The sequence below is a fragment of the Oreochromis niloticus genome, linkage group LG10 (assembly GCF_001858045.2).
Source record: "Oreochromis niloticus isolate F11D_XX linkage group LG10, O_niloticus_UMD_NMBU, whole genome shotgun sequence".
Lineage (NCBI taxonomy): Eukaryota > Metazoa > Chordata > Actinopteri > Cichliformes > Cichlidae > Oreochromis > Oreochromis niloticus.
In genome coordinates this window covers 12878153-12986890 of record NC_031975.2, presented here as the reverse complement: position 1 = coordinate 12986890, position 108738 = coordinate 12878153, and the positions used below count along the sequence as shown (strand labels likewise).

Sequence of the window (108738 nt, the reverse complement as noted above, 5' to 3'; positions counted from 1 at the left end):
AGCTCATGCACGACACCTTAAATGAACGCTGCTGCTCAGTTAAGAAGATAAAATGTCAAAAAAATTGTTTAATTATTTATATATCTTCACTACTTTCTTGGTTAAGCTGTTAATACTGTAACAGAAATATGTAATACTTAGCTCTCTACTGATTCGGAGAAATTACATCAACTACATCAATTCGTGTGACCCCATACGGTACATTTAGTTCTGGGAAAATAAGCAAATCTTTTCAAATCTAATCAGGCCTATGGGAGAGGTAGCTCACTACCTACATGCCTATAAATTTCCCTGAGGTTACATAGTCAACATGCATGTGTGGATATTCAGCAACACTCACTAATTCATTATGTTATCTTCAAGGATCCATTAATTGAAAATCTGCCACATTGTATTATTACATAAATATCCAGGGTAGTGTATAGTAAGAAGAATGGTTCTTGTCATTATCCTGCGGCACAATACGGTTAATGTATGATTTGAACTGTAAACACCAGCTGTTGTTGTTGATAATGTCAAGTTTAGGAAGAAAAGGTTGAAGTAAATAAGAAACAAAAAATTAGGTCTCGAACTCTACTCTATTTTAAATAAATATGATGTTTTAGGAGTATCATAGTCACAAAGTAATTTAATGAAACAGAACAAACAAACAGAAAACAGAAAGATAAAGTGTTTTTTCAGTTCGTAACCACCACCGATTTGCTTGGCCCAATAAGCTGAATAACAATGATTTAATGACAATGTTCCAGTCATGCAAACTGATCAAGTGATGGGTAATCTTACTTTTAATACTAATTTGTTACAAAACAAGATTATTGCTATTAAAAAACAACCTGTTGCTCTACCCAGTGAGAAAAGTAACTCATCAGACAACCAAAATCCCCTCTGCAATTAGCTTTGTGGTTCTAGAAATTCTACATCCTACTACGTTTACTATAGTTAAAGTGAGTTGATTTTACCTCATTGCACAGCAGGTTAGCACTGGCAGAATACCCTCAATCATCTCACCAGCAATAGGCTTGTTAGTTTCCTTGAGAGTGACAGCTTTAGTCGTGGTTTAGAAGCAAATACCTGGGTATTTGCAGGTACAGACATTCATTATCACCTGACAACAAATAATACAACTACTTAATGCCCTCTGTATCCAAGTTTGTGTCAGTCAAGTCATAAAGCATTCAGGCAAAGTCTTGTAATATGCAGCTGATTTCCAGTCAGAGGAACATCACTAGTGACCTAATCACTCTGATGCTCAATAACACGTAACACCCAACACTGTTGTCACAGCACAACAAACCCATGGTGCACGCCTGCAGGTGTCTTAGGGAATGGCATTGATACAACAATAGATTTTTGCTGAGCTGACAAGCAAATGTCGTTCAGAGGCTCTCATTCACCAGTTAAAATCTTCCAAGAACTCTTAGGCAGACGTAAACATCTGTGTAATCCGCTGAAAAGACTGAGACAGACACAAAACAACTTGTTTTGCCTCCTGACTGGAAAAAAAATGAATTCAAACAGACATTACAAAAGAGGGTGACCACTGTGAACATGCAATAGAGAAAGTGATTACTGTGCAGGGTTTCTTTAAGGTAATGGCAAAAAAGACGCAAAAGATAAAAAAAATCCAGACCTGTGATTGGAAGCACACACACACACACACACACACAGGGAGAATTAGGAACACAGTTCAGATTATTTTATCCGTGCTACCGCAGTCATTGTCTCTCAAAGCAGACAATCTAGGTCACAAAGGGCTTTTTGGGCGGCATAATACCAAAAACAGCACAGTAACCTAAATCAACCTACTGAGTTACCATTAAAGCACACTTAAAAAAATGCTAGGAAAAATATTTGGAGTGAGAAAAAGTTAAAATAAATGTATAATAAATACAAATAAATCCAAAATAAATACAATGACCAAGTGTGTGAGTGTGTGTGTGTGTGTTACCTCCAAAGCCAGGGCGCATTGCGAAGTCATGGTCTTCAATCCGAAGCAGCTGCTCAGACTTAATTAGCAGAGACTTGGTGCTGTCCAGCTTCTTCATCTTAAGATCCACCCGTCTGGAAAGCAAAGAGGAGAAATAACAGCTTAAGTAAAATCGTTGTCTCTGTCTAGATTTCTTTCTAACAAACACTTAAAACAGCGCTGACATCTGCTCGATGGTGTTAGTGATGGTTAAATGGACTTTGATTAAAAGCAAAGGCCGTAGCCAAAGGGAGATGAGTACTTTTGCTTTCCACTGCATTCTAGCACACGTGTAACTCAGTTTGATATTGTGGAGCCTCTTTCATTTATATCTGACTCCCGAATGGCTTTAGTCACTGAGAGGATGTCATAGTTATGCTAAAACCAAACCAAAGTTCACATCATTTTATGTTTAAGATTAAGCAACAATCAACACTAATTTTCTGAGCAATGCACATAATCTATGACCTTTCTCTGACACTGATCTACCATCAGTGGACATAAACGCAAGAAGATGCAGTTATTTATGTGAAAGCTCTATAAAGTAGGACATGGAAGTGATGTCCATAAAATCACCCATGAAGGTCTGTTTCCACATGAGAAGAAGCTCCACAATTACAGTAAATCAAGGACTCATCTAAGAAAGCCGTCTTTGGCTCACCCTCCGTGCTTTTGTCTAGCGTTCTCTCCGACGTACATCTCCTTGTTTCTCCTCTTGTTCGGGAAGTGGCTGCTGTTGAGCTGAGTGACAGGCCACAACCAGGCCAAGCACATCAGTCTTAAGGCCAGGAAGGCCACTCTCATGGTTAAGCTGGGGCTTCAAAGACAAGAGGAACCCAGATGTCCCTCCCACTTCGTCAGGGTCTCTCCCAGGCAATGTCACAGTTGTCCCCGTCCTCTACTGACACCGTCCATGTCCCAGCAGCTCTCATTCTGTCCCGTCACGCGCGCACCCGGCTGCTTCTGCGTTATCCCGCTCTCTCATCTCCTGTAACATGGTGAACATCAGTTGAGATATCCAGTAGACTGGCATCCCCCTGGCTCTGAGTTTGTTTGTCACTGTGCCATCCCTCTGCTTACGTCTCCTGACACATCATGTCGCTCCAACTCCAGACTGTCCCCACCCCCGCCAAATATCAATTTATTCCTATAATGACAAAGGAATACCATTAATTCCTCTCTAATCTTCTTTTCTGTGGTTGGTGAAATCTTTCAGTAACCTACAAACTGGAGGCAGCAGAGGGCGGGGACGGGGGGATAATACGAACAACAGTTTCATCATCATTTCTGACCAGATAAAAATAAAAAGGCTGCAGCCTACTTTCATACACTGTAGGATTCTCCCTCCCACACACACACACTTCTCACCCACCCACCCCAGTTGCGCTCCTGGGTGGTGGGAGGACGCAAGTGATCCCATCAAGAGCAGACAGATGCAAACATATGTCAGGAGTGACGTCTGCAGACATGACGTGTGTTACTTATGGCTTCTGAGTGTGTCGCATTCAAGGCACATGATGACTCCTTTAATCCTCTCAAATACTTAAAAACTTGAGTACAGTTAATACTACTACTGACATTAGACATTTGAGGCAAAGGTTCCTGGCAAAAGCAGAACCCTCCCTGTCAGCAAACATACCTTTGGAATCCAACACTGTGGTGTAGCTTTTGTGTAGTAACCACAGGATAGACTACTCTATAAAATGCAAGTGAAAAGACAAATACAATGCACTAAAAAGGAAAAAAATATAGAGCAATAATAAAATTAATTGCAGCTTTTAATTTCTTGAACATCTAAACAAAGACAGTGTACACCAGCTCAGTGCTGCGGATGCATTTTTGAACAGGACATGTCATTTAACATGCACATTAAACAAATATGTAAGATAAAATGAAAAAAAAAATCCGTGTCTCAGATTGATGCTGAAAAACTAGTTCATGCATTTATTATTTCTAGGTTGGATTGTTGTAATTCATTATTATTAGGCTGTGGTAAAAGTTCCCCGAAAAGCCCTGATTTAATCCAGAATGCTGCAGCAAGAGTGGCGACTAAAAAAAAAGAGATTATATTTCACCCATGTCAGCGTCTCTTCTGTGGCTCCCTGTTAAATCTAGAATTTAAAATAGTTCTTATCACATAGAAGGTCTTGAAGATATGAAAAATTTATCATATCTTAAAGACGTCAGCACTGTTATTACTGGCGCAGCTGGCAGCCAAAGACAACATACCTGCAATAACTCACTCTTCAGCATAAGACCGACCTTTGACCAAAGCCTGCAGTAGTCTTGTAACAATAAGATCACTACAGACTTCAGTCAAAGACCTTAAATTAATCACACATCAGTTATGAAGGTTAAGAGCTAATAATGTACATTTATTCCTACTGTATGGTGCCCAAGCATGTAAATCTAATTACCTAATTCTTGTAGTCCAGATGAGATATAGCTTGATGATGTCATCTCGCTTGCTGTCCAAGCATTTAAGATTCTCAGTTGTTTATTGTGTGTTTATGTTTCATCTTTCTGATGTATTATTAATTCTCTTCTGCAAATGTATTTTCATGTGTTGCTGTGGCCTACTGATAAAAACCTGGCGAGCACACTGTGGTCAGAGATGTGGCTAAGCAACAATCACTATTGAGTGCTTAATTAAATGGAAGTGTCATTACAATGTGAAAAAATTCATTTATATTTAGTCATTTTTAATATTTGTACTTTCACATGCAAGTCACCTACTATCCACCAGGAGGTGCTGTAGCACTCAAATCAACCCAACCCGTGCCTATTTATTCCAGGAAGACTGAAAGGTGTATCAGATTTCAAGTAAGCATGACACACCCTTTTGTGTAAACTATGTCCCAAACTGAGAAATACATTATATTAGCTGAGAGTCACCTGAGAGTAGTGATTACGGACATGGAAGCGGTCCAAGTTTCACTGTAGAAGCCCCAGATTTATTGTCTTAATGAGCCACTGGTCAACACTGATCCTCAAAAGAGGGTTAGTGTTAGCAATATCTCAATCACAAAAGTCAGCCAGTCCATGAATATATTTTTGTGGTTGATGAGGGATCTGCACACGTATGAAAGTTAGCCCACTGAGAAGCCACACAATGACTTTCTGTTGTATGGGTGTTTCTTTTTCAGATAGTCTGTTTTGCAGTGGTGATTATGTGGAACACGCACGAAACACTGAAGTGAGGAAGGGTTTTTTTCTCATTTTCATTGGTCACAATACTTTTTATAAAATAAAAGTAATAGCTTTGATTTAAGTCAGTTTTTCATTAGAAGGCTAAAGCCATGTGGTAGCTAGCTTAAAATGCTTGTCAAGTGGTTAGTTGGATGCTTGTCTCACTGGTCCTGGATAAGAAAAGGAGAAAATGGGTCGCTGATGCTAAAAAGACAATACAGGATACCACAGATTTTTCCCAAGGAAGGAAGACTAAGAAGTCGAGAGAGAACAGTCCTCTGATGATTAGGAGTGTTTTTGCCTGGCTTGTGCTGGGCCATACACCAACAGCTGGCCCAAGGAGGCATTGCTTCCATGTGTTGTGTGCCAAAACTTGGTCATGAAAATGGTATCACTGGGACATAGATTTGTCATTAAACTGTAACTGTACACCTGTGACTTTTGCGGCTCTGAGTGAGGTACACTGTTGTGAGATGAAGAAAATTCCCTTAAAATGGAGAGACAGTTTGATTTAGCCCATAATACACTGCGTTGTTCACTATTGCTCAGGTTACTTACTGGGCACTGCTGCCCAAAAAGGTTCCTTTGTCTGGTTTGGTTTGGTTCTTCTTTATTTTTGTGTTTTGTGTCTTCACTTTACTGGGACAACTTCTGTTTCTACTTGTGACTCTAATTATCCATCAGGGTTTTGATTTCTTTTTAATGTTCTTGTCCCTTCTCACCTATCCCTTTTCCCTTAGTGTGTAAATAGCCCAGTCTCTCTTTATCCTTTGTTGTGTTATCTGCGTTTGTGCCTTGCTCCTGGTTATGTTCCTTTTATCACCCTGGTGCGCTCCATGCCACTTTGTTGTTTACTTAGTTGCCTTTCCTATGGACCGGATGTTGTATTTTTGGATACCTCTTCATCCTGCAATAAAGCTTTGCTATATGTTATTTCTGCCCATTGGAGTCTGTAGAGTCTGTGTTTAGGTCCTCAACCTGCAAAATATGATGACTTTTCCTCAGCCTGTGATTTTGAGGCTCAGCTACATCACTAGCATTTCAGTCCTTACCACTCTCAAGACTGTAAAAAAAAAAAATACATTGAAACTTTGTATTTTGAACAATCAGACTGAACATTGAATATTTATCATGTCCGTTCATTGGTCCAGCCCACCTAAGGTCAAAGTGGGCAGTATGTGGCCCACACACTGTAAAATGAGTCTGACATCCGTGTTTTATAAATTCAAAACAATACGCAACATTTTTGCTGTTTCAAATATGTATTTGTGTCTCCACATGAGATTAAATTTGCTGAAGGTGCTTTTAATCAAGAAATAAAGGCCTGGGATTGAGAAGTAGAAACTAAGACAAAATTAATAATATAATCAAAACATGGACAGCATGACCCTAGTAGCATGCTCCCTTTAATCTGGGATTAAAGTTGATTTAGGGCAGACATGAGCAATGACATCTTAAAGAATCGTGCACGTGGAGCTCGGTTCACTCACATGTGACCCACAGCTGTTAGACAGCTGGGCAGCAACATCTCGCCTGTGCCCTCTAGAGGTCATCATCTTCCAAAATATGAGAAGAGCCAGCAAGTGAGCTATCTGCAGCTGTTTATGTTGGATAGTTTGCATTTATGGAAAAGCAACAAAATAACATTAATATACTTTGAACCTGAGTAGACTTATCCTGTTTGGGATAAGGTGCATAAAACCTTTCTGGATGCGACACGGCTGAGCTGCTTGAAGAAAGTGTCTGGAAAAACATGCTGACAGTATAATTATTATGTGTGATTTCATGATTCTCATTATGTTTGAAGAGAAAGACAGCCATGCTTTAAGGTTAAAAAAAGTGTTGTATCAATTTAGGATGGAAAGAGAGAGAGCTGTTTGATGTGAGGTTTCAGATTAAGGTGTTGTGTTGTGGAGCGTTCACAGGGAGGCTGGTTAAACTTTTACCTGCACGGTTAACTAATCAGAGTTTCATTAGTGTCAGGAAGGATGTAAAGTGGAATCGCACAGAAACAGCTCACCGCACACCAATGTGCTTTCATGCGCACGCAAGTCAAATAGTGTTACAGGTTCACCATCCTGACGCAGGTCATCTGACATGGCGGACACGCGTGGACTTGTGTTTATGCTGATCATGTTTTTGGATAAACTGCCATCGACAAACTCAAAAGGTACTGTGATATTTGACGTCTCTTTATACAACTTATGCTTATGTGTAATTTATTCTAATAGTTGGAAATGAAGAAAGAGTTTGTAAGTATTAAACACCAAGTCAAAGCCACAGGAAGAGCAGTGTGTCAATTTAACGTAAGGTTAATGTAATTTAAAGGTGACTCTGCAATGTGTTGGCAATCAGTGCGAAGGAAATAAGGAATGCACTGTAGCGGCCCGACTTGTTAAAATTATACCACTACGCCATGTGTCACTGGTGTTGTGTTTGAGCAGCAACAGTGCTTTGAACAATGGGCAGCTTTTGCAGATAGCATCATTTTTGCCTTTAAGTTTCCACAGCAGCTGTAAACATAGCTGAGTGCGTCCCCGATACCCTGCAAGTGTTACTGTGACAGCTGCACACATCTCAGGGTAAAGAGAAAAACAACAACTACTCATTAGGCAGAGGGGATGTGAAAATGTTAGGAAAAAAATCTTGATTTCAGTCAAACACACAGCTTACATGTTATCAGTAATAAAAGAGATAAGGTCAGAAATCGTTTCAGAGTTTCTGATAGAAAGTTGGATTTTGTCAACCCAATTTCATGATGTGAAAAACAGCATTGCATCAGTCAATGGGTGTAAAACTGAAGGATTTCTAATTGTGGCACGCTGTTGACACAGCAGGAGACATGCAATCATTTTTTTAACGTTCAGCATCAAATGATTAATCCAAACAAAGCAATACAAATGTGGTGGGGAGATCAGTGAGAATCAAGAACAGAAAACTAAGTTTAATCCAGTAGGACATCATTTATAGATAAAGTTTAGTGTTAATTGCTGATTCATCTGTGACAATAACTTTGCTTTCTCACAGTCTTACTACCAGATGCCAATGTCACTTGCATCATCCACGATGATTGCATCCTGCCCTGTAGCTTCAGACCCACGGGCACAGTGGTCATCCACTGGTACAAGCAGCAAATCCCTGTCCACAGTTACTACTACAACAAGGACCAGTTTGGACTCCAGAACAAGCACTTCAGTGGAAGGACAGCCTTGTTCAACTCCCACATCCCTCACGGCAATGCCTCTCTGCTCCTCAGGAGGGTCAAAGTTCAAGACAAGGGCAGATACAAATGTTACACGAGCACACGAAAGGGCAACCAGGAGTTGTTTGTCAACCTGGAGGTGAAAGGTCAGTCCAGTATGATGCATTTATAACATTTATAATACAGAATATCAGACATTTAACCCAACTGTTTATGATTTTTTTTGTGTGTGTGTGTGTGTGGCTTTTTTTTTTTTTTTTACTAATAAAGCTTTGAGCAGTAAAGTGGCAATGAGTGTATCCATTCATGAATTGCCCTCAGGCTCCTGACAACAAGGTGGAACATTTGTTCTACTTTTTTCCACTACAATCCAGCAGACTGGCTTTTACATGTGTCCTAATGGAAAAAGCATTCAGAAAGCAAACACCTAAACTGTTAGAAGCTGATATCTTGAGCTTCAGCTGCTGTCAAAGTTTTAGACACTGACTTTGTAAGAACTTGAAATGATATCTAGACTATTAGATTGTTTATAGATTTTATCACTGACAGGATGGTTATTTACTAAGATGAAAAAAAAAGTACAGAAATGTGTTTTTCAGTAACAGTTGCACATCAGCAGTGACTCTATTTACAGTAAAATTAGCTGAGGACCCTTAACAAATTCCAAGAAACAGCATTTCCTCAAATGCTGCTTGACTGAAAACTTGTGGTACATTTGTGTCATATGTTGTGTGACCACAGCTGTACGTGTGTGCAAACACTGTACAGACACACACACACACACACACACACACACACACACACACACACACACACAGCATGCAAACTGGAGGATTCCGAGATCGACATACTGATTTACCGACTGGTAGACCCTGTGCTCAAAAACCTGTGCCCTGAAGTGACATATTGTCTTTTGTTGTCACTGAAATATTGAATTTTTCTGGCATGAGGATGAGAAAAACAGTCTCCACCAAATGAGTAGATTTGTAAGACTGTTGCATTTTAACAGCATTTCTAACAAATCATCACAGGACCCTGATGCCAAAAATATAATGTAAAATTTATGTGCTATTATATCTCTTGAGTACCAACATGTTCATTAAATACAGCATATTCTAGCTGCTCCATAGGCTGTGCATAAAATTGTCTTAATACCAAGTATACCAAGTATAGACTGCCCGCAGGAGAACTAGTGAACCACAAAACTGAAATGCAGCAGAAAAGCACCACTTTCAAGATTTGTTTGAAAGAGCATCTCTCCTAAATGCCAGCACTGGTGCGGAGAAACTGCACATTACTAAGTGTGAACATGAAAAACACTAGTTTTTGACTGTTGACAATACTGAACTATAAAATGGAACTTCCTAGTTGCACAAACTGAATCAGGCTGCCATTAAAGCCACACTTTTATTTTTTCTGAATTCCTTCCAGCACTGATCCAGTCTGTGATCGTGGAGATAACCGACGAGACGGTCACTTGCTCCTCTCAGAATATCTACCCCATTCCTCAGGTATCGTGGGCTACAGATCCCCCGTCTGCACAAGAAGCTCTCGAAAATTCCACCACCAAAACCACAGACCACAAGGGTCTGTTTACTGTGGAAAGCATGCTAAGGATTCTGGGTAATGTCTCCAATTACACTTACTTCTGCTCGGTCATATCAGCTGACAAAACCCAGATTTGGACTGCCTCTCGGAAAAACCAAGGTGCAGTTTGGTTCCATACTAATACAGACTTCATGAAAAGGATTATTTATGACATAAATGTGCTAAAAAAAAAATGTGTGCAAACTATTTTTCAGAGGATATAACACAGGAAGAGGGTTACGCTCTGTCCATCCCATGCATCGCTCCTCACAGTCTCCAGAATTTTTCCCTCACCTGGACCTTTGACTCAGCCAACGACCCCATAGTTATCTTGAGATATGACAACAGAACCAGACACAGCTTTAACCTGTGGGAAGGCGAAGCAGAGCTGGACCAGGACCTACTTCTTCTTGGGGATGGATCTCTTGTGCTTTTCAAACCAGAAAGAGAAGAACACTCTGGGACTTACACCTGCACCTTCTCAGGCCTGCAGAGCAGACACATCATTCAGACCAGAGTAAACATCACTGTAGCATCAATAAGTGAGTTGGGTTTTTTTTTTAAATTTTCTCTGTAAAAGAAAAGAAAAAACTGCTCTCTAAAAGAAATGTGCATTGCAGGTTTGGATGAACAGAGTGTGCAGAGGTCCTGGTGGTGCACAGTGGCTTCTGCAGCTTTCGTCCTCATCACTGTTATTGTAGCTCTCCCTCAGTGTGTAAGGCAAAAAGGTACGTGAGTTATGCAATTATTAAAATTCGTATGTGCAAACACTGCCTGTGAGACATAATTCTGTTGTTTAAGCCTGTTAATTATTTTTATTTCTTATGGTTGTTTGTTTACATTAGGAAAAAAAAAGCTAAATGCTTTTTATCGGCAAAAGCTGTTTACAAGTAAAACTTCACTGGATTTTCTTCTCAGTTTTTATGTGAATGATTCCACTGACAGTATGAGAGTGATACAAAACAAACAAATGAAGATAAAGAGAAAAAACGGTGGTAGAATTATGACTTCCAGGGAGAAAAGAAAAGTATTCTGTGATCTCTGATCTCTGATCTTTATGTCTGTTGGTTAAATTCTACACAGTATTACACAAAACAACACAAAAAAGGTTTGATATAGCTTATCAACTAACATTAGAAATTGGTAGCAGTCAAGCGTGTCTGATGCATTATTTCCCCTTCCTGATACAGCAATGGAGAGCAGAACAGACTCACATAGGTGTAATGGAACAGGCCCTGTTGAAGGTGGACATCACAAAGGTCTGAACACTGCTGCTTCATGCATAATCCGACATGATGGTGCTGATCCTAACAGAGAACCAGCACAATCGGATGCGCAGGATGAACTTTTAAGGAGTGTGCCAAATGCAGATGAAGACTCCAGTGTGACTTCACTGCCAGACACTAAAGAAGAGGAAGATGAAGAAGAAACACCTTTGGACGGGAGTGATGGGCTACAACCCTGTAACCTGGAGAGGGATGGATTTGAAAATACTGAGCCTGTACTTTGTATACCATAAAAATCAAGTGCATTTACCAACTGTGATTCATGTTAGTGTTTGGAAATCAATGAGCATCAAGTGGTGAAGCTACACACACACACACACACACACACACACACACACACACACGCACACAAAGGTAATCCAGATCAAACTGGTAAAATTCAGCATGTGTCTAGTCATATTATCATCTTCATATAGTACCTGAATCATGCTGTCTAAACTATGATTGAACTTTGAGTTTGTGCTTTTTCCCCCTTTGGCTTTAAAATAAAACAAAGTGCCTATACTGGGCTCACTTTTGTCTGGCTTTTGATTTATTCTGCATATCATTACCAAAATATACTGTACAACCTCCATGTCCAAAAAAGTTGGGATGCTGTGTAAACACAGTTCACCGTGCCATCCACAAATGCAGGAAAAAGCTCTATCGTGCAAATACTTGAACTCAGTCAAAGCTCAACTAAAATAGACTGAGGTGAAGAACTGGTCGGTGGTCAGGTGAAAACGAAATTTTTAATTCATTTTTGCAAACATGGACGCAGTGTTCTCTGGGCTAAGACAAGAGAGACAATCTGTCTTGTGATCAGGTCTCAGTTCCTGTGTCTGTGATGTATGGAGGCAAATTAATGCCTATGAAACTGGCAGCTGCTGGAAAGCCATCATCAATGCCGAAAGGTATGTACAGGTTTTAGAAAATATGCTCCCATCCAGATGATTTCTGGTGCTGAACTGGCATACATGCAGTCAAAATCTTTCACCAGCTGGAAACATTTAGCATTGGCTAAAATGCAACAAAGAAGACCCAACACTGTTGATAAAAGAAGAATGGATGCTTTTCAAAATAACATTGTTTCTTAAAATGGTGCATTTCCTCAGTTTAAACATTTGATGTTTTCTATGTTTGATTGTGACTCAAATACAGGTTTGTGAGTTTTGAAAATCATCTTGAAGTTTGGAATCAGGGTTGTATACAAATATTAAATATACCGGTTATTTACGAGATCAACGGAATTCTGTGTCTGTGCAGACAGTGGAGCTTGATTTGTGTTATGGTCGTATTGCAATATAAACATGGACGTGATTTAATTGTTTGCGTTGTACAAATGTGACACTGCCTAAAGACATCTGGACAACCTGCCTTCATTACACCACAGCCACTTAATTATAAGCTTGGTGGCATAACAAAGACGGGCGTCTTGTTTTGCGGTTTCAATCGGACCTTAAACCAATTTTCGAATTAAACTGACGTTTTCCATCTAGATAAGCAACGCAAACAGCTGTGATGTGGGTCATTTTACGGCCCACAGCCTGCTGCGCTGATTAACTTTACTCGGGTCACTCCACAGAGTGGCTGTGGGAGGGTTTCATTTTTTCATTAGCGGTTTCACAAACTCCTCTGAGTAAATCTACATCGTTCAGTTTTAGCATGTCAAAGTGTGTGATGGTTGAGATGGCGGGCTGGGGGTTTGCCAGCTGGCCAAATAACAGATGTATTTATTTACTACAGCATTAGATATCCAAGATATGGGGTATGTAGAGAATAGGCAACTAGATTGAACTTCTCTATAAACTTTTGTTGTTTTTTTCTTTATATATTTGTGAAATTGGAACAAAAGAAAAGATCAACTGGGCTGAGGGATATTTTCTAAGAAACCAAGCTTAAGTGAATCAAATCGCCGCTTCTTATTCGCTGAGACTTTTTCACGTTATGACTCAGACCTCCCAAAAACTACCAGAGATGATCATACACCCACTCCCACAATCTGACACCAATTTCTTCCCTACTTTTTCCACAGCTTAGACTCCACAGAATCCCTTCATGCATGAGTTCAGTCTATAGTAAAAAAGAAAAAATGCTTATGTACACACGTATACACACAGAGTCTGCTGGAAATCTTTGTGTGGTTACTTTAAATCATACCTTTCTTTTGGACAGGAAGTGCCTTGTAATTCCATTGCTCTATGGCAATAACATTTCTTTGTTAGTAATAAACTTGAAGGGTTTTTTGTTTTTTGTTATAATGAGGCCCCTTTAAAGATTTACATGTGTCATTGCACTTTCCTGAAACTTTAAAGAATGCACGAGAGAGGGAGAGAGAAAGAGGCAGACAGACTTGTGAGTGTGCATGTGCACTTTTAAGACAAAGACCCCGCCACAGTATCTGGAAGTAATCATCTCGTCCCGGCTGCGCTACGCTCACAGCCCCCTCCCTATGATGTAACCGGAGTTTTTATGCATGATGGTTCGGGATGGTTTTCAGTGGGTTTTAGGGGATTTCTTTAAAAAAAACAACAACGACCATTTCATTCATTCGGCTCCCTGAAACTGCTGCTTCACTCTGTAGCCTACATTTTCTCATTGTATACCAAGATAAAATGTATGGAAGTGTTTCCCTCCACCAGGAATGAGATTATACAAACAGCAATTAAATCAGTAGGTATGCTCTGTGTTACAGAATGGGGTTTTCACCCTTTGCCTACACGGTTAGTTGGGGAGGGGGAGTGAGGTTGGCCCCATTTCAAGCACAGCAATGGGGCCTCCTCCCGCCTCCACATACTGCTGAAACAACAATCTAGGAGTCAACATTTTTTTTCTTTGTAACTCTGAGTACCGATGACTTTTCTTTTCTGGAAAACGCACACTGTGAAAAACCTCCTCTGTCTGAAAACCTAATGTCTAACTTCTGTAAGCAGAAGGCCAGAGACCGCTGGCAGGACATTTAATTAGTTTTACTTTGAAAGTGGAGAATCAGTACCATCACGTGACAAATGCAGCCTTGCAGTAATTCACTCAGAGTCCATGATGGAATAATGAAAACATGATATTAATAATCAGTGTGAGGTCAGAGGTCAGAAACAGCTAGAGTCACTTCTGTCATCCTTCCTTGCTCATCAGCAATTCTCTATCTAACCAGAGAGGGGCAGCAACCGCGTCTGATGCTCGAAAGTAAACACACACTTCCCCCCCACCTCTCCCTCTCTCTCATGTGGAGGAGGATCTCAGCGGAGAGTTGAGGGTGGGAGGGGAGAGGGTCTCCAGCCTGGTCCTTTGTCATGGAAAGACTTTAGTGTGCTGTTTCAGAGAGAGAGAGGGATTGAGTGGACTTCAGCTTCATCACTAAAAGATCCTATAAGTATGTAACGGGGACAGAAAGCAAAGGTCAGTCGCTTTTCTTTTCTTTTCCTTCAAATTTCGCTTCACCAGATGCCAAACTGGCTGGTCGGTACAAAGAGTGATGCTCCTGGAAAGTCAGGCGGCTGTGTCAGACTTGAGGTTTCTGTTTGTTCTACATCTGTCTGCGTCTGTGCTTTTACATGCTTGGAATAAATACACGTGTAAAGAAAAATAACTCTTGTAGGCTAAAAAAAAAGTTGATCTTTATTAACTTAACATTGCCAGAAAATGCTGTAGCTATTCAAAGAAAGTAGATGACAAAAACAGCAGTGGTTATCAGCAAGTTTCCAGACTACTCACTACAATCCCTGTAGGCACAGTGTGCTGTGAAATCAGGACATTTTTATCATTTTTTATCATAGCAAAAAATACAAAATACAATCAAATCTTCTTTTTATATTACCGTAACCTCAAAGTTAATGCTTTGGTTTGCTGGTCAGAAAACTTTGAAGATTTCCTATATGTTGAAAGACATATTCTACGTTTTATTTTGGCTTTTTGTAGACCCTCTAATTAGATTGAAAACGAAACTAATTGTTAACTGCATGGGATTTCCCTTCACTTTTTCCCTTGCATGGGAATAAAAATGACTGAGGCCACGGCAATTTCAGCACATTAGGGCCTTAAAAAGCAGTGTGAAAGTATTTCTTTCCTTGTTGCCACACATCAGATGAAAGCCAGCTTATCAGTGGTCATTCCTCAAACTGTTTACATCTCCTTGTGTGTTTATGATCTGCACCTCCCTGCTGGCCTGCAGCTCGAGTGATGCAGTAAAAAACTCATGCTCTTGACACGAGACTGTTTTTTTTTTTTCTTAGGAGGTCTGGAGAATGAACTCATACTGATTGATTGTGTCACTGTGTAAAAGGATACCCTGTTTCCTGTAGGCTCGCTCTCCCTCTTCCTCCAGACAGCAGGAGCAGAAAATCTTGGATCAGCCATCTCTGTCTCACTCTGTGTCTGTGCGTGTGGATACAGGAAACGTCTGACTCTTTAAAATCCCTCGATAGTATCACCAGAACCAATAACGTCCTTACTTTTCTGTGATCTTTGTGAGTTATGACCTGGAGTGAGGGGATTTGAAGATGGATTTCTTTCTTTTATTTAACATATTTTTATTTTTGCCTTCCTTTTTCTTTTCCTCAGAGGAGAATCTTTATCCCCCACTCCACCCCACTGGAAAAGCATGAGATTGAGGGCTGCGTGATTATGTTTATATAATAATCCAATCTACTCATTAATTAGCCAATTAAATGTTTATTCAAAGACACGCCAAAACCTATAATCCATCAAATTTTTTACTTTCTTTTTTTTTTCTTCTTTTTTTGATTTTGTGCGTTCAGCATGAAGTGAGTCTGGACTTCAAACTGTGTGTGAATGACTGGTCATGAGTCTGTGGCTGAAACACTGATTAAGACGCAGGGCACTGCTTTTCAGATTCGGTTTTTATTGGTGACAGAGGGCCAGACATGAAAACTTTCCTCTAGACCTGTTTTAATACTCAAGTCTTTAGGAAAGTTTTTATACGTCCTTATTTTTTGGCGTTTTGAAGGATAGGTTAACAGAGCGGTGACTTATTCTGTGGAATTTGTATTTTTTTCATGTGAAATATTAAAGATACAGTCCCTCCAACCTTAAAAAATGTAAATAATTTCAACCTGTGGAGCTCAGTTATTGCGTGAGTTGTTTAATTTTCGAGTTATCAGTTGCACTATCAGGCCGAGGGGAAGAAAAATCCACACACATTTTGCAAGCAGGAACTATTTTCTCTTTTACCAAAATACAGCCACCGTCCATATTACTCAGCAGAAGAAAGCATGTTGAGAGTGATAAGGTGTCGTGTTGCACATTAGCCATTCAGCCAAGCTTTCCTTTTAATGGATAGATGTGGGTGGCAGAAAGAAAAAAAATAGGAAGTCTCCATGATTTAGTAGCTCATCCGGTTCATGCTCAGTGGAAAGTCACAGGTTAAGTAATTTAAGAAGTCCATAAAGAAAGTGGTAAGTTTTGTTGTCATTGGTTACCCAAACCCTCATGTCCAGGACAAATAAATCATCATTAAAGTTTGACCAATTTTCTAGGAGGAGCACTGATTCTTGTAAATTGCGGAGTGACCGATGGATGATGGAGCACCACAAGACATTTCTATAGCCAACATCTCCCAAACTGGAAACTTACACAAAAAACAATTTAGATAAATAAACAGCAGTAGAAGCCATAGAAAAATATGTAAAGTATCTAACACAAGGAAGAATCTTGTTTATAGTAAATTCCTTTTTTTTAGTTTTTTGGTTTTTTCATTGATGTATATTGATTGCCTCTCCTTTCATGCACAGGGCAAAGCTAAATCAATGTGATGAAGAGCATGCTTCCCCAAAGGAGTGCTGTCGCCACACTGGGCTACAGCTCAGGTAAAACAACAACTGTATCATATTACTGATCGCTACAATTACATTATTCAGAAGCGACACTAACAGGAAATGACATCATACAATTACATTTAATATTTATTACATGCCATTTGAATGGAATCTGTTTCCACCTTTACGGAAAGAACAGAGTCGGCTGAATCACAATAAAGTGGACTGTGAGTATTTGGTTAGCTTTCCTGGAGCAGCTCCGTGTCTTTCCAGTCCATCCTCAAAGCTTCTGGGTTTCACTTAAAATGATATCTGAGTAAATGTGAATTGTGGCGCAGACGTCTGGACTATAATTTAGACACTGATCTGCTGAAAAAAATGCTGAGAATTTTATTTGAGTCTAAAGAGCGCAGTCATACTGCAGCTATTCATGCAGGGAGAGCTCACACGAGAAGCATCATTTTGCAGGAGTTGTGAACATTCTTTCATCTCAAACAAACTCCCTGATATTTTGCATATTCAACGTCTGGTCACCCATGACTCAAGAACCACCCCCCTGGCACAGATATTTTGGGTGTCCTCTTGCTGCCGAGACTATGATGTATTCTGGCTGGTCTTGGTCCACCAGCATTCTTCCATTTTTAGAAGAAACTTAACCACTGATTGAGCCAGTGTTTGTATTGGGCTCAGAACTGTATGAGAGTACATTCTTTGCTGGTTTCTCTACCCCCCACTTACTCAGCACATATGTGATAGCCCTTCTTTCAAGCTGAGCTGCTGTTTATTGTATTGAAGTACTTAAACTAACTTGACTGCTTTATGTAGGCCAAAAATAGACTGGCTTTCATGGGCTCTCAATTTTCTCTTTTTTGCAGACTGTGTGAAGATTGAGCACAGCAGTGGCGGCTCAGTGGCTGGCACGATGCTGAGGGGCTCCCGCTCGAAAGCCGAGCTACAGGAACTCATGGAGACGCTGCAGCGCAGGAAGAGCGCTCTGGAGGCTAGTCTGAGGGCAGCTGAGTGCAGCCGCAAGTACTTGAGTACATCTGTAGGAACCCAGCCCACCAGGCCGCTGTCGATCCTCAGTAACTCAGAGCGTCCCCCTTCTAGAAACTTCTCTTACATGACCAGCAACAGTGTGCCGCCGTCACCTCGCCAAGGTGATCGCCAGCTAAGCTCTAATGGCTTGCTCCGTCACTCCCAGGCTCGCCACCAATCCCAAGACAGCTTGCTTCTCTCAGATGGAAGCTCTATGGTCTCCTCTTATGGGGAGCCCATACCGCGTTCTCCCAGGGTCAAAAGCGGAGCAGCCAGTATGCCATCCAGCCCCAGAATGACCCGCAGGCTCTACTCACAGGGCAAAGCTGCAGGAGACTCCCGTCAGAGGAAGTACTCCACGGGCTCCCTCAACAGCCTGGGTATGCACAGCCGTTCTCTGCCGCGGCTTCACAATGCAGCAGATCCACCTGCGCTGTCACTGCCGTTACGCCACTCAGTAGGTTCCCACAGAGTGGTCTCTGCAGGAAACCGGCGCAGTCTCTCCTCTCTGGAGCAGCCTCCAGATGTGACAGTACCAGCCAGCATGCCCAGCACACCCAGGAGGGCTAGCCTGGCCTCTCTGAGCTCTATGGGAGTAGAGATTGATGGGACGGGGTTAGATCTGGGCATCGGAGAGAGGAGGTTGTCCTTTGGGAAGAGTGGTTTGAGTCCAGGACAACGGGTGGGCAGCATCACCTCTCTGAATGGCAAAGAGGAGCTCAAAGACTACCACCAGCATCAGAGAGATGAGCGACTCAGGGAGCAGAAAGTGCAGAGATTAGTGAGTTCTTTTTACCCAAATTTGTGCACTTTTATATCACTTTAACAATTTATTCATTCACCTGTCTGAAAATGTAATCAGTTCAATATTTTCCTTGAATAATTTTAACCAAATATCAATCAATTATCTGCAGGAATGCCAGCGTCTAGAGACCATCTTAAACCTGTGCACTGAGTTGGGACAGGTAGCGAGAGAGCCAGCGGGATCAGCTGTTTCTGACCTGCAGAAGATCAATAAGGAGCTGGAGAAGCTGCAGGTGTCGGACGATGACTCAGTGTTCTCCGACTCTCCGAGCAGCACAGCTCAAGAGAGCTGCTTTGGAGCCAAAGCCAGAGACTTCCAACTCTCTGAGGAGCAGCAGGCCAGCCAGCGTCAGCAGAGCGGCTATAGAGAGGCCAGATCCCACTCACCTGCTATCAGTCTCAACAGCAGTGCACCCTCGCCTTCTATGCATCACAGAGCCAAAGTAAGTCCAAAGAACCCATTCTCTTTTATAAGCACAAGTTTAGGAAAATGAAATAATATAATCAGTTTGTTAGAAAATGATGGTATCAACTGAAGTATTCAGAAAGAATAAATCTACATCTTGTGCAGTTTTCATTATTATTCTTGAAGTATCTTGTAGTTTGTAACATGTATGATAGAGTTCAGTACAGTTTTGTCCTTCTAGTAGTCAGGAGGTTGGAAGAGTCTGAGAAAAAAACTGGAATTTTCTGAGGAGAAATTTACATAAATAAAAAAAGACTTTGTTTGTTTTTTGGTTGTATGATGTCATACAAATTGTGGGGGTTACCCCACAATGATATAAAGTTAACGTCACATTGCCTACAATGGATGACCACCCAAACTGTACTTTGCAGTCAGCATCATATCCACACTTTAATGAGATGCTGCACGAATATTCTGAAAAACTATATTGAATCAGGTGTAGCTATAGCTTTTGTCTACTTCTGCTACACTTACACACTAAGTGTAAGCAGATTTCACTGTTTACCAGTGGTAAATATTAATGAGGTTGTGAAGCAGGGCTGGGAACTTGAATTTTCCCATGGGCCTCATGAGAAACTGAGGCTCTTGTGGCTGCCGCACCAATAAGCTGGACTCAGTTCTGCTCAGTATTAATTTTATCTCTTTAGAAGTTTATTGATGTAGCCCCCCACAGCAATCCCAGTTTGGGAAAATTAATTTCCCACCTTGGCAGTAAGGTAATTAAATTTTCTCATAAATTTAGGACTTGAATGTCAGAGAGATGTTTCCTGCAAATTTACTGCTGTAATTTGTGAAATTTGGTAAGGTTTTTTTCTTTGAATCTCCATTACTTTTAAACGTGCTTCCTGGTGTTACTCCACAACTAGCCTATGGAGTTAAGGCTTTTAGCTAACAAGTTAGCAAACAGTTATCTATCAAACATAGAGGGAGCTAAATTTAGGGTATTGTTCTGGTCTCTTGAGTTTAAAAGTTTAAAAGTGCATCTTTTTTTGGCATCTCATCTCCTAAATATGTGAATATTTATATTGAACTACATGTTCATCTGTTACTTGCTAACGCTACTTCTTTGCTAACTTTGCTGCTAAGCCTGTAGCGTCAGAACCTAAAGTAGCACTGTTGGTTGGCAAAAGGCCTTTTTAACCAGTTGGAAGACTCCTTCATGCCGCTGGTACATTTGAACTTAAAAAGCTGTGAGTTCTTTCATCTTCTCAGTAACTGTAGCCACACCATGAAAGGTGAGAGAGCTCTCCCTGCTCCGGATTTATTGTAGAGCACACTATATTTACCTGTTATGAAATTTGATCACTTGCTTTAAAAATTTGTCACTTGGCAAAAAGAGAAAAATTGTATTACTTTCTACTAACAGAATAATCTAACAACTTCTTGCAGGTTGTTGATGTAATAATGAGTGATAAATTTGGACAAGGACCCTGAAGTTATTTATCTTTACCCTGGTTACTTCCTGGATGACTTTCACAGTGACTGAGGAGCGTTGTGGAGAAGATTAATGGAACACACCACTTCTGTGGAATGCAGTTAATCTGACTCCTGATTGCTTGTTTATCTTTGTCCGTTTATTTATCAGAGTGGTTTTTTTTCAATCCAAGTTTTCCCGTCCCGCATTTCCTCCAAACTTCAGTTAAAACCTTGTTTTAAAATTTTCTAGAGATACCAAATATTTGTATTTGAACTCTGTTGAAAAGTACATAAAGAAATGAGGGGTGGGTCAAAGTTTTGAGCTGCCACCCATTTCTTTATGTTTTGCTTCCACAGAGCCAGACTCGCTTGTAATATTTAAAGTTGTCTTGAGCTGTTTTGAATAGTTCTCCAGGGTTTCTGAACTTTGAACACTGAACTCTGAGCTTTGAATGTCCTTCAAGAAGTTTGGAGAACTGTTCCTCTGTTTTTGCCTTATATCTGTACTATATTTCTATATGCCGTATGTTTGCGTACATTTCTCCACCTATTTCCCATTTTACTAGCAACGTATATAGAAATAAGTGAGTGGATCAAGACCAACATGCAGAGTACTGCTTTAAAAAATTGTGTCAGAGCTTTGAAAAATGATGTGTGCAGTCCCCCAAACTTTAAGGAAGAATAATTATAACAACTTTTAGGCATTCTATCATGACTACTGTAAGTGTGTGCTGATAGTTTCAGTTTATGTTTATGTGGCTTGTTCAGACATAAACAGAGAAATCACAGTTACACACCATCCTCTCACAGCTTTGATGTTTTCTCTCACTACTATTTTATAGATGTGTTGCAAACTAATAACCAGATGAACATGTTTAAGGTACAAATATAAAAGTAACCAAATATATCAAATACTGGAGTTTAGGCTCCCAGCCAGACCACCTCTTCTAGACCAGTTTTTTTTTCCACTCTCGAGCAGCAACAACCTAGAGTTGTGTCTGGTTTTAATGAAGAAGTCCTAGTTTTGTTTCAGTACTCAGTCATTCAAATTGTTGGGGTGGGGGGGCAGGAAATGACTTTATCCCACAGAGCATTAGCATGCGCATGTGTGTGTGTGTGCACAGCTCTGTGCAGTTGTGTGATTGGAAGAATGCTAGTGTATGTGCGTGGCAGAGACATGCGTTTTTCCAGATGTTTTGAACTTTCTGCTGAGGATAAATGGATGGAAGATGTTCCAAAAAAATGTAATTATAATTAACCCAGGTAATGTAGCAGATCCAGCTGTCATGTAAACACACGGTTATAAAATTAGGTTTCCAAGTTGATGCCATTATTTTCTGCTATTTGTCAGTCGTGACAGAGGTTTACAGACTCCAAATACCCTCTCTGCCATCTCCTGCATTCCTCAGAGCTTTGTGTGCAGTGAAAAGAGAGCGCTCACAACCCATCTGGAAAACTATAAATCCTAGTGCTGTTGGACACATGAGCGTCTGTACAGAGAAAGAAATCAACATGGCTCCTTAAGGGAAGAATACCTGATATTACAGGATGTCTCAAATACACCTACATATGACTGTGAATGAGCGTTTGCAGGGTGGTGGTCGATGGTGCAGTATGCGGGAGTGCTTTACCATGAGTGGTGGTGAAGTGCACTGATAGAGATTTCCATTACGGCCAGCGGAAAAGAATCCCTGCTGTCACTGATCCAGCTTGGATGAGTTAAAACAGCAGCTGCTGTCGTCTAATTCAATAAAACCTGATTCTGCACGGAGGCATTAGCATAATTTACACAGCAAAAAGAGAGCTGTTGTTTTTTGTGTTATTGCATAAAGGCCCTTTTTCCATTTGATTTTGCGTCCTGTAAACGTGGGGACCTTTGTTTGTATATTTGTACTTACACAATGCGCAGCCTCCTGGAGAGCCGAGCATTTATCTGCGTTCCTGATGTCGTTACAGGCTTTGGAGAGCGTGCAGCTGAAACAGGAAGTAACGCACATAGAGGAAGAAAGAATCCAGGTTTTGAATAACATAGAAGAGCTGGAGCAGAAGATCAAAGATCTGGACAACCAGATGGAGGAGTCTCTTCGAGAGGTAGACGGCACAGTGCGGCACAAACACGAATAGTTTGTTCTTCATTTTAAAATATTTAGCTAATCCGCTTTTCTAGAGATGAAAGAACCTTTCAGACGAACACATGTGCACATATAATACTCCTTACTCTATTTAATTGCTGGAGTGTTGATGGAGCAGCATGACAATACGGGATATATCCATGGAGGTCGACTGCAGGGTAGTTTTAGTTGGAAGGACACGTTTTAATTCTATACAAGCAGGTGAATGAATCTTAAATAAAAGTGTGTTAGGTATTTGTGAGACTCAGTGAGAATTAAAAACTGGTGACTTTATAACTGCTGGATGGTCAGGGTCACAGATAGAGATGGAAAATACCCTGCAGTGGGCTTTTCTACATTTAAAACTAGATGTTATTAAGAAAAGCTCATTGGAAAGTATCAATGGAAGAGTAATCATTGCTGATTAGAAATAATAAATTATTTATGTATTAAATTATCCATAAAGTAAACAGCAATTGCAGGATGAAGTGTGACATAATAGATGATTTCACTGTGATGAGTTAACTCAGGCTCCACAGATTAAAAACTGATGAAGCGAGCATCATGCTGAAATCCTGTGAATGTCCTATTCAGTGCACTAGTCGAAAAATGAGTCCAAAGGGACATTGTCAGCCTTGCGTTGCTACTTCCTGCAGATGGAGGTGGAGTGTGCTCTGCTGGAAGGAGAACAGGAGTCGGAGATGGCCCAGCTGCAGAGGGATAAGGAGCTTCTGGAGCAGCTCAAGGGAAAAATTCACAATATTGAGAAAACGAACCACACTGAGAAGTCACAGGTAAAAATGACAAGAAATGCAGTGAATTATTTCCTAGGGTTAGGTTTGTTATGAAATCTGAGAAGTATTTTTCTAGTTTTTCCACTAATCAGGATTTCAGTAAACTGAGCTAAAAAAAAAAACCCTATACTTTGTATATTCATAGATTTCTGTTAAGGCAGTTTACCCAAAGCGTTTACTCTTTCACATGGTTTGAATTTTTATGTTTCCTGGTTGCTCCTCAGGAGACTGAGGAGCAGTCAAAAAGTTTGGAGGACTTGGAGTTTCAGAAGCTGGAGAGAGAAATTAAGCAGGACGAGGAAAAAGAGAATCAGAGCCAAGAGCTGCTGCGAGAGATCGCAGACTGTCAGCGCCTTACTGTCACCCGCAAGGTACAACGTGTGAAGTTATAGAAGTGTGCATGCTTCATGTGGTGCATGTATAACTCACCCGGCATCGTAACACTCTAACCTGTATTTTTCTTCAGTAACTTTAATAACTGGGGGCCTTTTGCAGCACTGTGGCAGAATTAATCCTAACAAGATGTTAAACTTAACTCAGATCTTTAGGGTGTGCAATTGTTAAGTCTAGCCTACACAGGAATGTGGACACAATCAAATAGCACGGCTTCTTTAAAAAAAGATATTTTATATTATTTTTCTAGAGAGACTCTGTTACAAATATTATAAACACATAGTGAATTGTCACTTTAAAAAGTGCATTTTTACACAATGGAAGGTAAAAAGCAAAAACGTTTTTTTAGTGATGATTGTAAATTTGCTTTTTTTCTGTATTTTTGTTGAATTTACTACACTGTGGTCTGTTGTCATTAATCTTACTGCAGGTTTTGCATGAAAATAAAGCTTCAAAGTTATGAGATTTGCAGCACAAAGCATGAACTAATTGCAGGAAACCAGCAATGGTAAGCATGCAATGCTGAAGGCCAACTAAACACTTTTTTTTTTTATTGAGTATCAAAACCCAGAAAGGGCACAGGAACCGAGTAAAGATATTTGCTTATAAAGAGGGTGTAGTATATCCCAGAAACTGAACTGCCTTTATTAGAATTTTCTCCGGCTCACTCTGCCTTACTTTCTCAGTATATCACATCTCTGCATTGCTTTTTATTTTTACCGCGTTCTTTTGCTTCGCACTTTGTGAATGCTGACATATGTGATGCGTACTGATGCTGCGCTCCTTATTTCTCACAGGAAAGACTCATGACGCTCAAGAAACAGTCATCTCAGATTACTTTACAGGCTCAGCAGGAAAGGGAGAATTTCCAGAGAGAGAAGAACAATTTGCTCGTCATGCTTCAGAAGGTTCGAAAATTCTCTGAATGTTACAATTGTAAACACAGCCTTCGGTTTTATTTACTTAAAGAGTGCCTCATGTCTGCAGGAGAGAGAGAAATTGGTGTCTTTGGAAGGAAAGTATGCAGAGCTGTCTGAGGGGCAGACCTTCACTAACAATCCTGTAGCCATCAAAGAGGTAGGAGTCAGTGGCACAAACAGTGCAGCTTTAGGTTTTTAATATTAAAAATCCTATTTCTCCTTTTGATTCCTCTGATTTCTGTGCAGCACTTGCACACTCTGAAGGAAAGACGAAGAAGCAGCAAGGAAAATTCATCACACCCAAATGACAGTCTACCTCATAAAAGGAGCCAGCAGCTGCTCACCACTTATGGCAGATCCCTCGGACGCACGCTTCCTCCAAAGGTCTTTAGGTTTTTTCAGAAAATCTGAGCAGACGGAAAAGGTTGGCTCAAACTGGAAGTTAATGCGTGCTCCCTCAGTCTGCTATATGACTTTAAAGAGCCCTTAGCGTGTCTCCTTTTCAAAACATTTGCAGTGGTACTTTCAAAATGATTGTGCTCATGGAGATTCTGGCCTGCAGATGCTTCGCCCTAGTTATTTGTTTATCCCTTGAGAATGATCCACCCCAACAGGAATTCTCAGTTTCAGTCTGGGTTGCAACATCCATCCAGCTGATGAAGTATAAATGAGAGAAGTTTGCATTTCTGTAAATGTTGAAGAATGCAGTCCTAAACAGCGCGTGTGCTCTTGTTTCCCCTCTCAGCCTCACCTTCCTTTGTCCCAAAGCTCAAGCTGTGGCAGTGTCATCCCACAAGGCTTCTGCTTCTCCCCTCGGGAGGTGAACCCTCGCCGCTTGCCCAAGAGTGAGTCACACTGTCCTGTCTCGTCTGTATCAAACCTCTTAGTAGTAGTTGTAGAGTAGACCGGCTCTGCTCCTGGGGCTGTATGACTGTCAGGTCAGGAAATATGTGGTCTTTTGAAAATCTGTGTCACTGCACAAAGCAAGATACATTTAGTCTAAAACTGATGTTAAAAAAAACACATCTTAACAGAAACGCTACATTATACAAGAAAGAAAATTGGGATTTTTAGCTTTGCTTGTTTCAAATCAAGAAACAAATGCAAATATCTTTAATGAAACAACCAAAATTACAGCATTTTTGCAATGAACTTCAAATCTTGACGTCTTTGTTGACCGGGTCGGATATCATTTGCAGTCAGTTGCTGTCTTTCTTTTCTTGTTTTCTTCTTTTTTGCATCAAGGCAGTGATAAAATAACCATAAGATGCATTCTGTCTGCTATCAGTTTGCCTTTGAATGGGGTCGAGTTGGCAATTATGGCACATCAAAAATTGTAAATATGTTACACTTACTACCTATACTCTGCCAGAACCTCATAGATGTGAAAAAGAAATTCATAAACTCATCTACAAGTAGGGATGCTGAAGGAAGACAAATGACTCAGGTGCTCAGCAAGCTTGCTTTTATATAGGAATATAACCAGAATACAACAAGCGTAGCCAAGTGCAATACTGCAAATATACGCCACAGACGAGCTGCACTCATCAGCACAGACTGACTTAGATTGATTGCAACGTGCTGGCAATCTGTCTGGATTTACAAATTAGACAGCAATTATTTGCGAACCTTTGCCAAACTGTCTATAAATGATTACAGGCAGTCTGAGTCAGACCACATTTGTTAGGTTACCACCAGGTAACCTGTGCAATTGCCTATTTTTACTCTGTTTACTCTGTTTTTATAAGAGCTAATCCTGTTTGGCCATGTAGTTAATGCATTGCAGCTCTTTGGATGTGATTTTGTCTGTTAATATTAGCTCATGTGTCCTGATGGTATTTCCAGTTTGTTATTTTAATATTTTCTTCTGTCAGCAGGCAACAGCCACGCGCATGTAAATGAAGACAGGCAAAGACAGAGTGATTTTTGCAACAGGTTGGTCTCTGAGCCCAGCGTCTTCCTGGACTCTTTCTCTTACCCGGACAACAGCCAGACGTCAGATACCATCAGCGTGGACAGCTCTGACAGCCTGGAAACCAGCTTCTCTGCCTGCTCCCCAGACAACATCTCAAGGTTAGAGACAGGAAACACATCAAAGGAAGTTTCTTCTTTCTTTGATAGTTCTATTTGTTACTGACAGCTTGTATTTTCCATTTATTATCAGTGCCAGTACCTCCAATATGGCAAAGATTGAAGAGATGGAGCGTTTGCTCCGCGAGGCCCAGGCTGAGAAGCTGAGACTCCTCGAGCATCGAGTACTGAGCCAAATCTAACCTAAATTGTAACCTTGCATGTCGGATGTGTGCATTTGATTATAAATGTAATTTACTTACATGTGCAGGAGCGGGAGATGGAGATACGTAGGCAGGCTCTGGAGGAGGAGAGGAGAAGAAGAGAGGAACTGGAGAAACGGCTGCAGGAGGAAACAAGCAGGAGACAGAAGCTTGTGGAGAGAGAGGTGAAGCTCAGAGAGAAGCAGAGATCACAGGTATTCACAAAAACTCACGAGAAGATGTTGGAATCCAATCTTTAGTTCACATTAGCTTTGTGTAACTACATTTCAGATAAAGACGAATAAAATGTCTACTTTCATCTAATTTTATCGCAGTCCCGGCTGTTGACAAGATACCACCCAGTTAGAAAAGACGACTTTGATCTTCACGGCCACATTGAAGCAGCCGGACACAACCCAGACGCCTGCTTCCATCTGGCCATCACTGATAAAACCTGTCGCGGGTTCCTCGTCAAAATGGGAGGAAAGATCAAGACGTGGAAGAAGCGCTGGTTTGTCTTTGACCACAATCGCAGGACACTCACATACTATGCAGGTGAGTATCTTTCTTTTAGGTCTCTACTTTGATGTGCAGCTTTTTTGGTGCGACAAAGTTGCTGCAGCAATGGCTGCAACTTTGAGCTACGCTAGGATACGTTGATACAGCAGTTCTGTTTATACTCCCGGCTGCAGACAAACACGAGACCAAGATGAAAGGCGTCATTTACTTCCAAGCCATAGAGGAGGTGTACTATGACCATTTAAAGAATGCGCACAAAGTGAGTCCGTTTACGTGCGTGTGTTTGTGTATCCGTGGCATTTTACCACATGGCATTGTATAGTATTGACACCTGTTTGTCCTTTTTTCTCCCTCTCACTCATGTGTGTCCTCCTCCCCCTCTCCTTTACTCTATATTATTTCACTTTTTTCTCAAAAATGACATTCACTTCCACACACAAGAGCCCCAACCCCTCGCTGACCTTCAGTGTGAAGACCCACGATCGGGTGTACTACATGGTGGCTCCATCCCCTGAAGCCATGCGTATCTGGATGGATGTTATTGTAACCGGTGCTGAAGGACACATGCACTTCATGGTGTAACAGAGCTACAATTATTGTTAGTTAGGTTACCTAAAAAAATTTAAGCTTCAGTTTACACTTGTAGTTGTCTACAAATGAGCTTGAGCATAACTTCTGCTCAAGTACAGACTTTGTAATGTAATCTTGTATAAGTAGATCAAAAGAAGTGGCATGAAAGTTTCATAATCAAGCTGTTTACTTCTTTCAGCACTTAAAACTGTAGCTGTTGCATTTTCCAGTTTTTCTTTCCCCAATACCCTCTTCCTGTTTAATCAGCTCCCCTTCTAAACTGCGGTACACCCTAATGCTGCTTCACTACAGATGTATGGCTGCCCAACAGCTTTCTGTAAACTGTGGCCACCTCTTGCTTTTTTCCAGCTGCAGTCTGGTTGCACTCCGCCTTTAGTCAGACTGAAATTTTTTTCCCCTGAATGACTCTGATGTATTATTTCGATATCGTCACTAATATTCAATTATTAGCAATACTGCATTTTAAAGTCAGTCACTTTGAATGCTGCTGCCAGCATAAGCTCACTTATGCTTATGTGTGCATCACTTCCATTTAAACGAACGAACCATTTTTCTTCACACATGCAAATTACATTTGTGAAGGATTATCGTAGGCACTTTGTGACTTTATTGTTTTAAGTTATTAGCAATTTTAGGCAAATATTTGACTCCTAGAGGCAGAAAATGACCACAGTGCAGTTAGATTCCTCTGTCTGTAGTTGTGGCTGCAGGCCTGACGTGAATGAAGCCATGCTGTGCAGCGGTAATGCTGTATGTGCTGCATCACCCACGTTCCTCACACCTTTCATATCTGCGTTTTCACCAGCAGAGGTCCTCAGCAAGCCCTCAGACTGGAATGACGTAATCCTGTGCTCTGGCCAAACTCACTTAGTATATATGAGTAATTATTGAAAGCTTTAATAATCTACATGTTTAATCTAATCTGTTTACCTGTAAAGCCTAGTTTATTGTGCAGTGTTTAATATTTAACGTATTCTCTGGCTGTGTTTGATAATCAAAGATCACTGTCACACCAGGTGACGAGCTGTCGGGGTACAGACTGCAGGGCTCACTGTAGAGTGCAGATCAGGCTGCAGAGCTGACAGTGTTGCAGGTGAAGTTGTTGCTTGTTTGGTTGATGCCTCTCTGTGACGAGAGGTGTTTGCCAGGTAAACATCTCATCCTTGTGCTGTTGTGCACTGTGTGAAACATAAGCCTTGAAACCCCCCAAATTACTGCATTTATATATACATATATAAATATTTTTGAATACACTTCATATTTTATATTTTGTTTATAAACAGTAACTCTATGCAACAGATTTTTATACTCAACGTGTGTGATAAATAAATAATTATGATCATGAGTCACATTGTTAAAGGTATATTATTTCTTAATGTGGTGTCGGTATAATACATGCAACTTACGCAGTAATGAGCATGTGAACTAAACTGATAAGAAACCAAAAAAGTGAATGGTTTTCAAATACAAAGGAGATTTAGAAAAGGCAAACAAATGAAACGTGTGTATTGCATTTAGCACCTTTAAATAAATACATAAAGGAACAAATATTAGAAGATAATATTGGAACACAACAGATGTACTGCTAATGCCTCCAGAATGTCACTTAAACTTCACGAACTGTGCCATAAATGTCTTTTGCTGCTAAAAAAATAATTATATAGGATATAAAATAGTATATTCCACTGAATAACTTAGTGTAATTTAATTTTAAACCCTATAGCATCTAATAACTGGTCTTATGTGCTGTTCATGTGCTCATTAACGCACTCATGTTTGAAACCCCGCCTTCCGACACCGCAGCCTTTTATTGGTTGACCTAGTGGGGTTGGCATGGAAACAAAGAATGAAGCATGCTAAATTAGGTTCTAAAGAGGCACGTAGCCTCTCCAGAGGCAGAAACAGACACACAAACACAGACACGCCACAGAAAGCCAGGTTGGCCTCGGTGCATTATGGCTGCTGTAGTTTGTGCTAAATAATTGGGGCGGTGGGGGGGCTGTCTTCAGAGATAGCGAGACTGTGTGCACGGAAACAGACAAAACAATCTGTATAAACACTGCGGAGACAGATCATACAACATAGCATAAAAGTATTTTCCACTAACACACACACACACACCGTTGTCGCGCGGTGCTCTCGGCTGTTATCTTTATCACTTACAGTATGAAATCCAGACTGCTGGATAATCATGTGAATGGATGCTGACACAAAGCAGCATTCACGTACACAGGATCACACCAGCGTTTTCCAGCGATGGAGAGCATAATGTCGTTATCACCTTGTGGCACAGTGCGAGCCTGCAACTCAATACCTCCTCAGACAGACGTGATTATAAATCTACAGACATTTATTTAAGTGTTTAAATCTCAGTGTGCAGGTGTTATGCCAGGAAGCAAACATGTGTTGCGTCAGGGCCTTAGGGAGCAACTGTTCCTTTCTCAGGAAGACGTGTTGCCCTCGATAGCCTGCATCGACACCTGATGTGGTGAAATCCTCGTGTTTTTCTCTTCTCGGCCTGCGCCCTCTGGCTTTCAAAATCAAACAGAGGTCTTTTTGTGTCACCTCTGCAATTCTCATTTTGTAAATCAAAAGAACATTCAGCCTTTACTCCCTCTTCGTAACGCAACAGTCCTCTTAACATCATCCCATGACTCAGATCAGTTTCCCATCCTTAACCTGGGGTTTTAGCTTCATCTGCTATTAACCAGTCAAATTTTTCATGCATTTTCTGTCTCTGTGCAACATTAATAAATGATCTTTGTTGCTCATTCCACCTTTTTTGTAATAAAATTATCAGCTTGTTCTTTTCCGCAGTGATATTAAACTCCAAAGCAAATCATCGACTCCGTCAGAGTGGAATTATTCAGCACGTCCATTAGGTACGTTTTTACACTAAGAATAGCAATGACACACATTCCCAGACCCTTTTCCCTTTGATAATAAGGTAGGCTATGCATGTTAAGCGTTTTCCCTCGCAGCTGATTGGCCTGGCTCAGCTGGCATTCATGTGCTCACTATTCAGGTCAGTGAGCTTGGAGTGTGGATGATGCTGGAATGATGTGTCTATGAGGACAAGCTGAGACTTGGCTGCAGTAAGATGGTGAAGATCAGTCAGGAAAAATATATAATATTACTCCTTCTCGTTGCTCTCATTCTTAGCCTTTACTTATATTTCAGATTTACACATGTTCCTTCCGTATAATCCGAGTTATTTGCCGGCATTTGTTCGTATCTCCCCGTGTTAAAACTACAACAGTACGAAAAACGGTGTGCAGTTCACAACTTAAACAGATCCCACATGTTAAGTACTCATACTGTTTTATTGATTAAATAGGAAACAGGACAACATAGATGAGTCTCTACACAGAGATGCTGTTCTCATCCGAGTATAACTGGGACAGGAATAAAGATGTGCCAGTTCATGAGCTGGAGATCTCATCCCACCATCCTTTCTGTCCACAATGCCATTTTTAATGGCTGCTCTCCACTGTCAATTTCATTGCGAGGAGTAATTTCCACTCTTTCAAACCACAGCCCCTCCCATAGTTCACAGTGAGATCTGAGTATGTTACATATGAGCAGGCGGACACACGGGCGCTGTACAGTTCAACATATTGTGCAAAAACTTCATGGCATGTTTTTTTCTGCTACATACATCCAGAGAAAGGTGTGGAATGTAAAATTTGGTTGTTGCATTTATCTATAGAGCTCCTGCGGTTCATCTCCTGGCATAAATAATAGGTAAAGGGATTGGTTATTATCAAAGAGACTTGCTGAAAAGAAAGACAAAAAAGACTTGAAGGTTCCTACAAAAAGTGGGAGTAACAAAAGTTAAAAGTACTGTAGAAAAGACTGAAAAAATTCTGACAGTCTGTAGGAAAAGCACCCTCAAAAAGGCACTCGCCCATGTTGTGTGAAAGGGTGTGTGTGTGTGAGAGAGACAGACTGTGTTCCCAGACGACCTTTTATCTCGCTCATCCTTTGTTACTGATGCTGCTTTGTGTTCAGGTGTGACCCCGAACCTTTCCTGAGTGCATGTCTAGGGTGGCTCAGCACCGAAGAGCCGGGCTTGTCGCTTCAGCTGCCCACGGGGATGTTTTGTGCTTGAGTGCTGTCAGTTTCCTTGACTCTGTTCCTGTTGCTTATGAAGTAGTGAAGCCAAGAGATGACAGAAAGACCAGCCAGGATTTACAGTATAGAATGCAAAGTTTAAAAAATTGTGATGTTGGAAAAAAGTTGCAGTCAGAGCAGTAATCTGCACTCGACTGATTCAGTCCACTGTCTTATTTCCTCATCTGGGCGCTGCCACCTGTGGCTGCAGGTTTAGTACCAGCTCTGCGGACAGGAACCTTGGACACGGGTATCTTAGTGCGAGGGGGTTCTTTAGTTTGAGGGACTTGGGAGGCAGTGTGAGTCTGTGCACCGTGCTTCACGGGGATCTTTGAGTCACGCGCTGAACTGGTGAGAACTTTCTGGTGTTGGGGGTGCTGACTGTCCTCCTGGGTGTGTTTTGAGGTGGCTTCTGCAGCACTGATTTTATCTTTGTTTCCTGCATCATGTGAGTTAAAATGGGGTCTTTCTTCTTCTAGCACGGGTGTAGGCGGATTTCTGTTTGATTCCTCATCAGCATGTTGCTGGCTGTCCCGGACAGGTAGCCTGCCCACTCTGCTTCCTCCTACGACAGGGATTTTGCTCAGCCCTGATGCTTTGGCTTGTGTTCTCTTTTCTCTGGGCGGCTCTTGGAGGCTTGTTCGCGACTCCTTATGCGGTTCTTCGGTTTTACACGGTGCAGTCTGCACACCCTCCCCATTCGTGCCATTTGGACTAGCCAATTGGCTATCCACTGTTGCTAGTCCACTTCCACTAGGCTTAGCAGAGGCTGGAGCTTCACTTGGTTGAGGTTTAGGGGTAGGGGGAAGAGAAGTGACAGGGCAAGGAGCACCAGGAGGTACAGGATGGGCTTTTGGTTGAGAAACTGGAATCTGACCAGAAGCAGAAAGCGGTTTGGGTACAGAAATTGGGGCAGGAGAGTCAGTAGATACAGAAACTGGGATTTTAGCCAGGGCAGGTGGAGGTTTCGATTGAAAAACCTCCTGTTGAGCTGGAGCAGGTGGATCTTTACATGCAGATGCTGGGATTTGAACAGGGGCGGGAGGGGGTTTGGATTGAGGGACTTCTTTTTGAGCTGGAGCGGGCAGATCTTTATAGACAGTAACTGGGGGCTGAGCTGGGGCAGGAGGGGTTTTAGATTGAAGCGCGTCCTTCTGAGCTGGAGCAGGCTCATCTTTACAGACAGAAAGTGGAACCTCAACAGGGGCAGGAGGGGCTTTAGATTGAGCAGGCTCCTTTTGAGCTGGAGCAGGCTGATCTTTAGAGATAGAAACTGGGACTTGAACAGGGGCAGGAGGGGTTTTAAATTGGTAAATTTGCGGTTGAGCAGGAGCAGGCTGATCTTTAGATAAAGAAACTGGAATATGACCCAGAGCAGTAGATGCTGTAGAAACTGCTGCGTGAGTGGCAGGTGCTGGAATTGGTGTGGGAATAGGGGGCGTCTTATCTAACAAGACTGGGGCAGAGGTGGGTTTAGTCGCAGGAGGAAGCTTAGCTGAAGAAACTGAAGCTGGAGTTGTGATAGATGCAGGGCTGGGTTGGGTTTTAGCTGTGGGAGGACAGATATCAGGAGCAGTTACATGTGAGGGAGGGCTTTTATTTTGTTCTGTGAGGGTAGAGGTGAGTGTAGGCTTGAAAAGGGCCCCAGATGCAGAGGCTGAGGTTGCAGCTGATGTGGGAGCTGTTGTTTTAGAGAGAATACCCGGGTCAGGAGAAGATGGTTTTGCTGTAACTGTGCAGGCTGGTGATACTGTCACTGGGGGTTTAGAGTCTACTGTAACTGAGCTTAGAGAAGGTTTGCAGGAAGTGCTAATTGAATCTGACTTAGCAGGGGGAGGCTGGGAGATAGCAACAGGGATGGGTGGGCTGTGGGTTATTGATGGGGGTTTGGTAGAGACGGGGGGTGAAGTAGCTACAAGACTGGGTTTACTTACAGAAGTAGTAGTTTGAGGAGGCAGTACAGTCTGTGAAGCCAGTTTGCTAGCTGTAGAGGTAAGAACTGGACTAACTGAGGGAGCCTTTACTACAGAGGCTGGGGTGTTTGGAGGAGCTGTGGTCGCTGTAGAGGTGGACATCACTGTAGATTTACTTGTAATCAAAAAGGAAGACGTTGGAGCTGAAAGGTTTGTTGAAGTTACAGGAAACGCTGAGGGTTTTGTTGTAGTTGGCGCCGGAGCTGTGATGGTTTTAGCGCTGGCAGAAGGCTCAGAGGCTGGAGTAGAGTCTGAGCTCAGTTTGACTGAGGGAGATGTCAGAGTGGAAGATTTGGTGAAAGTTGTGGTGGGGGTGGTGCTTGGCTTGGAAATGGGAGAAGAGGTTGTAGTTGCCTTCGACAGTGAAGTAAAGGTTTGGGGTGAAGTGGCAGTGGGGACGGCTACAGGAGAAGGTTTTGCTGTGGAAGCAGTGCTGACTGTTGTGGGACTCAGCGGAGAGGAGATAGTGGGTTTGGAGAAGGGAGATGTGGATGTCGGCGTTACCTCAGTCACCACAGCGCTGATAGCACTGCTCGCTTTCCCCCACTCTGCTTCCACATCAGCCATGATGTCCCCACCCCCTGTGATGGAGTCAAAAGTCAGGAGAGACGAGATGTCCGCAAGCAGCGAGCTCAGGCTGGTGTCCCCGGGCACCAGTGGTGGCTCAGAGGTGGGCGACGGCGCTACATTTTCATGAGTTTTACTCACACTGCTTGTTGTTACCTGGGAAGTTACGGTCTCTGGTGGGGACGGGGTTGCACTGTCCAGAGTTGTTGCGCTCTTGCCGTGCTCACGCCTCTCTGTTTCAGGGCTGTCCAGAGAGCGAGGCTGGGATTTGGGTGTGAGGGTGAGGTCCTCTTTGATGATTTCAACACTGTTGGCACGGGATGACATGAGGAGCGGACTAGGAGGGAGCTCCTCTTTCTCCTCTTTATCTTTCGATTTGAACTTAACATTTCCAAAGAGACCCTTCAGCCCACGACGCTGGCGACCCACCGGCTGAGACACGGTGTGGACTCGGCGGTCCCCCACTCCCCTCCTGCCACCCCTCAGCAGTGACAGGAAGCTGAGAGACTTGGCTGAGCTGGCTGAAGAAACGGAGTTGCGAGCAGGGGCGGCAGCCAGAACGCCATCTTCGCCGAGTGGCTCCTCCTCTGCCTGCTCCTTCTCTGCCTCGCTCACCTCCTGTCCCTTTTCCTTGTCCGGCTCCTGCTCAGAATCTGGCGCAGGACTCTCTGATAATCCATCTAGTGTTTTGCTCCTGTGAACAGGTGACTTGTTGTTTCCATCCCCTTTGCTTCGAATAGAAAAGATGTTACCTGGCTTGCGTTTGCCAAACAGCTTGAATCCTTTTCTGATTTTTCCACTTGGCTGCGATTCACAAGGTGGGGGGTCCATGTTCTCCGTTTGTACGTCCATCTTCTCTCTGCGTCCCCCTTTTGTTTTTGTATCCTCCTGTCAGCTGCTGCAGATTTTATTCCCCAGCCAGTGATGGAGCATTTATATCCAGACCTTTTTCTCCGTGTGTAGCCTTGCGCTACCTCCGCTGCTCTCAGTGTTTCTTTATCAGTTGTCCGTATCCCTCCCTCCGTCTGTCTTTCCCATCCAGCCCTTTCTCCTCTATTTCTCCCTCAAAAGCCCCTCCCCTTTGGCTCATTTTTGTCTGGCTGCCCTCCCTGGTTGCCATAGCAACTGAGGGGCTAAGCAGCTTTCGTCAGCAATGCAGAGCCAGGGGCTGTCATCAACCCACCCTGAACATAGCTTTCTCTTCCTCTCTTCCTGTCTGATGACTCTGTTTATATAAACAGCAAAGACAAATGCTCCATTAATAGGGCCACATTTTCAATTCTGAATGATCTGGCTTTATATAAAACTTCTCATCCAGATTAGGGCAGCGCTACCTCTATATGCAGCCTAATAATTGGTTTGTGCTGTGGATTTGCCTTAATTCTAAATAAACTGGCCTCATTTCAATCATCTCTATCGCTGCAACTCACACCAGTCTGTTAAATGTGTCATGAAGCTGTGATTTACGAATAGAAATTGACATCTATTAATAATGATAAAGAGCAATAATCTTAGAAGATAATTAGCATATTATTTGCCTTTCTTTTTCTTTCCATCTAATGTGTTGAAAAAGCATATTTGTAACACCTTTTAGAAAACATTGAACCAACTGTAATCCTTTTTTATTTTATTCATATTTTTAGTGGTGGCTAATTTTTTAAGTTTTTTAAAATCCCATTCAAAACTCGGGCTTGTTGGCATGACCTTTTGAACGTCTTGACAGAGTCACCACCAGATTTTTGAGATAGAGAGAAAAAGGAGGGCATTAAATCTGTGTGATGCCCCTGAGTTATATAGCCCTGCATGCCTTTTCTAATTTGCATATGATGTATATTTATGAGGGGGAACTTGTTGTGTTTTAATTATCACCGGGTTAATGAATTTAGTTTGGGCGGGCAGAACTAGGGCGGCTCCTTGTGGCTGCTCGAGAAACAGCAGTAGAACGTACAGCAGCAAGTCTGAAAATAAAGCTGCTGTCTCATCCACATGCATTCTCTGGCCCGGATAAGTCTGTGTAAGTGGGTCAGCCTTCTTTGAACAAATCTGGCTATTCTGAGCTGTGTTAACATTCAGTGGGACACTTAAAGATATATTCACTCAGGCTCACTCACTCAAAGGGAAGTATCTCAAATGCAGTGTTTGCAAAATTGTCATTGTCGTGACAATGTGACTTGAATAGAGATGGTGTGACATCTGGTTTGCTCACAAGTACCTCTTTTTAAAGACAATTTCATTAAAGTCTCTATTTTCTGCCTTACTTCCTCAGTTTAGGTCTACGCAGACAACTGAGGTACTGAAATGAACACAAACAGAAATGAACTGAATAATGCTTCAGTATTTATCTCCTTTGTTATGCTAAAGGGAGAAAATAGATAAAAAACATATGTCACTGTGCACATCAGACACACGCAAACATTAGTTAACAAAATGAAAAAGTTGTTTTTATTCACTTCTCTCGAGGCCAACGTAAAACTCTCACCCTCTGTGCATTTGCCCCAGTGTGACAAAAAGCTCCAGTATTGTCTAAAAAAATGGTAAAACTTCTTAAAAAAGAAACTGCATACAAAGATACACTGCATACATGTTTGCAGAGACTGATGACAAGAGAAGATTGATACTACTGGGATTTCTTTATCATAAATGCGATATGAGGCGCATCTAATGACCAAGAAAATGTCCTGCACAGCACCGTTTACATCTAATCATCTGCAAGAAACAACAATTCTACTATAACTAATGTAAGTCAGTCAAATTAAGAGATTTTCCTTGTTGGTATTTCTGTCAGCATAACTTAAAACTTTCAGTACCCAGAATCTATCTATCTATTATCATGCATAAACATCAGAACTCGAAAAGAGATTGACATATATCCGTGGAAAAAGTACAAAGACACAGGGCTAAAAGCAATGCAAAGAGTGCTTATGAATCCAGTAAAACAAAGACATTTCTCTCTCCTTTCCTTAAATGAGGTAAAATGTTAGACTACTTTATGATCTCTTAACTTACATAATCATTTACATAGTCAAAGAGCAGTGATACACAGTGATTCACTGTCCTTTTTTAGACATCATGCTCCATGAGAGTAGCCTCTGGCAGCGCTGTGGTGTCCTCTTCACTGTCATGTGTCTCAACTGCCTCATATGTGCGGCGGTACAAAAACCGATTGACCAGGGTGATGATGAACATCTCCATGATCAGTATCTGCTGATTAAGCACTGCGGGACACACACACACAAAAACAACAATAAATCAGTGTTGGGTAGTTTCATTTCACATCGGTTGTGCATATCTGAAAGGCGTTTAGAAATGTTTCTTACTGGTTCCACGGGCTTGAGAGCTTAATGGAGGAGCACAGGCGATGTTTCCGTACAAGGCCACGATGTTAACGATTGATGTCTGCAGCTGGCTCAATACAAGTGTTAACTAAGGATAAAAACAATGTAACATTTACACGGTGTTCATGCTGACTGTGTAGCATGTCTATTAGGCTGATTTTCGCATTGCATTATTGGCTTTAGCAGAATACTAAGTTCAGTTCAGTTTTACAGGGAGAAACTTCTGAACCAAAGTCAGGGAGAGGCAGCCGTCTGCCACGACTGTTTGGGGTGAAGGGAAAGAGAGGAAAGCAGAGGGCGATAGATCCAACGACACACATGGGAGAGAGCCACATTTGAGAAATTAGTACTAATTAATTAACTGCAGCAGTGGTGTATGATCTACCCAAAAAACACCAGAGCCCCGTACTACGAAGCAAGTTCAGCATCCCCAGTGTATCTTTCTGTTCACCGAACCCTACATCAGCATTCAGGATAAGCAGTCACACGAAGCTGGTTATGAGTTCACTAAGTTAACCAGGGTTTCCCTTGTGCACTCACTCACAAGAATGGATAAATCTGTCAGCAGAGTGGTTGAGTTTACAAAGGAAGATTAAACTATAGTATTAGAGGATAAACATATATTACAGACTGAAAGCAACGCAACTGCTACAGACAGAGCAGCAGTGTGAGTGTAAGAGGAAAACGCTCTGCACAGTAGCTTAGTTTAACTTTTAAAAATATTTACTGCTTAGTAGTTTAGCATAAAGAGGGCTTTATATGTGTGAATAAAGTCTAGCCTATTTGAAGCCAGGAAAGAAAGCAGACAAAAATACAGAGAGTGTAAGTTAGCAGAATCATTAGTTTCACAACTCTCATTGAATCCCAGCAGAATCTAATGGATTATAATAGAATATTTCATTAAATTAGTGTTTAACAGACTGTTTTTATTCTTTCAGCTAAAACTTCATTGATGTTTAACTGTCTGAGAGCAAAAAATAAAGAGTTAAAAGAAAAAACAAAATTAAAACATAAGCTCATCAAGGAAATGCAAAGACATTAGATGCTATTGAAAAAGTTCTTGATGCTATTGACAAACTTTTTTCCTTATGTACACATACAGATATCCAAGGGACCTTTAGGGAGCTATTACACCATTTTCTGGAGAACGGATTGGTCATCGGGCAGTGATTTCATACCCGTTGATCGCTAATCTAGGACCTAAGCTGCTCTGAAGCCTTTTAGGTTCACTAGGTTAGGTTACCAAGGTGATATACACAAGTAAGAAGTGAACCACCTTTGGAGTACGGAAAATCGAGGATTAACTCTGAAGTTATCCGAATAAGACAAACTCCTGCTTCATAGTACTGGCCTCTGGAGTTAAGTCAAATTTGTTGGTCACTTAAGGGTTTTCACACTTTCAGCCTATTTGAGTTTTCACAATGTCAAAAGCATCAATGCTGGCATGGTATCCCTGTTCTCTGACAAAGAGGAAATGACCTTTTGATTTCTCTTCACAAATTGAGCTGATTAACTCATCACAAGAAAATTAGCTGTGTTAAGTCAGCTTCAGGAGTTACCCCCATCACAAGTGAAGCACCTTAGCATCTGGTATTACAGCTGTTGACTCACTTGGTACATTGCATACTTTGGTATAATCTTGAGTGGGCGTAGATAGCGGTTCATGTTCATGAAGACAATGGCAACAGGCCAAAGGGAGATGATGGTTAGAACACCAACAAATAGGCTAATCCAAAGGGTTATACCATAGATTCCTAGCTGAAAAAAAAGAAACACACACACATTTATATGAATCTTATAGAAATATGTTTTAATTTAACGTACATCTATTTTAGTCCACTCAGATATGTAGAGAACCATTTCAAATACTTACATTAGCAGGATCATAGTTGCCATTGGTCCACAGTACTATAGACAGGACAGTGAACACCGTTTTCAGGATTGCATACTGAAGAGAGCCTAACTTCAGCAGGAATAACATTCGCCTGAATAAACCCAGTCCAGAGACAGACTAACATTACACATGTGTACCATGGTAAGGTAATGTGCAGTCAATGCAGAATGACAGAATATATGATATGGATATCTGACACAGGCTTGAGCCAGCACAGTGATATGCAGACTCTATTTATTGACTCTTTACCTTGACATGGGGACGTCGGGTAAACATGGACAACAGCAGCAGCAGGGTCCTGTGCTGATCCAAAAGGGTTTACCAGAGAACTTCTCCAAAAAGGCATTGCTGCCCCCCAACTCCTCAATCAACAGAAGCAAGATCTTGTAAATCACAACTGCAAAATAACTGTAAGGAAAGAGGTAACTCAATACACGTCTAAGCTGTGCTGTTACGTATTGTTAATTATACAAATCTCATAAAATATCAAATGAATGTAACCATCACAGGTAGAAAAATTCAAAAATGTATTTATAGTAGTGTGAAATGTGTGCCTGATCTAGCCTGCTATGTTTGTGCAGGCAGCTAAAAATTCACAGTGGACAACTTGACTGAGACAAAGACCAGATGTTAGAGCCACCAGCATATAAGCTGCAAGTTGGTGGTTTGAGTCCCTGTTCAGATGCTGACATCTGCTGACTGTTTTTGTACAGAATGCCTCACCAAAGTAAGCATTAGAAACAACTTGCATGATGGTAAATATAGATATAGATATATATGTTGATGCCAGGTTAATGCAAAATAGCCAAAAGTTCCATGCATCCAAATTCAGAAATTGAAGAAATCTGACCTGCATGGGAGACCTGCCAGGCCAAGCCTTTAATGTCCCAAACAAACATTAGCTAAGTTTTTTCAATTAGCACAAATGCAACCACCAAGCCCTTTTGAAATAAGTAATAACTCAGCCACAGTAAAACAAACAGAAAAAAGGATTAGGCTAATGGCTGTTTCTCAAGAGCAGACTCGCATCAGAACTGTGATGTATGGTGCTGCATGTTCATCTGGTCTGGATTTGTCCTGTTGCCTCAGGGACAGGACAGCTTTCTGTTTTTGATGCATTTATAAATTCTGCATTATATCAAAGATTCTTTCAAGATAATGTGAGGCAATCTGAAATTTAAACTAAAAGCTGTTCTTTCAACAGGATAAAAATCTTTGCACACTAATACATCCACCAGGGAACAGATTAAAAAAACCCAAAAGAAAGCAAGTGGAAAAGCCAAGTCACAGCTCAGATTTCAATCTAACTTCCATGGAAGAAAAAGTCTGATGGAGACTAATTATGCCAAACACTATCAAAAAGTTTCCAGTAAAGACTTTACTTACTTTTCCCAAGGATCATATCAGATCAGCAGATACTTTTGTTGAACTAATGTTTGAAAAAAGTGTTTGAATGTTCAAGTTTTTCATATTTATCTTTTGGCGCCATTTCAAAGTGGATCAAATGGCTCAATGGCATTTTCTTTTTCTCTGTTATTTATAGCTAAGCTAAGATCCGCCAAAAAAAACAAAACACTGACTACACTGGGAAATGTTTTGCAAGTGTAGTTAAAGGAAAACTCACCTGTTAGATGTCAGGTCTGTAATCATAAATGCCCTCGGGATCCACATGGCTAAGCACGACATGGTGGAAATGACCTGAAGCGGTAAAGTAGTTGTGTTTAAAAACATGCAGCTGCAACACCTAGTAGTGTTTGAAGATGTCTTTTAATGTAATGTGGCTTACTTTCTCCGCAAGTTGTTGAAACTTGTTAATGGTTGTAATCATATTTGTTTTACAATCAGTGGCATGTTATAAAACTTAAGCAGGCCTGAATACTCACTGGTGCTGCACCGTTTACCCAAATGACCAAGGTCTTCTTGGGGTAGGGTAGTTTTTTGTAAATATAGGCACACTGTTCCAGGTACACAAGCAGGGAGATACAGGACATCAAGGTGAGCATGAAGTACAGGCAATATCCAAATGTATCTAGCTCTGATTAAAAAAAACAATAGGAGACACATAGAAACAGCATGAATCAGACTTTCTTCAGGTTAAAATGTAAATGAATATAGTAGCGTGTATAACTTACGGTTGAGCATGTCAATAGCCAGTGGACGACCCTTCAGACAAGCTGGATCAATGGTTCCATTAAGAGCTTCCATTGTAGGCAGACGCTTGTCTTAAAAAATAGACTAAAAATAGACTAACAAATATTAACAAGAGTAAAATGTAAAAATATAAATAGTGTTGCAGTCATAAAAGTAAAACCTGCTTCCCCTTTACATTCCAGAGTCTTCAACAGAGAGCTGAATACCTTTCCACTTTAAGGGACTCTGAAGAAGTGAAGGTGGGATAAGAAGTGGCAGGCAACTTTATGAGAACGCATGAGTAACTGGTCACGCATTTATTCACAGGTTTAAGTGACTGTAATTAAAAAACACGAAGGTCAGAGTTTTAGTGAAAGGCTGAGATCCACTGGAAAGGTGAACTTTGGCAGGGTGTGTTATTTCCTTCTCAGTGCATAACGTGAGCTGTGAGCTATAGTTTTTGATTCTTGGCTAATTTACAGTATTTCAACGTTAAACTATTGCTTTAAAGGTTAGCTTTCATTACTTCAGTCTCAGTTTGTCTTTCTGGTATGAAAGTTATGCAGAAATCTATGAAGCCATAGGAACATTTTATTTGAGCTTCTATCCAGTGCTCCAAAATGCAAAGTGATTCTTTTTAACCTTTTCCAGAATACTATATATAATACTACTAAAGAAAGCCAGTACGGCATGAATGGGAGCAGAGAAAAACTAATGAGAAAAGTTGAAAGTTGAAAATCCTACATAGGCCTTTAGGATCTATTACCTAGAAAGATTCCAGAGGGTTCAAATGTTGAGTGGTGAGACTATTAAACTTTATCTGTTATTCTATTACAGAGAGGTGAATGGCACTGTGGTCGCTCAACTGTCTCTGGCTAATAATTGTCTAGTTTTTTTTTTTCTCCCCTATGTCATCGTATTTCTTTTGCAAGAAGGAAAAAAAATGATGCTCACAATCTTTATTCATCTCGAATACACACATTTCACCTGTTTACTGTACACCAGCACACACTGTGCCACGGAAATGCCAAAATTTCAACTCCCACCAGAGGTAGAATAAAACACAAGATTTATGAAATTCTTCTACAAAATATTTTACTGCCACAGTGGTTAAAAAGGCAGATGTGACAATCTGTCTGAAAAAAGAAATTACACACTTAGAGAACTCTGGAAAAGTTAAAAGGATGAACAGCTTATGCTGTGTTTGTTGGTCTGTGATTGGTATAGTAATTGTAAATCTACATACATTTGTTTTGGATTCCTTATTGAGTTTAGTTGATATTTTGGAGCATTAAGTCATAGTTTGTGGAAGGTGAGAAAGCAGAAGGGAACAGGGCACGCTACCTGTGTGGAAAACCTTAGTTAGAAGTGTTCCCAGCTTACTGTGGGGTAAATGATTACTTCAATCCCTGCTGAACTTGTAAGTTTGCTCAGTTATAAAAAAGAAAAGAAAAGAAAAAGAACAGTCTGTAATTTTTATGGTGAGAAACAGAATATCAAATATAAAATGTCCAGAAAAAGCACATTACATGCAAGTTTTAAATGGATTTGCTTGCCACTGAGCTGTGCAAGCGTAACTTGTCTTAGTACAGTGGTTCCCAAACTTTTTTTGCCAGGCCCCCCTTTTTTACAAGAAAAATGTTCGCCCCCCGCACAAACACATCCTCCAAACACACACACCCATATTTTGTTTACAAACTCCATTGCGGTTTATTTCACACCTCGAACATTTAGTAAACAATTAAGCAAATACAAGTAAACGGCAATAAATTACAGGCAGTAATAAAATATACTACTAACTCTTTTACGCTACGTCCACACCTACACGGGTATTTTTGAAAACTCAGCTGTTTCTATGCGTTTGGGCTTTTCGTCAACACGTAAACGGCGTTGCGATTCACCGAAAACGGAGATTATTTAAAACTCCTTTTTTGCGTTTACGTGTGGACGAGGATTACAGAGTTCGTCACGCAACGTCAAAGGCATGTGCCTTTTTTCACGTCACGCTGTGCGCCACGCTATTGTTTACATGAGATGAATTGCAGAATGGCGGATAGAGACAAAATACTGTTAATCTGACTGTCTTCAGGTTTTACACGCTTGCATATACACACGCAGTTACTGTCCCTCCATTTAGAAAGGCAGAGGCATCACGGTGTAATTATTTTATGTGTAGTTGTTTTTTTTCCTGTGTAATAATATTCAACATTGCTATCAATACATTTTTCAAAAAATGCCTCTCTGTGCAAAATGGGTTTAAACACATAAACAGCTGTGGGATACTGTTTGTCCGTGATTTGAACCGGGGGAACAAATTACGGCAGGATCAGCCTGATATTATTTGTATCCCACTGTAACTTTACTGCATAAAGAGCTAACATCATGTTAGCTCTTGATTTTTAGTTCACAAACACTTCTTGTAATAACTAACAAATGTCAGGAGTAGTTAGTTATTACAAGAAGTGTTTGTGAACTAAAGATCAAGAATGTGGGATACTGCTTGTCCGTGATTTGGAGAGCACAGCGCTGCTCCCGACGCAGGTAAACTAATTTTGCAGGGGAGAATACCTTGGCACTTGTGCAGGTGAAGCCAAAGGGAAGATATGCTTCACCATATTTTCCTGTCTTTGGCTTGGAAGGAAGTTGGTTTGGAAACATATTTGGCGATGCTTCATCTCCTGCTTTGCGTTTGTGTGGGAGCCCCGTCAAAAACCTGTCCACAGTGTCCAAGCGCTCTTTTTTTTTTTTTTTCTTTTCATACCGCGCCCCCCTAGGGGCGGGCCCCACACTTTGGGAACCTCTGTCTTAGTACATGGTGGAGAAACCCTTTTAGGCAAGCACAGGGGCATGGCTGGACTGGCCATCGGGCATACCGGGCATTTGCCCGGTGGGCCGCTGGCGATTTTTTGTTTTATGGGCCGATGGATTTTTTTCTTTTCTTTTTTTTTTTTAGGAAGGGTATATATAATGAAAGGTGCTGGATTGGCCAGTTGGTCATGATCGACTGTGGGCTGGACCAATTACAGCCGAGGAGGCCGGATGCACCCTCCCCCTTGTTTAGCAATCTTATAGACGAACTAAAGAAAATGGAGAACAAAAAAAGGAAAGGAGGTGTTTATGAAAATATCACTAAATCTGTCATTTATTAATTTTAATATTAATTAATGATCATGTCTCACCTCTAGTGTTCTTGCTCTTAATTTAAGGTTTTTCCTATAGCGATTGACAGATCACGTGACTTTCGCGCATTGCATGCTGGGAACTCGAGGCAAAACAATCCAAGTACTGCATCAAATGCAAGCATTTGCAGCACCGCAAAACGTTCATTCTCCGGTTCCAATACCTTCTTGGTTTTTCTTTGCGGCACAAAAAAGGAATGTACAAACTAAGGAGAACAATGCCGGTCCGTACAAAGACAGACTTAACGAAAAGGCAAAGAGAAGATATGAGGAAAAAATCAAAGGAGTGAAAGGGTCAGACCCTTACGAGCACACAGAGTGGACAAAAGACATCTGCGTGCTGCCCAACTTTCACCACGCTCAGATTTATAATTATACGGTTCTTGGAGTGAGTGCATACACTCATGAAGTTTTTAGTAACTTCGGGTCACTGCAACAAGCCCAGGTACAGTTTACCGACGGATGGGTACAGGACCTTGAAATGCACCGTGTAGAACGAAAGACCATCGTACAAACAAAGGTAAGTTTACCAGTCTCACAAATCGGCGTCATAAATACACATTCGTTACCGTTTATTAATATAACCTTTGAGCTCAACGGTAATCAATTAGTAGTGGAAATAATTTCTGGTAGGCATTACAGAAATGTAGCAGTGACAATAATATTGTATGTTGTAATCGCACTGGGCAATTAGTGATACAAAACAACTGTTTTATCCTGTGAATAAATTTTTGTCAGTGTACCGTGGTAATAACAGAAGCGAAACGCAATATTATGTCAGGACAATTCACTATTTATGCACAATAAATAAAGGAGCATAGCACGACAATTTCTGTTCAGCGCCAGACTTGCTTGTAACCTATATCACCAATTATGTTATGAAAAATGACGTATTAACTACTACAAAACACTGACCTTTGTGGGAATGCTTGGAGCAGATTAACATGTGAGCTGGAGTGTTCTGGGACGTTATATTTGGTATATCCAGACCATCCGTCTGCTCATACTTCGGAGACATGGCTTAAAAAATTTCTCTTCAACGACATAATCCGATAAAAAAAAAAAACGATCTCTTTACCCGTCTGCTTCCCGTGGCTGTCATGTGACCGGCTATTACAGTTAATAATACAACAGCTTCTTGCCATTTTTTGTGTTTCTTTTTATGGCTGTGTAACTGAGTTCAATTGAAAGCCTGCGTGCACTAGTACCTCTTGCCTCAAGTTCCCAGAATCCCTTGCGGTTTTACCCCTGAATGACGTCACATTTTCAATCTCTATCCTGGTGGGCCGGTCTCTAGTCAAAATGCCCGGGCCGATTTTTTGTCCCAGTCCAGCCCTGCACAGCGGTAAGTTGATGTCAGAGCTTGTTTTTAATTTAGGCTATGTCCACACGTACCCGGGTATTTTTGAAAACGCAGATTTTTCTATGCATTTGCACCTTTCGTCCACACGTAAACGGCGTTTTCGGTAACTGAAAACGGAGATTTTTAAAAACTCCTGCCAGGGTGGATTTTCGAAAACTCCGTTTTTGCGTTTAGGTGTGGACGAGGGAAACGAAGAAAACACAGCGTCAAAGGTGTGCGCCTTTTTTGACGTCACACTGTGCGCCAGGTTATTGTTTCGGTGAAATGAATTTCTACAATGGCGGACATAGACAAAATAGCGTTATTGTTAATTTTACTCTCTGCAGTTTTTAAATGCTTACATATACACACAGTTACTGTCCCTCCACACAAAGGACTCAGTTCTGCTTCTATGCGCCATCTTTGTTTACTCTTTCCCACCCAGGCTTCTAGACTTCTGATTGGCCAACATTTCTACACGGTTAGGAATATATCGCCACCTGCTGCTTTGGCATGTTCCTAGCAGCGTTTTCCTCCGTTTTGGCTTTTACGTGTGGACGGGATTTTTTTAAAAACGAAAACGGAAAATCTCCGTTTTCAAAAATACCCAATCTGACCACATCACTTTCTCCCAGGCCTGTGGATTATGCCTCAATATGTGTAACTATTTAAAGCGCATTTGTTATTAAATTATTTATAGGACTTGGTAAAGATTTAGATACGTACTATGTGTCACATTTTTCATTTAGTCTTTTGCCAACAAAGAAACAAACACATAGACAGAAAGGTATTTTTTACATTATACTCGTTGTAAAGCCATTAAAATCTAAGTTGCATCACATAGACTTCACTGGAATCCAGTTAAAGCTTAATTGGTCATGACTAACATCTAGTAAGCACTTAGGGTCCACAAGTTCAGTCATCTGCAGAGTTGTTCCTCAGTCAAGGGAACATTTTAAAATCAAATTTTTGACAAAAACAAATCACACATTTGTTAAAGAATAGGGATGTATAGTTGTATTACATTTATTGTTACATAGCAATCATTAAGCCGCACGAACAATTTCGTAATAATAAAAAAAAAAAAGCATCTTTTTTTCAAACAGGCATGAACTACATCAGCAGCTCCAGGTGCCTGTTGGTAAGTTCACTGACATCGGTCATTGAACTACTGTGAGTCCCTAATCATGTAGGCCAAAAGTAAAATCAATCATGTTTTATTGTGCTACACATCACATACACCAAAAGGAAGGTAATATAAGGAAACAATGGCGAGCAGTAAAGAGGGAAGAAAGGTTATGACACCTTTGGATCACTGGTATAAACTCCACCTCGTCTATCGAGCTTTAGGCTCAAGGACATAATTGCCTGTTCTTTATGACGTTTTTTTTTTAATATATTTTTTTTTATTGTGGGCCTTTTTATGTTCTGTGCTTTTCAAACTTGGAAATTTCTTTCAAAGTGGTGGACACAAACAGAAGACTCTTCAAATAGATTCATGTTAATATAGAAATACAAAGGATCTTAGTTCTGTAGATGAAGAAGGAAATAACTTGTATTAATGTCTTTTTGAAAATAAATAAAATGTGATTTACAAATAAATACATAGAAAGACAAAGCAATTAATTTATAAAACAGGACAAATTACAGATAATTATAGTGCAATGAAAAATCCAATCTACCTGATCATCTTGGAATTATGGGAGACCTGTTGGCTTTGTGTTTCAAGTATCCGGATTGAGATTAAACCATTCCAACAAGCATTAAACTGGATCTGGTCATCTAAGTTTTAGCATTTATCATCTTTATGTTTATCAATCAAATATATTATGAAATGCAAAATAAATATTTTAAAGTGTAAACAGAAAGACCTTCAAATATTTACAAATATGTAAACTAAATTTGAGACCATCTGATAACAGACTGCTGCTAATTGCACTGTGCTTGAAGTTCAACTTATAAGACAAACATTATTTTGGATGAAAATCAACATACAAACCTTTTGCTCTGCAATTAGTGATTAAGAGGTTGATTAATACTGATAAAGGATGACTCTCTAGATGAAATCTTAAACATAAAACAGACAAAGACAAACATTGGCTCCCACATTTTGGGGATTATTTGAATGTCTTTGGTTTATCTTAAAGACATCTCCTTCCCTGAATCTCTTCTGCTTCAGACTGGTGCAGTCTATGAGGTCGCTGTAGAGGCTCTTTCTACATGATAGCAGTATTGTTGCAGTGCTCTTTCAAAGCACGCTGGATGAGGAATGGTCCATGTAGTAAAAACCAAATACAAAACATGTGGTTTGAGGCTGCATCAAAGCTTTAAACTCCCGTCGAGGTGATGATACTCCTGGTTTAAGGCATCGTAGTTGAGATACACATGTCGTCTACTGCTCGTTTTCTATTGTCACGGAGACAGTCTGTCCGCCATCTAAAAGGAAACGGTGTGCACAAAAGATGTCTCAGGATGGGTTGTTTATTGAGCACAAACAAAAGCAAATAGGACACAAAAGCATGAAACTGTGAGAAAGGGCATTAGTAACATACTCATTTTCTCTTTGCTGCCATCTTCTGTGTGCTGAACATTATTGCTGAGGACATGCGGGTTAGCTTCTCCATCAGCAGGCCTGCAATTAAAGTCAAACAGAAATTAATTCAAAGTAAATAAAATTAAAGCCTCTGATATTAAAGATTTGAAAGAAATAGAAAACTTACCCTTTGCCATTCTGCTGGAGGACACTGTTGGCTTGCTCAGGATCTATCTGTACCAATCTGGTGACAAAGGAATGCCCATCACCCTGACTGAAAATGCAGAAAAAATAAATAAATCTTCACTTTTTTTTTTTTTCGACACTCCATGAAAGTAACTTTAATTTAAAAAAAAAAAAAAGCTGGATAGGTCTGTTAGTACAAAACCAATTACCCTCCCGTACTGTGTAGGCATGCAGTAACACCATCTGTATGTGTACATCATTTATTCTGACTGATATGAAGTGGGTGAAAGTTTGGGCATGCATCAGCTCTTGCCCCCTCATTTTGACTCTGTGATCCATTTTGTTAGTGACCACTTATGGAAGTTGATTAAAAAAAAATTTATTTATTTTTTTTTTCCTTAAAGCAAACTAATCGGATGACCTCACACGAGAGTAGACTCACCTTGAGAAAACAGGGAAAAACCAGTACTTTGCCTGGTCTCCAAACACCTCAGCTACATTTCTGCTAAATCCCAGAGAAAACCCATTTTTATCTGGCCCATTTGTGAAAAAAGGAGCCCTAAAAGCCTCTTAAAAAAAAAAAAAAAAAAATGGAGGGAAAACAAACAAAAAAACAACAAGAGTTAGCCAGTGGTGATTTTTGTAGAAGTGGAATTAAATGAAGTATGTATTTATAGTATTAATTCACCTATAGTGGTCCTGTTCTTTCCCACGAGCCACAGATGGTATCCGAGAAGTGACACGATGCTGATGAAGAACAAAGCCGCCACAAAGAAAAGAAACAAGATGTGGAATTTGGCATGGTTGTCAGGCAGCTGTTTCTTTAGAATGAAGGGAAAAAACAAAACACACTTTTAGCTGATTAATCGTGACAGCTCTGAGTCCAATTATGTGGAAAATGAAACAAATTGATACTACTTTGTTTCCTCAGTACAACAAAGTCTTGCATGGAAATAAAATACTGTTTCACTGCTGGACTATGTGACAGGAGCCACTGTCTTGTGTAAAGTATGCTGCAGAGAATCCCCTAAAAATAGCAACAGGTTGATACTGATACACGTGGTGTTCACACCACTAAATGGCATGCAAACACCACGAGGAGGTTCATGTACTTACGGTCCAGAATTTGATGAAATACTGGATGACTGTTGCACAAATCACTACACAGTAGAGTGACGCATAGGACAAAAACAGGACAAAGTACTTGTAGTTTGAGAATCCAACACAGTTATTCACCCTGAAAGAAGATGACACCACAAAAACAGGAAGGAGAAAAAACAAGAAAGGGAAGGGGGTGCTGAATAACATTATGACAATAGCCATGGAGAAAAAAACCAAAAAAAACCCCACCCCACACACACACACACACACACACACACACACAGATGTCCCAACATCTATATGACTTATACAAATATTTTATACAAACCCCATAATCATATATATTTGCCCATTTGACTGTTTTATTGCGCACCAAATCTCAAATTACACTGTTGTGTCACAATATAACATATAGTGTCATACCATAATGATCATAGAGAATGTATATTCCCAATCTCCCAATATGCACTGCAAAGTGGGGTTTGATAGTAATATTAAGAACAGTAATAAGAGTAACGTTCAATTAATGTTCAAGAATTTAAACAAAGCAGTTTAAATGCAAAGTAAAAACAGAATATCATACCAGGGGCAGTGATGGTCCATTTTCAGCACACACCTTGAAAAAGCAAGAGGCACAATGTGCATCCTATCAGTACCATCCAGTACATACCAACATACTGATCTTTTCACTGACCCAGTAAACAAAAACACCACATTTGATAAACCCTCATTAAGATATTAGTTTTCCATATTATCACTTTACTAAAAAACAAAAACAAACAAAAACATTTGAATTTATTCTGTAATGTTTCCTGAATTTCTATTACCAGAAGAAGAAACTACTTTAAGGTGGATGTTTTAAGAACATCTTATTTAGGAATGTGTTGATAAAGTGTGCACACTTAGAGAGGACTCACATTTCACAGGTTGAGCAGTGATGGCAGCGATCAGGCTTGATTACCTGACAGAAGTCGCAGTATCTGATGGCTAGAGAGAGAAAACAAAATTAACTGTATACCTGCTGGATATTCTTAAAGCATATTCGTTAAATGTCCCTGTGAATCCAAGCAGGTCACATCCTGACTTTTAATTAGCAGGGGAGCCAGAAGAGAAAACAAGGTGCACCTGAGTCTAATTAACCCTCCTGACACAGGCTTTTCCGTAATTACAGCACAGACAAGCCTAGTATATATTAAACTGAGAAACAACCAGAGAAGACATGTGATTGTCATTTGTAGTGCTTTTGTAATGTTGATGGCTGATGATGAAAACTTTTGTGCACTTCCTCTTTTTACAGAGCAACATTTTGCTAATAGAGTTTTCCCTGATGGTGTGTGTTGAAGAGACAACTGGGAATTAAAAAAACAAAACAAAGCACAGTCACTTACTACACTGTATCTAAAGCCATACCTCCTCCAGCTGTGCGTGTGTACACGGGTAAATTCCTCGCCACTTTCTTCAGGATCTCTTGTTGGGCCTCAGCTCGCTCTTCTCTCTCATACAGCTCCTTCTCTGCCCTGGGTAGACTGAACTGACAACAGAAAAAGAAAAGTGATCAGTGTTTTGTTTATTTCCTCTCTTCTGCTAAATGAGGAGTGTGACAGAAGCAAACTTACTGCTTCTGAGGGATTGGCTGGTTTGGACCAGATAGTTTTCCAGTAGGCCCATATGAACATGGCGAGGAAAATGTGAAAGATAACCAAGTAGCTGACTGTTGTTAAAAAAAGAAAGAAAAAAAACAAAACAAGGATCCTTAGCGGGAGAGAAATAACAGCATCAAATATGAGTGAGTGAGTGAGGGCAATACTTACTTCGTTCAGCATTATTTGGGATTGTATCTATAGGAAGAAGGTAAAGTATATGTGTATATATTAGTTAGGAGTAATACATGACTACACATCCCCCACTTCTCTCTCTCTCTCTCTCCCTCACACCATGTTGCAGCAGCCTGGCACGGCCAGCAGTGACCCACCCACAACAGAGAGCTTTGTTTAAGCATCAGCAGGGATGTCCCTGTCCTGACCACAGCCGCAACACAGAGACATGCTGATACTGGTCTCATCAGCTGCCGCCTCAATCAAACTACACAACTTATTAAAAAATGCTGAAAAATAGCATAAACACTCAGGACTTACTCAGGAGCGTGCCAAATAAATTATGTTTACTAAAATTTTAATTACAGAAAATTACAGAATCCACTGCTGGAAGTTAAATGTGCAAAACAGGTACAAACAAATACAAATCAAATTCCCTTTTTTTCTCCTGAAACGATAAGTTGTTCAAATTTAATATTGAAAAATCATTGTTTTAAACCGCTCAAAATATGTTTAATTTCAGATAAATACACATTGATAGCATCAAAAAGTCACGGACTAGATTTTAAAGCTGGCTCAGAAGCACCTCATTTATTGACACCCCAAAACTATATAAAATAATAATAATAATAACAACAATAATAATAATAATAGCTAGTAAATATGTCTAGTAACCTCAGAAAGTTTTAATATGATTAAGCAACACACAAACGACACAAACCCTTTCACAGTCACTCCACTTTTCTATTTTTATGATATCCGTTATTTGACGCATTACGTCTGCCCTAATGGAGTGATTAATAATTAACGGAGAAAAGTATTTCCTCTCACTGGAGGGGAAGAAAAAAAGTAGACAAACGAAGCCGTCATGAAAATAACAATTTATGTAAAACGTTTCCATGAAAAGGAGAGACAGAAATATGTGTTAATATTCGCCAAACGTTTCATCGCATTACGGAGTATGAAGCCAGATTTTAAATCTTCAACTAGCTTATCAAAGTTTCAAACCCTGTCACTGTCAACGCACGCGGCCGCTAAATGTTTATAAAGGTGAGCGCACTTACAAACACACAGCTCCACAACGTAGGCGTAATAGGACCAGCCGACGACCAGGTTAATAAACAGGACAGGTACCCAATTCAGAGCCCGTTTACAGCACCTTAGTGCGTGAGAGGGCGCCATCTTTAATCCGTGTTTGACATTAGCTGACGGTGACGTCACAACCACGGCTTTTAAATGGTCCAGCCAAAGATGCATTAGGATCAAGATGCTTCACGGCAGTGCAGGCGACGAGGAACAGAACGCGGATGTTTTAGTTGTTCAAAAAGTGCAATTTGAGCATATTTTTAACGCACCGTTCGTACTCATTCCTCTCAGCAGAGTAACAATCATAATAAAACACAGTGGCAGCTAAAGCTGAGCTCGTCTTAGGGCGTATTGAAGCATGTCAGCCTGTTAACCCACAGACAGCGGAAATCTTGACTCTCACAATCTTTGGCTGGTTAGTTTCCTCGTGATATGCTCAAACTTTTGTATTTATGAGTAAGAATATGTTGAAAATAAACACAAAACAAGCAATTTTTAGGCTACTCATTAGGTTTAGTGAACTAGAACCAAAACTCAAACAGAATAGTTCAAATGTTTCATTTATTTGTTCATTTATTATTTTGTCCAGCTGGGGGCAGAGAAACATAATGCTGTGTGAAGTTGTGGAACACAGTTAACCATTGTTTTGGAGCTCGGTGTCTGTCCACCTGTTTGTAATTCTATAATTTTAGTCTCCACTCCTAATTTGCTAGATGCCTTAATTGTCTTTCTATTTTTTATTGATTTTTTTCTTTTCGCTTGGTGCTAGCTGGACAAGACAGGTGTGTGAATAAGAGGGAGGCAGGAGTTTAAATACCTGGGTTAGCCATTTAAAGCAATGGACAGTGCACAAAAGAACTGAAGAAGCGAATGTAGGTGAAAGCGATTATCCTGTCTTATTCCCCTCACCCCCCAGGGTGCCCCTCCCTGATCGTTTTTCTACCGGAGGTTTCTTCCTGTTAAAAGGGAGTTTTTTCTTCCCATTGTTGCCAAATGCTTGCTCATAGAGACTTGATTGTTAAGGTTTTCGCTGTCTTCTTGTAGGGTCTTCATCTTACAGAATAAAGTACCTTGAGGCGATTGTCGTTGTTATTTGGCGTTATATAAATAAAACTAAACTGAATTCAATTGAATCGAATTGTCAGGGGTGATTCATAACATAGGATAGCAGCAAGAGTGAAAGATGGCTGTGAGACCTGCTATGATGGATGGTTTGGACATGGCACTAACAATGAAAAAAAACAGGAGGCTGAGCTGGAGGTGTTAAGGTTTTCATTGGGAGCGACAAGATTAGGAAGCCAACAATAATCTGGTATATGCTGTGTTTTTCTTCTTTTTGTGTTTTTGGCTGATGAATTAAGTCTAACATTCACTCTTTCAGTCTCTAACAGCAAGGGAGATTATCTGGATAAATGCTCTTCTCTTTAAATAGTTTCTATTTTTACTTCGGGAGAGTGATAAGAAGGAAATTGTTATATAAATATATTCTGTGACTGACCTCTTTTATTTCTATAAAACTACTTAAACCTTTATTTATTGAGTCTTCCTTACACCAGCATGAAATTGCCTTATGTTGCCAATACAAAGCAAATGTTTCAGTGTAGTACATTACAGTTTTAGGTGGAGAACCTCAGTGACACTCAAGATTTTTATTTTTATTTTTTTGAAGATGAGAATATGCTCCATTACATTTAGTGTTGTATGAAAGAAACACAAATGATAAGACAAGATGACATCCAAACAAAATTTTAATGTCGTTTTCCTTTTCTTTTCTGTACACACACATTATGTACATGACGTTGGACTTAAATACACCCCTAATAAATTAAATATTTTCATTTTTAGTTGCTAGTTATAATTAATAGCCTCCTTTCAGAACATTTTCTTCCAAATGAATGGTAAATAGACTGCAAGAGGACAAATGAGGAGCTCATTGTGCATGCTTGCTGTTTGTAGAGGCAACTTTTGGCGACGAGCGTGAACGTCTCCCCTTTTTGGTTGAAGAGTGGGAAGATGGAGAGGAAGGTGGGGAGGCAGTTGCAGAAGAGGGGATGGAGTCAGAAGAAACTGAGCGTCTTCTGGTGGGACTGCTGCTTGGTGAACCACGGGGTGAAGAGTAGGGTGACAGGGCCTGGAGCATACGGCCACTTCTCTCCTGAATTGCATGCTAAACAAGGGCAGACACAGATCAGATTTTCACTGTGTGTAATGCTATGTGCTGTTGCAGTGATTTAAAGAATGCCTCTTGTGATTCAGTGTATGAAGACATGCTTGTTTTTGCTCACACACAGACTTTTTCTAGTTAAGAAGACCGAAATTAAGTCTTGTGCTACAGTTAGTGTGTGATGTTTTTATGGTGAAAGTGAACATACCCATGCTCCATCTGGTCCGAAAAGCTCCAGAAAGTTGCCAATGAATTCTCGTGACTTCTCTTCCCATTTGTGGATGAGGTCCTGGCTCTTCTCTTCCACCCTGTAGACAAAATGTTTCGACTTTTCCTCCACCGTACGGACTGTCTCTTTCATCTTGTCCACCTGGTTCTGGAACCGGTACTTTTTCTCCTGAGATAAAGCAAGGTGGATTTGTGTCTAATTTTGCATTTACAGCTTGTTTTTCCTTTTACGTTTTATTAAAAATGAAATATTTTCTTACATTGATGAAGCCAACATTTAGTTCACGGGCTGTATAGCCTCTTTGCAGGTTGCGTCTGACATACATGTCGTAATTCCGAACGATACGAGTGATCAGATCGGATGTGGAGATGCCGTCCGTCCTCTGAGTGGCCACAAACATTCCTGACATGAACACGCGAATACTTTAAATATGTGTAATTAATTATGAGAAAGAAGATAACTAGAATTTATTTTAACATTGCATGAATCTTCACCTGCTTCCTTGATGTGTTTGTAGACGTCCTCTGATCCAGCGGAGGTGTAAGGTATATCATCATGGGCCACAAAGTCGATCTATGAATGCAACAGAACAGTCTACAGACAGTTTGGACACCGTATAGCTTTAACACTGTATGACACTGTAGGAAGCTGTGTTTAAAGTTACTGTGTGACCTTTGACCTTATGTTTCTTGAGGAATTCTGGTGTAAGACTCCAGGGAGCATCCCGCACTACCTCGTCAACGTAACGGCAGTGCCTGAGGGCATCGTAGCGTTCGTCCTCTGTCATCACCGTATAGCCCTTAAACTTGTGAGTGAGTTCATCGCTGCACACTAGGAACACAGAGATTTTCAGTGCTTGCCTCCTGATTTCTTTTTCTTTCTTTTTTTTCCCCATATTAGCCACACTGACATGTTTCAGATCATCAAACTAATTTTAATATTGGACAAGATAACCTGAGTAAATACAAAATGCAGTTTTTAAATGATGTTTTCGGGAAAAAAACTATCCAACCTTACCTGGCCCTGTGTGAAGAAGTAATTTGTCCATAAACAATGACTCAATGAAGCATTAAGATCAGTCTTTCACTGTGGAGGAATTTGGGTCCACTCTTATTTGCAGAATTGTTTGAATTCGGCCACACTGGAGGATTTTCTACCATGAATGGCCTGTTAAACGTTACGCCACGGCAGATTTAAGTTCAAACTTTGACTAGGTCACTCCAAAACCTCCATTTTGTTTTGTTTTTTAGCCATACAGACGTGGACTTGCTGGATTGTTTCGGATCACTGTCCTACTACATAACCTAAGTGAGGAACAAACTGATAGATGGACATTCTCCTTCAGATAGCTGAAGCAGAAACTGATAGCAGAGAGCAGAATTCAGGGTTCCTTCAAGTCTTCCAGGTAGGTCTTGAAGCAGCAAAGCAGCCCTAGACCATCACACTACCACCACCATGTGTTGATGTTCTTTTTATGAAATTGTTAGTTTCATGTCCGATGTAGCAAGACTCAAACCTTCCAAAAAGTCCAACATTTCCTTTGTCAGTGCACAGATATTTCTCCAAAAGTCTTGGGGATCATCACAATGTGAGAGGAACCTTTGTTTTGTTTTTGGTCAGCAGTGTTTTTTTTCCTCTCAAGGTCTCTTTTTTATTGCTGAATCATGAACTCTGACCTTAAGCCTTGAGCCAACACTTCCCCAGATGTTGTTCTGGGGTCTTTTTATGATCTCCTGGATGAGTTGTCGATCTTCACTTTGGAGTAATTTTGGTATGCTGGACACTCCTAGGAAGGGCAACCGCTGTCCCAAGTTTTCGCTATTTGTGTATAATGGCTCTCACAGTGGTTCACTGAAGTCCCAAAGATTTAGAAATGGCTTTGTAAATCTTTCCAGACTCATACTTCAGTTTTTCACTATTTAGTCACACTTACTTTAAGATTTAACAAAGTATTTTTTCACACACGAACAGGAAGGTTTGGAGAATGTTTTTCCCTTACTGAATGAAATCATTTAATAACTGCATTTATATTTACTCGAGTTGTCTTTGTTTAATATTAAAATTACTTTGATGACCTGAAACATGTGAGTGTGACAAATATGCAGAAAAAAAAAGATATCAGGAAGGGGGCAAATGCTTTTTCACTGCAGTGTACACGTGACTCTTTGGAGGCCTTCTGTGTCTATTTTCATGACCCTGAAGGTTAAAGAGTGTTACTTTGTGAATGTGTTACTGTGGCGAGTGAATGAAAGGGATACTTACCTCCTACTATAAGATGAGTGTTTGGGAACACATTCTTTGCCTGCATCAGCGCTCGAGCATGTCCCGAATGGAAAAGATCAAAGATTCCATCAGCGTAGACTCTCACAGGGCGGTTAGCTAAACATGAAGGGTGGTCGTTAAATGCAGTCATGTCATGACACAAAACTCGAGCAGTTTATATTTTTGCTGTTACAAATATGGAATTCTAATGAAACAATGATGCTTTTAACTGTTAGTTAATCATTATTTTGCTGATTTGTCACTCAGTCAAATTCATTGCTGTGATCAAACCCTGAATCATCAAAATAACTGGCAGTTATGTAACAATGCTGATAATGAAATCGCCTTTTTATAACTGGTATCAGATAATTACAGCACAGCAAAACATCTTGAGTTAACTTTTCTTTTCCTAATTTTCTTTCCTGTGTATTCAGAATTTTTTAAAAAGGTGGTGATAAGTGCAACCTGGTGTCCCCCTCCGTGCTTGAGCAATGGTGAGCTTGTCATGTGGGATATCAGATTCAAAACCTGTAGACTTGGCAAAATCTGCAGGCTCCCGTGGAGTCTGAACACAAAGACCAGATGGAGACATTCAGATACAGTTGGTGAAAAAAGTAATCTGTTCTCTAAATCATTTAACTTTTTCAGGTCGCCAGCATACATTATATGACACCAAACTATGTGTAATTACTGACGAAACATGTTCGCTCTTGCTTCATTCCTAACGGCTCGTGTTTCAAGTTTATCCAATCTCTTGCACGTGTTCAGACTTCTGCCAAGAAGTGGATGTTATTGGTACAGTCATGTTGCATTTGATAAAAACAGAAACTGTAAGACAGTATACAGGAACACTTTAGAAAATTAAAGCATTTAAGTGCATTACTTATAATAGAAATATATGAGATGTGGTGAGTTTGCAGGTTGTGCCTCCTCTCTGTATCATAATAACTTCAAGGTAGTTTTTTTTTTACCAATTTTAGCACATGGATGTTTAAAGATGCTATAGACTTTGTGTTGCATGCATGTACACCTTTATCCTTTGCTGTGCTGAAAGATATACTTTAAACTCTTGATCTTTTTTAAGTGTCTTTTGCTCCTTGAGTTGTGTTCAAATATAAGATTGGTTAGTATACCATTGCAAAATATTCCTTTGACCTTGTAAACATTAGCAACATGCTCCTATGCTTCTTAATTTCTGTCTTGTATTCTGATCTCAGCCTTCGTGGCTTGTACACATGCTGACGCACAAGCCAGCATATTTCCACATCGGACATAAATGTAAGAATTAAAATTCTAATAAATAATTATTGTTTTCGTGTTAAGTCTTTAATTTCCTTTGAGATTAATTATTGCTACTGCAGACATGAGTCATGCTGTTCCACGGAGTTTATCGGTTAACTTATCCCAGTCATATAACCACAGTGGAAAAGATTACCTCAGTAATATTCAAAGCATGTTAAGCAGTATAAGGCAGAGATATACCTCACTTCATTATAGTGTCCTCTAAATATATTCACAAAAACAAAATAAGAGGGGATCTCGTGGGGCTCCCTGTTGTTTACTATTCGAAAAACAATCTGCGGTTGGTTCTCTTTGCTAATGACAGAAGCAGGCTTACCCTGCGAGGGCCTCCTCTTTGATTGTGCGCGGCAGCCTGTTGATGGTGCTGTCCATTGCCGCCACGGCCTCGTCTCCTGCGAGCCATCTGGGTTGTTCTTTTGCCAGCCAACAATAACACTCCACCAGCCTGCTGCTCCTCTCAGTCAGCCCTACTACTGCAAGGGAAGGATCTCCAAAGCTGTGTGTCTGTTCAAGTATACATCGTATCACCCTGCCTGACCCTGATGACAGGATAACATAGCGGGCAAAGTTCAGGCCACAGTGGTAAAGGCATTCAGAAATGTAGATTGCATTTGCAATCAATGCTGAGCTTGTAAAGACTTTCTCTTTATTTGTGCGGTGGCAGCAGCAGCATGATCCAGTGAGTGTTGATCCACTGAAAGTCCAACTCTTTAACATTTTAGTACACATCTGTAAAAAATATGCTTATTTTTTAACCGTTTTTCAAAATTTTATTCCTTACATTTGAACATAACGAATAGAGGCTGCGCACGTAACACTGTACTGCTTGCTGAGAAAGCCATTCGATATCAACTATGAAGCCGTAATGGGAGGTCAGAGAGGGGACAGTGAGTCCCGGCATTTCTCAGAGTTGTTAAAAGTTAGCCACAGTGGCAGAAATCTGTGTATATCTTAAAATCAATAACATCCTGTCCTTCCTGTGCATCATAGCACATAATGCACATCCTGGTTTTGACAACAACTCATTCAGCTTTTCTGTGCTGAAGTGTTTCCCGATGTAACACAAAAACACAACAAAGCTCACACAAAACATTATTTTCCACACAAACAGAAATAAAACTAAGACTTTTCAGGGAGGCTAGCTGCTAAAAAATGTTTTAGCCAGTCAGTGAGTCTGTCTACTGTTTCAGTTCAAGTATATGAAAAACACTGACTAGGGTGATCACATAACTTTTCATTTAGTCCTAACATCTGGTCAAAGTTTCAGTAATGTCTAGCAGGCTATGACAGGTTATGACTAATATTCCCATCAGACATCTGCCTTTTTTCTTTAACTCTGCTCTCTTTAGTTTCACTTTAATTCTGAGCTGAGCTGTTTTTGAGTAAATGCAATGATTTTGTACAAAACACATTTTAAAAGTGGAATAAAAGTAATGCACCTAGCTCTAAGCACTGGTGCGTCTAAACCAATCTTGCCAGAACACCCAAAGAGATAACAAGGCTGAAAGTATTGTTATCTCTTTGGGTGTGTTTCATGTTCAGGAGATACCACAGATATGCAGTGATCTATATCTTTGTAATGTTTGTAAGGTTGTTAGACTTTTTCAAAATGTCCAAATTATTTATTGTAGAATTATTTTTCTAAAGAGGAAACTTTGAGTCAGATAGTCGATCACAGAGTGGAAATTTAAGAAATGGATGATCAACTCATACATATGTCTGCTTTTGTGCATTACTGTACTGTAATCCACATTAAAGTGTAAGGAACTCTTTAACTGCTTTATGGAGGTGAGCTCAGAATGAACGACTGCCCTTGGTTTTCCAGAAGTGACTTATGGAAAATCCCCTGAATATGTTTCACTTTCATTGTTATTCCTCCCAGATCGATTGCAGCACTTTAAAAAACAAATGCTAGATATTTGATTCCAGATCAAAATAATCTCAGACAGCAACAAGCATAACCGGTCTGATCACACAGGAAGGGGGGGTGATTTCATGGGAATTTCTCACCTGTGAACACAATGACCTGGGGTAGGGGGTGTGGTTATGTATGCGAAAGCATGCTGGGCGGGAGCATTACTCTGCTGTTCTTCTCACTTCCTGAACTGAAGTTCTCCAAATATGTGGAGGTACAAACACAGGATAACCTAACATTCGGGACCTTTGACACACCACGTTACCCTGTATTGAAGGTGAGACTCTGATTACAATAAAAACATTTCATATTCTTCCATTCGTTGGAGAAAGGCAGAAACTACTATACAAAAGGCGTGCTGTATAAATCACCAGTCTCAGGGTGTTCAAGGAGCAAAGACATATTTTTCTGCTCTTTTCTGACCCCTGTTTGGTAGATGAGTAACCAGTTAAGGATACAGTGTAAAGTTTTAGTGAAAGAGAACCGTCTGTTATGTTTGTGTGGTTATATTATGAACAGGATAATGTTTGAAATGTCTTTTTTATGTAATAGTCTGACTGATTAATCCATTTCAGTTTAAAGTGCCCGTGTAAAGCATGCTCCTGTGGCAGTATCTGATAACCTTCCTGCTGGTTACTGTTCAAATATGCAAAGGTAGGAAACAAATCATGAAAATGTAAATGGCTTTCTTTACAAATCAGCGGTGTGTGTGTGTGTGTGTGTGCGTGTGTGTGTGTGTGTGTGTGTGTGTGTGTACAGTGTTTGCACAAACGTACAGCTGTGGTCACACAACATATGACACAAATGTACCACAAGTTTCAGTCAAGCAGCATTTGAGGAAATGCTGTTTCTTGGAATTTGTTAAGGGTCCTCAGCTAATTTTACTGTAAATAGAGTCACTGCTGATGTGCAACTGTTACTGAAAAACACATTTCTGTACTTTTTTTTCATCTTAGTAAATAACCATCCTGTCAGTGATAAAATCTATAAACAATCTAATAGTCTAGATATCATTTCAAGTTCTTACAAAGTCAGTGTCTAAAATATGCATTTGCTTAGCATTAGATAGTTATATGTACAGAGGTGTGTCCTGAGCTTGGGTGCTGTAAGTTACAGTGAGTCAGCACCAAATGAAAACTTGTAATGAGGAACAATGAACTACACCCTGAAACCAATAGTACTGATGTCAAAAGATGACAATGTTGGTTTAAGATGTTATGCAAACAGGCTTTCGACACTAAGTGATCACAAAAAAAATGGTTTGCACGCTTTAGTCACACTGATGTTAAATCTCTTACGAGAAACATGTGGCCAAGGTAGCAGCCATACAACCTCAAAACCGGTTAAAAATGCAGTATTGAAAGACAAGATCTACAACATCAACAACGTCTATGCTGGTCAGATCCATAAAGGTCCCACAAATTACATGAGACACACACTGGATATGAGGAATGGAAGTAGTCACTGTGATGTCAGGTTTAAGGCCTTGATTTTTGGGTTCTGCCCTGTTTTAAATCATTTGTAGAATTCACAACGAAGCAAGCAGCAGTATTTTAACCGGTAACTCCTCCAAAAGGCTCCAACACTGAGTCAATGAATTGGAGATTTCCACTGACTCAGCATAAATGAATGTTTACGAGTCAATTGAGGATCAATTACTGTTGCATTTCATATTAAATAAATACATCCTCTGTACAGGTAAAGTTTGTCATTTTAACACTGGAGTCTGGGTGGATTCACTTAAAGCCTCAAGTGAGCAGTGGAGGTCATGCTGAATCCGTGGCTTGATTGTTCAGAGATGTTATAGCAGCAAATTGAGGGCTTGCTCAGTTAGCCAGGTGGTTTCATTGTTGTGGCTTATCAGTGTGTTGTGGTTGAGTAGGTGTTTAAAACACGGTAAAATGTACTGCAAGTACAGGGTGTCAGAATAACGGGCTATATATATACTGTATATGACACATGCCTCTCAAGATGGCATAAAGTTTAGACACATAGTATTTAGATGTTGTGCAATCTTTCCCATGCAATGCCTGCAGAGATCAATTACATAATATCTTATTTACCTGAATGCATCTGTCTTGTTTTTTGTTTTTTTTATCTCTTACCAGCTGAGAAATGCGATGAATTTACCGATCTGAATCTTGGTCACTCAATCATTGGCACCAGCCTCAAAGTTCGGTTGTTGCTATACACCAGATCACATGGCACCTGTGGTACCCTCGTGTCCCACACCGACCTGTCTGCCTACCCCCAATTTAACCTGTTAAATCCTACCACCTTCATCATTCATGGGTATCGGCTCACTGGATCTCCACCGCCGTGGCTCGGCAACCTCACTCAGCTTCTGCTGGCCAGGAAAGACATGAACGTTATAGTGGTAGACTGGAACTACGGTGCTGCGAATCTGAATTATTTGGAAGCAGTGAAGAACACACGCGAAGTAGCATCCAACGTCACAGCTTTCATTCAAATGTTGCAGGTATGGCAAGTTGTCTGATTTCAAATGTCACAGAGTGTGTAGTGTGTAGCGATTCTAACAGCTGATATTTTTTCAGGAGCAAGGAGCCGATCTGAGCTCCATCCACCTGATTGGTGTCAGTCTCGGAGCTCATATATCAGGCTTCACGGGCGCTAACTTGAAGGGAGAAATTGGAAGAATATCAGGTAAGAGTGCCACTTACATTGACATCACTTCCACTAGTAAAGCGAGCCTAATTTGTGCTTCAGGTCTTAAGAACAATCTTATTTGACTCACTCACTTCTGAAGAAGTTGTCCCATTGAGACGTTTGCATGACTTTTGGACATGGCGTGCTTAGGGGTGACATTTTATAATGGCTCTTCTCTTGACTGAGCTTTAATTCCTAGATTTCAAACTTTAGAAGTCACTAATAGCAAAAGGAGATAAAGCCACTGTTGCTAAAGGGTTTAATAAAAGTTGCAGAGTGTATAAACAATGTGTTATTTGTCATGGTTGAGTTTTGGAGTCATAGGAACATACCATGCTTCGGGTTTTGCCTGGGTTGGAGTCGCCATGAAAAAAATGAAAAAAATGAAAAAAAGCGGCATAGCTTGGTAAAATCCCCGAGGAGAGATGATGTTCACAGGTCAGCCTAATTTTCTGGAGGCTCACTGAGAATATCAGGTTTAAAACAGCAGGAAAAAAGCTGTCACATGAAAAAGAGGGGAAAAAAGATATGTGGAAGAAAATGACAAAAGGAAACCGCTATGAAGGTCAGCTCGGATAAGCACTTGACCTGGGTGTTGTCTGAATATTTAAGTGTGGTCAACATTCTGTTTTCTAGTGTTGTGATTGGGACTGAACTTTAAGCCTGACTGATGTTTTCTAATGTGATGTTTGCAGCACTGGATCCTGCTGGACCAGAATTCAAAGGCAGAAACCCAGAGGACCGACTGGACCCCTCAGATGCACAGTTTGTGGATGTCGTGCACACGGACATGGATCGTCAGTCAATCACCTTATTTGTTATTATGAAGACTTTTTTTCTTTACACAAAACAGGCATACACATTGTGCACATGTGTCAATTTTTCATTATTATATTACAGTGCTGGGTTTCAGGGAACCTTTAGGTCACATTGATTACTACGCCAATGGAGGAGCGGACCAACCCGGCTGCCCAAAGACTATTTTCTCAGGTAAGATCATTAAGTTTAGGAAACTTTTGGTATAAAGAACTGAACTTTATGTTAACAATTCACTTTCTTATCCCTGAAAAGGACAGTCCTATTTTAAATGTGACCACCAGAGATCGGTGTACCTCTTCCTTGACTCTATAAATGCCACATGTACCAGCAGGACCTACCCCTGCTCGTCCTATAAAGACTTTCTGGATGGGAAATGCTTAACCTGCAGCCAATTTGGTGATGCTGGATGTCCTATTTTTGGTTGGTGATGAAAAACACACAGATTAAATTTTTTGTCAGCTGATAGGCAGTTACGAAAATCCAAATATGCACATTTTGCCAGTTTGTATTTTATTTCTTTAGATTTTACAGTGTATTATTCAGCACTGACACAGGTGTTTTAACCTAACCCAGGTTATGATGTCATAAAATGGAAAGACATCCTGCTGGAACAGAACCAAACAAAGACCTACTTCAAAACAAACGGAAAATCTCCATACTGCAGTAAGTAACAGTTTACTAATGATCACAGTAAACTACAAAAAATCCTTAATTTCAATACAGCATGCAATCTGATTGTCAGCCTGCACTGCCACCTAGTGGTAGAACTACACTTTTCTCAATAGTTTAGCACATTTTAATGTGCCACTTTATTAGGTACACCTGTTCAACTTGTTATTAAAGCAAATATTTAATTAGTCAATCACATGACAGCATCTCGGTGCATTTAGTACATTTGCCAGAGGTCAGAGTAGAATGACCGGGCTGATTTGAGCTGTTAGGAAAGCAACAGTAACCACTCTTTACAAATAAAGGTATGCAGAAGAGCATCTCTGAATTCAAAACATGTCAGACCAAATGGGCCACAGCAACAGAATCAGCAAGTCCTCCTCCTATCAGCACAGGTCCACCAAAATTAGACAAATGAAGATTGGAAACACATCACCAGGTCTCAGGAGTGTTATTGTCTGCTGGGAGATTTGGATGGTAGGGTCAGAATTTGGCATAAACAACATGATAATATTGATCTTTCCTGCCTTATTTTTGAGATATCCCAGAGTGTGCTGGTGTAGTGGTGTGTGGGATATCTTCTTGGCACACTTTGGAGCCCATATTATGGACTAAGCATCATTTGAGTGTCACAGTCTACCTGATTATTGTTGCTGACCATGTCCATCCCTTTATGACCACTGCTTCTAGCAAGATAACACGCTGTGTCACAAAGCTCAAATCATCACAAACTAGTTTCTTGAGCATGACATTTAGTCCACTGTTCTCAAAGATCCAGTCACCGGATCTCAATCCAACAAAGCACCTTTGGGATGTGGTGGAACGAAAGTTTTATATCCTTAAAATCTGCAGCAACTGTGTTTTGCTGTCATGTTAATGTGGACCAAAATCTCAGAGGAATGTTTCCAGCACCTTCAATCTATGTCATGAGGAATTTATTTATTTATTTTTTATAAAAAATCTAAATGGACAGTTATGTTTATAACCCTTGAAATGGAGAACGAGCCAGAGAAGCAAGTCAGGTTAAGTGTTTGTTTTTTTATAGTTCAAAACAAAAGACTTGAATTAAAAAATGTCATGTCTTTGCTCAGTGACAAACTACAGGATGGATGTGACGATATGGAACAAGGATGTACAGTGGGGATACTTGACTGTTAAACTTCATGGCAATGGTAAAGAAGCACAGGCAACCATTAACCAGTAAGTCTTCTCTGCATATATAGCCAAGACTTGTCTTTATCTCCATGTTATTACCTTCTCTAACTAATGTATTTTTTTCCCTCATATTAGTAAATCCTTAAAGTTCAAGAAGTTCACAAAGACCGAGCTGTTGGCTGCGTTTGACAAAGACATTCAGTGGGTGGAAAAGGTGTCTGTTAAATTCTCCACTGGGAATGTATTGCAGCCCAAACGTAAGCTCAGAATTCTCCGAATCCGTCTCGAAAACCTGGAACCTAAAGAGAATAAAGCACAGGGGTATGCTAAAATTTTACCTTTAAGAAATGACACGCAGCATCAGATGGTTTCTTTGTTGAAGCACTTCTTATATCTCCCAGCTGTAGATTTACTGAAGTGTCTGTTTTTTCCCCTCACAGGTCTCTGTGTCGGTACGACGTCCTTCTCGAGGAGAACAAAGAGGTCGCCTTCAGGCCAATTCCCTGTGAAGAAACCAACTTCTGAGGGGGGAAAAAAATTGCATAACATTTCACTGCATCACTGCATGTATGCAGAGAGACTCAGCTGATTCTACAGTTCTTCCAGAATTGTTCATGAAAAGACCAGGACTGCTAAAACAAAACAAAATATACACAGCAGAACTGTGTAAATCAAATATATTTACTGTGTAACAGTTTGTGTTCTGATATGCCATGTGATGTGCGAGGTTTTAAGTGTAACGTGTGTGTGTTTAAGAAGATCTAAAAATTATCTCAAGAGTGAAGTTGAGATTGTTTTCTCTTTTTATCGTAACTCATTCATTAGTCATTCGCTGAAAATCGCCATTCATTAGGTGGTGTGGTGGTTCACAATGTTGCCTCACAGTAAGAAGGTCACTGGGACTTTTCTGTGCAGTTTGCACTGTCCCACAGTCATTTGGGGGTTGGGTTAACTGGTGATTGATTCTAAGTTGGCTGTCGGTGTAACTTTGAGCGTGGACGGTTGTCCGTCCCCGTTGTTAATGCGATAGACTGGTGATTTGTCCAGGGTGTACCCTACAGCTGGGATAGGCCCCCTGCACCTCTGAACTGGATAAGTGGAAGATGGATGGATAGACCAGTAATGTGAATTAGACAGATTATCTGTCACAAATGAGTCAAATGTCTAACATAAATAAAGAGTGAAAAAATACTAACATATTTACCTTTTTTGATAGAAAAGTAGAGCTGTCAACGTTAACGCGCCATCAAGATTAACGCGATTAAATTTTTTTTAACGCATTTCACCCATCTGCAGCTCAGAATGGACAAACTTTGGACAAACTGCCCGAAATGCGTTGACAGAGTCATTCTGCGCTCCAGATGGGTGAATTGCGTTAAAATTTTTAATCGTGATGACAGATTAACCCGCGTTAACGTGTTAACGTTGACAGCCCCTGTAGAACACATAAGGTACGACTGATGGATTTTATTTACTTCAGGCGCTGGCCTTTGTTTTTGTTTTGTTGTTGCTTGTCTTTGCTTTTGTTCCCGTTTCCTTTTTTATGCCAATATAAATTTTTAACATACATATATCAGCAGTAACTATATTTATTTTTAATAAACACACAGTGCACATCAGCACCCAGTAAATTTACATTCTTTGTGCAATCAGAAAGAAAACAAGTGCGATTTTTTTTTTCTTTTTACAAGCCTAAAATCTGTGTGCTCATCCATATTACATTATTATAAACAAACCCTTTAGTCTCTGTAAATGAACTGCTGCTTGTCATTTCTCATCCTCCTCTCTCTTGGAGTCACTGTCACAATGGATAAAAAAAACAGTTCAATTATGCCGTAGTACATATTACCACCAATCATTGTCTTAATGGACGGTGATAAGTGAAATCTCGTGGAAAACTCAAAACATGTGAGATTACAGTTCCCCAACAAGAACGTTTATGAATGCCTTTGGTGACGTGATGAGACAAAAACAAGACGTTTGATGTGTGACTGCGCCGGTCGTCTCCAGAGGGAAAGGACAGTTTGCTACAGCCTCCGTCTTCATGTCTGCTTCCATCTTTGCACTTCCACCAGTGACTCAGTAAAAATATTAAGCCCTCTGGGTCAGCCCACTCAGCAGTCCGAAAAGAAACGGTAAATCAGAAATCTGATGAAAGAATAGTCTTCTTTGCTCATTTAGACATGTGCTTCTTCATTCGCTGAATTTCCATCTAAAACGGGAAAAAATTGGATTTTGAAAAAAATCAAATCATGATAAATCTTCCTAACTTGAAGTGTTTGCGCCCATTGAAATACGATGTTGCTAAATTTTATTATCCTCGGCCACTTTACCTGTAACGTTAAGCGAATCCTTTTCTCCTCATCCAGCTCATTCATCAGCAGTTTGATTTCTTTGCTGGAATAACACAATATTGTTAAATTAGCAAAAACCTGACTGAAAGTACAGTTGGGGTACTGATGCTGGGAGTGTCAAATGCCCTCCAGAGTGAGGATGAGCAGATAAACAGAAAACTGTGCAGATGCCTACAACTTGTAGCTAATGTGCAATTAGGGAAAGACAGCCATACTTGTGCTGAGTCTTCATCTGTTCAAACTGGCCCTTCAGGTCTCTCAGCTCTGTCTGCAGTTGTTCCAGGTTTGCCGAGGCGTGCCCTTCTGGATTTCTGCTGGGCTGTGAGTGTGAGTTGATGCCTGCGGGCGGAGCTGGGTGCAGCACAGCAGAGATAGCCTTTGGCAGGAGAGAGGAGAAAGACTCTGTGGGCACAGTTTTGGCTTCTAATCCCTGTGGAAAACACAAAAGAAATATGGGAAGTTGTCATTTACTGCAGTTTAACAGCTGTGGATTGTACGACCTGTAGCATTTTATTTTATACACTGCTCGAAAAAATAAATAAAAATGAAAGGAACACTTTGAAAACACATCAGATCTCAATGATGATGCCACATCATGAAATAGAAATAAAAATGATCAACCTACAAAGGGCCGAATTCAAAGACACTCTGAAAATCAAAGTGAAAAAGTGATGCAGCAGGCTAGTCCATGTTAACGACATTTGAATGCAGCCACTTGAAATGGTGCTCAGTAGTTTTGTGTGGCCTACCACGTGCTTGTATTCATGTCTGGACATGCTCTTAATCAGACGATGGATGGTGTGCTGTGGGATCTTCTCTGGAGGGATCTGGAGAAGGAACTGTCTGCATTTTCTCAACACATTGTCAAACACCACGAGGAACCCACAGGAACACTGCACCAACATAGGGTCTGACAATCCAAGGACTTTATCCTGATAACTAACGGCTGTCAGGGTGCTGCTATCTAGCCTGAAGAGGTCTGTGTGCCCCTCCATGGATATGCCTCCCCAGACCTCCTTGACCCACCACCAAACCAGTCATGCTGAACTACAGGCAGAATAGCGTTCTCCACAGCTTCTCCAGACCCTTTCACATCTTTCTCACACTCAGGGTGAACCTGCTCTCATCTGTGAAAAGCACAGGGGTCAGTGATGGACCTGCCAATTCTGGTATTCTAAGGCAAACACCAGTCGGCTCCATGGAGGACGTTGGGCCCTCAGGCCAGCCTCATGAATCAGTTTAATTGTTTGCTCAGAGACATTCACACCAGTGGCCTGCTGGAGGTCATGCTGTAGCTCTGGCAGTGCTCATCCTGTTCCTCTTTGCACAGATGATCAGATACGGTCCTGCTGATGGGTTAAGGACCTTCTACGCTCCTTTCCAGGTCTCCTAGAGTAACTGCCTGTCTCCTGAAATCTCCATGCTCTTGAGACTGTGCTGGGAGACACAGCAAGCCTCCTGGCAATGGCACATATTGATGTGCTTTCCTGGAGCAGTTAGACTACCTGTGCAACCTCTGTAGGGTCCAGGTGTCGTCTCATGCTACTGGTAGTGACAGTGACCCTAGGCAAATGCAAAACTAGCGAAAAAACACTCAGGAAAAATGTCAGTGCCCTCCACCATGTAAAACCATTCCTGGTGTCTCATTGTTGCTCCTCAGTGCACCTGTTGTTAATTTTATTAACAGCAAAGCAGCTGAAACTGATTAACAAGCCCCCTCTGGTCAATATTCTAGAAGTTGAATTATCTTGATGCTATACTCTGATTAAACAGTGTTAATTTCATTCAGTTTTTGAGCAGTGCACTTACAGGCAGGATGGATCCATTCTGAGTTGTTTGTTGAGTTCCTTCTGGCAGCGAATTCTTTACTTCACTCTGGGTTTTCTTTCGTTCCTCCTCCATCATGAGTGTTACCTGTAAAATAAAGTCTAGTTTGAGACGTCTGATAAGTCAAATACATTAAATGCTGACATGTTGTTCTAGCTGTTGGTGTTTCTTAGTCCCAGAAGATGATTTTCAACATGATTACAAAAAAGGGGACCGATTCACTACAGGGCAAGTACCTTTTAACTTTGTTTTAAGTAAGAAGTCAAAGTAGATATCTTCTGCGTCTCTACGTGTCTCTCTGTGTGTGTGTGTGTGTATGGGGCAGCTCAGAAAAGTTAAATTTATCCCAAGGACAGAGTGACACAAGCAGACCACACCACACACTCTTTTCAAACACAGCACCGAGCTATAAACAAACTGGACGATTAAGAAATGGAATGGCTTGGCTTGTAGATGGCTTTCATTAAAAAATGTATACTTCCCAGAGTCCGAAGCTCTGACTGTAACCTCTCATCTACAGCATGAGCTGCGTGCTCATTCAGCTTCTCCGTGACAGACACAACTGAAACAAACTCCTCAGTGTCTTTTGAGAGAAATGGAGATTACATGTTAAAACACACCTCGCAGAGCTTGGAAGTCACTGAATGGTCATTCTTAGACATCTCGCTCCTTCTTTTGCACATTTTCAAAGTCTAGATTAACATTCTGCCTCAGACATGCAGCATCCGAGCACAGTAGCATTTCAATACATGTAACAAACAATAGTTGCAAGGCTTACCGGGAATGAGGGCTGAACTATAGCTGCCCATCGTGACAGAGAAGAATACAAGCGCAGAGAGTGAAAGACAGAAAAACCCTGCAGTGCCCTTAAGTCTACATCTACAAATGACAAATGGGAGCAAGTCAGTGGGACACAAATCAACAGAAACCTGTCAGCTCAGTGCAGTCTCATATCATGCTGCTTCTTTAAGAGATCTGTGCTCTTTGTCATGAATCAGCCCAGCAGCAGAAATATTTCTTTATCAGTGAGAGAGAGACTAAATGTGTAAGAGCAGAGGCAGCTGTTTCTCTCATGCCACAGCAGTGAACTAATGTGCAACACATGCTGGAGCCAGTGCAGAGTAGGGAGCACAGTGACAGATTAGTAAACGTACTAAACCAATTACCAGATTATTGTCAGTTAAAGCCACGATCCGGAGCGCACGCTCACCTTGTTTTTCCAGCGTCGCCGCTGAGATACAGCAGCATCTGCGGTAACTCGACACCACCCATTGTAATCCACAGTGGTCTGCAGAGTATGCTGCGATGAAGAGCGGTGCTGTCCGGTCTAAGTTTAGAGCGGCGCAGCCCCACTCTGCTCCCAAATATCACCGGGGCACAGCAAAGGGCGTCACAGACTGACGGCTGACAGTTGTTTGAACGGACAAACGATGCAAAAAAAAAAAAAAAAAATCAAGAAAGTTGACGACTTCAGTTTAATTCTCACAAGCTGTTTCAAAACAGTCGTCAAAGGGTGAGCGCGCTGATTTTCAGTATACTTGTGTTTAAAAGATTAGAAAAACAGAGAGGCATATCCACATAAGGTTTGCAATAATGTCTTCATAAAAGGACATTCTTGTGAATGAGTCAGTAAAACTGTGAGTAAAAGAAAAGAGAGGAAACAGAAGAGTTTCCAAACTCCCTCTACACACATTCACACTACTCGCATAACACAACAACAGACTGTCCTCCTGTCACAGCTCCAGAGATCAGCTGTGGTCGAATGCTTGAAGAAAAAGATATGTTTTCAGCTTAGGTTTAAAAAGTGACCTCAGACAAGCATCAGGCTGTCTGGGGTCACTTTGGAGGTCATTCCAAAGTCAGTGCCACAAGATGAAAACCATGACCCCCTTTTTGTATACCTTTTGGCTGTGGGATGGGTCAAGAGTGATTAGGTTACAGACCTTGAGAATCTTGAGGGAGTATATGTACACATGCATTTCTACCAAGACCATTTAAAGCTTGAAACACAAGCACGGTCACTTTACTTTGTAAAGGACGGAGCCAGTGCAGAACTGCTAACACTGGAGTTATGTGATCTCTTGGTTTTTTGTCGCAGTTAGTAGTCTGGCTGCAGCATTTTTAGAATAGTTGTAAAGGGGTAAAAGATGATTTACTAGTTGTTTACAATACTGCAGTCTAGAGGTAACAAAGGCACACATGGACCTCTGGAAAAATTAGTATGAAAATTGTTCTGAGGTGGAAAAAATGCTTCAGGACATGGCATTTGTCAAATTTGAAACATTTCAAAGATTTTTATTCTGTTTTAATAAAAGGAGTTAATGAAGCCTGATTAACCTTCCAGCTCTCAGCTACACGCTGCAGAAGTATCACGCAGTAATCATACTATGGGTTCACAGGCATGTTATAAGCATGAAGAGTGAGGTTTGAATAACATTTTAAATTGTAATTTGGAGAATAAAGGCTCTAAAGATGCCTAATAACTGTAATTTCACAGCGCCCCAACTTTAAAAGATGTACAATATTTAGCAGCTAATATCAGTAATATATAGTATTTACATTAACATTTTAAGTGAAAACAATATCAAAGCCTATCAAATGTACAGCTTTAGGAAATGTGAAGATTTTGAACTTTTTACTGTATTTTCATTAGTTTTTCCTATCAATAAAGACCCCCAACCCCCATTACCACTCAAACTTCACCAAGGTATAAGAACATTTTCTGTGAATTATTAAAATAAACCTCAGAGAGAATAACTCTTTTACTCAGTGTGATTGTTTTTAATGTCGCTCTTAAGTTGATCTGTTATTGTATATTTTTCACGTTTGTACAGGATATTGTATTTGTTTTAAATGTTATATACTTAAGTTGTACGTGTATTTTGACTTTTGCTGCCATGATGCCAGGTCTCTCTTGGAAATGAGATTTTTAATCTGGATAAATAAAAGACTAATAAAAAGACTTATTTTTTAAATGTATAATTACAGGATAGTCTGTATGTTTGTAGGAAACGGGAGAAAAAACAACAAACAAAAACAGAAAATCTACAGCATCTCATTTAAACATTTGTGGCATCAAGTCTCAAAACCTTTGCACTCATTAAAGGGCTACACAGTATGAAAATCATTGTATTATTTTTAAATTTTGTACATTGTTAATGTTGTTTGGGACAAAAAAGAAAAAAGGCTGAGACTGAGTGCTAAATCTCATTTTATTGAAAGTGTTTACACATTTTACAAGTAGTACCCAAGTGTCCACTGACAGACTGTTTTCTAATCAAAGACATCTCATCGTGGGTCTTTATGGACAGTAAAAGTCAGATACTAAAGTGATTTTTTTTTTTTTTTCCCCACTTAACTCTGAAATGTGACGCTGTTGGTATTAAAAAACAAACAAAAACCCCCAACAAGGACTCCCATAATCACAAGCAGCAATTACCAAATCATCTGAAGAGAGGAAAAAGCAGGGATGTATAATACAATGGCCTATGTTACAGACAATGTCAAACAAAATACTGCAGTAGTTTTACAAAGAACAAAGTAAAACACCAAAATAAACGCTTTCACAATGCAGGATGGGATTGTAGTGAAGCTTTCTGCCGTCCCCCTGACAGCACAGAGCTTGATGAGAATTTTTCTCCATCCGTGTTAGCAGAACCTTCTTACGTGTTGCTTCTGAAGCACGTATCAAACTTGAAGCCACTGATGCTTTCCAACTCACTAGTGGTCATCACCAGCGTTGCTGGTTGGGTCCTCGGTTGTATGGTGCGCGCTGACGCATCACTCTCATGTTACGGTATTTGGACACGATACTGTAACTCTTTCTGAACACTGGTCTCTGATTCGGAAAAGGACGCGGCACCAAGCTCTCCTTTTTCAAAAAACAAACAAACAAACTTGTAATGAAGAATTAGTTTTAAAGAGCGAATGCTTCTTTTCCATCAAGAGAGATGATCTCTGTACTTACCATGAGTGGTCTTCTAAAATTCCCAGACATTTCAGGGCCCATCTTCCGTGGACCACCAGTGAACTTTGTTCTCTGAAAAGCACAATGGTAAAAGCTGAGTATTTGTGCATTTGTGTGACTGTACCGTAACCACAATACAAATTCGTTTTACATTTTCCAAAACATTACTGCTGTGTTTTTAAACTAGTTTCAATGTCAGGATGCTATAAAGTGTTAATAGTTTGTCTTCATACTTCTGTAAGCTCAATATAGGTAGAGTTGGTTGATATGGACAAAACTTTTAGAAAATTATCACAATAGAGAAACAAGTCTGCATTACTAGCTGCAATAACCAGTCTATTCACCATCTCTTAAACTTATCAAAATTAAATGTTAAAATAAAATGTCCTTAAAAATCGGGAAACCTATGATTTTTGTTGTAAGTTTGAGAACGAATTAACTAAATATCTAGCATTATTAATCATGTCTTAAAAATCTGAGAACAGCATCTAAAATCATTTAGGCTTCCTTTCAGTCACCTCACACATTTCCTTTTTCTACATTACAAGTATCTGGATAAGAATACTTAGCTTCAGGTTTAGCAGATGTCCTTTTGCAGATAACAGAAACATGTCCATTATGATTGGCTGTTGTGGTGGCGTAACGACACCCTTAAGTAATGTCTGACAGGCCACATTATTGCCTGTCTGAATTTAAAAGCCTACAATTATCGACACTGACATTCTTTCCCTTCAGTAAAGTACTCTGATTGTTTTATAGCCCAGCATGAAATTTTATTATGATTTCACTGAAAACATCTACATTAACATGCAGCCTATTTAGTTTCTTTCATATGTGATGTTGCAAAGATATTTAAATATAATTATTTTACCTTATTAATGCAGACTGACATTGTTTTAAAATACAATAATAAAAGTTTTGCTGATTATTACTGTACATTTAGAGGAGTCTGTCTTTACGGATTATCTTTTCTTCAGCACTGTTTCTTTCACTCACTTGCATGGGTCCGGGTCCGGGTCCTTTCCTTAAGGGTCTCCCAGGTCTGTAGCTGTCATGCATCATATTAACAGGCCTACAAAAAACAAATAGCCATCAGAAACCTGAAGAAGACCTTATTTTTATGCTTCTGTGAAATCATACATTTTTCCCCATACAGCTAAAAGAGCATGAGGCTGTTACAGCAGTCTTTGAAAGAGACTGAACCTCCCAGTAAAGGAAGAACTCCGCCTCAAACACTGGGATAGTTCTTTCCAATGTACCTGAAGACCCTCTTATCCAAATATTCCTGTTTTCTGTCTTCAGGAGAAGATCTGGTATCACTTGACTTAGAGAGACGTCTGTGTGGTGTGGTATCTGCATCTGAACTGTGATCTAAAAACAAACAAAAAACATTTGAAGACACTGCTTAAAACAGTTGACACCTTCAACAGATTATCAGATGAAAAAAAAATATATATATATATTAGAAAGAGGACAAGTACACAAAAACCTGACTTACCACTCTTTGACTTTGGGCTGCGGCCCTTTGGAGGTGAGCAGTCCTTGGAGGAGGAGCTCGGTCCAGGTGGCCAGTGCGACAAAACGACAAGATCACGTTTCTCTATGGGAGAAGATCTGAGGGGAAAGTCACAGAGGTGGTGTTGAGAACACCAGTTCTGAACATAAATAACTTGAAATCTCTGAATAAAAACAGACCTCTACTACAAACTAAAAGAAAGCCTGTCAGCTTTTAAGTAATGCAATTTAAACCAGTAATGAACAAAACTGTTTTGTATGCTGACAATTCAAAAAGCCACGCATCGCTTGGGTACTTACAAAAAAACCCATGGAATGTCCATGCTCCTTTACTCCTATTTTTGTACCCTGAATCAATCAGTGCTCTCTTCATTTACTCAGTGATCGACAGAGGAGCCAAATGTTGGACGACGTTAAGAGATCAGCTTAGATCAGATCAAGTCTTCTATCATCCCTCTTTCACAAGTGCAGGAAGGCAATGCATTTTTCCCCCTAATGTCAGAATGAATTTCTGAAGGCTTTATAATCAGACCACACCATGTTGTTCCTTTAGTCATCTTCCGTTTTCATCATCCAAAGGGCTTCCCATGATTTAAAGGTGAGATTGGAGTCATCAAGTTATCTATAGTTCTGAAGGTAGAGGCACAGCTTGGTTTTTCTTAGTTTTAAGAGATGATCTAAAGGTTGTCTGTTCACAAACAAGTCCAGGTTTAGAGAGGACTTACTTGAGGCTTTTCAGTGCCAACAAAGGAGGCTTCCATCCAATCATACTCTTCTTCAATGTTGGGATGTTAGGTATATTGGAAGAAAAGGCTGGGATCAGTTTACCAGTTCTGCCATCGATGGGCTACAATGGCACTCAGTTTTCCTCTTCCATGGTAGTTTAAACTTACAGTTGGGTAGATCAGTGATATTCGACGGAGAATGTTTGTTTGAAACTGACAAGGTAGTGTCTTTACAGGTTGACATTCACAAGTTTGGGTTAGAGACTTTCGTTGCAGTTGCCTAGTAAAATGGCTCAAATGTTTTACTGTCCACGAGGCTTGTGATCCCCACTTTATTTGATTTGGGTCAGACGTCAGACGGGACAGGTAACCTGATAGTCCAGCTCATGTTCACACTGATTTAAATTTAAATAAATAACAAGATGTGACGCAGATGCAAAGAGAAAGCTGATCTTGTATCTGTTCCTTTTTAGTATCACATTAGGATTGAGGCGTCTTGTAATATCTTTCCATTCTTTTGCATCCATTGGTGTCATATGTATGGGCCTCACTGATATTGCGTACCTTTGTGATCTCAGTGCTTTTTCCAAAAAAATTTAAGGTGTCATATCAAGACATTTCATACAAGCAAGGGTGATCTGATATGATTTGTCCATGGCGTAGCTCTATAGTTGCCGTTGTTGATGGGATTATCCCTCATGCATTTCATTAGAAAATTTTCAAATAATTCTCCAGAACTGACATGATAGTTATGTGGGGTATGTCAGAAAAGATGGGGTGCTATGAGACCGTTTCTTATGAAGTTGTGGTGACTGCAGAGCAACAGTTCCAGCGCTTAGATCCACTGCATGAAGTGCAAGTAGCAGTTTGGCTCCTCTTCATTGTGCCGATTAGCAATGATGTAGTACCACTGAGCTTCATGGTTACGTTTGTCCAAACCATTTGATTCTGACAAGCTGATCCAGTCCTTCTGCTGTAAATGAATTTGCTTTACTTCTGTCTGACACAGAGTGGCTAAAATGCCTGGAAGTTGGGATGCTTTTTTTTGGTTGTTTTTAAAATTTTTGTTCAATTCCTTGTCTCTGGTTTTAAATTATGTTTTCCAGACTCAAGCATTAGTTTATTTACTGGATTATTTGAAGGGAACAAATTAAGGGTTATAGCTCAGCTAATTAATCACTGCAAATAAATACAAGTGTACTTCACCAGCTACTATGAACAGCAGCCATGTTAACCAGTGTCCCGAATTTATTTGATATTTACTGGCTTTTTGGTCTCTGCAATCATCCTCCACCTTGAAATTATGACTGTATGTGCAGCTTTCTTCTTGGCTCGTCTTACGATTTTTCTGTCTCATATCCTAACACCCTGAATAGCAATTAGTCATAAAACAATGTAAAGCTTTCAGATTTCTTTTTCCGCAAGGAAATACGCATTTTAAGGCAACAATCGCTGTACTAAGTGACAATCGTACCATTTTCAGGAGGCTGTGATAAAATTTCAGCCCAATGGAGCCTTCAGCAGCACAGTGACCTCGTCTTCTGATTTGCGCCATTTGTTTTGGGGTTAGGATGGGCTGCTTAACTGCTTCTTGATAGAGCATAGACATAATGTGTTTCCTTATCTGGAGAGCTGAGTTAGGAGCAGGGGGGTCGGATAGGAAGCTCTGTGCAAGATCAGAACTTGAGAATGCGATGACCACGACTGCTGTAGTATGTGTATTCGCCTGTCTCCTTCATATATATTAGTATTATATATTGTTCACCGGCATCTCTCGTGAACACACTTCTGAACACCATGTTTCCACTAAGGTGAAGCATGTAATTACAGTTTAGTTGATGGCAAATGCGGTCCTCTTCACGCCCATCATTTATCTTGTTTTGCGTACAGAGACATACTGTTTTACATGAGAGCTGTTAACATCAATTTGTGGATGACAAGGGCTTCAGAACATGCTGACGAGCACTTCTTTTGAGATCAAGTCAGCAAGTGCTGACAGAGGAATCCTTTGACAGCAAAGCTCAAATAAGTTTTCCAAACTCTTCATCAAGGGGGTTATTAAATCTTTTGGCGAAGATTTAAATTAGATCCTGTGTAACAGACGCATAAAACTTCTCTCCATCCCACTTGACAGGTAGACACTCTGATACATATGTGGTGGTATGTGAAGGTGGCATGTGAAAACATTTGTGGATTTTCATCAACCGAACCACTGCTGCACATTTAGCTCATCACGACATCTCCTTTTTCCACAGTTGGGACCCCTTTCACATAGAGACATTCTTGACCTCCTAATCATCATCATCAAGCCCCTGCGAACAGTGCAACAAGGAAAATACCGTACCTGTGCGCGCTCAAGGACCGACGAGACTCCACCTGCTCTTTTCCTGTATCAGAGTCTCTGGAAGACTTGTTGGCACTGCTTTCTTCTCTGGGGAGTGACTGTGGGGGTTTTCCCCTTCTTGTCTCCACTTTTCTCAGGGGTGCTGCATTCAATTGGAAACGTTTCTTCCTGAGAGCAAGAACAGAGCTGGCATTTCCTTGTAAAGCAGAATCACCCAGGCGAAACCTCGGTCGCACATATGGGGGTATTCTGAGCCTCATGAGTGACTCTGCTTTGACTTGTCGGCTCTTAACCAGGAAACTTCTATCCCTAAGAGACAAGGGTTTGCCACCAAATGGCCTGGGAATGCTGAGCAGTTGGGGTCTCATTCTCCGGGGCTGTTTTGCATTGCCATGCTCCATTGCTGCGTCCGAGGAGGACATGCTGATGTCTGATATCCTCCTCTTGCGGGGTCCTGCCATTTGCCTCTCCTGAGGGCCCCTGTGGTAGGAGGATGAAGGTGATGGGCCTCCTTTCCATGAAGGGGATCTGTAAGGAGGTGGGTGAGGCACATCTTGTGCCCTCTCTCTACTGTGGGATCGGCTACCCTGCCTCTCCATGGGACCACGCTGGCGCCTGGAGTCTTGCTCAGATGACCACCTGCATATCCATCAAACAATAGAGAAATCATTATAATGACAGATCCATTGCCATTTTAAGTTGGAGACGGAACTTAACGCTTAAATGACAGAAGTAAACAGGTAGGAGTAAATTTTCAAAGAGTATTTACAGGTGTGATACTCCTCAATGGCAGGTATAACCACATTTACACAGGTCCCCCCCATTAACCCCCCTCTAATAACTATGAGCTGGGACATAGTAGAAGTAATCATTACAGCCCCTTTGACTGGGAGGACTGGCCACCTTCAGGCCTCTGCTTTAATAATTTTACCCAGCTGGGCTTGCTGCTTCACGGCTGTACCTCTCTGTACACGAGCCTCTCGCATGCATCTCTCTGGGGTTCCTCTGTGACCCCGAGGGCCCATGTTGCCCATTATGTGAGAATGATCCAGCCTCGTGCCAGCGCTTCACGTTGTGACCCGAGTGTTCCTGAGTGGGCCTTTCTCTTGGACTGTAATTCCCTCGAGGGTCTCGACTCCGCTGCTCCTGATGAGGAAAGCCTGAATGCCTTTTGGGGCCTTTAAAAGATCCCTGGTAGCCTGGTGCAGAGCCTGGCCGCCTATCAGCTGGGTGGCCACGAAAATGCCTTGGGGAAGATGATCTGTGACCAGAGGGGTGACCATGAAAAGATGGACCTCTCTGACTATGATGTCCTTGCGCAGGACCATGAGATGATGACTGATGCTGGACTTGAGGGGAGCGGGTTGGCCTAGATGGAGGCAGCCGTCTCTGGCTATGGTGTGGTTCCATTTTAGGATGGTACGGTTGAAAGGAATCCTGATTTTGGGACCTCCAGTTATTAAAACGTGGCTCCCTTTGCTCTCCCATCAGAGGAACTCTTCTGACAGGTGGGGGTCGTCCTCTACCTCTGGATTCCCTCCAGTTAAGTGGAGGCTTTGCAGGGTAGCCCTGGGCATCTCTTCGACTTCTAGAACTGGGGTTGTAATTGCCTTCATTGTGTCCAGTAGCATGACTGTCTCCATAAGGTCTAACAGGACACAAGAAACACAAAAACTGGTAAGTTCCACCAAACACTTTAAATCATTTGAAAAATGAAGTTCAGAGTTCACGTCAAGTCATTAACTTATTAACTTTATGATGAACATAACACCAGGTGATGTTAGTGCAACTAGATACAACTGAAAGACATTACCTGGGCTTTAAGCGTGGTGGTCCAAAATGCGTTCGGACCATCTTTGGCAGACAGCGAATAATCTATGGACAGAAAGAAATTGAAATCATTGACCCTAATGAGATGTAATGCTAGACTGTCAAAGAGGCCTATCCTGACTTCTCAGCCATCCACAATTAATGGGTAACTTTTACGTCCCCCCCTAAAAAAAAAAGCTGAGTTGCAATTTGAACTGGTTTTCTTATACTCACTATTTCTCTCTCTCTCTTTTTTTAATCTCTCATGTTTTAAATGATTTTGGTTATTTTTTTTAAAAGCTGCTTAAATGTCTATTTCTTATCATTCTAATAAAAACGCAATTAAAAACATGTCTGAAATTTGTTTTCATTGCTCTAAAATACCAAGTCTAAACTCAGTCATTTAAATATGGCTCTATACTTAGGAGCAATTAGGGCTGTGCGATATGACCAAAATCTCATATCCCGATATTAAGACATCTATCGTCCGATAACGATATAAATCACAAAAATGTAACATTTTCTGTAAATTCTGTGAATGTCGGGCAGCTCGACTTGCATGAAGTGTTTCCAGCTGGGCGTCGCGTACCTGGAGTCGAGTGTTTTAACTGATGCATGAAACGATACATTTTTAGACATAGGTTGTAACAGCCGCCGTTTTCTTTGTGAGTATTTATTACACAGCGTGCTGCGGGGAAAAGCCTGTTCTAATGTTTGAGTCTAAGGTTTATTTTTTAGCACCTGACGGCTCTTTTTTGCTTCTCATCCGTAAATACTCTGCATCTTTCACGTGATTCAGTTTATTTTGAAAAGTCTCAACAGGATCTTGAGCTTTATTGTGAAAGGTTTATGTGGAAAATAAACAAGCGGACACGAGGTGGTTTTACCGTCGTTGTTGCTAACGACAACGCATAAAAACAAGCGCTTGTCCGTCTGTAGTGCGGTTATATTAAATATAAGAGCAAGAGAGAACTTTAGGAAATTAATATAGCCACTACAGTGACTAGTGCTGGGCGATATGGAAAAAATATTTATCACGATATGAATTATTTTATATCACGATAACGATATATATCACGATATACCACCTGACCTGTGGTCATCTGGAAAGTATGCAGTCTTTAAACAGCGAATGGAGAGGGTGCAGTCTTTGTTCTGAGTTACTGTAAAGCATGTCGCAAATCCGGGTGCACGTATAGCAGCACCATGTTGCGAAACCACAAGACAGTTTCTTTGCAAAAAATATCATTTTTTTTATACTTTATTTTCTCTTGCATAAAGTTAAGAGTATGTATAGTGAGAAGACAACACTAATATATTTGCACAGGCTATTTAACCCTTTAAGACCTACCATAGAACCAAGTCCGCCAGAGCTTATCTTTACATTTATTTATTTTGAGTGTCTTCATAGTTTTATTTTTGAGATACACAAATTTTTATATACTACAGGAAAAATGAAAATAAATAAATTCAAATTTGCAAAAACACAGCATGTGCATCAAAATAAACTATTTACAACAGTGCAATTTGACTTCTAAGCATCCCAGAAACGATACAGAAGAGCATAAAGTCAAACATGACTTTTAAAAATACCAACATAGACTTTGAAGCTTAAAAAACTACATTTTCCGCGAAAATGACGTCACTTCCGGTTTCGGACAGGTAATGGCGGACATAAGATAGTTCGCGCTGACTTATATTCCAATGTAGGAAGTGTTATGAACAGCTGATCGGATCGGCAAAGCCTGTTTCTGGAATATTGTGTTTTTGTTGCTGCAAGTCTGGAATATTATGTTTTTGTTGCTGGAAGTGCTTTTCATGCAATTTTTTGCAAAGCTATATGTGGAAGAAAACCGTGACCTCGGGCAAGCTAATGGAATAAGATGTAAGTACAACTCCTATGGTTTCATATGCAAAAAAAACATTATTGCGCTACCTTACATGGTTACAGTTGTACAGGGATTTAAAAATAGTTAGGGAAAACGGAGTTTGCCTGCTCCGACCGGTTGTAAAGGGTTAATGATATATTTTATGTAATAATTTGTAAAATTCGGGTTAGAAACGATAGAAGACAAATGGCACGATAGACACTTTTTCATCGTCCACACGATATATATCGTCATATCGCCCAGCACTAACAGTGACCATCAAAATAATGAAAAAAATATTGCCGTAAACAGTTTATTTTGCGACACCACGAAACAAACAATAGCGTGAAATGAAACGATAGACGTTTTTATATCGTCATCCGATATATATCATTATATGGAACAGCCCTAGGAGCAATTTCTTAAAGTTACTTTATAAGCATAAACGATGATGGGCTAAGCTCATTCTGCATTTTTTCAGTACACAAAGGAGCTGAACATGGCAGCAACCCCACACCCAGTGATTTGGATGGGTGATACAAAGACAAGCAGACATGTGCAACATCTAAGATTGACAGATATATAGTAGAAATGTAGTTTAATTATAATGCGACAAGAACCCCCCCCCCCCCCCCCCCCAAAAAAAGAAACCCCAAAACAAAACAATGACGGAGAGATTTCCTTGAGCAAAAGTCATCATTAGTTATTGGAACAGTGGAATATCATTACGAATCTAAAGTGAAATTTCCATTAAAAAATACAAAGGAGTATTGCTCGCTAGTATACAGTATTACAAAAAACTGCAAAAACAAAACAAAACAAAAAGCCAGCGAGAGAGAAAAAGAGAGGGTTTTCTTTTAGCGCCGACTGCTTGTCGTTTCTAACGAATATGTCGTTTATATTCGCCTAAATTCATCATGTTTAGAGCATCCCAGTCATGAGAATAAGTAAGAAATTGCGATAACACCGCCATGAAGGGACCATGTTTCCCACACCTCCTTTTACCAGAGCCTCTTGGCTCATTGTGGCGTCCCTAATTAAACTCGACGGCTAAACAGTTTGCTACGAAAAGACAAAAACCAGGCGACCTCCATTAATACAGGCTTGATTGTATCATCGTAAATTCTAACTTAAAAGTAGCACGCGTAGGCTGGGTGGGTTTACCATGGTGGCTACCGTTTTAGTTACGTTCAGGAGCAGAGCTGACCGTGCTTCCATTTTTGGCATCAGCTCGCTTCAGCTGTTGGTGCAAATAACACCAGACAACCACGGGTGAAAACCACCCCACGCCAGGCCCGAGTACATCGCCTCAATGTTTTGACTAGGTCAACATTTGTTTTTGTTTTTTTTGAAAAAAAGAAGAAACTAAAAGCGCATCTAATTGCAAAGTTAGCTAAGCATAGCTAGCTACTTGGGATATTTCGTTAGTTGGTAACGTCCCTACGCTAACCTTCCAAAATGACATTCACCCGAATCCTTTCAAAGGAGTAACAACACGTTACAAAAAAAAAAATAAAACAAAAGGTTCACCAATGCGTGCAATTCGGCCATTTCGAGAGGTACTTACCTAAACGCAATGGAAGAGTGAAAGACGAACGCTGCGCACAACACAGCACTCGCCGCCTTACAGCCTTCTTCTTCTTCTACTGCTTCTTCTTGTATTTTTTTCGGCAGTTAGCGAAAAGCTTAAAGGCGCAGTAGCGCCACCTTCTGTGTCATGACGCTATCGGAGCAATCATTTTAGTTTAGCATAAACTGAAGGATATCCTACCCACCGCAAGAAGTCAGTAAATAATCAACGCGAAACAGGCAGAAAAAATGTTATCAACACGGTGCAAGTAAATAAGCATAGTCATTGTTCATTTCAGGGTTTACAGACTGCTGAGAGCTTATGATCCTCAGCACCAGTGCTTCATATAATAGGCACACATGACCACAGAGCCAAAAAAAGTCGAAATTCTCAGTTTTGCGCTTTATTGTTTCAGATATCCATGCTAATCATGCACAATGTCTACAGTAATTACATAAGCTGAGTGACTGACACTGGTTTCATGTATAGCAATGAGCAAGCGTGAATACTTCTTTGATGTGGCTTTGTGTATTATTAGTTCATATCCATTTTCCAGTCCTCCAGCTGTTTGAATATGCAAAATATATATAGATGTGTATATCAAACCATAACTCAGATATATGATTTATATTTCAATGTGGCTACTTTGCATAAGACTGTTATATGGCCACTGATTTGGGTTGTTTGACAACAAAAACTAAATGTCACTTCTTAACTGCACTGAATGTCGACATTACTGTCTGCACCATGGCAGACATGATGCATTTCAAACCAAGTTTCAAGTGTTACAGGTTACAGACACACAACTATCCCAGTGGTCATGTTGAGATAAACACAAAATAAGCAGCTGCTCAGTCCCAGATAAGGCATCTCTACTGAAAATACATTTTAACACAATACAGAAAGTGAATGTCACTGAATTGTTGAAAAAGTGTTCATGATCTCAGATGTAAGGGGGGGTCAGCAGTAAACAGTATCTTTAAAGCTACAAGCCAGATCATTTGCAAGTCGCTCAGCAAACATTCCTGTCCCTGCGCCCTTCAGTCCTATACGTCAGTATCCAGACATAGAGGGAAATTTCTGTTTCACAGATAATATATCTTTAATATCTCTAATATATCTTTTTAAATAACAGGAAGTTTAAGGCTGCCTTGCTTTCTTGATTTCTGTATATTTGTAGAAGACTGGTTCTGCTCTGCACAATACTGGTACTTTCTTTGCATTGATGACATGACTTGTTTTTAGTTTGCTGCAACATTCAAGTTTACTTGGAACTTTTTTAAGGTCATTTCCCTCCTCATTTGCATGCAGTTAGAAAGACTTGAAAAGGGAATAAAGGGAAAATATCAAGATTATTGTTTGCTGGGAGAGACAGTAAATAATACATAGTTGGAGTAGTCTGCCTGGATTTTAGTTTGTTACTTGAATCCAATATCAATACACACACCAGTAACATTGCCAGTTAGCATTAAAAATAAACCTGTCATGAACATTAAATTGTCTTGCCTTCCCAGCAACACTTTGAAGATCATTTAAAGGCTTAGGAGGGTGTTTGGAAAGGCTACAGTCATCAGTGCTCCGAGCAGGCTTTAATACAACATGAAAATGAACTGGGAGCCAGTAAGGAATCTGTGCAGGGCAAGCTCTTCCCCAGCTAATGTAATTAAGTAATAGTATGTTTTTGAAATTTTTCTAGTATTCAAATCCCTGATACTTTTTTCTCCATTGTGTCACACATCTACTGACTGTCTTTCATAAGTGGATACTTGTCCTCAAAACAAGAACTGCAGATTCACAACAGCTGTAACACAGTCATTTGCTATGTTATTACTAAATAGGAGATGTTTTGTTTATATTGAAGGTCATATTGTACATTTTTAGGTCAATCTCTATGGCTCTATTCCCATTACTTTAATGACACAAGAGCACATAGTCAAAATGTGACATCCTGTGAGCGTATGTGTGCCTGTGTGTGAGAGACAGACGGAGAGGACAGAGACAAGGCAAGCAAGAGAGGAAGAGAAAGGAATTAATCGGCTACTTGATGCTTAGTTTATTCGAGGACGGAGGTGCCATCCCAATGAGCTTTGAGTCTGAGACGGGACTGACGACACCCTCGATGAGGTTCTTGTTGCAGTCACCGATGCTGCTTTCAGAGGACAGTTTAGCATAGGTGACGCTCCCTGTCAGGTCCATCAGCTCTTCGAGGGCCCGGGTGTTACTCATGCCACTGCTCTGGATTTCATTGACAGGCGAGAACTCTGGGATCGAAATGAGTTCTTCCTTTGAGGCCGGGCTGAAATATGACAATATGAGAAATCATATATATTACATATTCACACAGTCTCCCCCCCCCCTCACACTTTAGTAATAAAATGTTACCCGATGACTCACCTGACTTCCATCGACTGCACCTCATCGCAAGACCCTGTGTGCTTCACATTGAGTGGCTCCAGCTTGATGACTGGTGGTGACAGGTTTCCCATTGGCAGGGGTTTCACAGGAGGTCTACCAACCCCAAGCTGGGACCCTCCTTTATCCTTTCCCCCAGCTTTGTCAGCTGCTGGCACATCCACGCTCTGCTCTTTGCTTGCTTCAGCTGTTGGAGCATTCTTCTTCAAGGCACTTCCTCCACCCTTTCCTCCACTGTTCATCACAACGCCTTCTCCCCTCAGCTTTGTGGGTTCTTTCATGATTTGGTCTGTGACATTAACACTTGCTCTGTGCTGCTGGTTTACATTCATTTCCATCTCTCCCCCCTCTTGCTGGAGTACACAGGCTTTGGCTACTTTAAGTTGGCTGCTAATCTCTTCCCTGGTTTGTCTTGTCTCAGATTTCTTGTCAGGAACACTGTGCGTCACAAGATGAGTGTTGTTTTTTACTTGCTTCTGATTGTCCATCTGTGCTGCTGCTGCCGTGACTGTGTCCGTCTTCCCGAGAGCAGTGTCCTTTATTTTGACCTGAACTATGACCTGCTCTTTAACCTGAAAGTCAACCTTTTTGGTTGCTGGCTCTTTAACCTGAGCATTGCTTTGAATAGTCTTTATATTACCTGTGAAGAATTAAAAGATTTATTTTTTACAGTGGGCTTTCCTTTGTGCCGACTGTCCAGTTCAACATTAACATTTAATTTAAGTTTTAGCAGAAGATATCACAGATGTCATTACCGACAGCATCGGCTTAGCAGGTAAAAAAAAAAAAAGGGACAGCTCAAATAAAGCATAAGCTCAGACTGTGCAGAGCAGCCTGCTGGAGACAGAGCTGAATAAATCTTCCAAGGGCATTTTCAAGAGCGGCTAATTTTACAGTCAGCTCCCTTGGCACTTCACTGAAAGGTGCCCTTTCAGCACCAGGAAGGAAGTCCTTGTCTCCTCATATGCCACCAAATGTTGCAGAAACACCATGAAAGATTTTAAATGCATAGAAATGTGGCTTCATCAGCTGAGGGTGACACTCATTCTTCTGAATAATCAAAGCCAAAGCACCAGAACAAGCCAAATCATAAAAATGTAGATGCTGTGGCACATGCTGAAAATTAGCTACTGCAAATTCATTCAAGCTAAATCAGTGGTTCTCAAAGTGGGGTCCGGGGGAATATCCATAGCCATTGGGGTGTGAGTAAGTACACTGTACATAGGAACCATTTTCAACTATGTCACCTTTGGGCCAATAGAAACTGAGAAATGATCATGATACATCTGTCATTTCACTCAGGGTAAAACAAGCCCTTCTCACTGTTGCATAGCTTGGTTGAGTTGGCTGACATATTGAGTTTGGTTTTCCTGAGAGCTGAAACGGGATGGCCAGTATGCACTATGTGTCGTCAGACGTAAATGAAGTCAGACAGGAAGACAACTTTGTATTTGGATCCTAGCAGCATTAAGGGTATGCTGAAAATATACAACTGCTTTGCACCTAAACCAACTGAAATGCGTTGGTGTTTAATACCATAAGACAGGCGTGGAAACACACAGTTGCAATGACATTTTGAATGGGACTGTTAGAAGCTGGTGGCTTATTGATGCTGGGACTACGAGGGGGCCCTTAGAAGATGTGCTCCCTTGTAAGGAGCAGCTGCCCTGGCACCCAAAAGTTTGAGAACCCTTGAAATAAATCATAAACCTTGCATGCCCTGTTTGCTTCTTTACAGCAGAGCACAGTAAGCAGGACCAGCAAGCAAAACTTAGCGAATCAGCAGGGGGGGACTGAATAACACACTAACCTGGTGGCGAGACGCACTTTGTCTCCACCTGTTCCTCCGTCTGATTCAGCGCAGAACAGAGACGATCAAGTAAACATTTAAGGCAATCAGGACACACAACCAAAGTATCACCAATGATAGAATTTAATAAAGATAACAACATGAGAAAGTTGTAGTAAATTAAAGTCAAAAGAAAAAAATATCAAACAGTCAGCAGGTGCTTAAAGGCAGCAGGTCTACTGTATGAGAACAGAAGCTGTCTCTTACAGTACCTTCAAATCAGCTTCACCTTTCCTAGTTCTCTTCATAATCTCCTCAATCCTCTGGAAAAGAATATCAATGTTCAATCACTATGAGAACTTTCCAGATATTCAAACAGATATTTCAAGAGAAGAAATGCAATCTGAATACAGCAGTTGATTTGTCTGTGTCTAAAATAACCTTTTTTCTTTGTTGCCGCTCCTCTTCCTCTTGCTGTGTCTGCAGTTCTCTGTCTTGCCGCTGACGCTCCACATCCTCTTGAGCCAGGACTTTGGCTTTTTCTCTCTGTTGAGAGCAAGAAGATCCATACATAGCCAAAGACTGCAATGATCTACACAGTAATCCAAAATTTTAAAGACAAGAAATCTACAAAAATCTAATTCCAGATTAATTAGCGATAATAACAGTCCAGCACTTTATAAAGACCACTGACCTCTCTGTCCATCTGGGCCTGTAGCTCCTTCTCCTGCTGTTCCTTCTTTCGTTTCTCTTCTTCTTGTTTCAAATGAGCATCTGCCTCACTCTTTCTTCTCTCCTTCACTTGCTGATTCACTGCCTCCTGCCGTTGCTGCTCCTGTGCAAGTTGCTTCCGTTCCTCTCGTAACCTGATCCACATGCGTATGAATTTGTCATCAACATTTTTTACATTTATACCAGTCCTTATTTAAGGTCATTCCAGATCAATAAGCTCACCTTCCTTCTTCTTCTTGCTGCTCCCGTTTTTTCTCCTCCAGTTCTTTCTGAGCCCGAGCCTGGCGCCTACGCTCAGCCAGCAACCTGCTAGCCTCCTCTGCATTTGATGTGCCAGCAGCCACCTTGCCTGTGCATGGTGCTGCTTCTATCACACAAACAAAGATGGAGTGAGACTCTTCCATATGTACTAAAACTGAATGTAAAGGGGAAAAAATGAAACTTATAGAATCCACCTTTTTTCTTGTCTCCATCCTGAAAATTGCTCTGTGTCATCTTCTCTAAGGGATCTCCTTTGGAAGTCAGCTGGTTCCCTCTTTCAGGCGACTGACATTTTTCAATGGTGTCTCCTTTGAGGTACTTATCGGAGGATTTGGTTTTAGCGATTTCAGTACTGGCCATACTCTTCTGAGGTGGTGGAGATGAAATTAAGCTGTTGATGTCGGCGCTCTTTTTCACTGCAGTCTCAGCTTTGGTGTGCTCGCCCTTTTTTCCCACCTTGTCATTTCCTGTTTTTTTATCATCACTCGGGTTGGGGCGCTGTCTTGTCGGAGAGTAATGGTACTGATGTGCATTGCTAGGAGACTGGGCACGAATCCTAGATGGTAGCCTGCACACAGAAGGAGATGTCCAGCTTAAGAATATAGTTTTATAACAAACTGAACAAAGTACTGCTCATGCTCAGAGATACATTTGCCCACCTTTTACCAGCAGTTTAGCTTACTTGGAAGGGGTGGGAGGGGAAGCCAAATGTTTGGTGAAACTGGCAGGAGATTCAGATCTTCTCACAGGGGACCCACAACCTGGGGATGCAGTTCTTCTCTCTCTGCGCAGCCGCTCTTTCTGTAAGAAGTGTTGGCTTCATTTAAATCATAGCCTGTATCCACTAATGTCTCGTTCTTAAAGATGTTGTGTCAAGGTCTAACCTTTGGGGTGTTGGGAGTGGACTGAGAGCCTCCCTGAAGTCCAGCTCTGTTCTGATCTACACGGTTCACTGAGGTGTGGAAAGGTGACCTGTGAGGGCTGCAGGGTGCTGCATGATGACAGAAATGATACTTGGTGAATGATACTCACTGATAGAGAGATAAAGATACAGCAGTAGGAGTAGGAGTACTGGACAGCGGGTGCTGCATACAACTAAAGCTTACACACTTATTTTTACAGCAAAAAATAAGCTACACAGTATCAGAGCTGGAGGCATTCCTTTTTTTTAAACACTGCATTTCCTCTCTCTGATTAAAAAGAAGGCATCGAGCTTTCAGCTTAGGCTAAGCAAAGTCTAATGTAGAAAACATTTCACTGCATCTGCATTTTTGTGGTTCAGCCATCAGTCAGACATAATAAGGTATTAACACTTTCATTTTAGCAATTAACCCATGCACTACAGTGCACTACAGTGCAGCATGATGCAACCCAACGTGGCAGTACAGTGGCTGTGAAAAACAGTGCAGAAACCCACTCCCAACATTTGGTTTGTGACTGCAAATGAAAACAGACACAGATTTTTGTGCAAACTCAAATTACAAAAGCAAAGGCCCTAAACACTGACCACCTTGCAACACCCACGTCATATTTTTTTGCCATCCTTTGCACCTTGTCATCAAGATGAGCAGTCTCTAAGGAGTGCAGTCATCTCAGTGTGGCTGTATCTGTGTCTATTTTTGTGCACATATTTTTATTCTAGGTCACGTACGATTAATCTCTGAAACCGCCTGCTCCAGGGACCCAAAGGCAGCACCACTTAGCTGCTCTTACTCTGAAAACCTAATTTCAGGTTATCACAATAAAACACCCCAACCCATCTGGAAACTCTGAAAACACCCTCCAGCATTTCAGATCCAGGATCCAGAGTTTAACTACATAATTTAAATACTAATCCAGAAGTTGTTTTCTGGATTACAGGAATGTCTCTGCCACAGTGAAACAGCAAAAATCTCATATAGAAATGCTTAATTAAGCTTGATGATGATGAATTAATGGAGGAAACAAGTTTAAACTAACAAGATTCAGTCTGTGAAAAAGCTGACACTGTGCACTTTTATTGTCCTCTTTCTCCTGCATGGTGTTCTACTCGCAGATGTGCTGCTGAGTTGGCAAAGAAAAGCAAACTGGAATATTTCTGCGTGCATTTATGTGAAAATTACGTTACATCAGATTAAGACAAGTATTTTAGGATAAATGTTTAGAAATATGACAGCAAAACCTTTTTTTCTGATAACATCTTTGTCTTGATTTCAATCCCTGAAGGCATAGTACTGTGTTCACAGTGCTGTGCCTCTATGCTGTCTTTGCAAATAACTCAAATGTAAAAACCACTGCAAAAACATTCACAATGAGGCCTGCAAAACATACAAAAGCAAAGAAGCCATAAAACTGAGCAACAGAGTAACTTAACAGGCGTGCGTTACAGAAAGAAAAATTTGCCGGACACACAGCACACGGTAACTCTTGGATGAACAGGTGGGGTAATGGATTTGGGAGGCAAGGGGGGCTAAACTTTACCAGATTCGCTGACAGCAGGAATGGGGGAGGCAATGCCATGGGAAAAGGCGGAGGCAGCAGAGAGAGGGAGTGGGGCATTCTCACAGTCACCTATAGGCAGCGGGCGGAGCAGAGCAAACAGAGCATTTATGAACAGTTTATCTGAGCAATTCCTCATCCAGTTGTAGAGACCAGCAGGGATGCTGTGAAGCCATGTAACAGAAACACTTTTTTCCTTTAATTTAAAGCTGCTTGTAGTTTTTGCTTATTTTTGAGTGTATAAACATGGAGTTAGTGTATCAGCTACTTTGCTTCATTCATTTGCAGACGTTTAAACAGACAGTTCTCTCCAAAATGAAACTGACATATTTTTATTCTCCATAGTGCTATTATCCATCGTCTTCCCTTGTGTAGTGCCAAAAAATACACATAAAAGCGAGGTGTGTCTTTCCAGAAATCATGTTCCTGATGCTCAATAGAAATCCACAAACGTTATTGGATGCAATTTATTTTCTGTCTATCAACCCACACCTGCCTACCGTATCACTGTGTAGAAGGGTGTGTGTATCTACCTATGACGACAGACTTGCGTCAGTGTGACAGGATGTAAACATTAGCCCCCGCTCTCCCCTCAGCTGAGCTCTAATATCAGCTATACTGTGCATGCTTCTTTTGGTTGGCAGGTGTAGCTTAGTAGAAAGAAAATAGTTCCTACATGAAACAAGGTTTGGATTTTTTTCCTGGAAAGAGACAAAGTTGCATACGAATGAGGATGGGGGGACATTTGTCACTACCGAGCAGAGGAACTGTCCTTCAAGAAGATGCTGATTAGCGATACACACGTGCTGTGTAATTCCACCATGTCTTTGCAGAAAAACAGGAAAACATCTCTGTTCATGCGTATTTCAGCAGCCAGGCTGTCAGCCATGATCAGCCCTCTTTAACACACACATAGTGTTTTCCTGTGTTATGTTATCTAACAGAAATACAGCAAAATGTAGCTGCAGTGTCTTTTCAGTATCCTGCTATTTCAGACCATCCCACAATATGCTTCCATGCTTCTGTGTTCTCAGAAAAAAAACCCCAAACTACTCTTACCTGCTCCTTGATGGTAGCCTCTGCTGCAGCGTTTTGTCCTCTGCTCCAGCTGGAGGCTGCGCTCCAGAGAGCGTTTCATCAGGGCCTCGAGCCGCTCCTGAATGCAGCACAGCAGAGGTGACTTTTACACAAACACTACAACTTCACCATACTCACTGATCACAAACACACAAGACAATAAAATGCTGACCCGCTCCTCCTCGAGCTGCTGCCTCCTCTTTTCCTCCACTGCAGCTCTGCGAAGATCCTCTTTCTGCCTCTGCTCCTCCAGCCGCCTCCAGCGTTCCTCCACTGTGCGTTCATACTGCAGCCGAGCTCTGCGCTCCTTCTCCCTGATTAGCTGTTCCCGGGCCGCTGAGAGAGACAGAGTGTCTTTTTGCTCTTTGCTTGTTCATGCATCACACATACCATGACTTTCCTTCTCTTTAGTACATTGGTTTAGTTTAATTTAATTTGGTTAAGTTGAGCTTGTGTCTCTATCCATGCCCAAGATGAAATCATGAAGTGAGAAAACCCTGTCATCATGAGGTCACCACTGGTGCTGCGGGATTATCTGTGAGTAGGAGACCTACTTTTGCGGACTTTCCTATCTTAAACTCTCTAAAGTGACACAGCACATCATATCAGAAACCCAGTGAACTCAAAGTGCATCCTCTAGCCCTTCTATAACCAATTAGACTGCAGAAGAAGGAGGGAAAAAACGACTGACTGAAACTGGAAAGGAACGAAATGCCAGAGGCCAACAGAAAACAAAACAAAAACCAGGACATCACCTACCCAGGCTTCTCTCCCTCTCCTCTCGCCGCTCCTTGGCTAAACGCATCCTGTCGTCTGTCTTCAAGTAACCCTCCAGAACTGAAAGAGGAAAGATATTAGAGAGCAAAAACAGGGCAGTGGCAATAAAAGAAAAAAATAAAACAAAAACAAAACTTGAAACTTACTTGGTTTACCTCCATGGTTGCTGCTGACATTAGCAGGTAGGTGGGAAGGGGAAGCGTGCCCATTCATGTGTAGCTTCTTCTCTGTGTTAGATGGGGCTGGTTGGAGGGATGGAGGGAAAGGACACTCAGCTTTGCATGAAGTGGGCTGACATCAGTGCACTGCTACTTTCTCATCAGCAGAGGGAAACATTCATTCAGCTTGATTAGGGGCTACTGTGTGGCAAAATGCTCAGTCAAGAAGTGCCAAAACAAGCAAGACAGGGGAGGAAACTATCCTCCATGTGGGAGTGAGTCCACATATGCTGACTGTCGCTTTTTGTTATTGTTGCTGAGCGTTCACAAGCCGCTCCTCCATTCACCGATAACAGCGAGGCCCTCAAGCACGCTGCCCTAATATTCGCAGGCCTACAGTCTATAAGCAATTGTGCAAAAGTCCAAATGATTGGAGAGTAAGTGAATTTAATCCAGATTAAACAGATTAATGGAAGGAAAAGTGTGATTTATGTGACAGAAGCCAGAGAGGATTACTCACTGTTTTTTCCAGTCCGGGCTGGAGAGCTGTGACTGTTTGTTGGAGATTTCTTGTCAGGAAGTAGAGTGATGGATGGCGGTGCCATCTTTTCACCTAAAGCACAAAACAAAGCAACACTTGGTGCGCTCATCTAACGATACGGTCATTTTACTACATCAATGTCACAAAATCACTGCGTGAATGGAAAACCTTGCCTGTGTACTTATATTGGTAAATACACTGGAGTGAACAGGATTTATGAAGAGGTTTTAAATATATATATCTCTATATATATATTTAAAAAATTCCTATTATAGTCATTCTAATCCTTTTTGGTCCATTAAAGTATGTTTATGGAACTTTGATGTCATATTTGTGACAATTTCTGCTGCTCTCTTGGCCAGATTTATCTTGAAAAACATATTTTTATTCTCGCGGACACTTTCCACCCAGATAAATAAAGGAAATGTAACAGTCACTTTGCCAAAAACTGATTGGAGCTTCTAACATGTGACAGTAATATTCCTTTTTCGTTCAAAGTAACTTCATGAGAGATATGTTTGGGATATTTTTTCACACATTATAGGCCAAAAAGTCATTTATAACACTTTAAATTCCCACAGTCTATTTTTGCACAACACATGAACACAGTCACATGATGTGTTCTCATTTTAAGTCTTTTCCCTTAATAAATAGAGTGACACCCATAAATTAGAGTAATAAGTCAGAATATAAACCCTTTCGGATTTTAAGCTTTAGAACAAATAGATTTTCTAAAAGTTCTAGAGTCAAAACAAACACATTAACGATCAAATATTATCCTGTGAGATGATTATTGTCCTAAAATGAATCCTGAAATAAGTCAGTAGCACATCATCAGTGTAAAGCCCAGCCATGAAAATTTTTAATTCCACAGATTCACTCAATCGATCTGTGCGTCGCTGGCTGAAATGTCCTCACACAGCCAGTCGCTTCACTTCATCAAGTGAATTACTTCCTTTCCAGTCAGGGCTTTTATTGCCTGCTGAAATCTGGCAGACAACACAGACTCCTTTTTCAGCATGATCTGACTGACATCAGACACGAGAGCTAAACGTTAATGCTCAGCTGACTTCATTAAACATATCCCTGCGCTCACTCATCGATTTGTAACATTTCCATGATGACATGAGCTCTTTTATTGGTCACAGGTAAGTCTACCTCTGAGTAAGGTGGTTGCAATTATTTACTGTAGCTTTTACAGCTTTGAGGGTAATAAAGACCAGGCTGTCTCTGTTTTATGGAGGAGCCTGTCAGATTATTCTTAAACATTAAAAATACATTTGTGTGTATCTATCTATATGTAAATTTATATATGTGTGTGTGTGTGTGTGTGTGTGGAAGCTGAAGAGCTCATGGAGATGAAGTTGCTTTAAAAGCATTTAGAGGTGTAAATATTGAGTTCTTTCATCTTTCTCCTGTATGAAGCAGTGAACTACAGTGACACGGCACATCTTTCGTCATGATAGGTAATTTGATTATTGTGCATCAGGGATATTTCTCCTCTTTCAGGGTGTACAGGGTGGAAACTAAACAAAGTGAAAGCTTATTGTTCAGCTTATTGCTATTTTTATTGCACAAAGTCTGAACAGAAATGACTTCTTGTAACATCACCCACAGGCCTCTCTTGTACCTCCACCCATTTGGACCTTTTTGAGCGTCGTCACAGCAAACAAAACAAAAATAATGGTAATAATAATAAAGAGCAAGATGGGTTCAGCATGGGACCCCCTATCAAAGCCCTAGCATTGATATCTACCCCCACACAGCTCACACAACGACAGAAACACACAAAGAAACAACGCATTCCTCTCGCTCGCATTTACTCCGGATTAGTGATTTAGCTTTTTTTCAATGAAAGTGAGGTCGGGCATGCACTTTACAGACATTACCGCCATCCCCACAGTGGCTATTAAGTGAGAGAGAGAAAAAAGACGCTGGAGCTGGATCATCACCGCACAGCGTCAGGCAGATAAAGCAGCAGCGCTAATATGAGTTGCGTCATGCATGAGTCTGCTTTAAATCCACGACGAGGAGCGTAAACAAACCCCACATACATCAGGCTTACCTGTGACTGCGCCGGATGAGGCGACTGTTTTCGCCATGGTAGCTATTACAGTCAGAACAGCCTACACCCAAATGTCATCCAAAGCGGGCTACAGTGATGCAGCACGGCGATCCGTTTCCCTCCAGCAGCACTGATAATCGCAGCCACGGCGGACCAACACGAACACACAGCATTCAGCGAGGTGCACTGAAGGTCGCTATGCGGCTGTGGTGAAACGTGGATGGAGGAGAGAGAGAGAGATGCTGCTGGAAATGAAGTGGCAATGATAAAGCGTATACAAACCCCGTGTGCTCGCCAAACCACAGAGTGCGTCTGCACGGCGTGAGCGCGCACTCATTCACGGGCCGTCACACATTACCGGCAGATGGAGATTTCCACTCAGTGCAAACAGCAGGCGGGCCCAGAGTGAGCACACTTTGACGCAACGACAGATTGCGGGGACACTATGTATAAGCAATGTGTTGTTGTTGTTGTTAATTGTAATAGCCTCGTTTCAGCAAAGAGAATTTATATTAAGCTAAACCTGCGTGTCACACAACTCAAGAAAAGACTCGTTATTGTGACAGTGATGCTCATACAGCACTTCACTCATGATACAACATTTTTTTTATTTTATTTTTCAGCATTATGCAATATGCTGAGCATTGCAATTTATCAACTTTCTTTTTGAGTTAAATTCTATCAGCATCTGTTTATTCCCACAACAAAACCATCTCAATTGTGTTGTTTTTTGTTGCAAAATGACATTGTCAAGCACACCATCGCTAAAACCTGCCATAAATGTTGCCATAAGACAGATCCAGTCTGTCCACAGTCTGAGACTGAATGTGGTGAAGTTGGCAATTCCATGCAATCTGTTTCTGATAATACAGCAACTAATTGTGTCAAACAGTTGAAAATCACACATCTGTCGCTGTCTGCACACAGAAATTCACATTTATCTATTACATTTTTTCTCACCACCCTTCCTGTTCTATTGCAATATAACCAAATTACAACCAGCTGGGGGGATCTACCTGTATCGATTCCCCCACCCCTAATATGCAACAGAATTTATACCCCCTTAAACTCACAAAATTTCAGACCAGGCACAGACCAGTGAGATTTGTAAAGCTCATACACATCTGCTCATCTGCTGTCCTCTAATGTGTGCCTTCCTCTTGTTATGTCTCATCTTTGTTATTAATTCTCACAATCTTCTATCTCACTATAAAGGGCTATTCTATTCTTTTCTACTCAATCTGCTATTTTCTTTCAGTCATTGGTTCCTATGCCTAGTTAGTCCTTCTGCGTGTGCAGTCCCACTCTGAGACTGTCTGAATGGCATTCACTGGCAGTCTCTTCCATGCCCTTCCCTGACACGCTGCATCACTCACTACATTCCCCAGATGAAAAAGTTCTTTGGCATGTTTACCTTTGCAGGACAAGCTTCTTCACTCCTGACTGAGATGATGTGGCAGAATTATTGTTCCTGGCAAGATCATAAATTCCACATAGCTAGCTTAACTTTGAGGTAAGTCTAAGATCATTTGTCACATTTAAGGTCATCTTAAATGTGACAAATGCTGATAGAAAGTCCAGCCTCACACAAAACCGTCATCCAGGTACACTGCAGAACTTGTTACTGCTGATCCACCAAGTGGCTATGAGGGTTATGAATGGTGTCAGTGCATGCATCCTTTTTAGTTGCTCTGATATCTGGTGATGTAGATCAAGAGGAAGACAACAAGGGTTGACTTAAAGAGCCTTCCCTGTCCTGTGCGAAACTGATCCAGCTCATAGATCAGGCCACAATTCAATAGTTAGATACTGACTTGACTGGCTCCAACCAGGCAAGATGTTTCTTTCAGCTGCGATGATGGCTTCACTGCAGCAGGAATCAACATGTTGCTTGTGGCTTCTACAAATCTGTTTTTTTGCTTGAGTGTACCCAACATTAGAAGAAAAACACCTGTGATATGATGGAAGGGGATCTATGTATACTGAATTTTGTTGCGGGTGATTATGAGCCTAGTTTATGGGCTGCTGAGTCCAAAACACCAGAAGAGGCCCTTGATCTCTCCGCTGAAATGGAGCTACTGAGAAACCTGTGGTTGAGAAATTAAGACAAGTGATGCAGGACTTCAAATCCACCAGAGTGCACTGTTACAACTGTGGCCTCTGCAGCTAGTTGGGGGTCTGTGTAACTAAATTGCAGCAACGATTGATGGGTTGGCTCCTGTTAGTGGATGGCGGTGCAACCTTGTCTGAAACTCCCAAACAGGTTTGGTTAGCAATCACTAACAGTGTGTGACCCAGAGTTAATACAGCTTTGTGTTTTCTAGCTAGTTTTTTTAATTTCATTTTTACTTGGTTGTTTCAGTTTAGTTTTTCACTTTATTTTATTAGTCTCTTGTTAATACTTATTACATGGAAGGTATATATCAGAGGCAAGATTTAGGAAAATCAGTAAGTGTTATAATAAAAACCCATAACCTTTTAGTCTTATAGCCATCCATAGCTTTGATAAGCATGTCCATCAATGCCTCATCAGAAAAGTTCTAATATATTTTTTCTTTCTTTCTTTTTCTTAATTATCTCTAAAAGACACTTAAACTGAGATTTTTTTTTTTTTAACTCAAGGACCCCACCACTGCAACAAGAGTAATAAACATGGTGTCATTGTGTAGATAGATATATTTAAGCCCATGCAGCAATTTTCGTAATAATTTAACACACTCTTCTTCTTCGTCTTCGTTTCAGTCTTCTTCTTCTTTGGTTCTTGATGGCAGCTCTGTGGGTACATTACTACCTCCTGTAGGATTCTGTAGTCATTTAATGTCACTAACCATTCATTGAGCCCTGTGATGCTCTTATTTAGCTCTGCCTCTTTAAGATAGCTTGATACTGTTGCTCTCCCTGTATCACCTTCTGCCCACTTCAGCATGCTTTCTAAATGAGGTGTAACGTAAAGGACCAGGGCGCCTGACTGCAGCTTGATGGTTAATGAGCTAATCAGAAGTAGCTTTGACTACAGAGCCTGAGTGTGTGAATAAAACACAGGCAACAGAAATGTGAAGAAAGTTACATAGGCACGTGAAGAAGTCGCCATCATTTCTGAGTAAAATTTCCTTCCCTCCCCAAATGAGTTTCCTACATGACAGAAGAACATGCTTAACTGTCTCAGCCTCATGGCATTGTTCACAGAGACCACATCAATGTTTCCCTGTTATGACTAAGGTACTACTGAGGTTGCTGTGCCCAATTCTGCTCAACATGACTTGATGTCTTCTACTGGTCCCTGCCAATTAACTGGCTACTGTTTGTTTATCTGTTTCCATACAATACTTTTCCACTCTGACTTGATCATTTAATTTTGGATTCAATATGAACTTGATTGCACCTTTGCCAGTTTTTCTAACCTGTCATTGCCCAGAATCCCTGCGTGCACCGGAACCCTCACGAGTACTATCCTCTTCCCGTGTTCTGCCAGGAAGTAAATCCTGATGATATTTTCCCGTGTGTTTTTTAATGCTGGTAAGGGCTGAAATGAGTCACTGCATATTAATACGTTGTTCCCATGCTCCTCTGCACTTTATTCTGCATATATGCTTTGATGGTTTGATGTTCCTTTACAGAAACCTATTTCCTTACTTGGTACTGCCACTAAAGGCCCTATTGCCTCTGTTTCTGGTTCTCTCGATTCATCCACAAAAACATGCATGTATTGTTTATATTTACTGTGAGCATAGAAATAAAACTAACTAGCAAGATCCACATTCACTGAAATCTTTGTTATGCACTTTCATTTCCTGTGCCATTCCATCTCCTGTCCACTAAGAGTTCTTGATAGTACTGCTTTCCTTTTCCCAAGATGCATCCAACACTCTTATAGGATGGCTACAATCATATAAAATATATTGTCAAAATAAAATAATTGCAGCAATGATAGTAGCATTTCATTAGCTTCTACCTGCAGTGAATTTATTGGAGAAGTTCTAGTTGCCCCAATACACAGACTTAATGCAAGTTGATGTAAGTTTCTTTAACAATGACTTTGCTGCTAAACCATATGCCCCACATCCACAGTCAATTCTTGAGCTTATCAAAGCTGTATTATATTTCAAAGACTCCACAGTGGCCCCACATTTCACTCCTAGAAGGCATTTCATAACGTTTATTACCGTTTTACTTTTATTGATAATATGTCTTATATGTTCATTCCATTTGGGCAAAATACACTCCTATGAAATGAAAACTTTCCACTCTCTCCAGTTCATTCATGATTTCAGTCTGCACTCCCTTATTTTGTTTCTTGCCAAGATGGTCTTTGTCTTTTCTACTGACAATTTGAATCAACCATTCTGTTGGCAACCTTTCCACTTGCTTGATTCCATGTTAAAGTTCTTTATTATCTGCTCAGTATTTTTGACTTCTCCATATCCATTGGTATTCAAAAATATATCATCTATCATAATAGAAAAAAAGGTGGGACTTAATCCACTCCCCTGAGGAATGCCATTTCCCACTGTACATTGAACTGATAGGCCAGTACCCATTTTTTAAAATTGTTCTTCCATCTAGTCCTTGGTCCAGTTAAACATCTTTCCTCCAATATTCAGCAAATGCATCTTGATTCGCAGTCCCTCTTTCCATAGCATGTCATAAGCTTTCTTAATATCAAAGAACTCTGCAGCAGCTGTCTCTGGATTCACTTGAGCCTTCCTTACATCATGCTCAAGGCAAACTACTGGATCCATTGTGCTCCTTTCCACCCTGAATCCACTCTGATACATTTCCATCATACCTTTCCTTTACTTTTAGGAATAAAGTTTTTTGTTGCTAATATTATACTTTGCTTTATTTTATTTAGTCCAGAGTATCCACATTTAGTTCATTATTAACCTGTGCCAAGTACTTATCCCTTGTTTCCAGAAATTTCTTCCAATTGGCTTTTGCAAAAATCCATTGTTATATTGTTATCACATATTCTTTCCTTTTATCACAAATTTTAACAACAATATACGACCGTTCACTTCCCACTCATAGTGTTCTATATCTGATAGCTTGTTGAACAAAGGGGACAGATCTTCCCCCTCCTCCCTCTTCTCTGTCTCTACAGTGACTACCACATAGTCATATAAATAAAATAAAAAAATAAAATCCAATTTTGATTTAAGCCAGAATTACTGGACACAAATTACATCCTGATATAATTTTCTTTCTTATCTCCATTACATTACATTCCTGGCATGAATTGTCCATCAAACTTCTGGCATTCCATTGGGGAATGAGTATAATTACACTGTAAAATGTAATTCTAGATGTTTGTTATTTCAACATATTATTCTATATCAGTTTGACGATAGATGACTGAAGTTGTTGTTATAACATAGAATTACAAGTTAAAAACGTCCCAATTACACCAAAAAAAGCTAACTTGAAAACTCATGTCCAGCTAAATCAGCAACTTATGTGAACTTGACAATGTGGGTAAGTTGAGCACAGCAGGATTCAAAACTGCCTCACGTGACTGCTACCGAGGTGCATCATGGGGAATTGGCGGTTAACGACATGCTCACTTTACTTGGACGTTTTCTAATCGTCTTCTTTGGAATATGCTTTCAAGGTGAGTAACATTGGTTATAACTATAAGGAAAGAGAGCTACAAAAGTTGGAACATGTTTTGAATCTATGGCATGATGTGTGTTTTTCTCTTTTACCGAAATGTTTGCTTTAGCTAATGTAGCTTTAGCGGACAAGGTCCAGCTTGTGTGTCATGACCAAACTTGACCTAATAAACTGACACATGGCCTTTTTTATGGGTTTAATGTGGCACTGACCAAATCACAAGTATTGTGCCGCTAGCTTTAAGGTTGTGCACTCAACCACTGTTGCGATATTAGCAAGCTAACTCAGCTAATTAATAAAGCTTATTTCATATTGTCTCTGTACTTGTAAATTTCTTTCAAGTTCACAGGCTGTTGTATTTTGGTGGAAGTTCATTTTGGCAGTATTTCCAATAACTGACTGGGTTCAAAAAGAACTTTTTGGCAGGACTCGGATGCTTGTTGTCATCTGTTTACCCCTATGTAATCACTTAAGTTGTTATGAACTGCTGCATGCTAAGCTGCAAGAGTGCACTGAGGACTGAGACAAAATATGGTCTACAAACCAGCATTATATTAGTTTTTATCAGATAGTCCTCCAGTGTGTTTAGTTTTTGCTTTAATTCTATTGTGCAGTTATTTGTTACCCTGAAATGCTTTATGCTTAACAACAGCTCACCATTTTAACTTATTTTTGAACTCTTGTGATCAGTATGACTAGTTTGTGTGAGTTTCCATACTAAAAGAGCTGTAGTGATAAAATAATTGGCATCAGAGACACTGATTTTTGGCATGGTATACTGCAGAAGTTTTGTTTTTTTTTGCATAATTTACCTTTTAATTAAACTGCATTCTCTGTATTGTAACAAAACTAACATTGTTTATATGTCAGAAAATTAGCAAACATGAATAAATGGCGAAAACAATATAATTATAACATATATTTTTATTTTACTTATTTTAGGTCTGTGAAGCCAAACTTGATGCTGGGGATTTATTTTTGTCAGTGGAGTCAAATGGTAAGTTACAATTTGTGCATTTTGTCATACTGGAAACACCACAGATTATATTGTAACTTAATAGCTCTGTAGAACAAATGATATAAAGATTGTAGTGTCAGGGTACTTCTTAAGAAGTAATATGGCACTATTGATGATCACATGCAGGTGGCATAAACTAAATATTCAGACCTGTTACCAACAAGTGATTCATTAACAAAAGCAATGGAGCAGACTGTTTAGGTTCTTGTGGTTGTAATAACATCCATAACTGCAAGTTTGTCATTAATTTATTTTCACAGGTCTAGATGATCACATCTGTCTTTGTCATTTAAATGAGGTGGACTTGCAAACTTTGCACTCTTTTGGGTAAATTGCTGTCCACTACATATACACAGAATGTGCACAGTATTTCAGATCTAAAAAGGGAGTATGTAATGGACTTGCTGGCTTTAATGTAAAAAGCCTGTTGTGTAACTTTAATGAGGCAGTTGGACTAAAACAGTATTGCTCATCAAGGTAAACATCTGAGGAATAAGGAAATTGTTACTTGTCCTTTTACTCAGTGTTCTTTTAATCGCACGTTTACTAAAGTTTTACATCACATAAGTCATTTTCACAATCATTCTACTTTAAAAGATTTCAAGACAGAGCTTATTGTTCTCTGAACTTCCTTGTTTGCTGAACGGCAGGTAAAGTGCATCTTTTTGTTTGTTTGCTTTTGTGTGTTTGTGTTTTCTCTAATGGGCCTCAGATGACTGTTTGCTTAAATTTGGGTCTCAAAGAATCTTTTTTTTATTCTGCCTGTACTCTCCACCCCTCTTCTTCTATTGCTCAGGTTGAAGCAGAATTTGCCCGTCTTACATCTGTTGACCTGAAAGGGTTCCTTTTTGCTGTGCTTGACCATTATGGAGAGGTTCGTGGAGCTGTACAAAATCAAGAGCGGCATAGGAGGGCTAACTAGGCTCATAAAATGCTTCGGAGATGATGTAAGTGTTCAACTGCGAAATGTTCTCCTTTGTTTAAGTTTTAGGTTATCCAGTTCAACTGATGAACTCATTGAAAGAAAGCTGATAAGTAAAGTCTGTCATCATATTTCACAACTGGACATTTAGTGTGGTAACTTTTACAGAATCTATGTATATTGGTGGTAGGTTGGATATCATATTCTACTTGAATGTCCTGATAAGCCTGATTCAAAATCTCCAATGATAATCATATATTGATGGAATTATGTATCAAAAAGCTGTGAATTTGGAGCTGTCTACATGCTTTATAAACACTGTTTAAAAAGTGTTTTTGTTTTCTTTTTGACTTCTTTGACCAGAGCCCTACACAAAGGAAGAGGACAGAGGACCTCATTTTCTAAAGGAAGATCCCTCACACACTTTCAAGACTGTGAAGGTTAGCATTGTTTCTTTTAGTAAATTTAATAATGACAGCACCACAGTGGATTTTAAATGAAACATGTGGCATCTATGAAACAACAGATGCCACATGATAACATGTGTACTTTTTCCTCACCAAATGTATTATTACAAGATCTTTGACACTGGATTTGGTCTGGGTTTCAGAGAAACTAACTGGCAAGCTAGCATTGATATTATTAGTGTCTTGTGTTTATTCATGTCTTCACCAGGGTCTTTGACATTTCGCTGCTGTACTGTTCACTTCAGCTTTACGTTTGATTTCTCACATTGTATATTGTAATGGCAGAGATATTAGGATATTTAAGGGGCTGCAGTGGCTGCTACAGCTGTGGGGGGCAATACTTTGGTGAAATGTCCTGGACCCTGGAAAAGAGACTGTGTAGACTGGGTAAGCAATTAAAGGTTACTGGCCGAGAGTCATTGGGCAGCTGGGTAAAGGTGGATGTTGATATTCAGTGCCAGTTATGCAACCTGTTCAGCCACGTCTATATGCTCTTTTTCATGCTGTTAATATAGGGGGAAAAATAAACTTTAATCAATAAACTGATTAAAGAAGCATTGTCTATGGAGCCACAATCTGATCCTGTAGTGTAGCTGCAGTTTGCACATTTCATGTATTCTCAGCCAGATTTGGTTTAGAGCACAGCCAATATTTAGCATAACTAGATTTAAATTCACACACTGGTGATGGCAAGCTACATTGTAGCCACAGCCGCCCTGGGGCGCACTGACAGAGGCGAGGCTGCCAGACATTGGCACCACCGGGCCCTCTGGCCACCACCAGTAGGCAACAGGTGAAGTGTCTTGCCCAAGGACACAACGACTGAAACTGTCGGAGCCGGGGCTCGAACCGGCAACCTTCCAATTATAAGACGAACTGTCAACTCTTGAGTCACGATTCAGTCATCCACCCATGTGTGTGAATGACTGAATGTGTAAAGCACTTTGGAGTCCTTAGGGGACTAGTAAAGCGCTATACAAATACAGGCCATTTACCATTTAAATTGAAAATTTTGTTTGAATTCTGCAATTGAAGACATGCTCAGTTATTTATGAACATGGTCTTTGTTTAAAGCAAGAAATGGATTTGTAACATGGGGGTGCATATCTCATTCTGAAAAAACTTTAACAACTAATAAGTGTTACCCAAAGCCAATCACCATCATCCAAAGCATCAGTATGGCTCTTCTTTGGAAAGACATGAATTCTTAAGCACAAGGGATATTGTGTAATTGTAATTGTGTAATTTTTTTTTTTTTTTTTGTCTTTGAACCCTTTTATAGCCGACAGGTATTGAAGACACGTTTTCTAAGAGGATGAAAGTTGGCATTGCGATGGTGAAAGAAGAAGACATCATCGATGTGTTGGTTGTCCTTGAGGCGGCAGTAATCCTGTCTAATCTGAGGGATGTCTCAAGTGCCATTTCCATGCTGATGGGCCTTCTTTTTGCCCTCAACATAGACTATCCAAAGGAACTTAAGGACATCTTTGAAGTCATTCAGAACATCCTAATGAACATTGGTGGAAGGCAGTGCATCTCACTAGTGCATGGTCTAAGAAACAGACTCTTGCAGAAAGCCATGCAGAACTGTAATTGTATGTTCCTTAGTGTTAAGGACAGTTTTTATTTTACTGTTTGTTTTTTTATTCTTGCAAGTTCTCATTCTCACTTTTGTATGTCACTAAATGACTACACTTTACATTCCAGATTAGACAATTACTCATTTGTTCATGGTTTAAGAAACTTATGTGAACAACAATATAATGCTGGACTTTGCAGATGCTTATCTCATGCAAGTCAGTAGTTTTTCCTTTGTTTTGCAATTGAGCAGACTCAAACTGATGTTTCTGAAATATCCATATTATCAAATGTTTCAGAAGCATGCACTCATTTTCAGAGATATTGGTTCTGTGGAATTTGTTGCAATTGTAAACGAAGACAAATACAAGAGTTTGATGTCTTACTTGTTATAAACTGATCTTTACTGTCACTTATCAAAGGTTTTGTACTATTTTAATATTTCAAGTTTTATGCTAACAGGTGTGACTGAGCACAATGAAGTTTAAAAATTTTGCAAATGTAAAGAATAACTTTTCTAAAATAGCAAGTGTCCCGTTGATACATTACATTAATGCAGACTTTATGTTGTTACTTCACAAGAATCACTACTGCTCCTAGAGTATTGGTCAGAATTTAATCTTCACCCAAACTGGGCTCAAGACCAAGTTCAAATTTATTGTTTCACAGGGAGCAGCCTTTGAGTTTTGATGGATTGTGAGCCTGATGAGCTACGTCACTGATTTTTCTGTTTCTCAGATGACTAAGATGGCACAATAAATGGTGAATGTTGGGTGCTCATGAGTAATTGTCTTGTCATGTTCTTAAAACAAACTTTCTGTATGAAATGATCAGATAGACTTTAATGGAATCTGTGGGGTTTTATTTTTTTTTCTGTAAACAACAGAAAATTAATTTAAAGGAATGTAGGTATTTAAACCTGAGCTCTAAGATGCACCTAACAGGTAGTTTTGCTGAAATGGATGTTAGAAAGCTAAAAAAACAAAACAAAACTTAAGATGTTTAATACACATTTTTCTTTACATCCAGTCAATCAACTCTGATAATTAAAATGAAAATGATTTACAAGTTCACTCAGCTACCTTAAGGAGCTCAGTTAATTAATAAACTTAAATCAACTTAGCTAACAGATTATGTTAGTTAAGCTAAAATAGATTCCTAAGTTAAAAGAACTACTAAAGTATTTGAATTAACTAAAAAACCCAAGTCAACTGAACTAGGACAAGAGTTTAAACAACAGATTATTTTAATTTAGCTGAAAGGGTTTTCCCAAGTAAAAATGACAATTAAAGGAGTTGAACTGACTAACAAATCTCAGTCAACTAAACTAAGATGAAAGTTTAGACAACATGTGATTTTTCATTAAGATAACAATTGGTTGTGTTATAAGAACAAACTCTATTTCTTGACTTAACTTAAAATTTTAAGGCAGCCCTTTACCTCATATTTTTAAGTTGAAACAACAAGTTATATTTTACAGTGTACCAGAAATATCCTATACATGTTCCTTCTTGGCTTGGCTGAATCTGCTCTGCAGCTTTTGCTATTATTTATATTCTCTCCATTTTTGACTCTTGACTTTTGACTGATTTGACTCCATATGTTGTTTTTCATGCTCCTGCCACAAAAGTCATGTAACTCCAACAATATATTTGCCAAACTCATGATCCCCTCCACAACGAGCACAGCTGCAACTCTTTTTATATACAGCTGCCATGTGTCCAAAGTCTTAACTATTAAAGCATCTCATGGGCTTTGGCACATATTCTCTGACTCTGTAGGCAATAAACCCAAAACACACTTCAACAAGGAGCTCTTGCTCCTGGAAATGAATTAGAATATTTCCTGCCTATTTTTTGTTCTTTTTAAGTTTCTCTTTATCATTACATTTTTAATACAGTTATTCCTCACTTGCGAATTTTCCCCAAGGTCAAACAAAGGGATACCACACTATGGCACATGTTTAAACAAAGGTTTATTCATCCAAATTATTTATAAATCAAATAGACATAACATCACCCCTCCCCCCCCAAAAAACACACCACAGTGGTATCACACAGAAATGTCACGTGATATTAAAGTGAAGCTGTCAACTCAGCTCTGTAGAGTGGGTAATCAAAGCAGTTTGAAT

The 108738-nt window shown here is 40.4% G+C and overlaps 10 protein-coding genes across 20 annotated transcripts in view; 2 read left to right on the top strand and 8 right to left on the bottom strand.

The window, feature by feature from the left end:
- Window positions 1–3245, bottom strand: part of gabrr3a (gamma-aminobutyric acid type A receptor subunit rho3a) — a 9929-nt gene extending 6684 nt beyond the window's left edge. For both annotated transcript variants that reach the window (XM_003446836.5, XM_019363465.2), the window contains exons 1-2: window positions 2628–3245; window positions 1949–2061 (exon numbers count right to left, since the gene is read on the bottom strand). In XM_003446836.5, the coding sequence (XP_003446884.1) occupies window positions 1949–2061; window positions 2628–2770 (256 nt within the window). In that variant the 5' untranslated portion in view covers window positions 2771–3245. The remainder of the gene's footprint in view (window positions 1–1948; window positions 2062–2627) is intronic.
- An 11209-nt stretch (window positions 3246–14454) lies between these two features.
- phldb2a (pleckstrin homology-like domain, family B, member 2a) lies at window positions 14455–30574 on the top strand. Of its 4 annotated transcripts, none has more exons than XM_005472137.4 (17): window positions 14455–14608; window positions 16960–17034; window positions 17859–18802; window positions 18936–19268; window positions 22664–22798; window positions 23475–23612; window positions 23837–23983; window positions 24803–24913; window positions 24993–25082; window positions 25172–25309; window positions 25671–25770; window positions 26803–26998; window positions 27090–27180; window positions 27267–27413; window positions 27534–27753; window positions 27891–27976; window positions 28159–30574. In XM_005472137.4, the coding sequence occupies exons 2-17, from the start codon at window positions 16980–16982 to the stop codon at window positions 28297–28299; spliced, it is 3072 nt and encodes a 1023-aa protein (XP_005472194.1). In that variant the 5' UTR covers window positions 14455–14608; window positions 16960–16979; the 3' UTR covers window positions 28300–30574. The 4 variants fall into 4 exon arrangements, with proteins under 4 accessions (XP_005472194.1, XP_005472193.1, XP_019219532.1 ...); XM_005472136.4 differs by having other exon boundaries at window positions 26800–26998; XM_019363987.2 differs by lacking the exon at window positions 25172–25309.
- Window positions 30575–31612: 1038 nt separating this feature from the next.
- Window positions 31613–36279, bottom strand: LOC102075883 (mucin-2). The gene has a single exon (XM_005472135.4). The coding sequence runs from the start codon at window positions 35811–35813 to the stop codon at window positions 32595–32597; it is 3219 nt and encodes a 1072-aa protein (XP_005472192.1). The 5' UTR covers window positions 35814–36279; the 3' UTR covers window positions 31613–32594.
- Window positions 36280–37380: 1101 nt separating this feature from the next.
- On the bottom strand, window positions 37381–43977 carry LOC100690465 (organic solute transporter subunit alpha). Of its 2 annotated transcripts, none has more exons than XM_005472134.4 (8): window positions 42323–43977; window positions 42074–42225; window positions 41815–41888; window positions 40440–40549; window positions 40170–40204; window positions 39908–40054; window positions 38279–38384; window positions 37381–38176 (listed from the first exon to the last, which is right to left on the bottom strand). In XM_005472134.4, exons 1-8 carry the CDS (start codon window positions 42393–42395, stop codon window positions 38022–38024), a joined length of 852 nt encoding a protein of 283 aa, XP_005472191.1. In that variant the 5' UTR covers window positions 42396–43977; the 3' UTR covers window positions 37381–38021. The 2 variants fall into 2 exon arrangements, with proteins under 2 accessions (XP_005472191.1, XP_003446816.1); XM_003446768.5 differs by having other exon boundaries at window positions 40170–40281; window positions 40440–40598; window positions 42323–43974.
- A 4079-nt stretch (window positions 43978–48056) lies between these two features.
- On the bottom strand, window positions 48057–53693 carry LOC100690739 (palmitoyltransferase ZDHHC20). Its single transcript, XM_025910955.1, has 12 exons — window positions 53540–53693; window positions 52473–52499; window positions 52278–52372; window positions 52072–52192; window positions 51579–51648; window positions 51245–51277; window positions 50677–50797; window positions 50249–50381; window positions 50003–50129; window positions 49562–49648; window positions 49394–49473; window positions 48057–49277 (listed from the first exon to the last, which is right to left on the bottom strand). Exons 1-12 carry the CDS (start codon window positions 53655–53657, stop codon window positions 49234–49236), a joined length of 1056 nt encoding a protein of 351 aa, XP_025766740.1. The 5' UTR covers window positions 53658–53693; the 3' UTR covers window positions 48057–49233.
- Window positions 53694–55291: 1598 nt separating this feature from the next.
- Window positions 55292–60059, bottom strand: LOC100691005 (choline-phosphate cytidylyltransferase B). Its single transcript, XM_003446770.5, has 8 exons — window positions 59835–60059; window positions 58682–58781; window positions 58217–58333; window positions 56634–56785; window positions 56449–56527; window positions 56214–56356; window positions 55934–56122; window positions 55292–55728 (listed from the first exon to the last, which is right to left on the bottom strand). The coding sequence occupies exons 1-8, from the start codon at window positions 59919–59921 to the stop codon at window positions 55492–55494; spliced, it is 1104 nt and encodes a 367-aa protein (XP_003446818.1). The 5' UTR covers window positions 59922–60059; the 3' UTR covers window positions 55292–55491.
- Window positions 60060–61561: 1502 nt separating this feature from the next.
- Window positions 61562–67511, top strand: lipia (lipase, member Ia). The gene is made up of 11 exons (XM_003446837.5): window positions 61562–61710; window positions 62009–62087; window positions 63542–63912; window positions 63989–64097; window positions 64796–64897; window positions 65001–65090; window positions 65172–65339; window positions 65493–65582; window positions 66680–66788; window positions 66879–67064; window positions 67184–67511. The coding sequence occupies exons 2-11, from the start codon at window positions 62030–62032 to the stop codon at window positions 67266–67268; spliced, it is 1368 nt and encodes a 455-aa protein (XP_003446885.1). The 5' UTR covers window positions 61562–61710; window positions 62009–62029; the 3' UTR covers window positions 67269–67511.
- A 207-nt stretch (window positions 67512–67718) lies between these two features.
- Window positions 67719–72337, bottom strand: si:dkey-71d15.2 (SH3 domain-containing kinase-binding protein 1). 2 transcript variants are annotated; one of them, XM_005472131.4, is made up of 7 exons: window positions 72135–72337; window positions 71703–71803; window positions 71407–71507; window positions 70907–71011; window positions 69313–69527; window positions 69077–69140; window positions 67719–68955 (listed from the first exon to the last, which is right to left on the bottom strand). In XM_005472131.4, exons 1-7 carry the CDS (start codon window positions 72194–72196, stop codon window positions 68917–68919), a joined length of 687 nt encoding a protein of 228 aa, XP_005472188.1. In that variant the 5' UTR covers window positions 72197–72337; the 3' UTR covers window positions 67719–68916. The 2 variants fall into 2 exon arrangements, with proteins under 2 accessions (XP_005472188.1, XP_013127798.1); XM_013272344.3 differs by lacking the exons at window positions 70907–71011; window positions 71407–71507; window positions 71703–71803; window positions 72135–72337 and adding an exon at window positions 69847–70594.
- A 1780-nt stretch (window positions 72338–74117) lies between these two features.
- On the bottom strand, window positions 74118–84841 carry si:ch211-114c12.2 (serine/arginine repetitive matrix protein 2). Of its 2 annotated transcripts, none has more exons than XM_005472129.3 (9): window positions 84720–84841; window positions 81289–81350; window positions 80407–81123; window positions 79476–80114; window positions 76390–76505; window positions 76151–76262; window positions 75888–75963; window positions 74892–74963; window positions 74118–74795 (listed from the first exon to the last, which is right to left on the bottom strand). In XM_005472129.3, the coding sequence occupies exons 2-9, from the start codon at window positions 81327–81329 to the stop codon at window positions 74655–74657; spliced, it is 1914 nt and encodes a 637-aa protein (XP_005472186.1). In that variant the 5' UTR covers window positions 81330–81350; window positions 84720–84841; the 3' UTR covers window positions 74118–74654. The 2 variants fall into 2 exon arrangements, with proteins under 2 accessions (XP_005472186.1, XP_005472187.1); XM_005472130.3 differs by having other exon boundaries at window positions 80437–81123.
- Window positions 84842–85109: 268 nt separating this feature from the next.
- map7d2a (MAP7 domain containing 2a) lies at window positions 85110–97423 on the bottom strand. 4 transcript variants are annotated; one of them, XM_019364176.2, is made up of 17 exons: window positions 97013–97423; window positions 94927–95019; window positions 94395–94490; window positions 94231–94308; window positions 93644–93807; window positions 93454–93550; window positions 92377–92466; window positions 90801–90907; window positions 90599–90717; window positions 90111–90484; window positions 89878–90019; window positions 89618–89789; window positions 89365–89469; window positions 89196–89246; window positions 88945–88984; window positions 87117–87774; window positions 85110–87018 (listed from the first exon to the last, which is right to left on the bottom strand). In XM_019364176.2, exons 1-17 carry the CDS (start codon window positions 97047–97049, stop codon window positions 86760–86762), a joined length of 2682 nt encoding a protein of 893 aa, XP_019219721.1. In that variant the 5' UTR covers window positions 97050–97423; the 3' UTR covers window positions 85110–86759. The 4 variants fall into 4 exon arrangements, with proteins under 4 accessions (XP_019219721.1, XP_005472184.1, XP_003446819.2 ...); XM_005472127.4 differs by having other exon boundaries at window positions 89878–90022; window positions 94404–94490; XM_003446771.5 differs by having other exon boundaries at window positions 89878–90022; window positions 97013–97422.
- Window positions 97424–108738: the final 11315 nt, after the last annotated feature.

Excerpts from the sequence above, each read along its gene's own strand:
- phldb2a (XM_005472136.4), top strand. The coding sequence starts at position 16,980 with ATGAAGAGCATGCTTCCCCAAAGGAGTGCTGTCGCCACACTGGGCTAC. Across the intron at positions 17,035-17,858 it reads CACACTGGGCTACAGCTCAG|ACTGTGTGAAGATTGAGCAC; the intron begins GTAAAACAACAA and ends TCTTTTTTGCAG. Across the intron at positions 19,269-22,663 it reads CTATGCATCACAGAGCCAAA|GCTTTGGAGAGCGTGCAGCT; the intron begins GTAAGTCCAAAG and ends ATGTCGTTACAG.
- LOC102075883 (XM_005472135.4), bottom strand. The coding sequence starts at position 35,813 with ATGGACGTACAAACGGAGAACATGGACCCCCCACCTTGTGAATCGCAG.
- LOC100690465 (XM_003446768.5), bottom strand. The coding sequence starts at position 42,395 with ATGGAAGCTCTTAATGGAACCATTGATCCAGCTTGTCTGAAGGGTCGT. Across the intron at positions 40,055-40,169 it reads GCAACTATGATCCTGCTAAT|CTAGGAATCTATGGTATAAC; the intron begins GTAAGTATTTGA and ends CTTTTTTTTCAG. Across the intron at positions 38,177-38,278 it reads CTCTCAAGCCCGTGGAACCA|TGCTTAATCAGCAGATACTG; the intron begins GTAAGAAACATT and ends TGTGTCCCGCAG.
- LOC100690739 (XM_025910955.1), bottom strand. The coding sequence starts at position 53,657 with ATGGCGCCCTCTCACGCACTAAGGTGCTGTAAACGGGCTCTGAATTGG. Across the intron at positions 52,373-52,472 it reads CCCAAATAATGCTGAACGAA|TCAGCTACTTGGTTATCTTT; the intron begins GTAAGTATTGCC and ends TTTTAACAACAG. Across the intron at positions 52,193-52,277 it reads CAGCCAATCCCTCAGAAGCA|TTCAGTCTACCCAGGGCAGA; the intron begins GTAAGTTTGCTT and ends TTCTGTTGTCAG.
- LOC100691005 (XM_003446770.5), bottom strand. The coding sequence starts at position 59,921 with ATGGCTCGCAGGAGACGAGGCCGTGGCGGCAATGGACAGCACCATCAA. Across the intron at positions 56,123-56,213 it reads TAAATGTTGGCTTCATCAAT|GAGAAAAAGTACCGGTTCCA; the intron begins GTAAGAAAATAT and ends GCTTTATCTCAG. Across the intron at positions 55,729-55,933 it reads TCGGACCAGATGGAGCATGG|CATGCAATTCAGGAGAGAAG; the intron begins GTATGTTCACTT and ends GCCCTTGTTTAG.
- lipia (XM_003446837.5), top strand. The coding sequence starts at position 62,030 with ATGCTCCTGTGGCAGTATCTGATAACCTTCCTGCTGGTTACTGTTCAA. Across the intron at positions 62,088-63,541 it reads TACTGTTCAAATATGCAAAG|CTGAGAAATGCGATGAATTT; the intron begins GTAGGAAACAAA and ends ATCTCTTACCAG. Across the intron at positions 66,789-66,878 it reads GCACAGGCAACCATTAACCA|TAAATCCTTAAAGTTCAAGA; the intron begins GTAAGTCTTCTC and ends CCCTCATATTAG.
- si:dkey-71d15.2 (XM_005472131.4), bottom strand. The coding sequence starts at position 72,196 with ATGGGTGGTGTCGAGTTACCGCAGATGCTGCTGTATCTCAGCGGCGAC. Across the intron at positions 71,804-72,134 it reads GGCGACGCTGGAAAAACAAG|ATGTAGACTTAAGGGCACTG; the intron begins GTGAGCGTGCGC and ends TGTCATTTGTAG. Across the intron at positions 71,508-71,702 it reads TAGTTCAGCCCTCATTCCCG|ACACTGAGGAGTTTGTTTCA; the intron begins GTAAGCCTTGCA and ends TTCTCTCAAAAG.
- si:ch211-114c12.2 (XM_005472129.3), bottom strand. The coding sequence starts at position 81,329 with ATGGTCCGAACGCATTTTGGACCACCACGCTTAAAGCCCAG. Across the intron at positions 80,115-80,406 it reads GAAGCAGCAAGCCCAGCTGG|GTGGTCATCTGAGCAAGACT; the intron begins GTAAAATTATTA and ends ATGGATATGCAG. Across the intron at positions 75,964-76,150 it reads TTGGATAAGAGGGTCTTCAG|GCCTGTTAATATGATGCATG; the intron begins GTACATTGGAAA and ends TGTTTTTTGTAG.
- map7d2a (XM_003446771.5), bottom strand. The coding sequence starts at position 97,049 with ATGGCGAAAACAGTCGCCTCATCCGGCGCAGTCACAG. Across the intron at positions 90,718-90,800 it reads CCACTCCCAACACCCCAAAG|AAAGAGCGGCTGCGCAGAGA; the intron begins GTTAGACCTTGA and ends CACTTCTTACAG. Across the intron at positions 89,470-89,617 it reads AGGCCCAGATGGACAGAGAG|AGAGAAAAAGCCAAAGTCCT; the intron begins GTCAGTGGTCTT and ends TGCTCTCAACAG.